Consider the following 144179-nt stretch of genomic DNA (forward strand, 5'->3'; position numbering starts at 1 on the left):
GAGATATGTTGATCACATAAATAGCACATGCAATTGTTTCTGCTAAGTACTCATTAGATAAGTTTCTCCCTTTCAACATGCTTCTTACCATGTTCATAATTGTCCTATTCATTCTCTTTTCTACACCATTCTGCTGCGCTATGTATCTCGTTGAAAACTGTCTTCTGATTTCATGTTGTTTGCAGTAATCATGAAATGGCTTTGAATCATATTCTCCACCACAATATGACCTCAATATCTTGATTTGTTGATCGCTTCAGTTCTCTGCTAAGGCTTTGAATTCTTTGAACTTTGCAAAAGTTTCACACTTCTGCTTCAAGAAGTAAACCCAAGTCTTTTTGCTATAGTCATCAATGAAAGTGAGGAAGTAACTACTTCCACTAATCGATTGTGTCCTTATAGGTCCACAAAAGTATGTATGCACTAGCTCAAGAGGTTTCTTTTCTCAATATGAAAATCCCTTTGGAAGCCTTTCACGGTGTTGCTTTCTCGATATGCAACACTCACAATTACTAGTATGTTATTTGACGGGAGGTAATCCTTAGACCATTAGTTTCTGCTACAACAATCTTAAACTAGAAAAGTGCTAGTGTCTAAATCAAAAGTTCCATAACCAATAATCATTATAACATGCAATCATAAAAGAACTAACCTGATCACTGTAATTCATAATTAGAGGAAAGAGTATGTTCCTTGTCATATGCACCTTTGCTATCAGCTGATTGCTTGGAGGCTTGTCATATATACTACATTCTTGACCTTGAAAGATAACTCTGTATCCTTTATGTGTCAATTGACCAACACTTATCAAATTATGTTTGAGACTAGGGACATAATATACCTCTGAGATTATCTTTGGCTCCCCTTGCTTGGTCAGAAAGTTGACCACTCCTTTTCCATCTACATACACGGTTTTGTGAGTCCCCAACTTTACCTCTGTTTTCATAGATTGATCCAAATTTGCAACCAAATTCTTGTTGCATATCATGTGGTTACTGCAACCACTGTCCAACAGACACACATTATCATAAGGTTCATGCATGGTATGGCAATTTAGGAACATGGAGTTATTACTCTCTATAGTGACATTAGCTCTTTGGTTCCCTTGATCAGCTATCTTCTTCCTGCAATCATGATCATAGTGACCAAATTTATTGCAATAATAACATATCACCTCTGATTTGTCAAATATTTGATTATTGTTAAAGTTTTTGTAGGTTCTTCCACTTTCATGTTCATGCTCTTCTCGGCCATCTCTCTGACCACCATATCTTCCGCCTCGTCCTCTGCCTCTCGATCTATTTCTGCCTCGACGTCTGTCTCTTGAAATAGAAACCTAAATTTTGAAAGCAGTTTCTAAAATGGAATCCTTATTTTTGTCTATCCTTGCCTCATGTGATACAAGTGATCCCATCAAATGTCAATGATACCAAATCCTTGGTTTCTTCTATGGCTGCTACCACAACATCAAATTTGGTAGACAAAGATCTGAGGACCTTCTAAACCACTATTTGATATTTAATTTCTTCACCATAATTTTTTAATTGATTTATGATAGTTATGACCCGATTCATGAAAGAATCGATGTCCTTTGTCTCCTTCATCTGTAGACTTTCAAAATCTCTCATAGTATTCTACAACTTAACAATATTGGATTTGGCCATACCTTTATAGTTTTCACCAAAGTATCCCATGCTTCCTTTGCTGAAGACGTGATCATAATCTTCTGGAACATTGCCTGGTCCACTCCATGCTACATAAGCTGCAATGCTTGTGCATTTTTCTTTTTGTCCTTCTTCCATTGTTCCCTCTCCACATTAGTGAAAGCTCATTCTTCTGCTTCATTCTTAGGTTCTAAAAAACCAAACTATGCATAATCCCAAACATCATGAGCCTACAACATGATTGCGATCTTAATGGCTCACACACCATAATCCTTCCTTGTAAATGGTGAAACCTGGGACTGGAAATTTGAAAAAGCCATCTTTCTTCAAAATTTTCTTTTAACAAAATTTTCTTTTTAAAACAAATATTTCTCTTTTTATAAACACTTTTTCCAAATAAAAATCCCCTTTCAATAAAATCCCAAATTTTATTTTTTTATTAGAAAAAACTTAAAAAAAAACCTTTTTCAAAATCCGTTTTGAAATACTTTAATACATTAAGCCCCTTTATAAAATCAATCCTTTAAAAAACCACTTTAATATCAAACTTACGTGACTTCTTTGAAAAAGCTTAACAAACTTTCGAATGATTTAAAAAACTCCCAACATATAAACGAAGTGAACTTGACTTCGAATTTTAAAAATATGTGTTCTTCGGTTTATTAACGCGCCTCTTGTGATGAGAGGGTTGCGTGCTAACGTTGTTCAAAGTGACGAACTCACACGTTAGTCCTCTAACGTTACGAATATAAGTTTGCCCCGCGTGCTCTTGTAACACGGTGGTTGTTGATACCCTTATGCGTTATAACCCTTTGTATACAATTTGTAAGGTGCGTTATAACAATAAATACGAGAAAAAATATGTTTTTCTCTTTTTACATGGATGGTTGTTAATCCATTCTCCCTTGCTATTTGTAACCTCGCTCTGTTACGAAGTTGTTAAAAAGTAAAAGAAGTCAAAGCACAAATTCACACATAAATCACACGAGTTGTGGCTCTTTTATTGATCACACAAAATTTGATACTTACAAAGAACTTTGTGAAAGGTATTTAAACTTTTTGGACTTGCGACTCACCTAAATATCTTGACATACAACCATACACTAAAAGTCATCTATCACTTAACTCGACTTGACCCAACCCTCAACATTTAATTAACTGACTCGTTAATTTTAACTAACTCCTCAAGAGTAATTAGCTTATTTTAACAGTGAACAAGCCAAGTTAAGCCCAATCACTTGCCCAATATGGAGTCGGCAAGATTGAACTCAACAGGGAGCCACGAACAAGAGAGGTTGGATGAAGTAAGGCGCCGCAGAAAAGGAGTGAGATCGTAATAAATACGAAACAAAACTCGAGTCATAATAGATAAACGCTCCTATCTTACTGGAAGAAACTATAGGGAAAATCAATCGATAAGCGAGATCATATAATCGCATAACGAAGCGCCTCCCTTAATGGATGAAAAACTGATCGATTAGGTTGCCATATCGTGCAGTGTTTCACAATTTGCTCAACAGAAACTCTAATGGCATGGTGAAAAAATCATGGATTAGTTCTTTGTGCAATTGGTAGGATTTGAAGAAAATCGAATAATAAATAACAATATGATGGACACTACACACCAATGAGGCTCCAATAACTAGTTACTCGATAACCACTAACTATTTGGTATCAGAATCACTATATATAGTAACTATTTAGGAAAAACAATAACTATCTTGGTTGGTTTTGAAAAATAGATTTATAATCTTTCGGTATTTTCTCATCCCTTAATTTAATATATGAATTTTTTATTTTAAAAAATTATTAAAAAAATAAATTTCTTCTTTTGTTTTCTATCACTGAATTTTATAGTAGTTCAGATTGTTTAACTTTATATACTCATCTTTTCAATAGTTGAAATGATTTTAATTTATATAGTGAGTTGAAAAGTTGAGAGTTGAGATTTTATAAATTCATATAATAATGGATAAAGTTAAAATTTAAGTAATATAGTCTCAACATTGTTGGATTGGATAAATATTTAACATTTTTGGATTCATGTACCAGAATCAAAATTTTCTTACCTCGAACTGTTAAACCCAACTGCTGGCTTGATGGCGAGCTCAGTCGGATCGAACCCAACAGACAGTCACAACACAGAGAGATCGAACAAAGTGAGTTAGATTGAAATAAATATGAAGGAAAACTCAAGTCATAACAAATAAGCATTTCTATCTTAGTGGAAGAAACTAGATGTCAATAACAAAGATCACATCATCGCATAAATGAGGCGCCGCCCTTAACTAATGAAAAATAAACCAATTGGGTTGTGATTATCGTGCAGCGTTTTGCAATTTGTGCAAGGTAAACCCATGGTGAACAAATAATCGATTAGTTTCTCATGCAGTTGGTCCCTTGTGTTGTGGGTAGGATTCAAGAAAGATCCTACAATAAATAACTTAAAGATGGGCACTACACATTGGTGAGTGAGTAGTTACTTGCTAGAGAATCAGTAACTATTTAGTGTACGCACTTTTAGTAGCTATTGAGTAAAACCTATAAATATCTTTGTTGGTTTTGAAGAATAAATTTATAACCAACTTGATTCTGAAAAAATATATAAAACCTATATATATATATATATATATATATTTTTAAATTTTTATAAAATTTATACACTATTTTACCACCTAAATTTGTTAACTAAATACATTTTTTGTAAATGGATTTTATAATCATTTCAAATTGTTTGATTTCATATAATGATCGTAAATTTTAAAATTTCAATAATATAATCTCAATAATTTTGAGTTCGATGAAAATTATATTTGGAGAATAGCAAGGTTAATATTAACACCCTATCAACATGATGTATATATTATGAAATGTAGTTTAGGTAGTCTTATGTAATGGCTTATTATTTTCAAGAATATTGGATTCTGTGCAAATTTCATATGGGTGATAACAAGGTCAACACAACAAGCATATTTGCAACAATAAAATCTATTTCCCAAGAACATTGGAATGTATGAAAATTGAATAAAGGAGATAGCAAGGTCAACACTACCAATCAAACACCTTTTCAAGTTATTCTCAAGAACATTGGAATGTGTGCACTAAATATGGAGGCTAGCATGGTTAACATCAATAGGCAAACATCTTTTTCAATAATGAAATAAGCTTTTGTTATTTTCAAGAACATTGGAATGTGTGCAAACTCAATATGGATAATATCAAGGTCAATACATTTACTGACAATGAAATTGATGTGCATTGTTGTAGAGAACATTGGAATGGTTGAAAAGTCAATATGGAGGATAGCCCATTCAAAATTGCCAACAATCTAATAAATAAGCAAGACATGCATGGCATAATCTCAAAAAATTTGGAATAAGTGCAAACTCAATATGGAAGATAACAAAGTCAACACCACCAAGTAAGCACCTTTTTTCAAATTGAAATCCACATGAGTAAGTAACACATGCATGGCACCATTTCAAAAACTTTGGAGTGGTTGTGAACTCAATATGGAAGATAGAAAGGTCAACATCAACAAGTATATTTTCTATTAAATGTATGCAAACACAATCTCAACAACTTTAGGATAGATACAAACTCAATATGGAGGATATCAAGGTCAATACCACTAGGGAAAATTTTAGGGGCTAATATTCGTAGATGGGCTATTTTTCCATGCTTTTTCCAAAAAAAAGATTCGCCAATTCCAAATTTTCCCTAAAAATGGTTCGCCCAAATTTTATAAGAAACAAATATTTTACCTTAAAAATCACCAAAATTTTATAGAGACTATATAAAATCATTAGAAGTTTGAATATGTTTACTAAACTATCACCAAGCATTTTATAGTTTGCATATTTGGATTAGTAAAATTTGCCAAAGTTTCTAATATCTAAGATAAATTTCATCCTTAAAATTTTCCCTGAATACCACTAAGAAAGCACCTTTTACAACAATGAAATAGATAGAAGTCAGCAATATATGCATGGCACAATCACAACAATTTTGAAATGGGTGCAAACTTAATATGGAGGATAGCAAGGTCAACACCACCAAGAAAGTGTTTTTCTAAGAGATGCATGACACAACCTCAACAACTTTGGAATGGATACAAATTCAATATAGAGGATAGCAAGGTTCCCTTCCAAAAATTCTAGCAATATTGCGGAAATCTCCTCATAGGATCAAACAAGTAATGAAGACCAACAAGAAAATAATTGTTAGATGATCCAAAAATAATTTATTATCATAGGTTATAAAATTGAAATAAAATAATTATTAATTTAAGAAATTAAATTAATAATTATTATTCTAGAATGATTAATTATTTAATAGAGACAATTAGAATTAGTATATTGTTGTAACAAGATATGACTCTCCAAATGTGTCGTATCTTAGGCTATATTTTAGGAGATTAGTTAGCTAGTTGGTTTGAATAGAATTTATTGTAAATGGACACTTGTTATTTAATAAGTGAGCCATAATTAGAGGTAGTTAGGACATGGAGCTTATAAATAGCTCATTGCAAGAGTGTTTGTGTTGTTCGGGTGTAAACTCTTGCAAAATCATATTATGTAATTGTTTTTTCTGATTAATAAAATTATGTGTCTGAGGACACTTCTGCCATTATTGTGGTATCAGAGCTCCAGTAATGCTGCAGTGGATGTGAAGAGGAGATTCCAGCTCTACAAACACATGGAAAACTCCATTAATTTGGTCAGTTAATATTTGGTATGCAATGTATTGATTTGGTATCTATGTTTTTGCTGGAAAAGAACTTTCATCATATAATTGATTTTAGATTTTTAAATCTAAAAATCACTTTCTTTATTATCCCCCTATTTTTTCATGAAAATTTATATCAGTACTGCACTTACCACAATAATCAGTGTAAAGCTTCGTTGCTTGTGCTACGACTTTGTGTTGGATATTTAATGCGTATATAGCATTATTCGAGTCACGAGTTTACAGGCCCTTTGAAATATGCGAGCACAGCCTCCAGATTTTGAGGAGTAGTTCTGAGCATGTATCCCTCACCAGCGGGCTCAGGCAGATGAAAGAGATATGAGATTTAATGTTTTGTACTGCATTCTCTGCGTGAAGGATTGTAATTCGTTACATTGAGTTACAGTTGTGGTGAAATCGCTGTGTTAAAAGCAGAAATAGCGTTTGGAACTTATATGGTGAGAAATTGCAGGTTGAATCCACAGATATAGGATACGGAGAACATTTCAGATATTATATAGTATGCGTTGACATTTTTGTGTTAAATGCAGATGTGCAGACGAGAGTTTTAAAAAGTCGATTTGCAGTGTTGAAGTTACATTTGAATGGTTAATGTGTGTCTACAGCGCAGGTTTGAAATCGATCTGTGGAAGCGAGGAACCATAATCAAAACTGGAATGAAGAATGAATACAGTGTTAATGAATGCCGGAAGGGCGTTTTAAAGGAATTCAATGGCGTGGAAGATCTGATCGAATGAAATTCGATTGGCAGACTTTTAAATTTGCAGATAATCTGTAGAACTGAAAAACGATTTCCTTGTTTCATGAAGAAGAACAGATTTTGTTGGCGCTGAAGTAATTGTGTTAAGTGACTTGCGGATGGAGTGATAACTGAATACGTGGATCACCTTATGGTAAATGTGTTTCTGGTGTGTCAAATCATGGAGGATTGCAAAATTTGCCAGCGTTTGGTATCCAAGACTGCGTTTTAAATGTTTGAATGTTTATTAAGTTTGCAGGTGAAAATCGATTAGGGGGAGTAAATTTTTTTTGGAGTAATAAGGAGTTTTTTAATTTGTAAATTGGAGATATAAGGTGTGTTGGGTAATTTGTTTTTAAGAAGTTCTTTGGGATCATCACATTGTAACTCAAAGTAATTTTGCTTTGAGGGGGGGTAATTTTTTTTTTACCAAGTTTTGCAAGAGCATCATTGTAAAAGTCAAATTTTGAAAGTTGCCCTGTAATTTTTGAGAAATTGACTAGAGCCAAGTGCAAAGCTCAGTCATTTTTCTCCTGCTTCAATGACTATACGAGGGTCAAGGCCAAGCCCCGATAGATCGTGTTTTTTTTTCGTGGTGTGTTGTGTTGACTATCTTGTCATTTCTGTTCTGATTCTTGGTGCGACACTTCGACGCTAAAATGTCTAAGTTGATTAATTTGTTTTCTGATTCCGACAAACTTGAAGGCACAAAAACTTATAAAACATGGAATCGTCTCATCGAAAGCACTCTCATTTACAATGAATTATGGCAGGGAATATGTGATGGAGATGTTAAGTCGAATAAACCCACAGATGCAGCTACACTAGCAAAATGGGAAATCAAGAATGCTAAAGCCTTAGCTCTTATTAAATCTTCTGTGAATGATGAAATGTATGTTCCATATAGAAAATGCTACAGATGCATGGTCTGCCTTGAAAAATTTTAAAGACCTCTTTGATACTCAGCCTGAATCAAGAAAGTCGATCTACAATTAAAATTGTTGCAACAAAAATTAACTGAAGGCAGTGATGTTCTTGAATATATCTCAAGACTTAAGAATATTAGGCAAGAAATTAAATTAATGCTGGTTTTCCTGCAATTGATGATAGCTTTATGGTCACAATTGTAATTTCTGGACTTCCTTCTTCCTACACGCATTTTTTGGAGACTCTACAAGTAACTGGGAAATTAGAGAAACTAAAGTTTGATGAACTCTGTGAAATGTTGACTCAACATGATAAAACTTTTGGGAAGAAGAAGAAAGTTGGTGAAGATGTTTTTCTCACAGAGGCCAGCACTAGTAAGTCATCAACAGACAGTTCTTGAGGCAGAGGCAGAGGGAATCAGAATCAAGCAGCACATAATGTACAAAGTCGAGGTCGAAGCCAAAGCAGAGGAAACAATTTTAACAGAGGGGGAAGAAATAATTTTCAAGGCAGAGGAAACAACCAAGGAAGAGGAATTTTTCAAGGACAAGGCAATAATAATCAAGGTAGAGGACAATCTCAACATAGAAGTCAAAGCAGAGGCAGAGGACAATCTTCAGGAAGAGGAAGAGACTTAAGTCAAATTGTGTGTCGAAGATGTAAAAAAATTGGACATTATGCTGAAGATTGTCGAACTTCACTTAATAAAATTCCCACGTTTCAGCAGCATTCAGCGCAATTTGCCAATGATCAAGATGAAGATAACTCAGAATATGTTTTTACTTCCTCACCAGCATCACAACTCTCATCCCATCTTAGAAGTGACTATGAAGATGCCTGGATCTTGGATTCCGGGGCAACTCAGCACATGACTTGTCGACGTGATTTTTTCTGGAATTTTCAAGATTGCCAACTTAATTCCATTTTTCTTACCGATGATACAAAACATACTCCTTATGGAAAAGGAGTAGTAAAAGTTTTTCTCCGTGGCATTGGAGAAAAAATGATTTCCAATGTATGGTATGTACCCAGTTTTAAGAAAAATTTGCTCTCTTTAGTCACGATTCGACAAGCAGGACATCAGGTGATTATGGAAGATGGTTTAGTGAAGATTAATTCAGTGAAACAGAACTTGAAAACAGTCATGACAGGTTATGCAGATGGAAAACTGTTACGGATGAAAGGGACAGTTATTCCAAGGCATTCTGATTTTGCAGGGGCAGTGACTACAGGTATTTCACCTATAAGACTATGGCATGTAAGATATGGACATTTGAATTTTGAGAGTCTTTCTCAATTGCAGAAACAAGGAATGGTTAAAGGACTTCCCACTTTCAAAAGGGAAAATGCAAAATGCGAAGCTTGCATTTTTGGCAAACAAAATCGAGAAAGATTTCCAACAAGTTCATGGCATGCAAACAGGCGGCTACAACTAGTTCACAGTGATGTTTGTGGACCACTACAAACTTCCTTTGGTGGATGCAAATATTTCCTACTATTCATCGATGATTTCAGCAGAATGACTTGGGTTTACTTTTTGAAGAACAAGTCAGAAGCATTTGATAAGTTTAAAATTTTTCGCCAACTTGTTGAAAATGAAGTCAAAGAAAAGATAGGTACTCTCAGGACAGATAATGGGGGAGAATTCACTTCGAATGAATTCAAAACTTATTGCAGTGAAAATGGCATAAGACGACATCTTACTAATGTTTACACTCCACAGCAAAATGGAGTAGTCGAAAGAATGAATCGCACTTTGTTAGGAATGGCGAGATCCATGTTAACTTTCAAGAGGTTAAGTCCAACATATTGGGCGGAAGCAATTCATACAGCTGTCTACTTAAGAAACAGATCTCCAACTGCTTCTTTAGAAGGAATCACACCTTATGAAGCTTGGTTTGGTTTCAAACCTCGAGTTAAACATCTTAGAGTTTTTGGGTCAGTTTGTTATGCCTTAGTTCCGAAAGAAAAACGAACTAAGCTTGACTCACGAAGTTTAAAATGCACAATGATTGGCTATTCTGATGAGAAGAAAGGGTATCGTCTTTTGACCAATGGAAAATTCATTGTAAGCAGGGATGTCATTTTTGATGAAACTGAGAGAAAAAGTGCTGAAGAAATTGAAAATCTTCTTCACAAGTTAGAAACTAAGGGAAGTAAAAGAAATGGAAAAATGCAGAGTTAACGAACTTCACCAAATTGGTATGAACTTGATTTTCCTTCCTCTGAAGATGAGTCATCCAGTTCATCAACATCAACAACACCATCTGGGTCTTCTAGCAATTCATCCGCATCTCCAAGCAACAACAGTTCTTCTGACAGTGATTCTCCACATTCTTCACCTAAACGACGAACATCAGTTTATATTAATCCTCTTTACAATGATGGAGACTTTACAGAAGCACAAACAAGTGAGCACCAACTACCAAAATGGGCAGTTCAACTTTTGAAAGATGTAAAGCCTGATGAGCAGAATAAAACAGGCACCCGAAGGGCACATAGAAGTGAAGGCAATTTTGCCTTAATAGCAAATGATTTTACTGAACCTTCCACATACAAAGAAGCAGTAAAACTTAAAGAATGGCAACAAGCTATGGTTGAAGAATATCAGGCAGTAATTGATAACAACACTTGGAAACTTGTTGATTGTCCAGCAAATGTTAAACCCATAGGATGCAAATGGGTTTACAGAATTAAGTATAATCAAAAGGGAGACCTTGAAAAGTATAAAGCACGACTTGTCGCAAAAGGTTTTGCGCAGCAGGAAGGCCTTGATTATGAGGAAACTTTTGCTCCTACAGCTAAATGGAACACCATCCGATTAACACTTGCATTGGCCGCTTAGAAAGGATGGAAAGTTCATCAAATGGATGTGAAAAGTGCTTTTCTCAACAGAGATTTACAGGAGGAAGTGTATATGACCCAACAGCCAGGTTTTGAAATTGAAGGACAAGAACATAAAGTCTGCAAATTGATTAAGGCTTTATATGGATTAAAACAAGCTCCCCGCGCTTAGTACGCAAAGATGGATGACTACCCTAAGAATGTTGGTTTTCAACGAAGTGAATCTGATGATACTTTGTATGTGCGACAACAGGGAAAATATCTGGTCATTCTTGTTATGTATGTAGATGATTTGATCATTACTGGCAACCATGATGATCATATTGCACAAGTGAAAAAGGAGTTACACGCAGATTTTAAGATGACAGATTTGGGATTACTTCACTACTATCTTGGAGTTGAAGTCTTCCAACGTCTACATCATATTTTTATTTCTCAGAGTAAGTATGCAGTAGAGGTTCTTCAGCGATTTGGCATGCAGGATTGCAAGCCTGTTCTCACCCCCATGGAGCAAAACTTGAAACTTTCAAAATTTGAAGGGGGGGAAAGGTGGACAGTACAACTTACAGACAGTTGATTGGCAGCTTCATTTATTTGACAAATACTCATCCTGATCTATCTTATGCAGTCAGTATTCTTTCACGTTTTATGCAGGAACCACGAGACAACCACTGGAATGCAGCCAAAAGAGTTCTTCGATATATCCAAGGAACAAAAGATTTTGGTCTTCTTTACACAAAGACTAAAAATTTTGTACTTGGTGGATATTCCGATGCCGACTTTGCTGGGAGTATTGATGATCGAGCATCAACATTAGGTTATTTAATGAATATGGGGTTAGCAGCAGTATCTTGGAGTTGTAAGAAATAAGCTATAGTGGCCACTTCTTCAGCAGAAGCAGAATACATTTCAGCATGGGAAGCAGCATGTGAAATTGTTTGGTTGCGCAAAATTTTGCAGGACTTGGGCATTTCTCAGGCAGAAGCTACATCATTATTCATTGACAGCCAGTCAACCATCAAACTTGCCAAGAACCCAGTTTTTCATTCAAAGACAAAGCATGTGGACACCAAGTATCATCATATCAGATCTCTCATTGCCAAAGGTGTTCTCAAGCTAGTTTATTGTCCTTTCGAAGATCAGATTTCCGACATTTTCACGAAACCGCTTGGCAGAATAAAATTTACTAAGTTCAGGGATGAACTTGGTATCTGTTGTAATGTATCTTTGGATCATAGGGGGGAATGCTAGATGATCCAAAAATAATTTATTATCATAGGTTATAAAATTGAAATAAAATAATTATTAATTTAAGAAATTAAATTAATAATTATTATTCTGGAATGATTAATTATTTAATAGAGACAATTAGAATTAGTATATTGTTGTAACAAGATATGACTCTCCAAATGTGTCGTATCTTAGGCTCTATTTTAGGAGATTAGTTAGCTAGTTGGTTTGAATAGCATTTATTGTAAATGGAAACTTGTTATTTAATAAGTGATCCATAATTAGAGGTAGTTAGGACATGGAGCTTATAAATAGCTCATTGCAAGAGTGTTTGTGTTGTTCGGGTGTAAACTCTTGCAAAATCATATTATGTAATTGTTTTTTCTGATTAATAAAATTTTGTGTCTGAGGACACTTCTGCCATTAATAATTGTCCCAATGATAAGATCAACAATAACAAAAAAATGTTTTTTCAAGCTATGAGAAGGGAGCTATATAAATAAGGTCAACATCAACATGAAGCATACTTTTCCATTATGGAAATTTGTTATAGAACTAAACACAATATTGATTATGTGAATTTGTCGAGGTATAATCTTATATGGAGAGTTTACACTCATCTATATATTGATGTTGTGTATTGTTTTAGATGGGGAACTAGCAACCCCCTTAGAGATCTTGGGATATATGCAATAACCAACAAGCCACATATATCATAAACTCATAGTTCATCCTCAAACCGAGACATCTAGAGACCACTGGAAATGTGATGTTAGTCTCCAATGAGATACCTATCCTTTAAGTCTTACTCTGACGGGCCATGTCACGAGAGACTTGAACCCAGGTGGATGAGATGGCAAACCAAACCACCATTTGAGCCACTTGAACTAAGAAGTTCCATTGACAAATTAATGTTGTGTATTTCAAGGTCATAACACCTATAAATTCTATGACATGTAAGACATAACATGTAAGTATATTTTTTTACTATGAAAATTGATTATTTTAATGAAGAATGTCTTACAAATTTTATATATTACTTTAATAAAGTGGGTCTTTATAGTAATTATTTTTTGGACAATTATGCTTTTGCATAATTTAAATATTGAAATTTTGAAACGTTCTTTAATCTGGATAAGTTAATTATATTTAGATTATTATTTTTGTCAATTTTATTTTATAATAAAAAAATTGTTGATAATTATTTAAAATCAACATTCAACCATTTTAACATTAAATTTTATTTTATATATATATATATATATATATATATATGTTTTTCATGAATTTATAATTAAATGCTAATTTTAAAACTATATAACAATTTCATCATAATTCAAGTTTAATGTAAGGTAATGGATGAACTTAACGACTTTTGCCGAAATTTAAAGGAAATTTGACCATAAGACTTTGGAAAATTAAAAAATCATTAAATTGATTTATCCAATATAAAAATAAAATAAAAACATATCTTTACTTTAAAGTTTTGTAAAAACATAGTTTATCTAGTTTTTTTACTAGAATCGCGGAAATATAATTAGGAGCAAGATTGTGATTTTTTATTTCTTTAAAATGCACTGTTGAATGTATAAGTAGATTCAAAGACCATAAAAATTTCTTAATAAATTAATAGTTTGCATATTAAACAACTTGAACATATGACTCTTAAAAATCTCGATAGAATATTTAATAAAAATGACAAAAAAAAATACCAGAAAAAGGGTGATTTCGTGTATTAGTTAGAGTAATTGTATCATAACACCTCAACTTCAAAGCTTAGTTTTTATCAATTTTAATGTGAATTCTACAAAATGTTAAAAAATATCAAGCATAATTGTTATATATATGTTTAAAATTTGTTTAATTATTATTTTTTTATTATAATATATATATATATATATATATATATATAAATTAAATAAAAAATTATGGATTAAAATAAATTTCTAGTTATAATCATAATAATAATAATAATAATTATTATTATTTAAAATATCAAAATTTAAAATAATTATTATATTTATTGAATTTTTAAATTTAAAATAATTAAAATTTAACTAAGTATTTTTAAATAAATTGATAAAATCCATAATAAATTAAATCTATATATCTCTTTTATAATAATTATAAAATAAAATTATTATTTTTACTATATATGAAGTTGGAATTGGTTGGTGAAAAATTTCTCTTATGTGATTTTTACTAAAACTTTTTGTTTAAATCATTATAAATAACAAAACCATAAATAAAATAAAAAAACATATTTTTATCAATAAATTTAGTTTTTAAAATTATATTATATAATATTTAGTTCATCGATAATAAAAATATCCAACCATTTTTAATGCGTGACGACATTCGAACCTCATTGCCACGAAATAGTTATATGATTATGGCCAATTTAATTAACGTATTTTAGAAATTTTGAATTGGGGGAGGCAAAAACAATGACGGCCACCATTCAATTTGACAAAATGAGTCATTTGTATGAATTTCCGTAAAGATTGGTTGTTATTACGAACTCTACATTATATATCATAGTAAAAATTATATAGATATGAAATATATAGAATTTGAGAGTGTGAATTAATCTTATTGGTAAAGTTATGTTAGTTAATATTTTGTTAATTCATGATTTTTTTTTGGAGAAAATCACATAGAGAATATTTGGTTAGCGTGTTTCGAACCGACCATAGAGAATATTTGGTTAACGTGTTTCGAACCAACCAGTGTTTCGAACCAACCAGTGTGGTTTATTTATTTTAATTAAATAAATAAATAGATGAAATACAAATAAAAATATAACTACTTATTAAATAAGCTAAAAATATATAAAAATAAAAATAAATAATAATAAAAAAAATAAAAAATAAAAAATTTAAGTATATAAATAAATAGATGTAATAAAATAAAAATATAACTACTAATTAAAAAAAAAAAGGACTAAGAGGAGAGGGCGGGAATCTAACAACTACTAATTTTACAACCGTCTTCCCTATTAATGTTCTTAGAAGACCTCTCAATTTCAATGGCTTCCATAAACTTGCGGTGATGAAAATGAGAAATTTTCGTGACGACCTTAGCTTCATAGGCGAAAACCACATAGAGATATTTTTGTCGACACATTTCGAACCAACCAGTGTGGTTCATCGTCAAGACAAGTTGAATGAGTAGATCTTGCTATGCATTATAAATAGATCGGGCAGAATATCCAGACCAGGTAATGGCTAAAATGATAATAGCTAGATCTAGTTGTTATCATTTTAGCCGTTACCTGGTCTGGATATTCTGCCCGATCTATTTATAATGCATAGCAAGATCTGCTCATTCAACTTGTCCTGACGATGAACCACACTGGTTGGTTTGAAACGCGTCGACAAAAATATCTCTATGTGATTTTCGCCGAAGATTCTTCTCAGTATTGATATGGATCACAGAAGCCTAAATTCATTGACCTTAGCTTCCTCAATGCATATATGATGCTTGGTCTTCACTACGTGCTCTGTTAAAGCAGAAGATTTGGTCCTCCCATGTTTGATATTAGCCACATATTCCTTAATCCTTTGGTTAATAGACCGACCCGTTTTGCCAATGTATAAGGTCCCACACGAACATGGGATGACATAAACACCTTTCAAATCCATAGGATTTACCTTGTCTTTAACCGACTTTAGGGAGCTTCTAATTGTGTTGAGGGGTCTAAAGGTTGAGGGAACATTATGTTTCTTTAGGATTCTTGCAATCTTGTCTGTTGTTCCTTGGATGAAGGGGAGGTGAACTCTTGAACGTCGATCAATCATGTCAGTCTTAACCCTAGGACCCTTACCAGCTTTGAGGAAAGCTTTAACACCTTGTTGCCTGCTATAACCATTCTGAACAAAGACATTAAGAAGATGAGACTTCTCTTTAGAAAGGTGGTCCTCATCTAAAATCCTTAAATAAATATATTGTTTTTTAGAACCCCTATTTTTAATAATTTTTCAAGAATTTGGTGTATTTATTTATCTATTTTATTTTTATTTTTTTGTCTCATTTTTAATGGCATAATAAATAAATAAATAATATTATTTATTAATAATCAGTTAAATAAACAAATAATATTAATTAATAAAGAAAGGATGAAGATTTTTTTATTTTTATTAATATACTTTTTTAAATAAATTAAACTATTATTTATTATTATTTAACATTTTAAAGTAATCCCCTTCACTAAACATATATAGCCGTTCAATTGTTTTATAATATTATTTTTATAATTTTCCCTCCCGAGTCAAATATAGTCGTTTTTCCCCTAACAGTCAAGTTGACCTATTTTCTTATTTAACCTTCATCTAAGATCTGCCTCTTCATCTTGTCTTGAAGATGAACCACACTGGCTGGTTCGAAACGCGTCGACCAAATATTCTCTATGTGATTTTCTCCAAAAATTTTCATGAATTAACAAATTATAAATCACACAAGCTTAAATTCGAATAGTTAATAGTTGTTAAATGTTAATAGCAATTAATTTAAAATAAGTATTAATATATCTAATATCTAATATAGGTTATGTTTTTAAGCTTTTAAATTGAAAAAATTAATTAAATTATAGTTTTATTTTAAATTATTATTATAAATAAATAATAAAAATGGTTAATATATAAATTAAATATGTATAAATTTAAAATAATATGGAAAATATTTTTAACTTTTGTGATTTTTTTATTATTATTATAGAAATCCTTAATTTGTAAATAAGTTATATTATAATATTGTGGGTCTATATTTTGTCTTATTATTACAACATGCCTAAAAAACCATTATTTTTTTCATATAGAACTTTTTCATATAAAAAACTTCTTTTTCAATTAATCAATTTAACTAAAAGTGAAAAAGGTAATAACCATTTTGAAGATAAATCTTAGTCTTCGATTTGTGTATACTACTATTAAAATTCTAGGATATTTTCTGAATGCTACTATTAAAATTCTAGGATATTTTGTGAAGGTTAAATATTTATCATCCACCTTGTTATCCCCTACAATGTCCCAGGCAGAGGAGGAGATCGAAAGAGGTAACTTCAAAACCACTTGTAGTACAGCAGCTAGCCCTGCTAAACCACAGAGGGATCTCTCTAAGCATTTCTCAGTTAATGACTAAAAAAGAAATATATTTTAGGCTAGATGTATAAGTTTTGTTTGAGTATTTGGAAATTTAAGGATTTTTAGGTTGTTGGACCAGGGATGAGAGAAAGCAATTAGGTCAAGGTGTTAAAGGTTTGCAGTAGCAGGCATACAGAGGAGCAAGATAACAATGTTTTGTGGTGAATTTAAGATTTTGGTCAATGTAGTGTAGGGTCTGAAAGCTTAAGAAATCATAATGAGCATGTATTAGCATGATTTCATTAATCTAGAAGAAGAAATACATAAAAATGATTTTCCACATAAATAGAGGTTTGAATCTAAAGAATTCTGCCTATATGATTGTAAGGAAAATCACATGAAGAAATCAAAACATGTTAAGAGAGATGTATTCATCAATAAGAAACTGATATGGAAGGAAAACAACACCACAAAACTCACTAAACAAGTATTCCTGAAAAATAGTTGCAACTGCTCCTTGATTAACTGTATGAAAGCATAAGATACAAGTCTCTCCTCTGAAGTCCAACCCTTCTCTCTAAATGAGAAATGATACATATAGACTCAATCAAACATCTTCCCCACCTTCAGGGGTCGAATCCCTAAGTGGTGGAACTGTTTCCAAGAATCTCTCAACCAACAAGTGAGAGTGAGAAGGTAAAAAGAAACTCTTCTCTTAGACTTTGATTTGAGTTTTTCTTCCTTTATGAGGCCTAATTAACCATAAAAAAAACCTATCATGCCTATTTATTTATGATTACATAATCTAAACTTCAAACTACGGAAGTTCCATCATGAATTTAACTTTGACCAAGTCAAACTAAAAACCTGAGAAATTACATAGTGAAATTTTTAAATAAAAACTCAAAAATTTGCAGAAGCACAACACCAACTTTGAAGCCACTTTTAGGTTCCTTTATAAAGTGAAATTTGAAATATGAGAGAATGGTCAACTAGCCTTGCCTATCTAGTTTCCATAACATCTTGAATTTTTGAAAATTACCCATGGGAAGGCCTTCAAAAACGGATTCTCCTAAGGTGTCTCCAAGAGCACAACGCCTATCAAAAAGAGGGGAAAAATGATGATTTTTGACCCCTTTTTCTCAAAATTGGAGACCTGCCTGAGAAATCCGATGAAATGGGTTTCGAGAGGAGGCCATCATCTTTCCAAAAATGTAAGCCACTTGTCATTTGGAGGGCTGAGGAAAAAGCGCAGTGCCAAGGTGCTATGTTTCTGTGATTAGTGCAATTTCTGAGTTTTGCACCAAAATTCTCCAAAAGCCAAAAATCCTCAAAAAACCCCCAAAATTAGTCCTGAAGCGCAAAATAGGTATGCTATTCTCTCATGGATGCTTCAACAAGCATCTCCAAGTTATCCCTCTCATTTTTGTCCTTTAGGGTTTCCTTTAGCTTGTTTTTCATTTGCTTGAGCTTGATGTTGCAGATCATGTTTCTGGTTTGATAGTGGTGGGTCATGTGCCTCAATAGTTGGTTGTCCCTATTGGCCTTTTCAAGAAGCTTCTATAGGTGGCCATTAACCTTACCTAACCAATACTCTCTATCTTCACTGATTTCCAAGGAAATTATGTCTTTAATGTCCAAGTCTTCATCCAGTAGGTTTTGTTCTTTTTCTTTTTGCAATGTCCTTTTGAGTCCCTTGGTCCTTGGCTTCTTTTCTCCAACTTTCTTTTCCTATTCATCATGTTCACCAAGTTCCAACATTTCTTTACCTTTGCCTCCTTGCTGTAGCATCTTGGATTGCTCTTTCTCCATGATTAGTTGTTTGGCCTTAAGCTGCTTGTTTTCTTGTTCAAGGAAGGAAATGATGAATCTTGCCCTTGCCATATTGTCCATGAGCTCTCTGATTTGGGAATCTTTCTCCTTGATAACTTGTTGCAAGTTTGAAGGTTCATCTATTGCCTCCAAGTCAACTAATTCAAAATCATGTTCAATTAGTTCCTCACCCTGTAAATGTGATCCCTGTGGTGCTGATGTAGAAGGCTTGGTCCTTTTCTTAACCTGAGAATTAAACACAAGCCTTTTTCCTCTGATATATATTATGGTCACCTCAGGTTTAGGTTCCTAGGGAACCTCCTCTAATTTTCTTGATGACCCTACCTCCACCTGCTGTGTTGATGTGTCCTGATGATGACCTGATGAAGTAGTTTCATGCCACTACAAAGTTGTTTCTATGAAGGAATCCCATGCCATGTTCCTTTCTGCCAACTAATGGAGGACTAAAATATTTATTAAATTGTGATGGAAAATGCTAGGGTGATGCTCTTTTCCTTTCATTTGTACGTTCTCTGACATTTTGACAAGACTTATACACAAGTAATTACACATGTTGAGAGGTTTTACAGCTGTGAAATGCATTAGCATCCTAATGTGGTATCCATACAATCTAGAAAATATTCCCTCATAGGTGAAAAACTTCATTACAACCTTCATCAATGGCACATACTTTTCCAACAGGTACCTGAAAGGAATGATATGTGAATGAGCCTCTTTGTAGGGTGATTTTAAGAAAGGTCTGTATTTCTCAAGGTCTAAGCTCATGCCTTTGAACCAATACTCCCCATGATCAGGTATCCCTGTGGCAAGAGAGATGGCAGCTACTGAGAATGTAAATTCAATTCCTACTATGATGGCTTTTTCCCCTTTCAGATTGGTGGCAATCCAATCAGTGAGTTGCTCATGAAAACCTACTTCACCCACCCTTTGACAAAACCCTAGGCAACTGACATCTTCAAAGCACTGTCTAATGAATGGTGAAGAGTTGATTTCATTGCAGTTTGTAGGATCATACCTCAGTATCCTCCCTCCTTTATGATGTTTTCTCTTTTCTGATGGTGAATAATCTCCCTCCATTTTGATAAAAGCACTAGATAACAGGAAAATGAAAAAAACAGTGAGGAATGAGTGAAATAATGAAATGAGGGAGTTAGGGAAGGGAGATGATGATAGGGGAATTTTGAGAGATGGATAGGGGTTGTAGAAAACTTAGGAAGTTTGAATGGAGTGAAATGAGAGAGAGAGATGAGTAAGAGAATTTAAAAACAGTCCTTCTAGGAAAATTGTTCAAAATGATAAGTATGAGATAGGGTTTGTGAAAAGGTGAGGTAAACTAAAAGTAAATGAGTTGATTGGTGGATGATATGGTGATTTATATATATACAGAGGTATGAGATGGAAATTTTTAAAGTTTGAAATGTCCTATCTAACAAAACCCACCATTTTCACTAGCTTTGAAGCATGAAATTTCACACAAACCCTAGATGAACAAAACTCACCATTTTCACTTGCTTTGCCAAAGGAAAAGAGTGAGTAAGATGATGGTACTTACTTGTTGAATAGCTTAGAAGAGCAAAGAATTGGAATGCAAGATTAAATTTGAAATTTTGGTGAGTTTTGGCAAGTTTCAGGCCACTCTGTCCAAAGCGTAGCGCTGTTGGCAGAAGCATAGCACTGGCTCCAAATCACAGTGCAATTCACAATAGTGCAGCGCCAACTTTAGAAGCACAATGCCAGCTTTAGAAGCGTAGTGCAGTTCACAAAAGCGCAGCGCCAAGAATTTTTTGCCAATTTTAGTTAAAAAACCTGTGTTTTTTCACCAAAGGAGGAGAGAGATTAATAAAAAAAGGAGGTAAGGATGCAATGAAATATGTTTGGGACCTTTTGGCTTTTATAGGCATAGTGTGATCTTCTTTTGAGTGAAAATGGGCCCCACATACCTTTTCAAAACATGACTTTCACTCTTTTGAACTTGGCCACTTTGGAGACTTGAAATATGAACTTCTTTTACCTTTTTGAAAAGTGAAACTTCTTTCTTTTAGAACCTTGAGACTGTAACCATGAAGCACTTATGAAATCTCATAAAAATTTATTGAAAAGAGTTACTTATCACAACTCATCCTATGCTAGATTTTATGCATGAATGAAGATGGACCTTGAAACCCTAATGACGTAATGAAGACATTAGTATGAGTGAAATGCTGATGATGATGACTAATATGATGAAGACATTCTCTTTAAGATGATACACTCATCTGAGTGATGTAAGTGACCACATGAGAGATTTTTTAGACAATAGAAATAAAACTAGACAAACTAACCAGTGATCAAATTTTATTCTGAAAACTTAGTGACATGATAAAATTTGACTTTGAGACCCCTAACAAACTTGGTAAAAGCATATTTGATCACTGGTGACAGGAAGAAATTACTGGCACTAACACACCTAATAACGATTGGTAATTAAATTATAATTTTGAAAATAGTATTCCAAAATTAATATGACGTAACTAGGCTATGTATTAAAATAATATTTTTTCTAAGAAACTTGAGAACGAGTTTAAATAACTCCATGATTTGGGTGGAAAATGAGGTGAATCGAGAGTTAGGGGTGTGACCCAACCAACCCACCATCAAACATTACATCAATGAAGTGGGTGGTGTGATAAGCCCCCTGCATGCACAAACATATAGGTGATATTAATACATTTATTCATGGCAAGGGGGATTGTACATTGAGGCTTCGGTTTTCTGTCTAGACCACTATGAATTTTAAATGGGACGTTACCCATGTTGTCAGCCGGAGGTCGGATATTTCTGGGGTTCCACTGGTGTTTAGGGACCAATGCATCCTAGACCTAAAAATTCTTCAGAAATCTTAGTGCTGGCCCCCTTGGAATTGATCTGTTTTCTTTTACTTTCCAAATTTCTGGCAAAACTCTGACAATCTTAGTGAGGGCCTAGTCTTACAGAGATGACTAGATTGTGACTTTCTACAAGCGTGGATAGACAAGTTATAGAGATAAGTAAGTGATATGAATGGGAAAATTCACAAGATAGAAATCACTCATTGGAATTAAGAGGTGTTGGTGCTCCATTACAACCCTTAGCACTCCAACTCTATCTTACATATGGTCTTTTAGTCAAAGGTAATTCTAGGTTCGTTAGTTTACCTTTCTATTCCTTACTCCATAGATTTAATTGATTCATGTAACATTTATGTTATAGATGGCATTGATTACAATTGCATGTTTGGTGTTCGAGGGCTAGTAGTTTGGCTCAGTTTCCTGCAAGGGTTTCTTTTCTTGGTGCTTTGGAATTGAAGATCAATTACAAGAATCACCATTCAAGACCAAATATCAGACTCAAAACAAATCATCTCTTGTTCCAATCCTCACTACTCTGGTAAAAGTGGCTTGTTTGATGCCTTTCAACCCTCAAGGTGTACCAATGTGTTGGAAAGGTTATTATTTTGTGATGAGTGCAACCATAAAATTTATGACAATTGAAAAGGTGATATCTTCACTAGATGCAATTGTTTTAATCTTCTTCTAATTCACATCCTCCATGATGTTGCAACTCTGTAGACATTTTTTTGCATTTTCTACAAAACATTACAAATGTGACAGGTTTGTTCCTTAAGGTCCTAATCTAAATGATCAACCCCTAGGTATCCACCATATTACTCCTGCCTATAATTTTCCAAGAGCATCTTCCTACTATCAAGAATCTCAGTGAAGAATTCATCAAGAAAGCTATTGAAAAAGTGCTCTAATTAGTTAATTTTGTCAACCAAGCTCTCTTGTTTTTCAACATTATTGTTGCTCCATTGGGATCCCATGGACCTGAAATCCAGTTGGCTCCAGTGCTTCTACATCAATGATAATACCCTGTCAACCCGAGAAATCCTCGCAGATGCTTTATGGATGTGGTGATTTTCCATTCCTTAATAGCTTTAATTTTGCTAGGGTCTACCTTAACTCCTTCATGAGATACAATATGACCTAGATATTCCACCTCTTATACTCCAAAGAAACATTTGGATCTTTTTGCATATAATTGTTTCTCTTCCAATAGTTGTAGCACCCTGTCAACATGTTCAACATGATCCTTCCAAGACTTGCTGTAGATTAGTATATCATAAAAAAATACTAACACAAATTTTCTAAGGAATGGTTTGAAAAATGAATTCATCAAACCTTGAAATGTTGAAGGTGCATTGGTAAGGCCAAAAGGCATGACCAAAAATTCATAATGACCCTCATGAGTTCTAAATGCTGTTTTCAGAATGTCTTCAGTCTTCATTCTAATTTGATGATATCCAGAACGAAGATCCAACTTGGTGAAGTAAATTGATCCATGCAATTCATCCAGTAATTCATTAATGATAGGAATGGGAAACTTATCTTTAATAGTGAGCTTGTTGAGCTCCCTATAATCCGGACACATGCGCCATGATCCATCCTTCTTGTGCACCAATACTACTGGAGCAGAGAAAGAACTTTGACTTGGTTGAATTATACCAGCCTCTAGCATTTCTGCAACCATACGCTCAATTTCACTCTTTTGGGCATAGGGATATCTGTACGGCCTGATGTTTGGAGGAACACTTCCTGGAATCAGATGAATAGCATGATCATGATCATGAATAGGTGGGAGACCTTTGGGAGTCTCAAAAACCTTGGAATGATTGTCCAAGACTTTTTGGAGATCTGGAGAAATAGATGATTCCAATGTGGAAACATCTAGCGAACATAATTGTGCAATTACACCTTTTTGTTCCTTTTTTAGAAGCTTTGTCATACCGTTAGAGTTGATTATCTTTCCTGGTTTCCCTGCAATACCCCTTAATTCAACTTCCTTTCCTTCCACAGAAAATTTCATGAAAAGTTCTTGAAAATTAAAAGCTACTGTACCCAAGGATTGTAGCGATTGGACTCCTAATACAACATCAACACCTCCCATTGGAATGGAAAGCAATGGGCTAGTCACTACATATTCTCCCATGGATAGCTTGATATTATGGCACTTTCCAGAGCAAAATATTGTTCCTGCATTTGCAACCATCACTTGACACTCTGTTGCTGGATATAAGAAGCAATTCAATTCTTTTGCTACCTTACAATGAATAAAATTGTGGGTACTTCCTGAATCAATCAACACTATTACCTTTTTCTTCTTGATTTGTCCTTCTATCTTGATGGTTTGAGGAGTGGTAATTCCCGCCAATGCATTACAAGATATGGTTGGATTCATTTGTTCTTCATCTAGGCTTTGTTCCTGGAGTATATCCTCTATTTGACCTTTCTTGGAAATTGCCAAGTTGAAGTTGTCAACGAAATCCTTAAGACTATGCTTCAACAGAGGGGGAATAAACACAAGACCAACTGACATTCAATTATCTTCCCTTATTTTTGGGCCTATAGAAATGATGTCAAGACTGCCAATGGGTTCACTCCTTTCTACCTCGTTTTCAGACAGGAGGGAGTCTTACCCATCAAGTTTGAAATACCCTCCCTTCACCTTGCCATTGAACTCTTCCAGACACCCAACCTATAGAACAACAACTTATCATGCTTTAGCACACCAATGAAGATCGTCATGTTGCATTGAAAACCATTGAAGTGGCCAAAAAGCACACCAAATCTTAGTATGAATGAAAATTCCACCCTCATACCTTCCATGACAGTGAACTTGTTCTTATTTAGGACTAAGCTCTTCATTTCCTAGGGCACGTAAAATTTGAGCCATTATGGCTAGGGCCTTACATCATCCATAAGTGTTTACATAAAGGGGAATAACTTTTAGAGGGTCTAGAAGGAGAAATCCTTCCCAACCCTTGTAGTGCACTATACCTCAATAAATGTTACCCATAGCATTTCCCATTGAAATTCATGTATCTATTTCTTTCTTCTTGCATTTAGGTAGTTTACACCCCTGTTGAGGGCGCTGAAATCGGGTCAACAACAAGGGGGATACCCACCCGGTCGGGAACCTGGTTGGCGGCTCTGTGCCCGTTTGGTGTAGCGGGTCCGACTGGGGATAACGGGACCAACTTCCCGATCTAAGGGGTGTGTGTGTGTAGAGTTTGGTGATGTGTGTGTGTGTAGAATATGATAATGAAAATCTGGAATTATTTCTAAGCTAATTTAATTCTAAACTCTAAGACTGAATTTTATACTACTTTAATCTATCAAGGACAACACATCTAATCTACGCTAACCCGGGATAGAACTTTTTCCATTATGCGATCTAGAAAGATTTCACACAATAACTGGTAATGAAGATTATTCAGCTATTATGAGAATATAAATCAATTAAGATGAACCATCCTGCATAAAAAGTTAAGCAAAACGGTTGTGAACAGCATATCGCATAATCAGTTATTCATGTATTGAGCACAAATCAATGACTCCACCGTACAAAAGTTCCAAATGGTAGTCCACTCATTCATGCATTAACATATAAACAACATCAGCTGTATATTACTCTAAGAATGCAAGCAGAAATTCGTCAAGAGATAAAAGTACCATTTATGACTGATTTTATACTCACAGACCTTAAGCAATAACGATCTATTTCTACTTACTTCTAATGCCTACTAAGAGTACAGAAGTGCAACATCAGTAGCAGGTATTAAAATGCAAACATAAATAAATCTCGATCCGTCCATTCATCAAAAACCCCCTCCGAGGGTGAAAAAGTGCATGTTCTAAGGACAAGTTTTTTGACAAATTTCCGGACCCTTCTCCAATGCAACGAGAAGGGTTAAATACTACTAACCAGCTAATTTTAATTACACAAATTTAGGGAACGGCTTCAAATGACCGCCCTTTTACTAAAACAAATTTATTTCTAAAAACTGAATCTAATTTCTAACCATTTATGTATCTGCTCCTTAGTGCTGTAAGCGATGCGTTGTTCGCCGTGAAAGAGTCGGCTGCTTGTCCTTTCCTTTTGTTCGAGCTTGAAAATTAGAAATAACAAGAGCTGGCACCTCTTTCTGACAAACTTAGAAGATATTTTTGAAAGTGTTCTTCTGGAGGAGTGTCTTCACGGCGTGTATACTTAGTACAACTCAGATTTCTTTCAAACTGATTGTGCTGTTGCTATTTCGGTTTCTAGCCGTGCGAATGACTTAATGAGCTGGAGATTTTGTTGCCTGAATGATTTTCTCAATTGAAACTGGTTTCCATTCTTTGTTCTAGGCTTTTCTGAGACGTCTTTCCCCTTAAGCGTTTTTCTTTTTGCTTTACCCAATTTGGGACTCAGGATCTTTCATAAACGCTTTGCTTTTGTGCGCCTTTGACTCTGAGTCCTGGATAGCCTATTTCCATCAGCATTTGTTGAGTGATACTCTGGAATCCGCAGCCCTGCTGTATGCGGTATCCATCTACGAAGTCATCTCCTCTGTGTTCTTCTAGCTCTGGCGTTTTTCCTTAGATGTTTCCTGCATATAGATTTATATCAGTTGCTGACTTATAGTTCACGTAAATGAAAAGAGACAGAAGAAAAGATTGACATGAAAGCAATTAAGTTCTAATGAATGCATAATCATGTCACCCATTATGACTTGACTCTTCGAAAAACGCAACATAATCATCTTTGGATACACAGGTGTACAATCATTAATTTCCCGTAAGGTGCGCGCCTAATATTGGGCTCACAGATCATGCCGAGGAATGCCTGCGACGAATGGCTTCTGCGATTTGCATCGCAGCGTCGAAGATTGCGATGTAAATAGTGGTATCGCAGCAATTGATGGACTCATTCGTCGCAAACCATAGATCACAGGTCGCAGCTTTGCATGGTCGCAAATCGCAAGATCGTAAGATCGCAAGGTTTTCGCTTTGTCACTTTGTGCTGCTTATGCGACATTGCGACGTGCGACGTCGCATATCGGCCGTCGGCGATTCTTTAGGTTTTCCCTTTTTGAGCACTTTTAATGCACGCGGTGCGATGAGTTCTCGCGTCGCTCCCTTCCAGTGTATTTATGCGCTTTGGGAGAGCGCCTCTTTTTCTTTTGCGACGCGATATAGCTCTTAGGAAGTTAATACAAAATATTTTTCAAACAAAAATATTTTTTGGATTTTTGGTTAAGGGTCCCCCTTTGCTTGATGTTATTAATAATATGAAACAAAGAGGGGGGTTGTTGGTGACCACAACAATGGCGATTCACTGTGAAGAACCAGTTATCTCTGCATTTCTATTGACCGTTCACTTCTGAAATAGCAAAAAATTTTATATGTCTAAATTTTGTTATGGACAGATAGAGTAGATTACCCCTCACCTTGCCAACGATATTTTGTCTCAACCCTTTTTGTATCCCAATTTCTTGCTTCCTCAGGTTTTTTCTTGCATTCGCATCAGACATTACTTGGTCTTGATTAAAGATAAAATAAGGTCTTCTCTGCGTACTGGCTTAAAAGTATGCTCATTTGTCATAGGTAGAGCCTCTGATGCCTGCAAGTGTCCATAGCCTCGACAGGGTTACCATGTTATCCAACAATGATCCTTTTTCCCGTTTGAGGTTACTCGCAACATTCCAGAGAAAAATCCTTTTTGACACACTTTTCCTTTTTTTAATTCTCTAAAGAACAATGTCTTGGTTTGGTGGCCAAATTATGACACAGTCATTCACCTGATTTACACTTTTGCTGAACAAGCCGGCTCGTGATGAGACCTCTTGTCTTTTGATTGCAACAATCTTAAGTCGTTGCCCTGTTTTGATAGACAGTATTGGCAAAGTCAACAAGTTATAATATCTGTGATCATGATAAGCCGGCTCATGATGAGACCTCTTATTCTTTGAGATATAGTGTTTTCCTTGGATTGTTTCTCTGAATGCTGTGAATTCCTTTTAGTAGGGAGGAAGTCATTGTTTTTCCTTAAGAAAGCTCTGGACGACAATAATAGAGTTTTTGAAAACAACAGTTTTGCAGAGAATGCTTATTTTATTATTGATGATACCTTTCATGGTGCTGATACAAAACAATTCTTTTACCAAAGGTTGCTTTTGTCAAAGTTTTTTGGAGGTTGAAACGAGTATCGTAATCAAAGTGAAGTTAACTCTATTTGTCAATAATAAAATTAAGATTTTCAAAAATTTTGCTATTTGTATAAGCGAAATCAAAATCTGATAGAGAATTGGCGTGCTCTTTCATGAATCCTTTTTAAATGATCATTTACAACGGGTTTTATTCATAAAAAGAAAAAACAAAACAAAATAAACTAAAAACTAAATCTATCCTACAAAAATTAGAAGAATTCTCTTCTATGGAAAATATAATTTAAGAATCAGTCCATTGACAGGTAAAGAATCTCTCCTACCTGCCAGATCCTGCAACACGAATGTAGACGGGCCTACGACTTCTACAATCTGAAAAGGGCCAAGCCACAGCTTTTGAAATTTCGTATGTTTGCCCTTTTCTTCATGAGCCTTATCCCATTTCAAAACTAAATCACCCATCTGAAAGTTTTTTCTGGTTATGATGCTTGAGTCAAAAGAAGATTTTATTAGCGCTTGGTGATGAGCATGGGTTTTCCTAGCTTGTTCTCTTTGTTCTTCTAGTTTGATTATTTCCATTTGTCTTAATTGTAAAGAGGAAGTAGATACTTCATCGATATATTGCACTAAAGACAAAGAGGGAATGACTAGGTGAGTCGGAAGAACCACTTCTCTCCCATAAACTAAATTAAAGGGAGAAGTGCCGATTGAAGCTTTCTTTGTGATTCTATCAGCCCATAAAGCATTTACCAGCGCTTTGTGCCAATTCTTTTGGTTTTGGTCGACTGTTCTTTTGATAATTCTGATTAGGTTCTTGTTTGTTGACTCAGCCAATCCATTACCTTGCGGATAGTAGTTGGCAGAATATTTCAGTTTGAACCCTCTTTTAAGCACAAACTCAGTCATAGTATTTCCAGAAAAATATGAAGCGTTATCAAACATTAATGCTGTTGGCAATCCAAACCTAGTGATGATAAATTGATCTATGAATTCAATAATATTTTCAGAATGAACTGTCTTGAGAGGAACTGCTTCTACCCATTTTGTAAAATAATCAGTTGCTGTAAGGATATACTTATGCTGCTTAGAAGAGTGAGGAACGATCTCACCTATTATGTCCAAGCCCCATTGACTGAATGGTTGGTCGATGTTGACTGGTTGTAGCGGCATGGACGGTTTCCTTTGTTTTCCTACAGCAGTCTGGCAGACTTGGCATTTCCTTACGTGATTGTATGAGTCTTTGAACAGCGTGGGCCAATAATATCCTGCACGCAAGATTTTATGTGCAGTCGCATCTCCGGCATAGTGTCCACCCGCTGGTCCATCGTGGAGTTCCTGCAAAACCTTTTTGGCTTCAGTTTTCTCAAGACACCTAAGAAGCACAGAATCGTAATTCCTTTTAAACAAGACATCATTTATGAGTTGGTATTGTTTAGCTTTTAATCTCAGAGCTCTTTTCTTGGTATGATCCAAAAGTGATGGAGCATACCCGTTCTTAAGAAAATAAATGGTGTCAGCATATGATGATTCTGCATCGTTTAGGCTTACCTCATACGCTTGTACCTCTTCAGATGAGTTCTCCAGGATTTGCGATGCTCCGGCTAACATCTTACAGAAGCCTTGACCTCTTAAGATGTTTGCTGGTTTGATATCAAGATCGTATTCTTGTAAAGCGGTAATCCAATTAGCTCTCTTTTCGCCCACGTCTTTCTGCACCAAAAGGTTTCTTATCGCCGGAAACGGTACGACGACTTTAGTGTGGGCTTTAAGCAAGAAAGGTCTAAAATATTTGATCGCTTTGAAAACAACATATGCTTGTTTCTCTACGTCTGAGTAATTAATTTTAGCACCTTGTAAGTTCGAGCTAAAGAATGCGATTGGAGCTTCCGCTTTCTCTTGATTTGCTTGGGTCAAAATCGCGGCATAGGATTTCTCTGAGGCAAAGGTGTACAAGATAAAAGATTCCGAAAAATTTGGGGTGGCCAAAGATGGAGCATTGATGATAGCTTGTTTGATTAAATTGAATGCTTCGTGCTCATCTAGACCCCATTTGAAATTTGAATTATTTTTTATCATATTTTGTAAGGGAGAAATAATACGTGAAAAATCCGGGACAAATCTTTTGACAAAATTGATCTGTCCAAGGAAGGATTGCATGGCTTTCTTGTTATGGGGTATGGATATTTCGGAAATTTCCTTGATTCTATCGGGTTCTATGTGAATACCAGATTTCGACACTATGAATCCGAGCAATTTCCCTTCGCTTAATGCAAAGAAAGATTTCTTTGGGTTGAGCGAAATCCCATACCTCAAGCATCTTTGAAAGATTTGCTTCAAATATTTGAGATGGTTGTTTCGTTTTTTGGAGTACACTGTTATATCATCCAGGTAAATCACTACTGATTTATTGACTAACCCTTTAAACGCGATGTCCATGGCTCTCTGAAAGGTAGCTCCGGCATTGATCAGACCAAATGGCATCTTCCGATATGCATAAGTGCCCCATTTGGTTCGGAACGTAGTCTTTAACTGATCATCAGGGTGCACCAGTACTTGATTGTATCCTGAAAATCCATCCAGGAATGACATTAATTCTGAGCCTGCTACTGCCTGTAATATTTGCTCCATAGGTGGGAGGGGAAAGTTATCTTTCTGACAGGCTTTGTTGAGATTTCGGAAATCGATACAGATTCTATTGTCTCCGTTTTTCTTCCTAACGGGCACCATATTAGATACCCATTTAGAATGCCTTACGGGGAAAATTATTCTAGCTCTCAACAACTTATTAAGCTCAGTTTTTATCTGATTTTCTAGGTTAGGGTGTATTTTTCTGAGCTTCTGCTGGACAGGTTTTTCATTGTCAATCATAGGGATAACATGTTGAATGATAGAAGTGTTGTATGTCTTTAGCTCATCGTAATTCCAGGCAAAAACGTTTTTGTATTGTTTCAGAAGACGGATATATGCTGATTTCTCTTCAGGGGCTAGGCCGTGACCTAGGTTAACGTTTTGTGGCTTCTGATCGGTCCCTAGGTTTACTAATTCATAGTTCAGGGTAGAACTGCAAAGTTTAGAATTGGCGGACTTTTTAAACCGACTTTTCAAATCATATAGATCTTCTAACTTGACCACTGATTTCGGTATAGCATTGTCAGAGCCATTTTGTTGTATTTGGTGATCATGATGGTCTTCGTCGATTATCTGATTTGAGTAGGATCCTTCAGAAGTAAGGAAATTTACGATGTCAGGATCGTCGTTAAACACTCTCCAATTGGTGATATTGTCAGGGATGGATGGTCTAAAGATTAATTCTATTGAAAACCTATCAAGACTAAAATCTTCGGAAGGGATAAGTCTAGAGGCCACGTTAGCTAACAGGTCTGCGCTCGCGTTTTGAATTCTTGGAATTGATGAGATGTTGAATGCTACGAAATGTGCAGTGAGATCTTGAACTAATGATTGATAATGCTTTAAATGACTTGACAGACAATGTATGGTGTTACGTACCTGTTTTACGACGATCTCCGAATCTCCAAAGACTTGAAGATACTTAACGTTTAATCCGATTGCTTTGTATAGGCCTTGAACCAAGGCTTCGTACTCCGCTGTGTTGTTCATGCAATCGAACTCAAGTCTACATGTGAGCATAATCTTGTTCCCGTCTGGGTTAATCAGAACGCATCCTGCTCCTGCTCCCTCATTGGATTTAGATCCGTCAAAATATAATTTCCAAAATAAAGATGTATTTACAGAATTATCTAAAAAACTAAAACATTTTGAGTCATCAGTTTGGGAGAAATTTTCAACTTGGGATAAAACTGAATTCTCTAAGTATGGTGAAATATGAGCATTGAAATTACCTAGGAAATAATCTATTGCGTAATTGCCTACAATGCTGCTATTGTATGTTATGGCTTCATTTTCTCCTTCTAGTTCTGTCACTATGTATTTTTGGTGCAACTCTCGTTCAACCTTTATCTGATTTGGTTTACCATTGTATGGTAACCACATGTGCGACCAGTCGGTTGAGAAATATCCTTGGAGTTTCTCCGACCAATCCCTGCTAAGAATCAAACCATAGAACTCAGGGATATCGGCTACTAGAATGTCGATAACCTGACACACTTTTGGGTTAGACGACAATCTTATGGTCACCTGATTAAGTTCACCAATCACTTCGACTTGGGATCGATCAAGTTGAACTATACGTACTGCGGATTTTTGAGGTTTCACATTCAAGTTGGCACATATTGACCTGGGTAAAATATTCGTTGAAGCACCAGAATCGACCAAGCAATTGTGCACGTTTTTATTGAAGATTTCATATGTGAGAAGAAAAGGGGAGTATGAGATCTTGATCTTCCTCCAATCAAGGCGATGTCATTTGGATCAATTTTATTGATCGCGTTGGTTGGAGGCCTTCCCAAATTGTGGGAAGCTACAGCTGTAGGTAAAGATGTAGTAGGCACAGCATGTAATTCTTTCATCATTATTTTCTGCTGGTGTTTCAATTTACTCAATTCATACAGAGTGATATTAGCCCTAGTCTTCTTCATGTCGTCAATGATGTTATACTCCATTTCATCCGACATTATTAGTGTTCTTGATGGAGGTGCTTGATCAGATTGGACTGGGCTAAGCTGGGTCGCTTTAGCAGTTGTCTTTTTTGTTGCGACCTTTTCTTTTGTTGCAGGGTTTGCGCCCTTTTATTTTGGGGTAGTTTGGGGAGGATCAAGTTGATTTTTGCTTCTCGTGCTAACAAGAAATGCTTCTTGATCCTCTTCTTGTGGGAGGATGAAGTCCCACATTCCTTGTAGTTCTACGACCTCTTCCTCGTCGGTCTGCCCTTCAGTGGTATTCTCTTCTTCTTCGTCTTCTTCAGATTCAACGTTTGAGACAACACTAGGTGGTTTTACCTCCATGGGAGGATTTCTTTTAAAAGTCCTAAAGGGCTTTTTCGAAGAAGTCTCTGCTACTTGTTTCTTAATATCAATCATCTCATTGGAGATGGCTTTCAACACTTTTTGTAATCCTTCCAAATCGAAAGGATCTTTCGTTTGCTTCTTCTTGGTGTCTTCTTTGAAAGAGATCTTCTTAGATTTGTGTTCTTCTATAGCAGATCTCTTTTCTAGGGCTACCACGCGTTTTTCCACTGCTAACGCTTCTATAAAGTTGTCGACTAAGGTGGTCTTGTTTGCCCTATCTACGAAGATAGCCAATTTTGGAGGTAAAGCCGTGATGTACCATTCACATCTTACTTCCTCACTGGGTTGTGAAGCAGCGGGGATTTTGTTGAGGATCTTATTGAACTGTAAGTTAAAATCTTTAATGGGTTCTCTAGCCTCAGCCTTAAGATTAGATAGGTCATTGATCAATGTCGCCGTGGATCTGTCGTCACCAAACTTGGTGAGGAACTGACTTTGAAAAATGTCCCAGCTTGTGATGGATCCGGAAGGTAACGAAAAGTACCATGACCCGGCTGTTCCTTGCATTGTATAAGGGAAAAGCCGGACAACAACATCTTCGTTAGTGACTCCGTTGAGATTAACAGAAAGCATGAAATTATTGATATGTTCCTCAGCTAGCATTCCTGCTTCCGGATTGAATTTAGGCAGCCATTTCTCAGGATGGGCCGGTATAGGGCTCAGGGGTGGAGGCATTAAGACCGCCCCAGGATTGTTCCATGGAGACTGGGCCATCGTTGAGCTGCTGGCTAATGGAAGTGCAGAAGATGATCCCTGATGCTGAGAATATGAAGATATTAAGATCTTTGATGTTTGAAGAGGCAGGTTTGTAGAAGATGGGTGAGTGAGTTGGAATGAAAGAGTGGGTGGTTGACTTCGCGGTGAAGGAGTTGATATGGACGAAGTGGATGAAGGAGTCTTACTGTCAGACTCTGGTGGTGTTTTCCTTGCTCTTTTCCTGGTAGGAAGAGGGCGTTCACTTGGTTGTATGCCAAATTTTTCACTCTTTAATCTGGTAAGGGGATGAGCAGGGTTGTACTGCGAAGTCACGCTGCTTTTATATTTATCAGACTTCTGGTTAAAAATAGAGAATCCCTGGAGTTTACGAATCAAAGTTTGAATTTCAGGGGGTTCAATGATAGATTGGTATGATATATTCGAATATGTAGCAATGGTAGATACTCGAGCGACTTCAAATTCCGAGTTTAACCATGTTGGAGAAGTTGAGGGAGTTGATGAGGGTGTATTACTCTCAGAATGGTATTTAGATATTGCTTTAGGTGCCATTCATAGTTCGTGCCCTCCTTCTAGTGCCAAATATGTTGAGGGCCCTAAAATCGGGTCAACAACAAGGGGGATACCCACCCGGTCGGGAACCTGGTTGGCGGCTCTGTGCCCGTTTGGTGTAGCGGGTCCGACTGGGGATAACGGGACCAGCTTCCCGATCTAAGGGGTGTGTGTGTGTAGAGTTTGGTGATGTGTGTGTGTAGAATATGATAATGAAAATCTGGAATTATTTCTAAGCTAATTTAATTCTAAACTCTAAGACTGAATTTTATACTACTTTAATCTATCAAGGACAACACATCTAATCTATGCTAACCCGGGATAGAACTTTTTCCATTATGCGATCTAGAAAGATTTCACACAATAACTGGTAATGAAGATTATTCAGCTATTATGAGAATATAAATCAATTAAGATGAACCATCCTGCATAAAAAGTTAAGAAAAACGGTTGTGAACAGCATATCGCATAATCAGTTATTCATGTATTAAGCACAAATCAATGACTCCACCGTACAACAGTGCCAAATGGTAGTCCACTCATTCATACATTAACATATAAACAACATCAGCTGTATATTACTCTAAGAATGCAAGCAGAAATTCGTCAAGAGATAAAAGTACCATTTATGACTGATTTTATACTCACAGACCTTAAGCAATAACGATCTATTTCTACTTACTTCTAATGCCTACTAAGAGTATAGAAGTGCAACATCAGTAGCAGGTATTAAAATGCAAACATAAATAAATCTCGATCCGTCCATTCATCAAAAACCCCCTCCGAGGGTGCAAAAGTGCATGTTCTGAGGACAAGTTTTTTGACAAATTTCCGGACCCTTCTCCAATGCAACGAGAAGGGTTAAATACTACTAACCAGCTAATTTTAATTACACAAATTTAGGGAACGGCTTCAAATGACCGCCCTTTTACTAAAACAAATTTATTTCTAAAAAATGAATCTAATTTCTAACCATTTCTGTATCTGCTCCTTAGTGCTGTAAGCGATGCGCTGTTCGCCGTGAAAGAGTCGGCTACTTGTCCTTTCCTTTTGTTCGAGCTTGAAAATTAGAAATAACAAGAGCTGGCACCTCTTTCTGACAAACTTAGAAGATATTTTTGAAAGTGTTCTTTTGGGGGAGTGTCTTCACGGCGTGTATACTTAGTACAACTCAGATTTCTTTCAAACTGATTGTGCTGTTGCTATTTCGGTTTCTGGCCGTGCGAATGACTCAATGAGTTGGAGATTTTTTTGCCTGAATGATTTTCTCAATTGAAACTGGTTTCCATTCTTTGTTCCAGGCTTTTTTGAGACATCTTTCCCCTTAAGCGTTTTTCTTTTTGCTTTACCCAATTTGGGACTCAGGATCTTTCATAAACGCTTTGCTTTTGTGCGCCTTTGACTCTGAGTCCTGGATAGCCTATTTCCATCAGCATTTGTTGAGTGATACTCTGGAATCCGCGGCCCTACTGTATGCGGTATCCATCTGCGAAGTCATCTCCTCTGTGTTCTTCTAGCTCTGGCGTTTTTCCTTAGATGTTTCCTGCATATAGATTTATATCAGTTGCTGACTTATAGTTCACGTAAATGAAAAGAGATAGAAGAAAAGATTGACATGAAAGCAATTAAGTTCTAATGAATGCATAATCATGTCACCCATTATGACTTGACTCTTCGAAAAACGCAACATAATCATCTTTGGATACACAGGCGTACAATCATTAATTTCCCGTAAGGTGCGCGCCTAATATTGGGCTCACAGATCATGCCGAGGAATGCTTGCGACGAATGGCTTCTGCGATTTACATCGCAGCGTCGAAGATTGCGATGTAAATAGTGGTATCGCAGCAATTGATGGACTCATTCATCGCAAACCATAGATCGGAGGTCGCAGCTTTGCATGGTCGCAAATTGCATATCGCAAGATCGCAAGGTCGCAAGGTTTTCGCTTTGTCACTTTGTGCTGCTTATGCGACATTGCGACGTGCGACGTCGCATATCGGCCGTCGGCGATTCTTTAGGTTTTCCCTTTTTGAGCGCTTTTAATGCACGCGGTGCGATGAGTTCTCGCGTCACTCCCTTCCAGTGTATTTATGCGCTTTGGGAGAGCGCCTCTTTTTCTTTTGTGACGTGATATAGCTCTTAGGAAGTTAATACAAAAGATTTTTCAAACAAAAATATTTTTTGGATTTTTGGTTAAGGGTCCCCCTTTGCTTGATGTTATTACTAATATCAAGCAAAGAGGGGGGTTGTTGGTGACCACAACAACCCCCCACCATCTTATACATTATCTTCTTGAGTCTTTCAAATGGATCCATCATCCACACCTTATATTGGTTATGCTGATGGTGTGAGTCGCTTCATCAGGAATCTAGCCTCGGTAGCTTGGGCCATTTTCACCGCCTTGTGTTCATTAGTTCACTTCAATGGTGTTTGCATTGGATTTCCACCAATAACCAGGCTAAATATGATGTCGTGATAGGTTTGTTTGCCATTTCCCTTGATCGTCACATCCTTCACCTTCATGTTTGTCTTGATTCCTTTCTACTTGTCATGCAATTGAACGCCGCTTTTCATGTGCATAATCATGTCCTATTTAGAAAATATCTATGAGTTAAGCTTTCAGCGTGTGAATTTGAATCCATTACATTCAGTCATGTTCATAGATCCCATAATCACTATGTAGATACCATAGCAAATAACATTCTAGATTGGGATTTATCACATGCACATACAAGAAGACATCCATAAACAAATGGAAAACCACAATCACCACAAAATATGCATAACCATAAATATGTATCATAATACAGTGTTTTCAGTCCACTACTCTAAATACATCTGACAAGCTCATTCAGATGTTTTCATAAAAAAAAATTTGGACCCACATGTCCCTATGCGTAATCACTATCATCTAGAGGCTCCCGAGCCAATGGCTCCATCCCACTAGACAGTAGGTCTTGTACTTCCTGACTGGCCATTGCAATACGTTGTGTGATTCCTCGTCACTCTGAGGGAAGACACATAAACTCATATGTATACCAATCTTCTAGCTCATGCCACCCACACTTTGTCACGTCGGTCAGTAGCACGTCAAATATACGTCAGAGAAACTCCAGTAGAGAATCACTCTCTGATCTCTATTGAAATGTGGCCCCACCCTCATTTGTAGCCTTATGCACTCTAGCTCATCTTGTGTATCCTGCTAGCCTCACCGATGTTATATCTGCATACCACAAAGTTTAGAAATCACTACCATATACACGTATTTCTCAAACTATAAATACATCAAATATATAATAAGTTTCACTTACCATCTGGACCCCATGCATGCCTTGGCAGAATTTTTAAGTCAGGATCCCCTTGATAGTTGATGCCACTATACAGAGATTCATCTATGTATAGTGGTATATGGTCCCAATGAGAAACAAAATCAAGTAAAAACAGTCGTCTGTCTCCCCCTCGTCCACCTCATCGCAGTAGCTTCCCCTAGTGGCGCATCCTAGGCTCCTGTGGGCCCCCCATCACGGATCTATACATGAGGTTGAATAGTGGGGATCCTCTCAAAGAAGAGTGAGCATAACATTGTCCCAAACAAACATTTATCATTGGTCCTTCATCTACATAGTGTCAGCTATCATTTCAATGACGAAAACATCATATAAGCCCACCCATAGTAGGTCCCTACCAGCACACTCTCCACCAACATCATCTACCCTCCAGTGATATGGTGGAATGCATGAATACCAAAGATCCACAACACTGCTATAGCTATAGCTCATGTCTCAAGCCTCTCTAGGTCACTGATCTGAATGGTTGTCCCCTTTGCACAACTCCCCAGTACACAGTGGTGATCAACAAACTCACCTATATGCCTCCCAAAAGGAAACAATGGATGTATCTCCCCTACCACCCCCAAGGGGGGAAATATTGTAATAAAACATATGCCTTGGATTATGCTCTCGATATTGTTCCCATGTACTACAAAGGCCTCCTGATCTCAGTCACAATAACTCACAATCCTCAATAGCAAGGGCTCACCAGCCCTTATCAAAGGGTTCTCTAAGAACTTTATCACACCATATCGTGTGAAACCCCCTCTCACTTCTTGATTCCCCTGAATCTTAGCACAGAGGGGCTCCAAATCTCGTTCTTACCATACAAACTTTAGCTCTCCCGTACCTGCAAAATACCATTATGTTTTGTCAGCTCTGAGTCAAAGGCATACATTTCTAGTACTTGGCTTCAACTCACCACATATCACCAATCTTGCTTCTCCTCTGAACCCATAACGCATTTTTTTCCTTCAAAACTTTTCTGGATGCACTTATGAGCCTAGGTTTTTCATTATAGAATGTAGAAGAAGCCCCCAAAAGTGCATTGCGAATGTGAATATGAGCAATGGTCCTGCACAGTGAGTTGAAGCCCTAATATGAAAGTCTAATTCACCAAAAATGTTGAGTAAGGTTAGGCCACCTACCTCCAACTTGCAGATCCAAATTACAAAATTTGGTTTGTCTGCACTGATCTCCACAAGATTTAGGGCCTCCTCCTCCTCTCCAAATTCTCCACAACTCACTATGCAAATGAATTGAATTTGGGGGAAAACATTCCTTTTATCAGAAAAACCCTACTTTTTACGTCACCCATTGCAACCAAATCGTAGACCCATTTGACGAACCATCGTTATCATTGGAAATATCTCATCGATTTCTATAATGTGTCTCCCTTTGTCTTTGGTAAATTGACACTTCACTAGGAAGCCGCTTTTTCCACGAGGTCTCATTTTGCCACCTATGAAAATAAAGTTTCTTCATTTTAGCCACACGTATTTTGGTACCACTTTACCTTTTCACTGGTTGACTCACATGTCAATTTTCGTCATGAGAGACCATCATTTACTCATGCTTTTATGGTCCCCTCCGGGCCTCCCCCATGTGGCAGCATCATCGAGTTACCCTTGTTGAGAGCATCTAAGATGAGTCACCCTTGTAGCTATGGAGTCCATTCTGAGTCACATTCAGTCTAGTTATAGTGTTCCATACATATTTATGTTGCATCCACCCCATCATATTCATATTTTGCCTCCATCCCTACTTCTCCATATTTTCAAAACCCCTATTTGAGTCATTGACTACCCCCTCCGGAATCGTGTCAATCATTTCTGGGTCAAACATACATATCATGCTATGACATGGGAAGTCATGAGTCTACCACTCATCTTGTTTCCTTCCATCATCATCCTTGGTGTTGGTCCATCAATCACTTTACTATGGTACCTCGTGCCTTTGTTAAGGATTCCTTATTGCCTTAACTCTGGCGGGCCCTCTTTTGTCGACTTCAACACATTTATTCCAGAAGTATGGTCTAGAGGGTGGTGTACCTTGGTTCTAGCTTTCATCTTTGTTCGGTACCTCAGATCAAGAAAAGGGAATCATCATTTCCCTTTGGCTTGGTTGTTTCTCATGTGCTTGATGCTAGATCCTTATCGCACAATTGAGAATCATACAATCGATGGTTTGGTGATCCAGAAGATTGTCCTAGTCATTCCTGAGTGTGTGTGAGATGTTTCAGACCTCATGATGGGGTGGCCCTTTAGGTAGCTCCCCACATGCTTGGATGTACACAGATGTTGATCTAGCCTTAGACGTAGTTCTAGAGATGAGATGGGTTCGGTTTCCACTGCTTATAGTGCCCATAGGATGCATGTCTCCTTCAGATGATCCATTCAGATCTTCAGATCCCTTTATTTTTCAATAGGGCTTCTTTGGTTGTGATCCCCCCTCACCATGTCATCTTGAGGGGCATTACTTCTCATGTACTTAGATGTTATTTTATTTAGCACTGGCCTTATATTTTCAAGTGCATTGTGTATATGGGATCCATTGTATTATTTTCTGGTCCATTATTGCCACCATATAATGTATCATGTAGTTTGTAGCTCAGTCCCACATTGTTGGGCTAACCATTATTCTTTGCACGTAGTTATCTCGGCAGGTATGGACATGCCTCCCCCGCCTCATTAGAGATAATGTAATCCAACATATAAGGAGACTTCTATCATTTTAGTAGGTCTCGCCCCCTCGATTTTTTTCCCTTCCTTGCATTGCTTCAATTATCTCTCTCTCTCACTCTGATTCCCCTTTGGTGTCTCGTGGAAATGTAACCTACAATGTATTTCAGTATACAATTTTCTCCTAACACTCATCTGTTGAGGGCAATCTATTATCACATAAAAAATGATAACCTAGCCATTTCTAACTAGGAGGATCGAAATACACCACATAGTATTAATTTTACCACAATATAATCACTTTCACCATGGGAAATAATTTAGTAAACCATTTATACTAAATGATTTTCTTATTAAAATTTAAAAAAATAGCATGAGAATAATTAGATAAATCATTGTTTATTTAATTTTCTCTAGGAATAATTATTAAATCATTATTTAAATAATTATTCCTTGTCACATTTGACTAAATCCCCTAGGAATAAATAAGTAAATCACTATTTATTTACATTATTAGAATAATTGTTAAATCACTATTTAATAATTATTTCAATTTCACACCATTCTTAATCTTTGTGAAATAATTTATAAATTATTTTATTTTTTGATTATTTCTAAATAAATATATTTGACCATTTTGAATATATTTTCCCTCCAAAAAATATAATAAATTATTCCTAACAGCTATACCTTGATTTTGTCAGTGTTATTTTATTTTTCTCCATTTATGAGATTAACAATACTTTATTATAAATGGGAGGGTTTTCCATTCATTATTCACCATGATCATTATCATCATTACCATTATCATCTCTTTTCTTTTGAGCTCCCATTTGAGTTCTTCACATTGTTTTGGGCTTTTTCACACATTGAGAGAGAAGATCGATCACTGAGGCATCAAGGACATCAAAAGACCCATCCCATAGAGGGGGATTTTAAGACCCTTTTGTAGATATCCTTCACAAGGTGTCATCAATAAAATAATTTATTCATCTTAAATTCTTTCCATCTGGGTTATTGCATAGGATATCTATATTGTTGTTTTTCGTTTTGGATCACATATGTTATTTCTGTTGCAGTTTTTTCCACTTTTTATAACAAATTTCAAGTGTAAATAGCCACAAAATTTTGTTAGGGTCACTTGTCACCTTGTGACTTAAGTGAAGTGTTTTTGGTACACCTTCCAAGAAATTTCACACTAGCAATACCCAAGAGAACCTCTTATCCATGTTTGACTAAGGTTTTCCTTTTTCATATTTTCTCTATCTCAGTCTAGAAAAGGGTTAAACTTATAGTGAATATACTTATTCTCATTTACTTTAACGAGTTCAAAAAGAAAAGTGATCGGAAATATTTTCATATTTTTGGAGTCTAAAAAGAGCTGAAAGAGGACTCCTCCTGGAGGAACGAGTGATATAAATGGTATCAACTGGTTCGGGTCATTATGGAACTACTCAAAACATGTAGAGGTAAAGAGGTTAGCTATTAAAACCACTCATCACAGCTGTTCCATGGTAAGGGTAAAAGCAATAAAGTAAATGCGTATGATCAACCAAGTAGATGGTGATGATGGAATGAGAAAACCAAGGCTCATCTAGAAAAAATAGGCTGATAAAAAATGGCAATCATGAGAATATTATGAGAATGGTTTCATTTTTACGGAATCTTGAAACATGGGAAACTATGCTTCAGAATACTTAAAGATGATTTACTTTTTATACAAGCTTGAAACATGAGAAAAAATATGCTTGAGAGTATTTGAAGATGGTTTCATTTTTTCACAAGCTTGAAACATGAGAAAAACTATGCTTGAAAGTGGTATAATTTTTACACAAGCTTGCAATAGAGAAACACTATGCTTGAAATAAGTTTGCATGCCCCCAACATAATGACTCAATTCAAGGTACATTCCCCCCAAGCTTCATTTGTTGCATGGGATTCTTTTTAGAAAGCACCATAATGGAGTATTGGTTAGATGTTTGGAAGCACATGATTCAAAGAAAGTATTGTGTGACCTCCATGATGGACCTGTCGGGGGACATTTTGCAGGCAACACAACTATGCATAAAATCATGCGGGTCGGTTTCTATTTGCCTAGAATATTCAAAGGTTCTCACACTTATACCTACAAGTGTCTAGTCTATCAAAGATGTGTTGGCCGAAACAAGAAGTCAGTCACCGCATTGCAGCCTATTACAGTGGAAGAACCATTTCAATAGTGGGGCATGGATGTCATTGGAGAAATCTTGTCGCATTGGTCAAAGAAACATCGCTATATTATCATTTCTGCGGACTAATTTATGTGGTGCATAGAAGTAGTTCCACTTAAATAGGTGAATGGTAAATAATTCATCAATTTCCTTCAACAAAATATCATTTCTAGGTTCAACATTCCTACTTCACTTGTTTTCAATAATTCAACATATTTCTCATCTCTAAAACTCTATGATTTTACATTTAAATCTATTGAAGCATTTAGATAATTATTATCTGTAAGGGAATGGTCTTGCTGAGTCCACAAATAAGAACCTTATCTGTATCATCAAAAAGATAATGTTATCTAAATAGAGGAACTGGCACTTTGCTTTGGTAAATGCTTTATGGGTTGAGCAAGTCATGCCAAAACCCTCTCCGAACACCTTTCCTTACTTCCTAGTTTATAGAAAAAAATCCATCCTCCCTCCTAACATTTACTTGCACACCCTCCAAATTTTGCAATAATCCCAGGGAAATTCATGCTTATTAGTGCAACATAGAAACGACACTCCGCAAGTTGGAACAAGAAAGGTTGAAAGAAAAAGAAATGTTTTCACTTCATCAGAACCATATCAAGAGGTCATTCAACAAGAAGTTTGTAGGGAAGAATAAATTTAGTGTGGGTGACTTAGTTTTGAAGTGGAACAAAGCCCATGAGGACAAAGGAAAACACACCAAGTTTCAATCCATGTGGATTGGACCATTCACAATTCAAGAAAATCTTGTCCAATGCACGTATTGTCTGCAATCACTTGAAGGGAGGATTGACTCTCTCCTTGTCATTGGAAAAGACTTAAAACATTATTTTCAATGATGATATGGGGTTGTGCCCTACACTATGTACATAATATTTTCTTGTTTGTTTGATTTTGTTTTTTCCTTTTGTGTGTGTTATGTAAATAAATGTTGCGTATCAATGTGTTTCTTGGATTATTTGTGTGTGGTTGAGTTAAAAGAGAGTATTGTGACACTTCAACATTTGGCTAACCTTTTGTCCATATTCCTTGTGTTGGTTATATCTTTTGTTCGATGAAGTTCTGACACAAAATATGATCCTTCCATGAGGAGAGTTTTAGTTAAACCATGAACCTGTGTCTATTAAGGAAAGCCTCATGCCCACACTCAATTTTTTATCTTATTATGTTTTAATGCCTATCCAATTAGTAGAGAAGGAGAAGGGGAAAAATCTAAACGAGAAAACCTAAATCATAGGTATCTATATGCTTCTTTGAAGTAACAACCTCTTTTTCTCTCAATAAGTCGGGATCCCTTTTCCACCCATAAAATTAATAAATGCCAATGCATAGTCCTATAAAATAAACTAATAAAGGTGAAAGAAGAGAAACACTTCCTATGCAGAGAGGTGAGGAAAGCAACTCTACCGGGGTACTATCCAGGTTGGATGGTAGAGGAGAAATGTTTATATTCTTGTAGTGACTTCATCAAGGTACTCTCCAAGCTTGCTGGCAGCGGAGCAACACCAGAGATGAAAAAACATACTTTGAAAATCTTAAGCTTGTGAAATTCACTACTCTTCCCAAATTGAAACTTTGTGATATCGCTCAATCTTATGGTGTGTTCAATCGAGAGAGCTATAGATGGGACCATTTTTATTCATAGGGTAAGTGGGGAGACCAAGGTAATATACATGATGAATCAATACTCCCCGAAGAATCAAGACATTGCACAAAAGAGTTAACCAAGGCAGAGAAATTGGAATCTACCAGTGTGTCACCAAGTGTTGTCGCTGCTTCAACATCCTCCAAAATTTTGGGTTATGCTCAATTTTATAGGCTTCCTTGGTCTTGTACATTGTCATTACAAAATGTGAAATTGATTCCATGTGTTTTATTGAGGATTTTTTTGCCCCCTTTGCAAGATAGGAAAAATGTTATCTTTTCGCATGTCGGTTGTTGCATAATGTATATAATCCCTTTATGGTGGTTTCAAGAGGTCAAATTTGTGTAAATAGTTTTTTATAACCATGTAAAAATACATCGGACTCATTTCCAATGTTTTAAGCATTGTCGCACAACAGTCATCACGGTCATCGCAAAGTTTATCTTAAGTGTCGCACTTGTTGTAAAGTTATTGTAAAGCTGCCACATGGAGGGAAATGAATTGTCATGTGTCCTAGATGATCTATGTTGTCGTGTCTTCAAGTATTCTAAGCGTCCGATCACAGTTAATTTTTTATCACTGTTCGCATCAGCCTCACTGATCCTGCACTTAGTACTTTGATGGAAAGCTTCCCGACCAAGCAACCTAGATTCACCCAGCCTCCCTGAACTATGCACTATGTAGTATTATTCCTCAACCATGACCTTTCCTCTTGCCTCTTCATAATGCATAGTTCCTTCCTCCAAGGACTGCTACATTACGCAAGTTCTGTGCTCAAGCCCTAGCCTTGACCCTAGAATTATGTAATATTTTCTCCCAAACTGGCCTTAACTATGCACTACATAGTCACTAGCCTCAAGCTATTCCTTGAGCTCCTAAATTGTGCAACTGCGGACTGGCCCAACCTCTCTTGTCTCCCAGAACTATGCAATTTGCTCCCCCAATGCTCATTCCCTCATCCTGTCACATTGACCCTAGGAATTGGGTAGCTTGTCCCCTCAATGCATCTTGAACTGCACATTGTGCAGTCTCAAGGCTCAAGGCTCCCATTTCTTGCTTGAACTATGTAATTGCATAATCACTGAGCCCTTTCCCATCCTTCCATCCAATTTCAACTCAGTCAATGGACCAGTATGCTCAATCTTAGATTAGGGGGTTTTCAGACTGATGTCATCTTATCATGAGTGAAATTCATAAGCGGGTAGCTTATTATGCCATGAAAATATGATGAAGAAGGATACTAAAGAGTGAAACATGCTGAAAAACCATCTTGTTGCAGAGTATGCAAGTTGATTAATCAAGAGAAAGAAAAGGGACACCAGTTTTTGATCACCATTCAAGACTTGAGATCATTGAATATTTCTTATCACCAAGCCATGCGAAGGTGAAAAGAAGAAGACCTGTAACCGACAGTGGCAGCAGTGGCTTGAAATTTCTACATCATCAAGCAAGTCTATGTCAACAGTTTCATGTCATGTCATGTCATGAGTTGTCACATGCCACACCATTGTGGTTAATGACGTAAATTGTGTCTTGAAAATGTGTTGTAAAGTGGAAGTCCAAAGGACATGTATGGAATATGAAGAGTCATGTAAAGTTCAAAATTCATCAAGAAGGTGAAGATTCATCAGGAAGGTGAAGATTCATAAGGAAGGTGAAGTATCACTTCCTCATTGTTATATATACACCCTCATTGTAAGGGAAATGGAATTTTCACTAGGGCTCCTCCAACAAGGCATTAAAGAGATAAGCTAGTTCTTAGAAGTAGGGAGTGGCTCCAACGCTCCACTATTGGAGCTAGTGGTGTTCATTGTATACATGTGCCTTGGAACTTTTACTAATATAAGAAGCACTATGGTTCAACACGTTCTTCATGCATGAATTATGGGCATTTGTAAGACTATTATGTGAATGTTTGTAATTCATGTTTTTTTCATCTCGGCTAAAGTACTTGAACTATTTCGTCTATTTTGGTAATTATCACATTGATAATGTAATGTAATTTCTATTATCGTTGTCACATCCTTGTGGAATATTCTGCTAGATATTAGATAGAACCTCCTCATTACATTGGTTGCACCAATCGTCACATCTCTGTGGACCATTCCGCTTGATGTTGTACGAGTCCTTTTTTTTATGTGTGTCTCTATAGGATGGTACTACTACCTCTCTCTTATAGGCCCATTTTTCCTACCCTCCGCAGTGAAAGAAATTTGAAACACATATGATCAAACACTCACCAGGCACACCCCCTTGATTTTCAATGACACATTTTCATTCCTCTATCTTTCTCATACTTAGAGACAAGGCATATCTTTAAGATAACCAATAACAAGTCCATATTCTAGATGGGGATCATATCCCAGATGGTGTGAGGTCTAATTGGGACAACATATTAGGGAGACGCCTTGAATGTTGGCAGGTCCAACTCTGTCAACAAAAAGGTAGAATAGTGTCTAGAGTAGGTGGTGTTTTGGATTCATAAGAGGTTTGTACATCTTGGAAAGTAGGTTCTTTCTATCTTCAGGGGGTCGGCACCTCTTGTGAGTCAGTGCCCACAAAAAAATTGATGTGATTAAGTAGGTGCTTAATTTACATCATAATAAAAAACACATTGGTGGTTTTTTCCCTTTGGGTTTCCATGTAAACATAATTGTGTCAATATGTGCATGTTTCTCATGCGATGTATTGTATGTACATGTGAATTCCTTATCTTGTTGATCATTTGCATCGTGTATGAAAGATATCACAAGTAATTGAAAGTAGTGAAAATAGTTAAATACTTATACTTAAAATTGAAAGAACTTCACTATTACTGATTCACCACCCTTTCAATATTCCTTATTCGAACAATTTGTATTAGAGCTAAGTTTCTTCAGGAACATTCTAACCATTGGAAGGTAGATCCATAAGGAATCATGTATAGGAAAGAGAGTCAAGATGCTTACTCAAGAAAGATAACAGTCTTTGATGGGACAAGCTATGCCTTCTGGAAAGTTAAAATGTAATCCTATCTTATGTGTCTAGGAGTAGATGTTTGGAGCTCTGTTCTAGTATATTATGATGTCCCTGATGTCCCTCCGACTGATACAAATGGTAAAAAAATGTATGGAAATAATTATGAAGCCAAGAATGCATTCTCTTTGGACTTAGTCAATCTGAACTCGTAAAGGTTATGCACTATAAGTCTACCAAGGAAGTGTGAGTCAAGCTCAGTCAGAGTCATAAAGGAGATGGCAAAGTCAAGCATGCCAAACTTCAAACCTTCCAAACGAGGTTTGAAGGCTTTAAAATTAGTGAATATTAAATCATAGAAGAACAGTTCCTCAGAGCTGATGAGGTAACCAATATGATTATAGGACTTGGTGAAGAAGTAAAGGAATATATGATTGTTCAAAAGGTCTTAAGATCTCTACCCATGAGATTTAATTCCAAAGTCTCTGTGATTGAAGAAATGGGTGATTTAAATAATCTCAAGATGGATCGGTTTCTTGGTACTCTCACTGCCTATGAGATGAGAGTAGGAAGAGAGAAGTATGAACCCATAGAGGTAGTGTTCAAAGTGTCCAAGAAGGCAAAGGAGCACAAATATCATTAATATTTCTTCAACTGCGAATCTGATTAGGAGCTGGCTCAATTTGCTAGGAAACTAAAGAGTGGCTTAGGAAAATATAAAGGGAAGCTTCCCTTTAAATGCTTTGAATTTGGGAGATTTCCAAATTTTTTGTCCAAGTTCCATTACAAAGAAAAGACTGAAAAGGAAGATTATCATAAAGTTAGAAACAAATCTCAGAAACATCAGAAGGAGAAGTTATATATGAAAAAGGGGCTCTAATCCAAAGTGGATAGTTCAGCACCAAAGTCAAATATCGAAAACCCTTCAGAAGATGATTCCGATAAGTATTTACTTATGGAAATTGGAGCAGAATCCAAGAAACAAAATATTATCGACTCTGAAGAGGAATAAGAAGAAGTAGGAGCAGTGGAGTTTGAAGGGGAACTCATCAATGCTCTTGACAAGTTAAAGAAGGAAAGGAGAAAGAACAAGCAGCTAAAATAACAACTACAATGTTCTAAAGAAGGTATGTACAACTCCGAAAATGAGGATTTTTTTTATCAAAAAGAAAAACTTGAAGAAACCATTAAAAGAAAAGATAGTTTAGCCTTTCTACTAGAAGAAAAACAAGGAACATGTGAGAAAATTGAAGAATAGAACAAGCATTTAAAATAGGAGTTGTTCAAGGTAAAGAAGGAAATGATATAAAAAACATGCAAAGATGAAATTGTCCCTGAAATTAAAATTATAAGAAGATAAATGAAAGGAAGAAGTTCTTCAACATTTGATCCATAAATGGGAAGAGAATTGTTAGAGTCTCGAGGCAGAGGTTGTCTCTCTAAGAACAGATCTCCGATAAGATGAAGAACGAGAAATGAATAAATGAAAAATTTGTAGAAGCAACAAGAAAGCTAGATCATACTCTAAGCAATAAAAGGTCTTTAGGAAACAAAATAGGCCTGGGATATTTCGTACCTGAGGAATACTCTATGGGAAAGATGAATTTCGGGTCTACAGGATTTGTGGAACCTCAAAGTAATGTAAAGATGTATAATGAAATAATCAAAGAAGGCAAAAAGGGAGCAAGCCAAAGAGGATCCCATCACTAGAGAAATAACTCGATCTACCCCAAGGAACCAAACTAGCAAAGAATGAGTAAATCAGCTAGAAAACAGAGGTACCTTCATGCACAAACACACGAACCTTCCAACTTTTGGTACTCTCATTTATTTTGTGTTCATTTTTATAAATGTCACATTTTTTAACATAAGGATTTTTATTGTACAAGGATCAAAGTTAAAAGAGATGAAAATCTTAGATACAATTAGCATCAAAATTTTAGATCTCAGAACTCTACTCTTAGAAATTAAAATGCCTTCTCTTCTGTAGTGAATGATGTTGAATGGTTCTAGCATAATCATTTTGGGAACAAATTAAGTGAGTGTCAAATAAGGTTTGAGTACTCTTCTAAGTCTCATAACACCTGGCAGCCAACCTTTCGAAAAGATAAGGAGAATTGGAAACGAAAATATTGAAAGAGAATGGAATATGGACTTCCTCTAACAACACATAATCAAGAAAATAAATGGTATGTGGATAGTTGTTGCTCCAAGCATATGAATTGGGATAAGAGAAAAATTAGATTGCTAAAAGAAAAATAAAGAGGGAATAATGTCACTTTTGGCAACAATGCCACAACAAGAATTAAGGGTAAGGGCATAGTTAGTCTTGATGAAAGACTAAAGCCCAAAATGTGTTGTATGTAGAATGTCTTAAGCACAATTTTATTAGTGTAAGTTAGATGTGCGATAATGGATTTAATGTGACCTTTCTATTCAATGACTATGAGATCTAAAATGAAGAAAAAGGAAAGTTGGTGGGAAAAGAAGACAAATCTCACAATAATATATATGTGTTTGATGACTCCAAAGTAATCTACTATTTTAGAAAGTTGAGTGAAGCTTGGTTATGGCATAGGAGACTTGGTCATATGAATTTTGACATTCTGATAAGAGTAAGCAAGTTGGGAGTTGTGAGAGGTTTTCCAAGGCTATCAAGACCTAATAATTCAATCTCCAAGTCATGTCAATTTGGTAAGCAAATTATGACTCATTTCAATCCAAAAGAGTTCTCTTCATCTAGACCACTGGATATAATTCACACAGATATCTGCGGCCCAACTAGAGAAAAAGTCCCAAGAGGAGAAAGGTATTTTATGTTGCTTATTTATGATTTTACCAGGGCCACTTGGATCGTTCTCTTAAAGGAAAAATCAAAAGCATTTAAACATTTAAAAAAATTAATGCTCAAGTAGAAAATGAGAAAGATCTCAAGGACAAACTCTTAAGATCATGGAGAAGAGGAGAACACACTTCAAGAGAATTTGAAGAATTCTGTGAAGAGCATGGCATAAGGAGGCAATATTTTGTGGCTAGAACTCCACAACAAAATGGAGTAGTTGAGAGAAAGAACAAAACAATCTAGGAAATGGCCAGAGCTATGATGGATGAAGCAAATGTACCTCACATCTTCTGGGAGAAGCAACACAAGAAACAATGTACCTATCAAACAGAACACAACTCAGGCCTAATAGTGATAAAACTCCCTATGAGTTGTGGAAGGGAAGACCTGCATCAGTTAAACACTACAAGGTGTTTGGGAGCAAATGCTTTATCAAAAGGAATGATAAAAATCCCAAAAAGTTTGATTCATATGTTGATGAGGGTATATTACTTGGGTACTCTGCTTGAAGTAAAGGATACAAGTGTTACAACAAATGAACAAAGAGGGTTGAGGATTGCATTGATGTAGTAGTAGATGAAATAACTTCACAACCTGAGTCCTCCAAAGGAAACATGAACTCAAATGGAGAAGAGAGTTCAGACATCAGGCCCTCAGATCAAGATGAAACAAATTTAGATAACAAAGACGTGGAAACGAGCACAACTCCAAGGCCCAAAACACCTTCCAAGTATGTATAGAAAGAACACACTGAGAGTCAAATTATTAAGGATCAAGGACTTGGTGTTTAGACAAAGAAGAAATTTTTTAGAAGTTCAAGTTGTCTAAATATTTCTCTGCTATCTTAGATTGATCCTAAAAAACTCAGCCATGCAAGTGAGGACAAGTTTTGGGTGAGAGATATGAATGAAGAACTTGACCAAATTGAGAAGAATGACACTTGGAAGCTTGTCCCAAGACCCAAACAAAAAAATATCATAGTTACAAAATGGATCTTCAAATGTAAGCTAAATGAGGACGGTCGAGTAATTAGGAACAAGGCTTGATTAGTTTGAAAAGCGTATGCCCAGATAGAAGGGATAAATTTTGAGGAAACCATTCCACCAATAGCTAGACTAGAATCTATTTGAATTTTTATTTCCTTTTCAATTCATAAAAACATCAAGGTATATTAGATGGATGTGAAGTCAAAATTTTTCAATGGAGATATGGAAGAAGAAGTTTATATTGAGCATCTAGAAGGGTTCACACTCACCAAAAATGAAGGGTTTGTGTGAAAACTAAAAAAGGCCTTATATGGAATCAAACAGGCTCCCAAATCTTGGTATGCAAGATTGGATTGATATATTCAACAACAAGGCTTTAAGAAAGGTAATGTAGAAAAAAATATCAACATAAAGTCTGCAGATGATCATCTACTAATTTTAGTTGTATATGTGGATGGCATAATCTTTGGCAATGATCTGGAACAATTGTGACATGAGTTCACAAACTATATGCAAACAAAGTACGAGATACCCATGATTGCAAAATTGTCCTTCTTCTTAGGACTGCAAAATTTTCAAACAAAATATGGGGTATTTATCTCCCAATCCAAGTACCTATGAGAAAATCTAAAGAATTTTCTATTGGAAGATTGCAAGCTAGTTAGCACTCCTATGGTTACAGGATGCAAATTGTGGAAAGAAGATGAGACACCATTGATAAATGAGACTGAGTATATATCAATGATAGGAAGCTTGTTGTATCTCACAGCTTCAAGACTAGACATCATGCAAGAATTCGGTCTTGTGTCCATATTTCATGCCTTCTCTAATGAAAGTCATGTCATTATTGTCAAAAGGATTTTTAAATATCTTAAGGACCTTGAAGTCCTTAGGAGGAGGCTAAATTTCAGACCATAAATTTTAGGACCTCAGAACCCAGGCGAATATCAGAGCAGGCCGAATATCAGAGCTTCGGGAGGTCAGATTATTAGAGGACAGATATTTCTTAACCTCACCATAATTGTTCATTTGATAAAGTTCTGATATGATACCAGGGAGCAGATTCAAGCAAGGTTGAAACATCGGGAGATCCGAATATCAGAGGTTGGACTTTTCGTAACTCCATTGTAATGCCTTTTTATGAAAGTCCTAATGCCAAGGGGATGAATCTTGGAACGTCGGATATTGGAAGGGTTGAATGTCAATGCATGCACAACATCGAGGAGCAGGAAGAACATCAGACGATTGGAGGTCAGAATGTCATAACTTCTTGTTAATGCATTCTTTTGGAAAGCATCGAGAGATGTGGGGAACAATAATTATAAAGGAATTTGCTAGCAAAACCAAAGAACCAGGGACCCATTCTCTCTCCTATGACAAGACACATGGTAGTAGGTGATTGGCCCTCAAGAGGTGACGGTGGCAGATAATGTCAACATGATGTGGTAGTACAGAGGACACGTGACAGGAAGATTCAACACTAATGAGTGGCTTGATTGGGGAATCTGAGTGACACATGTCACCACTAAGGAGATTCCACATGAATATGATGACATGAGCATGATGTCATTTCAAAGGTCGAAATCTTAGTGGCTAGGATTTTATAAGTTCTTTGTAATTGTTTTTTTAATAAGTATCGATACCAGGGAGCTCCAATGTTGATTGGCGTTTGGTTGTGGAAACCCAAAGAACCAAGGGCACATAGTAGGGCTTAACACCTAAGAACTATGGAGATGCCACATGAGTTTTTCTAACCCCAGAGTTTTCGTAACTCCTTTCAAATTGTAATTTGAGAAAAGTTATGATGCTAGGGACTTTCAATGTGTTTGGCACTCGGTCGTGAAAGCTCAAAGAACTAAGGGAAAAGAGCGATAACACATGAGATAGGCCTCTGATATGTCGTGAAGGGATTATCACCTAAATGTTGTGTCATCATTCATAGCAACCAGTCCCATGGAGGAAAAACAATGAGAAGCTAAGCTCAAGGGGCTAAAGTCGAATCAAAATCCCCCGATTTTGTAAGGTCACTGTAAAAAAAGTTATGAAATGAGAGGCTTTGATATTGCAACACAAAAGAATTCAAGGATGTATTATTCTAAAGCTATGGAGTAAATTCATTCGGGGGAGTTGGTAGCTGGAATAAATAGTGACTATCAAGATCGCTGGACAAGTGTGTTGGGCCTATCAAAATTTGAATTAAGCTACCTATGATCTCCCCGTGCACACCTTATTGAATTAAATGAAGAACATATAAGCCATGTCAAAGTACCTGTCAAGATATGTGAGCCATGAATAAGCATGGAGGGCCTTGTTGGAGTGTGTAGTTTGACTGAGAATTAATTCTCACTATGGATAAATTCTTAGGAGATCATTCCTAGTGTCTAATGTAGAAAAAATGGCCAAATCAGATGCAATAGCATAATAGAGATCCATGTTATGTGTACAAGCAGAGTTTAATGGAAGAACACCTTGAGTCTATAGCTTGACTGAGATTTAATTATCAGTATGGAAGAACACTAAGGTGCCCACTCCTTGAATTAACTTAGCTTCCATTTATGAGAAAATAAGTACACTTAGGTAGTATGAAGGATAATAGAGGCAACATCGACTAGGGTACAACAGAGGAACAAAACTTGGGATTTACATTGAGCAATTTGGGGGATACAATATTGTTGTGTTAGTTGAAGAGAGTGGAGTGGAGCATGCAGATATTGAGTAAATGACCCAAGTATGAACTAAGGCAGAGTGTTGCATAGAGTTATGATTAACAACTAAAGGAGTAGCAAGGAGCACAATTCAGAGAAAAGGGGTAGAGAGGGACTGTACTGTTGTGTGAGGCCAAGAGTTCCTGTGGAAATGAAGATGGCCAAGAGCAGAAGTATGATACTGCAATGAATCCAATTTTTATTTATCTGTATATGTAATTACCCCTGTTTTTAGTTGAAGATTGTATGAAGGGTAGAATAATGGCTAGAGTAGGTGGTGGCCTGAATTCATAAGAGGTTGGTGCCTCTTGGCAAGTAGGTGCTTTCTATATTAAGGGGGTCAGTTCCTCATATGAGTGGGTTCTCACAAATAAATTGATGTGATTATGTAGGTTCTTAATTTACATCATAATAACAAACAGATTGGTGGTTTTTTCCCTTTTGGTTTCCACATAAAAATACGTATGTCAATATGTGTATGTTGCTCATGTGATGGATTGTATGTACATGTGAAAACCTTACCTTGCTAATCATTTGTATCGTGTATGGAATCTCTCACAAGTAACTCACCATAGTTAAAATAGTTAAAAAAATATAATTAAAATTGAAAGAACTTCACTATTACTGATTCACAATTCCTTATTCCAACAGAGATTTTTCAAAATATTTTCTCTTATTTGTATATTTATTTTACTCCCATCTCACATTTATTATTCTTCATTTGATCATATGCACATGATCTCTTTTGACACCTATGGACACCATTTGTTTCCTGGCCCATGTGTCGTTCCTTCTCCATCAGATTTAGATTGGTCTGGTGAGCATACACCACCTTTAGCAAAAGAGATTGTCTCTTTAGCAGTCTCGTCAATACCTCCTAACACTAGTCAGAAAATCCATACCAATGTGGAATATAACTAGGATAGTTCACCACATGGGCCATCACTCCACCTCTTCCACATGAATCCCTCAATGACAGGTCTCATTCCTAGCATGCCATCTTCATGGTCATGGATCATCTTGATAATCCTAGGGATATTATTCCTCTAGATGCCTCAATTTTCCCCGATTTAGAAAGGGTGGAGATTAGAAATGTAAAACTTGAATCAACCAAGGGGGCACTTTTTCAGCGGTCCCTAGAAGTGGCACCCTTAGACCAAGTCAAGTATTGGGTTTCTGATACTAAATTTTCCAATGAATTGTTCAAGTCAAATTTACCTCTCAAATAGTGTATTTTACCCACTTTATGTCTTGATAATATTTTTCAAAGAGTTGCACTATCTCATGAAACTAATAACATTTTATGTCCTCGGTTTATTCCTAATAATCCCATGGTTCTAGGTTTTTCCTGGTATCATCAACCTTTAGGAATCATGAAGTTGAGATTTATATGGTATGGAACCATCTTCATGTGCCATATGGTACCCATAACAATCCATGAGTCCATGTATGGGAATCCTTGGCTTGTGCCTGACACTGGGCACACCTTGATGTGACCTATTAGATTGTTTTGTGTGCGTACATAATGTACATAAGAGTGTGGGTGATGCTTTTATGTTTTTTCTTTTTGTTTTAATTTTATGTGTGATGCAAGCACTATTTCTCCTCATATATGAAAAAATCCAAAAAAAAAAAACAAAACATAATAAATCAAAACACGTGGTCTTGTTTTTACCTAATCCTTTTTTATTTTCTTTCATTATGTGATTTAACCATCGGTCTAGTCTTTCTCGAAGGTTTTTATAGGATAGGGTGGCATTTTAACTACAATATATACCAGACCTTGTGTGTGTTTCTCTTGAACCTAGCATATAGGGGTAGGCCTCTCATTTGCATCTTCATTATATTATTGTTTGTAATTATTATCTTAATTGTGCCTTAGGTTGAACCATGTTAAGTTGAGATATTAGCCTCTCTTTTATGCACATCATAACTTGGTGGTAGATCTCACCTATACATTGGTATCCTAGATTAGCATCTTGCTTCATGTTGGTGTCCATGCAACATATCCATTCTTGGAATGCCTCCATTTGACCCATCATGACTTAAAATATGAGCCTCATTTTCTCTTCTTCGTCAACTTCTTGCCTTACCCCAAGATGATTCCACATTTCTATGCCTTAATATTACTTCTTCATTTTAGCCTTACTTATCCATGTTGATAAGTCTTGGTTTCATTTTACCACCATTGTCATCTTATTCTTGTCCTTTTCATTTTTTTCTTGGTGTTCTTACCTTTCCTAGAAGGTTCGTTGTGATGTTTGGTTTTATAGATTAGTTTCCTTGCCTCCTTACACTTAGGGTAAATTTGTCTTCTTGAAATATTTGCTACCCTTTATACCACGCATTTCCCCCATGACAATATTAACAATGTAAACTTTGAAACAAGAACTGTAAACTAAAAACAAGAATTCTAGCCAAAAAACCCCGAAAGAACATGAAAAACGGTCCAAAAAATGAAAAGTGTGTATTCTGGAATGATTTATTTTTTTTAGGGTTAATTTTTAACATATTTAAAAAATGGCAGTAAAAAAAAAGTTTTTTTGTTCAAAGTAAATGAAATAAACACACTAATGTTTTTGGTAGAATAACATTGTCCTTTCCGAGATATAATTTCAACATTTTTTAGTAATGGCGTTATGGATAAAATAATGAGATCTGAAACACATTAAAATAACAATAGTTTTCATCCATGTCATTAAACATATAATAAAATGACACTAAAGATCGCTAAAATTCTAATTATTTTCAACCACAATATTAAAGATAAAAAGAAATTGATTTTTTTCAACCATAGAATTAAAAAAATCACATTTAAACCATGAAATTATGAACAATTTACATTACTAAATTAATCAAAATATCAATACTTGTAGATTTAATGAAACATAAATTATATATCTAAGTTATTGTTGCATTGTGCATACTGCAAACAAATAAATTCATCATAGTTAAAACATATAAGACAAAAAACCTAAAAATGACTCATAACATCATGTAACATCATATGGAAATCAAAATTCTTATTTCAAGATACCATGCAAACATCAGTTATATAAATTTTCTTAGAAAATTATTCAAAACCACACATATATTCTTGCACAGCATCAGAATTCACATCTTCAGATGAATGACTAGATGCAGATGAAGATTTTCCATATTCTTCTATTTTACCAACTAATGCCCCATCTTGAGTCCACATGCATGCCCACCATTTCAGGTTTCAAAATTATTCTAGATCTACGACTGGGTTGAGCAGACTCCCATCTCAACATTATTCCTTTTGATAGAAACCTCTTAAAAATCTCTATTGTCCTGAAGCAAAGAGTTCCTCTCTTTGTTAAATTAAAATCATAAATAAGTATGTCAACATCCTCCAATTTTAAGAGGTCTGTGTGGTGATGATTTATATTTGTATCCTTTCTTTTTCTTTTTCTCAGAATCGGTCCCTTGGCTTGCCAGAGGGCCATTTTGCACTGAGTGCACCCACCCATAGGCACAACTACATGTGGGGGGGTGCGCCCAATAGTAGGCATGTGGGAATCAACCCCCTAGCCTGCCGAGGGACGATTCGTGGAATACAGGGGGTCGATTATGAGAATCGCCCCCGAGCAGGTTAGGGGGTCGATTCCAAGAATCAGCCCCCTATTCCAGGGGTTGTTTTATACCAGGCGGGAATGCCCGTCCGCAGGCACAAGGCGGGCATTCTCATGATTGGGAGTGTCCACCAAGAGGCAGTTGTGCTCATGGGTGGGTGCGCTGAGCTGTGGGCATGCCTGCCCGACGCAACATGGTCCCTTGGCAAGCCAGGGGGCCAATTCTTATAATCATCCCCTTGGCCTACCAGGGGGCTGATCCCCAAAATCATGCCCCAACAAGCCAGAGGGTTGATTCTCAGAAATCAACCCCTTGGCCCGCTGGGGGCCGATTCTAAGATTTGGTACCTCGCAGGCCATGGGTCAATTCCTAGAATCGGTCCCCAGCAGGCCAAGGGGGCGATTTTGGTAATCACCCCCTTGGCCTGTTAAGGGGCTGTTTTTCATTGAGCAAGCATGCCCATGGCAGGGTGCACCTGCCCACAGGCCTGTGGCCTACTGGGGGCCATTTTGCATGAGGCAGGCATGCGCACGACTGAGCGTGCTCGCCAATAGACACAAATTCTTGTGGGAGGGCATGCCCGATAGTGGGCATGCCTGCCCAATGCAAAACAACATTGTGGCATCGAAATCCTCCCCCTGGCCTACCCAAGTCGACTGTGGGAATCAGTACCCTACCATGCTGGGGGCCGATTCTAGGAATCAACCCTTGGCAGGCTAAGGGGTTGATTCCCTGGCATGAGAGGGTGACGATTTTTGGAATCAGTGCCTAGTAAGCTAGGGGGTTGATTCCCAGAATCAACACCCTGGCCTGCTTGGGGTTGATTCTCTGAATCGACATCTGCAGGCCAGGGGGTCATTTTGCACCAGGCGGGCGTTCCCTACCGATGAAAAATGGCCCCCTTGAAGGCCAGGGTGATGGGGGCCGATTCTCAACTTCTATATCAACACAAAAATATTTTTATCTCGTATTTAAAAAGGTATGTTTATTTATACATTCATTCTTATTCAATTGTATACTAGTTTTCTTTTACAACTTAGACATATATTTGTTTATTTAATTAAATATGAAGAAGGATGAAAATGGAGCACCAGATAGTTTCATAATCTTTATTAAAGAAAATGAGATGGAAAGAATGGGAAAGCAATGTCTTAGTAATGTTCAACTTGATCTTAGTCTTACTTATTTCATTTGGAATGGGCTTGAGACTATTCAATATCAAATAATAGAAGGTGATTGTGAATACATTATTAAACTCATACCTAAAAGGGATTATTCTCTAGTTATTGCAGATATTCCTCATGGTTTCAATATCTCAATCATTGACTATGATACTGACCCTTATACTTATCAAGCTGTTAGTAAAGTAGTTGCGGGATTTGTAGAAGTCACAACCTCACCATTATCGGGATTTATGACATTTCATTTAGACACCGAATTTCCAATGTTATTAACAAGCTTCAAGGGAAAATCAAACTCAAGGATGCAACTTACATGGTAAGACGTTGAAATTGTATGTTCAATTAATGTTAAAAAAATCATTTTTTTACAAGTTAATTAAACTTTTACTATTTCATGTTACAAGAAAAAGTCAAATCTTATTAACCGTGGAGATAAACCAATTATAAGTGATTGCGAGTTTATCCATGTTGAAAGTTAGACAAAAGATGATAGCTATTAGCCTATGCTTCTTAATTGGGTAGATGGAAAGAGTCATAGACAAGTACTGGTTTATGATTTTGTTGTAAAAAACTAACATATGAAGATAAAGAAGAAAAATTAGAGATATTTAACATGTATAAAAAACTACATTCTTTGATTAAATATCTTATAGAATTATGCTCAAATGAAGGAGATTGGGTTCTGGATTTATTCTTAGGCTCAGGTAAGTTTTATTAAATAACATTTAATTTCAAAATCTTTTTATTAATTTATATGTGATTATACTAATTTACTTAATTATTTCTTTTGTGCTTGATAATTAGGTACAACACTAGCATGTTTCCCACAAAAATGAAGAAATTTCATTGCAATTGAAAAAGATCCCACACAATGCAAATTTACTCAGCAAAAAATTAATGCTCTTCAATTTATTATGGATGCAATGCAAGAAGTGCGGTGGAGGAAGGGGGATTTAAATGGATCACGTGTGGAAAAAAGGCTAAGGAACCTCAACCACCATTAGATGGAATTATTGGAAAGGCATGCTTTGGGAGATTCACAAACATCAAAGATCCATAAGAAGAGGAAAATGAGAAAATTGAAGCATAAAATATTGTGGAAGAAGACAATGATGAAACTCTAGAAGATGAAGAATTAGGATTAAATGATATTATTGATTAAATTTAATTTATGCTTGGAAATCAAGCTCATTTTTTGTAACTATTAATTAGTTATACTTGTAATGTTTTGACTTTGACATTTTATGAGAAGAAATTTATTCAATTAATGTTGTTATATGTTCAATATTTGTATTATGTGGTTTTCGCTTTAATTTTTATGTGAATTATTGTTTTTTGAAAAAAAACTCTCATTATTATTATTTTTTCACATGAAATTCATAAAAAACTACTATTTAACCAATTTTTGTTAAAATTTTCCTATAAAAATTGTGATTTTGACATGTCATTTTTAGCAAAAAAGTCTTAAAATGTGTATTTCTTTTGTTATATTTATGTTCAAAATGTGTATTTTTATGTCAATTGTTAAAAATTAATGTTTTTTTACAGAGAATTATTTGATGTGCATTGAAGAATTAATTAACGACATATAAATATATAGAAGAGCGAAACTTTAAAATATCGACCTTTTTTTAAACTATGCAAAAAAATAAAGATCTCACTACAGAAAAGAAAAACAAAAAAAAATATGAAGATTACTACTTCAAAAATTGTTAAATTTAGAAAATAATTATTCACATTTTACAGATTAGAAAATTTAAAGTAAAAAAATAAGTCTTATAAAAAAGGGGCTTGACCCTGCATCAACACATTTTAAAATCAGCATGAAAAACACTAACATTTTAAAAATAATGTACATAAAAAAATTTGAAGTGTGAAAAAACTATTCTATATATATATATCTATATATATATATATATATATATATATATATATATGTATATATATATATATATATATATATTTTCAATCAACACTTTTCAAAATCGGTTGATTTTTTTGCTACCTCAAAAGAATGGGTACTCGTATGAGTTCCCATTTCAAAGCTTACATTGTTGCTTCCTTTATGTCCTTCATATGCTCATTAAACACTGAAAGATACTAAGTATCCTTTATCTCTTTTTTCGGCTCATTAAAACTAAATTAAAAATGAACTATTGAGCTTACTTTTCTTCTCTTTCATGCTTATTAACTATGAAGGAGAATAAAAAGAGAAAAAGGAAAGGGAATTATTTACTTGAGTTATTAGTCAAAGTGGTAGAATCAGTTACATCACACTTGAATATGGAACTTGTTTGAGTCATTTCCTTACAACTTGGTTTTAACTTTCCTAAGAGTTGTACCATACATATGAGGATGTCTACTCCATCGGCTAGTTACACTTCCAGTCACTATGGAGAATTCTTCAATGCCTCCTATATTTTTGCACGATATCACATGGTGCTCATGAGTTAATGTTACATAGTCACTTTTGCTTAATTCCATTAATGATTATGTATTCAAGAGAATTTTCAATCTGAACTGACCATTTGTATTCCTTGTTGACCTTTTTTTTTGGTCATCCGTGTGTCTTGTACTTTTTCTCTTCATGGCTTCATCCATTCACATTAACTCCTTGTTTTTTCTATGTCAATTGATGGGGGATACAATAACTCCCTTAGATAGATATTCTCTTGTTGACTTCAGCTCATTAACTAAGAGCTTGATTTAAGAAACAATAGTACCTTGGTGCTTGCACACCTCAGTGGCAGGCTTCCTCATGACCAATAGTGGCAGGTTTCCTCATGACCAATAGCAGGTTTACTTCATTTCATCCTAATTCTTAGAGTCTACAAGTGTTCAAGAGTAGATCACTTATGCACACTTCATGGATTGTGCTAGGTACCTCCGGGTTCAATTTCATCATTGGTGCTTCCACTTGAATTTGTTAATGATAATACGACAACTTCTACCATGCTCGAGGTAAACACTTCTATTTTCATGTTATATATATGTACCATCAGGATGTTGTTGGAAACCATAGAATAGGGACATTTCACTCTTATATAACACCATTACTAGGCTACATTGGATTTATGTATCATTTTTCTAGTTTGATGACTACTCTGGGGCACCTAATCTATTATGTATCCATAGTCATATTGATGTATACTATGAAATAGTTCCACACTTTATTTGTTGGTTGCTATGATATTTTTGATTCGTCACATGGATCCATGGTGTATTTTTCGTGGCCATGTCCTAAAATTTCATGTCATGGATCCACAATGTATAACAGGAATCCGTAATCAATTTCTCTTTATGACTAAGCATGGATGTGTCTAGCTTAGGGATGAAATTAATAGAGTGGATACTTTGGAATTTGAGTCATTCTAATTTAGCTTTGAATGTCTCGGCTCCTTCCTCACAATTTCATCTCTATATTTTTGTAATGAATTTTGACCGTTAATTTCTCTTCTCACCTCATGTATTAGGGGGCATGTATTATAACCCTATTTTTCATTCTACTAAAGTGAGAGGAACCCAAGTTCAATTTACCTTAGTTTCCTTCTAGAATGCATCCCCTTTCGTCCTTTATTTTACTTAAGTGGGTATTGCAAGGGATTTATTCCATGTTCAAAGGGTGAAATTACATAATTGAGTAATTTCTCATAATTATTTTGACACAATTTCATAATTATGAGATAATAATTATTTCATAATTGAGAAAAAAGTTTCTAGAGTTTGTCATTCGCAAGGAGATCAAGATGACCTACTTATGTATGAGTTGGCTAGTGGTTCATTATTGTAGAAGTTTCCTAGAAACATTTCCCTAGAGGATAGAATTAACCTATATAAACTCTCCCTATCGAGAGGAAATGGACTAGATCCATTTTAGATCCATTGAGATCTAATAGGATGCATTTATATCTACTTAGATCCAATTAGATCTAGTTTGAGTTTGAGATCTCTTGTCCACATTATAGTAAAAAATCTCCATTGTTTTGATATACTAGAGGAAACCAGGTCACTATATTAAAGGAGGGGTTAATCATGTTCCATTGAGGTATATATTCATGTATGCCATTTTACTATAACGGAAAATTGTTTTTATTTACTTTATGTTGTTGGTATTCAAGTTATTTTCATGCCACTCATGTTAATTACATGTTCATATGTGAATTATCAATAATTATCATGCTCACATAATATTGATGAAGGTATTTGGGTGTTGTTTGTTGGCTTTGTATTTGCAAGATCTTGACTTACATCTTAGAGACTAGGAGATTTTGTGTCCCCAAAGTTTCCTGCATCAATCGACTATTGCACATTCATTTGAAAGGTGCATGCTAGGTCCCTATACTACTAGTGTAGCACCTTATTTTTATTATTGCAAACCCCTTATTGTATGTATTCTACCCATGTAGTCCCCATATTGTTATTATTGTGCCCCATAAAATCCCATTATTATTATTATTGTGCCCTTATAATATTATTTTTATGTAGGCTCTGATTATATTGTGACTAGACTTCTATATATAGGAAGGAGGTCTTGTCATTTGTATCATCCAAGAATTATTCATTTGTGTAATGTTGTTAAATTATGGTATGTTCTATGCTTATAACAGTTTACTTCTTTTTCTTATTATATTCCACCGATTAGCAATCACATATACATAAAGTAAAGTACAGATAGAACATTAAACGATCGACAAAAAACAAGCCAAGACAAGAGACACAAGATGTGGCGGCTAACTAGGGACAAACCCCACAATGTGTGGGGAAACCCTTTGATCAAATCTTCTTTTATCTTCAATAATTCAGCAGAGAGAAATAGTACAATAAATCTGATTCATATCAGTAGTAGCAAACCCTAGATCAGTAGCATCAGCATTAGCGGCTTCATTATCAAACTAGGGCAGACCATATCTCACAAATCAACAGTCGGATTGACTTCATTCCACCACCAAAAGTTTCGGCTTCCAGAGGAGGTTCAGATGAAACTACAGCGCAATTCCAAAGAGGATATCTTCTAGGCCATGCAAGTCAATCTTTACTTCTGCAGTTGCAGCTTCAGTTTCAGTAGTTTCCGGCTTCAAACTAGGGCAGTCGATATCTTGCAAACCGTTCGTCGGATTGACTTCATTCCACCGCCAAAAGTTGCAGCTTTCAAAGGAGGTTCAGATGAACCTACAACACAGTTCCAAAGAGGAGATCTTCTAGGCCACGCAAGTCAATCTTTACTTCTGCAGTTGCAGCTTCAAATTCAGCAGTTTCCGGCTTCACATGTGTGAGAGAGAGAGACCCATTTTAGCGCAGTAGAGAAGAGACTCATATCTGCACAGTAGAGAGAGAGAGAGATGTGATGAGATGAGTGAACCCAGATGAGGAAAATTCCTCTTATATTTATACACAACGTTGGTGGGTGAATAGATGCGACTGTTGGGCTTCTGAGCCTACATGAGTTGTAGGTCAGCTTGATAATAATTCCATAATCAAAATAAATTCATATCTCCATGAATACTTATCGGAATTGGATGATCTTTATATCAATCCTACACCTCTCGACGAGAGGAATCTAATAAAAATATTATTAGCCATGAATAAGATAACCCCCATGAAGTTTTGCCCTGGTTGCCAATTTTAACACTCCCTCTCAACCATGGAGAACTTCATCTGCAATCTGTCTATCGGTCGTTACTATTCATCCATCAAATGCACTACCTTGTACAGCCTGACCCTTGCCCTGCTCTACTCTATTTTGCCTGTTCTGCTTTGTCTTGATCTGCCCTGCACTGATCTGTACTGTTTTGTTATGTTCTGCTCTGCTCTTGCATTGTTATGTTCTACTCTGCTTTTGTCCGAATTATGAAGAAGAAGAAATGATCGAGGATGTATCATACTGGCTCAAAGTCAGTCTCAGAGTATGTACCACTGGTCCCAGACCAGTCTCAACCAACCCAAAGTCAGCATCATAGTGAGTACAACTCCAATGGTCCCAGACCAATATCATCCTCCACTGACTCAAAGTCAGTCTCAGAGTATGTACCACTGATCCCAGACCAGTCTCAACTGACCCGAAGTCAGCGTCATAGTATGGTACAACTCCTACCACTGGTCCCAGACCAGTATCATTGATCCCAGATCAATGGAGGTCATCCTAGCGTAGGGAGTACGGTAGTTACAACGATGCGTCCATCGGTACTACTATGGTCCCTAACTTCATTTCCCTGCTCATTGATCAGATGAGAGGTACTTCCCATGAGTCCCAGACTGCATGGGTAGGATGCCTCGACAGGAGAACTAATCAATCCTGTCCTCACAGGAGAACACATCAATCCTGCTACAATCGCCATGGAGAACACATCAATCCAGGCCGCCATGGAGAACACATCAATCCAGGCCTCACAGGAGAACACATCAATCCTGCTACAATCGCCATGGAGAACACATCAATCCAGGCCTCACAGGAGAACTAATCATCCTGCTACACAGGAGAGCGAATCATCCTGTTCCACAAGAGAGCGAATCATCTTGTCCCACAAGAGAGCGAATCATCTTGTTCCACAAGAGAGCGAATCATCTTGTTCCACAAGAGAGCGAATCATCTTGTTCCAGTGCGCACCACCAGGGGAGGGTGAGTCACCCTGTGGTCGTATGTTGCTCCAGTAAGAACTGCAAGCCCTCAGAGCTCCTAGAGCTCAATGTATGTAACATGCAGGACCCTTGTACAAGGGTTTCTTTCCAACTCGAAGTCGTTTGGGAAAATCACATATTATATCTTTCCTCGGGGCTTTGACAAGGTGTATCAACCTGTACATCATCTTAATGTGATGGAGCTTCCTTGCTCATTGACTTACCATATCCCAGATGATGTATATTTTCTGGAGCAATTGACGAATACGGGATTCCTCAATAATCGAATCCCACCTCTGGTTGTTACAGAGAATCACAGTGGTATCCAATGTAAATCCAAACAGCTCACTGAAGAGATTTCGCAACCAGACTGCCTCACACGAGGTTATGCTAGCAACAATATATCCTGCTTCGGCGGTGCTCAAAGCCACCGACTTCTGCTTCCTGCTCATCCAGGATATCGAAGCAGATCCCAAGGTGAAACAGTACTCGGAAGTGCTCTTACGGTCCACCACACTGCCTGCCCAATCAACATCAGTATATCCAAGTAGTCTCACATCTCCGACAATGTATCTTAATCCATGAGAGATTGTGTCCTGAAGACATCTCAGAAGATTCCTGGCATCAATCCAGTGAGGCTCAACCAAATATGAGCTCACAATGCTAACTGAAAAACGTATGTTCGGACGGAGGTTCACCAAGAACATCAATGCGAATGAGTTTTTGAAACTCATAGGCATTTCCCAAGTTTGGTCCGACATCACTACTGTATAACTTCTAAAAGTTAAGATCCTCGAGGTAGTCACAGGCTTGCAGTCCATCATACCGAATCTTTCCAATATATTTACCACATATTTTCCTTGAGATAAGAAAATTTCCCTTGGCTTCTGCCACACTTCAAGTCCTTGGTCCTTCATTTCAAATTCAGAAGCCATCTCCCTCTTACATTTGTGAATGAGAGGGTTTGCACCTGTTAGAAAGAGGTCATCCACATACAACACCAGTATGAGAGGCTTGTCATCTTCAACCTTAAAGTAAAGGTTAGGATCAGCTTCACTCCTAGTGAATCCCAGCTTCATCAAGTAGCTATCGATCCTCTCATACCATGCTCGGGTGCTTGCTTCAGCCCATAGAGAGCCTTCTTCAACCCGCATACATGAGATTTTCAATCATAAATCTCAAATCCTTCAGGTTGCTCCACGTAGACCTCTTCTTTGATAGAACCATGCAAGAACGCGGTCTTAACATCCATCTGATGTAGGTTCCATCCTTGTGAAGCCACAAGGGCTATGATCAAGCGGATGGTCATATATCTGGCAACAGGTGCAAATATCATAGTCTATACCTCCCTTCTGGGATAAACCACGAGCAACAAAATGAACCTTATACTTTTCCATACTTCCATTTGCTGCATGCTTTATCTTGTAAAGCCATTTTGAAGTAACAATTGTCTTGTCCAGGGTCTAGGAACTACTTCCAAGACATCATTCTCCATAATAGACTCATATTATATGGTCATAGCATCCTTCCATAGTTAATGCTTGATGACATCTAAGAATGATGAAGGTTCATTTTGTATGATCGTGCTCATGATGGTCAGGTATCCCTGATACCTGTTAAGTTTCTTACTTTCATGGAAGGTTCCTCAGGGTGCAGCATGTCCTTCAGCATCATCATATATCCCACTAAGCCATGAAGGCCTCTTCCTGGAAGAGGAAGGCTCATGTGGATGAGGATCAATCGGATCCATGGGTTCTTCTACATCAGGCATTGATTCATCATCCTTTTCTTTCAGTTCCCTGGTGTCGGCTTCTTGAGAGCTACTCAAAGTCAGCAGATTGTCCACCTTGCTGAGAGCCATATCTTTGTCAAAGGTGACATCATGACTAATCACGACTTCCCTTTGATCGATGGTGAACATTTCTTCAGGAGTTTGGGAACCCAATGCTTGATGAGGGCATCGATTTTGTACATATACGGCGGTGATTGTAGTTTCAACCCATAGAAACTTTGGAAGTCTTTGATCATGTAGCATGGCCCGGATAGCTTCCATCATCGTGTGGTTCTTCCTTCCCACCACACCATTCTGCTCAGGAGTATGTGGTGTAGTAGTCTCCCTCTTAATGCCAACCTCAGGTATGCCTGAGTAAACCAATTGTAATATATCGGAGGTCTCGCTTTGGCTTGAGGGGAATGGTCCCCTTTTGAGCTTTCCTTTGGCACATCCCGGACATACACCTTCTTTCTCTACTTGGAATTCGGGCATCCCTATTACCATCTGTCTTACATCGGGTAGAGCTTTGTAATGAAGGTGGGCGAACCTCCGATGCTAAAGTTCGGACTAAAGAGTTGTGTCACAAGACATGACACCTAGCAGACTTCCATCGACCTGATATAATGAATCAACACTAAACCCAAGAGTAAAGGCATCTTTAACATTATTTTTCCATATACATACCTTGCCATTGTTGAAGGTTACCTTGTAGCCTCTGTCTTCCATTGCCAAGATGGACACTAGGTTCCTTTTGAGGTCAGGTGCATTTAATACATCCTAGAATTTCTAGCCTTCTTGAATGCTTGTCCTCTTCCTTGATTCCCAGCTCTCCTCTTACCTTTGTTGTTGAATTTGTCATTCCTTTGATTGCCATCAGAGGGATTTCGAGTTGCACCACTGCATACTGTACCATGCTTCTCTAATCATGATTATCATCATGCTGCCCATGTCCATGATTTTATCCATCATAATGCTGCTCAAACAAGTGTGCATCATCATCATGCTATCCTATATGTCCATGATCTCATGTTTCCCTTTATGTCCATGATCTCATTCATCATCATGCTCATGATCTCATACATAGTGACTTGCTTTATCGCAAATGTAACATCGTCATTTTCTTCTAGCCTTAGGTCCAGCCTTTCCTTTTGATTTAGTCCCGGAATTATTTCTTTTCTTTGCATGAGAAGAAAAGGCAGCAGGAGGACCTTTAGGCATGGGCATTTCTTGCACTTCTACCCTTGTTTGTTCTTGAATGCATCTAGCCATTAATTCCTCGAAACTAGGAATTACATTATTGTTCAGAAGAGTAGTCTTGAACACATACCATTCATATGGTAATCCTCCGAGAGTTGTGAGTGCCATTTCTCTGTCAGTAATGGTTTCCCCAATAGATAGGAGATCGTTCTTGATCTCGGTGATTCTTAAGAAGTATGCTTGCATACTTTCATCTTTACCCTTCTTGATTTCCCTCAACTTATTTCTAAGAACAAAACTTGATTTGCATCATTAACTTTAAATAAACTCACCAGTCTGTTGTAGAATTCCTTGGAGGTGCCTAGATCAGAGATGTAGGCCACCAAGCACTTGTCGATAGAGTCCCGGATGATCTTCTTTGTTTTGACTTCTCCATTTTTCCATTTTTTCCAGGCAGTAGCAGATGCATTTGATGAAGGCTCAACAATATTGCCTCTTACATGGTCCAGCACTCCTTGATCTTCAAGGGTTAGATCGATAGACATCTTCCATCCGTGATAGTCAGCTTTCTCACGGAGCTTGTCTTCGGCAGGAAAGAGTGTTGAGGACCCCATAGTTCTTTTAGGATAGCCTTGCCAATCTTCTCTTCAATGATTGCTCTTGCTCTTGCTCGGGCTTTGTCTTCACCTCAGCTCCGATACCATGTTAAATTATGGTATGTTCTATGCTTATAACAGTTTACTTCTTTTTCTTATTATATTCCACCGATTAGCAATCACATATACATAAAGTAAAGTGCAGATAGAACATTAAACGATCGACAGAAAACAAGCCAAGACAAGAGACACAAGATGTGGCGGCTAGCCAGGGACGAACCCCACAATGTGTGGGGAAACCCTTTGATCAAATCTTCTTTTATCTTCAATAATTCAGCAGAGAGAAATAGTACAATAAATCTGATTCATATCAGCAGTAGCAAACCCTAGATCAGTAGCATCAGCATTAGCGGCTTCATTATCAAACTAGGGCAGACGATATCTCACAAACCGACAGTCGGATTGACTTCATTCCACCACCAAAAGTTTTGGCTTCCAGAGGAGGTTCAGATGAACCTACAGTGTAGTTCCAAAGAGGAGATCTTCTAGGCCACGCAAGTCAATCTTTACTTCTGCAGTTGCAGCTTCAGTTTCAGCAGTTTCCGGCTTCAAACTAGGGTAGTCGATATCTTGCAAACCGTTCGTCGGATTGACTTCATTCCACCACCAAAAGTTGCAGCTTTCAAAGGAGGTTCAGATGAACCTACAGCGCAGTTCCAAAGAGGAGATCTTCTAGGCCACGCAAGTCAATCTTTACTTCTGCAGTTGCAGCTTCAAATTCAGCAGTTTCCGGCTTCACATGTGTGAGAGAGAGAGACCCATTTCAGCGCAGTAGAGAAGAGACTCATATCTGCACAGTAGAGAGAGAGAGATGTGATGAGATGAGTGAGTCCAAATGAGGAAAAGTCCTCTTATATTTATACACAACGTTGGTGGGTGAATAGATGCGACTGTTGGGCTTTTGAGCCTACATGAGTTGTAGGTCAGCTTGATAATAATTCCATAATCAAAATAAATTCATATCTCCATGAATACTTATCGGAATTGGATGATGTTTATATCAATCCTACACCTCTCGACGAGAGGAATCTAATAAAAATATTATTAGCCATGAATAAGATGACCCACATGAAGTTTTGCCCTGGTTGCCAATTTTAACAAATGTAAAATAGGTTTCCCCTCAAAGAGTCTGATTTTTAAGTCGTTGATCTATCTCTTCTTCTATTTTGTGAGCTGGTTGCATAACATTTGTTATCAGAGCTTTGGATTCTAGGGTTTCGTTGCTTCAAACAAGACATTGTGGAATTTTCACTATAACATTTTGTATACGAATATTTAGAAGCTAAAATTAGAGCCTAGTGGAGCTGAAATCATGGTGAACCTCATGTATGAATTTCATATCTTGGCTCGCTATATTTTCAGAAATATGATCCGAGGAAGTTAGGGTTTTTGTAGGCTCCATAATTCGATCTCAAATTGGTGACCTTGGGAAAATTATAATATCTTTCACTTTGAGCATCAGATTTAAATTTCGTAAAAAGTGACAGAAAGAGGATGAAGTTTAGTTTCTTGGGTATCATTTTCAGGGCCGAATATCGAAACATTGACACCTGGAAATCCATACAAGTTCACTCTACTACACCTGTCTATAATTAGGTCATCGTGGGAGATTTGGCATAAATATTACTTGAAGAATCCAATCTTGATCATACCTATGGGGTTGGAGAGAGGACACAAAGTGATACCATAGAAAGAAATTTTAAAACTTGGAGATCTGAAATTATAAAGTTACTTTCATTTCAATATAGAGATCCTAAAAGCAAGAAAAAGAATGACTCGAATCAAGAAAATAGAAACACCTAGTAAGAAAAATTGGATCGATGGTTTGAAGAATTTGATCGAAGCTAAGATAAATGGTTTTATATATGGCATGGAAGCTAAGATTGATGGTATAGAAGAAACGTAAAAGGAGACATGGAAAATTTGAAGAAATACACGGAAGGTTTGAAGGAAGGTTGGACAAAGTTGCTACAAGAAAGGCTTCTTAATGACGAAGATGCATTAGAAGAAACTCATGATGAGAAAAAAAAATGTTAATCATGCTTCATAGAATCTAACATTGGATTGATGACCCACCATATTCCAAAGATTGTTATGGGGAAGTTTGATGGCAAGGATCTCGTAACATGGATACTACAGATGGAGCAATATTTTGACCTCCATAATGTGTAAAACACACAAAAGGTATGTATTGCAACTTTATATTTAAAACCCAATTAGTTTGTATGGTATCGATGGTTTTTCTCTCGTAAACAAATTGTAACTTGGTCAATTTTCACAGAGGAAATGATAACACATTATGAGGATACAAATAGCAACAACTTCTTTAGACAATTGATAAATCTCAAACAAAAGGGTTCAATGGAAGAGCACATTGAGGACTTCCAAAAATTGAATATAAGGGTAAATGATATTCTAGAGGATGATAGGATTGATTTCTTCATAGAGACTTTAAAGGATAACATCCAACATGAGGTTCACCTTTGGGACCTGATTAATTAGAGAAGGCATTCAAGTTGGCAAGAAAAATTGAAAGAACAATTATGGCAACAATGAAGCCTACCACTCATAACTATAAAGATGGAAGTGTTTTTGTTCTTAGAATTCCACAACCTACAAGGTTGAAACCACAACAATTGGAAGAAAAAATAGCAAAAGGGATTTGTTACAGTTGTGATAGAAAAAACACTAAAGGTCATAAGTGTGTTGAGAAGAAATTAATTTACATAGATTGGGAAGAGGAGGAAGATAAGGAACAAGAAGTGTCAAAAGAAGAGGATATACACCAAGAACCAACCCCAGAGAAAGAAGAAATGAATCTAACCATATTTTGTAATGAATTTAAAGAAATTACCACTCCTCAAACTCTCAATATAGAAGGACATATCAAGAAGAAAAAGGTAATAGTGTTGATTGATTTGGGTAGTACCCATAATTTTATTCATTGTAAGATAGCCAAGGAATTGAATTACTTCCTATATCTAGCACCAGACTGTCAAGTGATGGTTGCAAATGGAGGAACCATAAATTGCTTTGGAAAGTGCCATAATATCAAGTTATCCATCAGAGAATATGTATTGAATAGTCCAATGCTTTCCATTCCAAATAGTAGTGTTGATGTTGTACTAGGAGTCCATTGGTTACAATCTTTGGGTACGATAGCTTTTAATTTTCAAGAAATTTTCTTGATTTTTTTTTGGAAGGAAAGGGAGTTGAATTAAGGGGTGTTTCAGGCAAAACATGAAATATAATCATCTCTAATGGCATGAAAAAGCTTCTAAAGAAAGAACAATGGGGCGTAATATGTTCACTAGAGGTTCAAACATCGAAATTATTTATTTCTCGAAATCTCCAAAATGTCTTAGACTATAATTATAAAGTTCATGTAGTGGAAGATCACATCGAGCATCAAAAACAAGTTCTCCAAGTCTTAAATGATAACCTTAGTTTGACACATAATTGAATGAAACCGGAGGCAGATCAACATTGTAGCGAAAGAAGTTTTGATGTAGGCATCTGGGTATTTTTATGGCTAGAACTATACAAACAAATGTCCCTCAAGAAATCTAAGAAGGATAATAAATTATCACCAAAGTACTATGGTCCTTACAAGGTGTTAAAAAATATTAGTACTATGGCATACAAATTGGAGCTTCCCGCGTCTTCCCAAGTGCAGCCAGTTTTCCATGTTTCAGGATTAAATAAGGTTATAGGTGACTAGCTTCCATTTTAATCAATATTTTCGGAACTTGATGAGGAAGGAAAAATCATATTGGAACTTTAAGCAGTCATGGAAATAAGAAACCGACAACTATGAAATTGATCAATTTTAGAGTATCTCATCAAGTGGAAGAACTTAACCATTGAAGATTATGCATGGGCGGATGAGAATTTTATATAGAAGCATCTAGAACTACTCAAGCGTTGAGGACAACACTTTTTTGGAGGAGATTGGCATGTTAGGTACCTATATTACTAGTGTAGCCCCTTATTATCATTTGTGCAACCCCCTTATTGTATTATTGTGCCCATGTAGTCGCCATATTGTTATTATTGTGCCCCATATAAGCCCACTATTGTTATTGTTGTTCCCTTACAATATTATTGTTATGTAGGCTCTGAATATATTGTTACCCTTTAGATTCCTATATATAGAAAGGAGGTATTGCCATTTGCATCATCTAAGAATTGTTCATTTGTGTAACGTAAAGGATGTTTCACCCTCGAAGAGGCTAATTTTGAAGTTGTTTATCTATCTTTTCTTCTATTTTGTGAGTTGGTTACATAAAAATGCAAACTCCATTCTTCTTCTTGTATTCTATGTTATGGTCAGTGTGACTGGATATTTCATTGGAATCTATTTACACTTTTGATTTCACACATATTTGTCTGGTCGTCCCTAGGAATGGATCAGAGAGCAAGAGCACACACAATAGTGAGTATGAAAGATATGATATTAGTGATGTTTTCCTAAAATATTAACCACCAACCAAAATAATAGGATAAGGAAATGTTAAGTTGAAACTAATGGGTGTAAGTATTATAATACTCTTGAGTGTTCCACACATGCCAATATTCGCCAAAAGTTTTATTTTTGTATGCACGTTGAATGATGCATGTGTAAAAATAGTGTTTTAAAAGGATATCTATAGGATAATTTGGAAAACAATATTATTTCTAAGAGAAGTTTAGATTGGCATCCTATATAAGCTTTTAGAAAGCAATGTCAAATATGGTTACAACATATCTATTGTTCCACGAAGTAGAAAATAAGAAAGAAAAACTCCTACAATCTTTGGAGTAAATACTATGACGTGGCATCAAAAACTGGGACATGTTATCGAGAAGGGCCTTCAGTTACCACATAGTAATGTTATTGAATAAGTTATGTCTAATTTCTCTCTAGATTTTTATTTTTATGAAAATTGTTTATATCAAGAGAAAAATTAGGTAAGATCCTAATCTAGTTCTATGAGGTTAGATGGCATAATATAGTTGGTCAAAAGTGATGTGTTTGGATCTATGTCAATTCCATCATTGGGTAAATCTATGTACTATGTCTCATTTCTTGATGACTTCTAAAGGAATATGTATATATTTCCTTAGGAAGAAATCTAAATTATTTTAGAAATTCAGAGAAAATTAAGGTGATGAGGATAGATAATGCTAAAGAATGTTGTGGGAATGAATGAGAGGATTCTGTAAGTGTAGTATTACAAGGAAGAATAATAATTTGTACACTCCTCAATAATTGGAGTTACATAAAAAATGAATAAGACATTGATGGGAAAACAAAGAGAATTCTCGTTCTAGTGTCACGTTAAGAAATTAATTCATGCCAAAACTAATGTATATCTTTTTTAAGAAATAGATCTCTTAATTTATCTATACCCTAACCAACAATTTTTATATTAATATTTTATAATTCATAATGAAATAAAAAAACCAACATTGATCATTATGCAATTTATACGTATTTAAAAAAATTGATAGCATGCCAAGTAAATAAGAAATTTATCTTAATTAAAAAAAGAATAGGGCTATCATAGAGACTGTGGCCAACACACAGGAGAGTTTACATTCATTACATACTAAAAAGCTGGATGCAACAATCCTTCAATTAGATTTAAAGAAAGCATATGATAGCCTAGATTGGGGTTTTCTAAGATGCATTTTATGCAAAATAGGTCTAAAAAATGAATGCATAAGTTGGATCATGGCCTGCATGGAAAATGTCAATTTTGCTATCCTTATTAACAGCCTCCCTACAAACTTTTTCTTAGCTACCAGGGGTCTTCGACAGGGATATTCTCTGTCCCCTCTTCTTTTTATCCTTGCAATGGATTTTTAACTCTACATATAAAAAGAGTTGTTAAAGATAACCAATACAGGCCATTAATGATATGTCATGGGAATTTTGTTTCCCATAGTTTATTTATGGATGACATCATGATTTTTGGTATGCTCTACAAATTTTCTTGGGAATGCATTCATGGCATTCTAAAATTTTTTCAAAGAGCCTCAGGAATCCACATAAATGAAGGCAAATCTTCTTTCTATTCTGATGTTGAAGACAGGGAATCATTGGATTTTCTGAGTGTTCTATTTAATATTGGAATAAAACCCATAAAGGAAGGCTTAAAATATTTGGGTTTTCATCTCAAACCTGCAGGTTACAAAAAAGTTGACTGGATGTGGTTATTTGATCGTTTCTTTAAAAGAATAGCAGGGTGGGAGTTTAAGTGTCTCTCCATAGCAGGCAGAGCGATTCTGGCACAATCTGTCCTGGCCCAGATGACAGTTTATTGGGCCCATCTATACTATTTCCCAACTGGATTTATTTCTATATTGAACAGATTGATGGAAAATTTCATATGGGGAGGTAGTAAGGAAAAAAGAAAATACCACCTGACTAGTCTCTCGAAAATTTCCTTTCCAAAAGTATTGGGAGGTTGGGGAATTATGGACATAAGGAATTTTGGTAAAGCTCTCTTATGCAAATCCATTTGGAGGGGCATAAATGGGGATAGTTTTTGGAGCTCTACCATTAGAAAGAAGTACATGGGGAATAAAGACCTCATATTCTGGTATAGGGAAGGTTCAATTGGAAAATCTCATGGATCTGCAATATGGCAGAGTTTTCGGAAAATTGAATCTTTCTTCCTCAAAAACCTCTTTTGGAATGTCCATAATGGCAGGGATGTGTTTATTGGATATGATCATATCATGGGTTTGGGGGAGAATAACATTATTCCTACATCCATCATAATGGCTCTACACCGAAAAGGAATCTTCACATGGAGTCATCTAATTGCAGAATGGCAGGGAGGCATTCCTATATGGAAGGACCCACAAGCTTTGGGTCTTAGTGAAGAACTAGCTCAACAATGGGACAATATCATGATGTCTATGAGAAGCTCTGGCATATGCAGATCTGAAGGAAAGGACTATCTCACATGGAGGGGGATAAAGGGGTGGGATGATATACAGGTAAAAGATATCTATTTAGTTCTAGTAAAAGAAATACCTCTCCCTTTCCAGAACATCTTTCCGTTGTCACTGTGGAAAACAGGGGTGCCAAATAAAATTATTCATTTCTCCTGGCTTGTTTTTCACAACAAAAATCTTACTTGGGAGAATCTACAAAAAAGGAACTGGTCAGGCCCAAGTATATGCCTGTTATGCAAAAAAGAGGAAGAAAATAATAATCACATATTCCTCACCTGCAGCTTTACTTATCAGTTATGGAGGAATCTAGCAGTTTACATTGGTATCAGTTTGGTGGATCACACAGCTATACAAGAGGCTTTATGCTGGTGGAGCTCGCAGAATGCATCTTTTAGATCAATTCCTCTTCTTCTCTTATGGACAGTTTGGAAGTGAAGAAATAGAATAATATTCTGAGATGGGATAGAAGATCAAAAGCCTGTTTTTGAGCAGATTATCACGTTATATAATTCTATCCCTAAAAATTTGTCCTCAAGCAAATCCAGAAATACAGAGTATCAGAGGAAGATTTCGATGAATTATCCGCGAGCTTTTTTCAACGGAGCTACACAACGGGGTTCGTGTGCTTGTGGCTGTGTCATATTGATGAATGAAGATCAACACTTCTCCATTTATTGGAATGGTGGTAATGGTTCAAACAATAAGGCTGAAGCTATGGCATTGGCGGGCCTCCTTCAGTTCAGCTCCTTCCTGAATATTCAAATCCTTCAGATATATGGGGATTCCAAAATCATTATAGAACAGGCTTCAGGGAAATTATCCATTAAGAATCCTTTGTTATCTGGATGGATGAACAGGATTAAAATGTTATGGAACAGCAAAAAGGATTACTCAATCAATCATGTGGACAGGTCACAGAATTCTCGGGCGGACGTACTGTCAAAGAAGGGCCTCGCAATTCAGCTTGGTTCATGGAAAATGGAGATACAAATGGAATCTACAACATATCAGATAGAAGATTTCTCCCTTCCGGGTACCTAGTTCATTTCTTTGGTTTTTTGTCTTCCTATGCTCCATAGACTATTTCCTCTTCATAAAAGGTATGTCGGTCTTTCCTCCATGATTTTCTCTTTTTTGATGGGATGGCTAATTCTAGGATGGTCCAGTACATATATCCATGAGTTTTTGGCTGAACATTATCTGTCTATGCTATTGATATCTTCTTTATCAGAGAGTTTAGATACTATGCTTTCAGTTGTGCTCTGTTTACAGCTAAAATCCTACATATAACTGCTATAGCACTTATCAGTTTCTTTCCTCTATGTAAATATCTTACATATGAATATAAATCATGCTTTTTTTTGGGTATTGGAAAAAAAAGAAATCACGGTTTTATCTTTAAAGAAAAATAAATAAACCATGCATTTGAAGATTAAATGAAGATAAAACATTTACAATGCTAAATATAAAATATTTAAGAAAAAGGGAATAATTAGATCTCGATGGCTAGAATGCATAAAGTATAAAAACCGGCAAACTCTTCCCTTCGTCCATGGAAATCCTTTATTCGGTTGATTGTTGAAGCAAATCGAAAATCGGATAATGAGGCACATGAGTAATACCACATACAAAATATGGTACACTAGTAATACGACTATGCAACACAATTAATAGGATGAATATCTTTAAGAGAAAAAGCCACAAAAGTCCAAGCCTTCATTTGAGAATCATAAATGAACACTTGCTTAAAGTAGATCATGTACAAATTCCATGATGTCTAAAGAAATTGGCCCTCCACATGTAGAAATCCAATCGTCCCAGATCTCCACAAGTCTTTTGGTGTGTGACTAATGTGCGTCTCATCATAAAAAACTTCCACGCTTATTTCAACTTGACGTTGAAAATTCCTCTTGGATCCACTTATTACCATGAAAATAACCACATAATTTTGAATCATGCGAGGAAATATTTATCAAATTTGACAAAATAAAGAACAATTAAACAATGAATATTCAAAGAGATCTATATAGTGTAGATGTTCTTATTATATAAAATACCGACCAAAAGTCTTAAAACCGTAAAATAATTTTACTTCGACATTGTTTATATGGAGTTAGGTAAAAAAAAATTGTGATAATTTCTAACAACAAGGCTGCATAATTAGCGTTCCCTTTCGCTTAATTTAATAGAATAATTTAATGTCATGATGTGTTGTATGTACTCCAAATAATTTAATGAGTTATACAAATATTTGTTAACCTTTTTTAATTAATTTTTTTAATATAATTAAACATTGTTTGTAGATAAATGTTAGTTTTATATATATATATATATATATATAATTGACATTGAAGAGAATGATAACAAGTTAATAATTATTTATTTAATATTTAATGATGGCAATTTTTTTATATAATGCTCATATTATAGTACACATGTCATGTCATTAGAGTATAGATTGATATAATGAGAGTTGTACAAATTGTACACACTTTATTTTTACATATTTTTTTCAAATTTTTATTTTTCAAAATATTTTTTTGTAAATTAAAAAATAAAACCCATAAAAATTGTCTATTCAATAATCTACGCTAATGAGAAAATGGAATTTTTGAATTTAATTAGAAACCATTTGTTTTTATGGTACATAGTAATTAATATATAATGTTATTTTTCAAATTATTTATATTTATTGTACATAGTAATTAGTGATATAGTACATAATAATTAATAATAAAGTACACAAAAGTCAATTTTGCCATCATTACACAATAAGAGGGGAGATATTTCAAACAATCCACATCCTGAGCGGTACTTCTTTTTTTTTACAATCATCCCAACTCGACTACCGAATGAGTAAGATTGTTCAAGCAACTCCTAGTGTCCTACCACGGGCGGGTATACTGAGAGATTCATTCAATAATATAATGATTCATCGCAAGCGAGCGCAGTGAGCACAAGCGCAGTGAAAGGATTGGTGGGGCTTGAATCATAATGTTAAACTTTGGATATATTTTAAATTTTTTTAATCAAAAAAATTAATAGCAAGTCAATAAGAAACTGAATACTGTTATATCTTGCTAATGACAAATATAATAACCCAAGAATAAAAATACATATATAATTTTTATGCTTATATATCAGTAAACGTTTACTTCACACAAATGAGGGCATCAGATATACTCGGATATTAAATAGAAATTAATAATCCTTCTCGTTCAAAATGTAAGTAAACCACAATTCATATTTAAAAATAGCTCAAACATGAGTTTGAAAATGAGCACCACAAGATAGAATCCCAGATTAAATAACAAATAATGCAATTTCAGTAATGGAATAAAGTAAAGGATGATGGAGAAGAATGGATCTGTCTCCATCCTTTTGTTTATAGTATATACTATTGCAAGGATTCTGTGTTGTCTATTCGTTTTCTTGCTCGTTTAAGTCCTGTTAGTGTGTTTTCTTGGGTGTTGTTTGTCTCTCTGTTTGTGTGTCTGTCAGTGATAGAGGAGGATGGATCTTGATCAACTCCGACTGCAAACGACTCCAAAAATACAGTGCGGAAAGAAGCTCAGGCGCTCAACGGTTTTTTTCTAGTTGAGGATGGAATTAACAAATACAGTGCAGAAAGAAGCTCAAGCGCTCAACTATTTTTTTTTTTTTCTAGTTGAGGATGGAATTAACAACTGATTTAAAGTGCTCCGATGAGAGAAATGGGTGAATGAAAAGGAGTAACCATCAAAATCGATGTTGCTTCTCTAGTTATATGTTTTTACAAGTTTCAATCATAGCTACCAAGTTCGGCCGTACTGGCTAGAAAAATTCGAAAATTCGACGATTCGGTTCGGCTGCAAATTCGGATATGGTTATTAAATAATTTTTCGTTTATATTAAAACATAAGTTATAATTTAAAAATATTATAATTATCATCGAATTTAAAAAATAAATTATTAATATAAAATTTAATATTTAAAAATAGATATTTTTATATTATTTAAAACATTAAAAACAAAATTTTTTATATTAAAAGACTAGAATTAAGATTTAATTTAGTAAGAATTTTTGTTAATAAAAAAATATTATTATAAAATCTCTCCAAACTTTCTCCAAACTTTTTGAGCATAGGAGCAAAATCTTAAATCAAAATAAATAATTTGTCTTTTTAGGTTCGATAGATCATTATTTGGTCTCAGTGGACGTTAACATCATCATCATCATCATCATTATATTAATAAAAAATTAATATTTAAAAATAAAAAATAGAAATTTCTATATTAAAAAAGTATATTAAATAATAAATTGCATATTAAAAAAATTATAATAGTAAAAAACAATAAATTTTGTATTAAAATATAATAAAAAATAGTAAGTTTATACTTGTTAAAAATAATAAATTCTTATCATAAAGAAAAATAAATTCTTATTTATAAATATTTATAAAATATATAATTTCCATTTTTTTCTATTTGAATTTCATAATTTTCCTCTTTCCCACTAGTAACAAAATCTAAACAATGAATTAATGTTCGGGTGTGCTTCTCCCCTCCCGTCTGTTTTGAATTCTGTAGAATGTTTGAAAGTGTGCTTTACTCAAAAGCTAATTCTAAAATGAGAGATTTAGGTTGTTTTAGTTACTAATAAATAATGTTGTTATTTTTCATTTTTAAGAGTTATATTAAAATTTAGGATTTGAGGATGTGATCTTTTTAAAATATATTGTAAATATTGATTTTTACTTTTAATTTAAAAATAATTTTATTTTTGAAAATCTATATTTTTGAATTTTTTTTGTAGATTTAGGTTGTTTTAGTTATTAATAAATAATGTTGTTATTTTTCATTTTTAAGGGTTATATTAAAATTTAGAATTTGAGGATGTGATTTTTTTTTTAAATATATTGTAAATATAGATTTTTATTTTTAATTTAAAAATAAATTTATTTTTGAAGATCTATACTTTCGAATTTTTTTCGTATTGTATTTTAGGTAATCGATTTTTTTCGGTATCGAATCGAATTCGAATTCGAATTTGGTAACTATGGTTTCAATTACTATATTCATGTCTATAATCCAAAAATGTACATGCCATCAGCTATGTTAAGACTCCTATGCTAATTTTAAGACTTCTAAACAAAATTTTCCGATTTAATCTCAAACCGAATTTGTTTGAAGAAAACCTAGAAAGTTGAAAATATAAATACTTTTTGTGTTCATGTAAACCCGAAAAAAGCTCTTACAGAAAAGGCAAAGAAAAAAGTATAATAACTCAAAAAGAGACAGTTTATCTACGTCACATCCTCCTGCTCTAACGCGGTCTCTGCTCATTCCACAGAGCGTTGCCCATGATATTAAAAGAAATGAATGTCCAACCTAGCTGAAAAAAGTCAAGGGACTGCGATTCGCTGGAATAGTTAATGTAGTGGCGGCTGCGTCTCATGATCCAGCAGCAAAGTACGTGAAGCCCATTGGTTGCATGAAGCACGAAATGTGCATAACGCCGAAGGTTTGAACAGTTTGAAAGGTCCGAGTCAAACGAGCTTCACGATTTCTGTGAAGAGGCACGAATCAAAAAGCACGAGCCGATTTTTGGAAAAGTCAAACGAGTTTAAGAAAGGTAGTCGTTTATACGTATCACCTTTTTTTATACCATTCGTATAAATCCAAAATGTATGTTTTTTAAAAATTGTTTTAAAGGTACGCATGCATGCTATGCTTTAAAAGGAGTATTTAAAAGAGGGTATATTTCTTTTAAAGTATTTTTTTAATAAAAAAATTTGGAAAGTAAAAGTAAAAGAGATTTTTTAACAAAGTTTTTAAAAACTTGGAAAGGAAAAGGAATTATTATTTTATTTTTATTTTTTTTTAATTTAAAGGAGATTAAAAGAAAAATCGGTATTGAGATATTTTTATAAAAAAAAGGGTGAAAGTATCGTTTTCTCAACAAATGGAAAAGTTTGTTTAGCTTGTTGAGTTGTACTGAGCCAATGCTGAACAAATGGGAAAAGCTAAGAGGTTGAGAAGGTCAAAATGACAACAGGAGATTTTTGAGATATTTTTAGATCTGGAAGTGAAGAGGCAAAAGGATGCCTTTGCATTGAAATGCATAAAAGAATCAGTGGATGACAACATTCTTCCCCTGATTTCAGAAGCCAAGACAACCAAGGAGGCTTGGGATACCCTTGAGCGCTGTTTTGATCCAAGGGGGAGCATAGAAGTTGAAGATGAAAGTGAATCTATAGATGCAAATCTACATCCAGATGAAATGATTGTTGAATCCCACTGTGTTCAGCCACAAGTGGATGATGTCTGTGAAGAAGTCACAGAAGCAAGAGAGAAGGAGCACATAGATGCTCATGAACCCCACTGTGCATAGCCACAAGTGGATGAAAACTTGGTGATTCCAGCAACAGAGCTTGTTGATAACAATATGATGATTCCAGCAACAGAGCCTGCTGATGAAAATTTGATGATTCCAACAACTAAGCTTGCTGATGAAGAGTTGGTAAGTCCAGCAACAGATCTTGCTGATGAAAGTTTGGTGAATCCAGTAATAGAGTTTGTTGATGACAATGAAGATGCCATTAGAGTAGTCGATACTATGGTGAATCCAGCAAATAATATTTCTGATGTAAAATTTGATGAAGAATTGTTAGCTAATGATGAATGGTTGCGGGTGATGCAACAAAAATATCATATTGATGTGATGCTATTTGTTGAGACAATGGAAGACAACTTGTTTGCAGCAGCACGGGTTAGTAAAGAAGTCGAAGAGAGAGAGACAGAAACAGAGGAAGGGGCAAAGAAAGAGAAAATAGAGATGGATGCAGAAGCCTTTCGAAGTGCAACAGCTAGAAGTACAACAGGAAAAAGCTCTCATTGCAGAGCAGAAAGAACAAAACCAATGTGGTTCTGTAGATGTTTTTAAACTTACCATTGATTTCCAATGTGCAGGTACACATAATGACTATGAAGGAGAGCTAAATTTCCTTGAAGCATGGCTTGTAGCACCATGCCTTTAGAAAGTCTGCATAGAAGATGCAGAAATGCGTGTTGAAGACATCTTGGATGATGAGAACATCAATGCAATTTTCAGGTATTAGAGTCCTTAAGAGACGAAATCATATTATGGTCTTATGTTGCAGGAGATATATGATGAAAAGAACACTACAGAAGATAATATGTGGCAACAGCTCACATACAACTCGTTTTTTGAAGAAGTCTAGGATATTCATAAACAACATGGAAAAATGGAAGACCTGCACAAGAAAATGAAGAAATTGAGTTTTGAAGAATAAAAAAACAAGAAAATGTTGAAACAATTTAGAGGCCATAGGATCTAGAAGAAGAGAAGAAGAAAAGTAAATGTAGTTGAAGTCAATTTTTAAATTGTAAACCTAGCTGAAACATAGACCAACATGTATCTTAACTAAATTTTTCATGTGGTTGTAATTAAGGGGGAGTGTTGGAGAATCTAATCCCAACCACCTGTTAGGTGTCAAAACCATCCCTCCAAGTGTCCTAGTTCAGTTTCACTGAGTCCAGTTTAAGTTGAGTTTAACTCCAGTCATTTATTACTAATGTTTCCAATGTAGTCTTATTTAAGTGATTTATAATATTGAGAAGAGCAACTCCTCTGCTCCACCTTTTGTTCTCTTCAATTTTTGTCATTTGAATCAGGGTTCTCTCACAATTCAAAATTCATTCTATAATTTCATGGATGGAGTGGGGCTTTTTGTGTTATTTTAAAATTGATTAGTGCCATGGAGTGGGGTTTTTGTAAATTTCACTAGAAGTAGCTACTTCGAATTCATACTCGAGATATTGACTAAATCACAGGAAAATTAATGAAGGATTTCATCACCAGAAATAAAGTGCTTTAAGAATGGTTAGTTTCACCATGATTTGGCATTTCATGGTACGAGTTGAATTTAGATAATTATTTGATAATGAAGATAATTATTACAACTAACATTAAGCGCCATATAGTCGTGCTTATACCAATTGTTTTTGGATGTATCCACGGCTTCTTCTTCAATGTCTTTATCAATAATTCTAGTGTTTTTTTCAATGCCATTGTTCCTTACTTCATCAGCCTTGAAATTATAATGTATTTTTGGGTTTTAATTCATGTAGTTATAAATTTTGGCCAAATTGGTGAAATGAAGTAAAAAATTCATCAATTTGTTTAATTCGACCGAATTCTTGGTCATGTTTGATTGTCTTCACAATAGATTTAGGTTTTTGGGGAGTGTGAAAATGTTGAAGAACTTTAGGGTTCCTGAAGGAGCAGTTCAGAATATGGAAGAGTCTGTCATGCTCTAGATTGTCAAACTGAATTTGTACAACATGTACAGGTTTCTGGCAAGCGTTTGATCTATGAATCATTGAATTGACAGTGGTAGGGTTTGGTGACAATGATCAAATGGTTTTGGTGGTGCTTTAAGCAAGCCTTTGAGTCCTCCATTACAATCTATATGATGTCTGGTAAATTTCGGCAAAGTACTTTTTTACTTTGAATTTTTTCTGTATCCTATCAAATCTGAATTCATATTCAAACTTGGTAACTCATTATTTATGTTTAAAAAATATTTAATTTCAAATATTTTTTTTTGAAATGTCAATCTTTATAAGAATAAGAAAAACATTAACTGCAAATTAATTATATTAATGTTTAACTATCATAGATGCATCACTTTTTCTTCATCCCCATTCTTGACTGCATGTTATTTATGGAGTTAATAACTTGATGAACATTAGATACATCACCTTGACTTCATCTTCATTCTTCTCACAGTATGAAGTTGTTGTAACTTCATGTTTATCAAATAATACTAAAAGATAGACAAAGATGGTGCATGATACAAGGATATAATATCCTTATCCTTGGTAACCGCTTGGTTGTGGGTCACTGTTGAGATATTAGAAATAGTATCCTTCCGAAGGAAGCTAGAAATATCATACATGTTGGTGTTACCAATGAATTTCTATAAATAAGTTTTCCACTAGATGAACATAAATCCACTAGACCAAACATAAATACTACAAGTGCATAGAGAAGATGGATCCATCTTCCCCAGCTTGATAGTTTCATCTTTGTCTGGAGTTTTAAAATATGTTTTATGAATATAATGTAATTTCATCACTACGCTCATAAATAGATATTGAAAATAAATTGGTTTAACCTCTACAATCTAGATATTTTGAAAAACAACCCGCCTCTGCTTGACCAACCTGCCTCTTCTTGTTCATTTTGTTAATGATAGCATAAATTTTCTTTTAAAAATGTGATGTTATTATTTATTTTAAATTATATTCTATATTAATGTGTATTTTAAATTATTATATTTTCTTAAATATATACATTTAATACCTAAACTTAATTTATATGTAAATAATAAAGCTAGCAAGGTAGTTCAGTCTGATGACTTATTGTAAATATGGGAGAACATCAACATGCCTACATATTTTGACTAGTTTGGTTTTTCACTGGTTTATTCTTAATGAGATGGACTCTGAGTTGCTAGCCGAGTATATGAATTTAGGGAAAATAAACATCACCCCATGATTTGGCTTCTTTGTTTGGTCCCTCTTTAATTAAAACTATTTTCTTTTATTCATTCCTGTGTTTTAGATATCTGATTGAGGTGGTCTGATATTATAAAGTTTTCATTATAAAAGTGAAAAAGTTGCATGTTAAAAGATTGTAAGATATTGTAAATTACAAAAAAAAAGTAGAATGTATTAAAAAATAATAGTAAATTTACCTGTATATGGTGGTGCAGACGCACTGAGGAGGAGGCTTTAGACAAAGCTGAGGAGGATGCACACAAAATCTAAACACATCATCATGTTCATTGACCACTACAACAATGCTCACCATTCTAGAAGGATGATCACCAAGAAGGTTCATTCGACCAACCAAACCAAGAATGCTAGTGAATGTTTTACCAACTTACTTCAATTCTGGAGTGAGCCCTTCTAATGTTGCTCACCATTCTTGAAGGATGATCATCAAGAAGGTTTGTTCGGCCAACCAAACCAAGAAAACTAGTGAAGGTTTTATCAGCTCACTTCAATTCTAGAGCGAGCCCTTCCCATGTGGGAGAATAACATTCAAACCACAATGCCAACATATTGAACCATGCAATTATCAAGATTGACACATATGCTAGAGATGTGTCAATTATCAAGATTGATTGGCATATAATTGACACATATGCCATAGATGACACATACACAAAAGAAGTGTCAATTATTAAGATTGACACATATGTGAGAGATGTGTCTACTTGTTAACAAAAATATACTTTCACTTTCAAGAAGATACGCCATAAGTTTTCTTAACATGAAATGTTGCAAATTAATGCTAAGGGAAAGATAAAATAGCATTACTTCATGGAGGTGTCAAGTTGTTTTAATTACTCATACTTTTCCTAAGTTTTGTGTATGTATGCCTCAGTATGAGGCCAAATAAGAAGAGGATTTTGTTGATTGGTTAAAAGAAAAAGAGACTTCAAGAAACTTTCTTTAAAATAAAAAACATTGTATTGGTTGTTGTGTCATTTCAAAAAACTTTTCTTTAAAGAAAAAAATCTTTATTGGTTCTTATGTCAAAGTAATGGAAAGGACTAAAAATGATTACTATAGTCCCTATGAGCCTCGAAGGGGAAGGGACTAATAATACAAACCAATAAATGTTTTCACTATGTCAACTGCAATCCACTGCCTAATTGATGACTAAAACAAATTGGTGATCATATTATCTTTAGTCATACCACTCATGAAAATCTGATCATGCCACACTGCAACATAGGCAACAAATTTTATAGCTTCCGAAACAAAAGGTACAGACATCCAAACTTTTTTCTGGGCATCATACTTCTTCACTTGTTTTGTTTTTCAATGATCACATACATATTTCCACATCTACAGACAACATGGAAATACTCAAGGCACTTTCGTACACTCCACATCGTTTCCTTCTTGCACCAAGCACCCCTCTCCTCATTAAAAAATTTTGCACTTCTTAAACCTCTAGGTAGAAAATCCCCATTGTCTCCACTTATTACCATGAATTTCCCCTCCAGGTAAGCACCCACAGAATTGTGACAGTTTGGGTCATGTGAGGAAAGATTTCCCAACTTTCACAGTCACCTGAGGGTTCACATGCTCATCTTTGCCACGAGTGACGTAGATAATTCCTTTTGAAAAAGAAGTTACATAAGTAAACTTGATTCAACTGTTGGGCATGTTGGCTCTGTAACACCATTTTTTGGACACAAAATCATAAACTAAGAAAAAAAATGTTGAAGCAACTTGGCCTCTTAACACAATCTTCAATCATGACAAGCTTCCCACTTATAGAAATGTACTCCCACCTCTTTATAAAGTGGAAGGAGTCTCGATATAATTTAAGAGGGATAAGGGGTATCCTTTAGCAAGTGCCCTCCTGTTACACAGTATTTTGTCACACCTCCCGCACTTCCCTATGACATACCCCATAGTGCCTGAAACATGACCATCATGCAGTGTACTCATCCAGATATGCAGCTCAGAGCCTCCCTAAAACATTGATGGAAAAATACCTTGAGCTCCCCCTAAAGAAAAGGGCTCTAAAACCCTGATTTGAGTATCATCGCTCCCTTGACATTGAAAACCGCAATGGTCTCTAATTTCACTATACTAGCCTCGTGATGTTAGCTCGATTTTGGCTTTGATACCCGCAATGATCCATAAAAGGCAATTTTCCCAAAGAGGACAAGAAGCTTCGTCATCTAGAGGGTTCTGAAACAACGAGTTACAGGTTGCTCGACGTGGGTGAGCGCGAGTTCTCTCAACTTGACCTTTTGGTCTTATCCCTATGAGTTACCACCTTGAGATGAGGACCTTCTCATATCTTTGTAGAGATCATAGCTCCCTTTCCCTACCTATATATTCATCTTTTCCCATTCCCAAATGGTTGGTATTTAGCTATTATGCACCCTTATGCTGAGATTGTGCCTACGTGCTACTCATTTGGCTTGGAGGAGTGCTTGGAGAGCTTGAGCTGGACTTGGAAATTCACTAAAGGAGAGCTTATTGACATCAAGGCTTGGTTGTATGCTTCCTCCTTTATTTTATTAATATATACAACTTCTGGTTCATTTTCCATAAATGGGTATGTTAATGTATCATTTATCTTAATGTTGCTTGATATGTTAAGTAGGTTACTTTCGATTATGCTATTTGTATTTGTATGCTTTGTTGTGTCTTGATATCTTGTGCATGCATTTAAACGCTGTGAGTAGTAGGTTTGAGCCCGTGGTGCAAGCGATTTGAGGTCTTCAACAAAGGAGGATATTATAGCATCAGAGCGAGGTAGGCCATCTTCCTCTTCTTTGGTTTCGATTGTAACTTAGGAAAGTGTCTAGTAGATTTTCACGTAGGTCGCTAGTCCCACTCATTGGCCTAGAGGGATCGTCTTTGTCCGTAGAGAGGATTTCCTAGACAACAAAATGGTGACTCCACTAGGGAAGAGATAACTCTTTCCATCCATTCGTTCAATCAGATTGTTTTACTAATTAGACTAATTGTTGATTTCTCGGTTTGTTTGCTTCAGTCTAGGTTTATACCATCACTGATTACTACGTTAGAGTGCTAATTCTGGATTTTTTCTTGGAATATTTTTTGTTTTTTCCCATATTCCTCGCCCATCAGGGGATTAGCTCTAATAGTCACACTGGAAGTGTGCGATTTTACTTGAACAACTGTGCTGAAAAAAATTCTTCACTGTTTACCCACACTTAAAATCATCACTACTTTTGTTATACAAAGTAGTGCTGATGACCCCGACCATCACAGGTTTGGCTATGAAAAGTAGCGCTGATAACTGAATCATCACAGGTTTTTCTATATAAAGTAGTGTTGATCCTTGAATGTGATAATTTTTAGGGTTTCTTCCTTAGAATCCAATGTGTCTTGGCCCCTAAGGTATTTTCCCATCCTGTATGCTTGGATTTGTTAGTTCTTTGATTAATTGTCTTGATTGATTTGCAAGATTTGTCTCATTGGCTTTGAAGTGAAATCTGATTGAGTTCTAAGGTTTCTACTCAATTGGTCATCACTTTCTTCTTATTGGTGTCACTAAGATGTTGGTTTTGCTGATTGATTGAGTGTTGTTTTCTATGGAAATCATTGAAAACATCATTTTGGATTTGTTTTAGCTTGTCTTTCAAAATTTACTTCTCGTGAAAATGCACTAGATTAGTTGCATTGATTTTTTTTTTTTTTTAGATTCATCATTGAAAATAGATCACATTTTTCAGTGATTAAAAGCTAAAAAATGTATTGGGTGCATCAAATCATTCAAAACGAAAAGAAAAGCATAATTCATATAAGTGCATCTTAGTAAAGTTAAACTCATTTTGCTTTCGAAAAATTGCATTTAGGATAGTGAAAAGTGAAAATCGTTTTTACTTTTGGCATTGCATTTGGAAGACGAAAGTGAAATTTAGTGGAAGGCATTTTGCGTGATGCAATTTGTTTGATGCATTATTGATTGAAATTTCTTCCCCTGACTAGTCTACCTTTCATTGAAGCGAAAAATTTCCTTTTCTCATATAGCTGCATCTTAGAGATTCAGGTGACATCATTTTGAGCCCAAAACTGGAACATAATTGAAGATAAACATTAAAATTTACCTCAGTTAACCTAAGGAGCATTTGGAACTTAACAAAAATATCTATAGGTCTAGGCTAGAGACATGTTCTGACATCTTTAAACATAGCAGTTGTCATTAACTACCTGCAGTGTATCCCACGGATGAAATCCCATCCTAGTATGGAAGTATATAAAAGGTTCTCCAGTACTTTTGGATATATAGTAGGTACTACAGTATGATAAGTATATAGGGACACTCTCATCAAATGGTTCTGCATTAGACAGTGCTAACACAATATTTTTCTTCCCATACTGTCGAGTATATATTGGGAGACCCCACTGGGTTTCTATCTTTTAGCCACAGGTAACCGAGTCTACCACCTTGTAAACGTGACGCACCAAACACAACATTCGGGGATATTGGCCGTCGTATGTTAAGTCCTTGGTTTCGATTAAGCTGTATATAGCGGTTCACGAATATTTGGTAAACCCTCGTGCCTAGATTACCCCTTTTTTATGATTTTTGTTAAGGTTCTAAAATCAATTAATTGACCATGGAAAAACGTCCTTCCTGTGGAAATACTCCTTAGTAGATATTAGGTTGATACCAATGGCACTGGTTAAGGAGATCCCTTTGATGGGAATCCTGTTCCTTTTCCTTCTTTCAAAAATACTGGTGCTCCCTATATGGAAACGTTGGCCCTTCCTGGATTGACCATTAGTCTGCCAGTTTGGTTATTTTCAGCCTCAGTGATTTTGAGTGTCGAAACTTCTTTCAACCAAGTCCTCCTCCACCTGAACAACATCAACCTCTAGTTAATCTTAAAGTTGACCCTTTGCATTCTTCGCCTATTTCTTCACATCGTTCTTCCTCTTCGCCTAGTGAAAGTTTGGATTCTAGTAACTAAGAAGCTAAGAAGAAGAAGAAGAGAGCGAAGAAGAAGAAGCAAAATAAGCAAGGGGGAAATCAAACCACTATAGTTACCTATGCAACTAATGAAGAGAGTGTAGGTTTTAATCCCGTACAAAAGTTATCTGCGTATGAATTCTAAGAACATAAAATAAACAATGCGAGAGCATAACACATAAAACACATATACATAAAGATTTTCCCCTAGATCCCAAAACCGAGACTACCAGCTTGATTTTTCATTATGTTCCTTTCAATGTTATAATACATATATATACATGCTGAAGCATCCAATACCATGGAACGAAAAACCATCGCGCCCAAAACCATGTGCTAAAACCATGCACAAAACCATAAATAGGTTCGTCCCACCTAATATAAGGTCCAAATTTTTTTTCCCTAGGGTGCTGCCCTAGACCCCATAGAGGGGGGCTACCTACCCCCCTTATGATCCCCCCCTTGCGCAACGAAGAGGGGGCTTTCCCCCCCCTATAAGCCCCCGGTTAACTAGGGGGGCTAGTCATGGAAAGAATATAACACAACCTAACAAAGAGATCTTCCAACTAGCCCTTGAAACTAAAATACCCTTACATGTTATGTACGGGTGACCACCTTCTTCAGAATTGTCCTAGTATTACCAAGATATTAGAAGTGTAGTCTATAGGTTTACATCGACCTTTGTCATCAGCCTCTGGCGATCATGCTAGTGATAAACCTTCAACTAGTGACAGTAAAGCCTATGGAAAAAAGGGAAAAGTCAAATTTCCATGTAAGTTGTGTGAAGCTAATCAACTCATTCACCTTTTTTCTCTTCTCGATGAGGCTTCCAAAGAGTTGGAAAACCTTACTGCTTCCCAGCTTCGTCTTCCAGTTGGGTATCGAAACCTTTCACCCGATCCTCTGCTAGTTGATCAAGTGATTGATCAAAATTCATCTTTGGTCAACCCCACTCTCTCTGAAAGTGAGTCTCGTTATTCTGTTATTTACCAATCATTGGTTGTGAAAATGGTAGACTTGGATCCACTTTCAATTAACCATACCTTTCCATTAGAGAGTGAACCCCATACTTCTCAGGTTCTTTTGGTTTCTTCAGTTTCGAATGAACTCGAGGAAAATCCTCTTATTCCCGAGGCGCATGAGAGAATTTCTCTTGTTCTCATTGAGCAAGAGGGTAGCTCTCATTTTTCTATGACACCCTGTCTAAGTAGTTTAGTCACTTCTTTTTATTGGAGTCGACTGGCAAGATATTGTCTTCCATCTTACGTGCCTTTCCAGATTATAGTAAAAGCTTACCATATGGTCATACCTAGCACATTCATAGATGAATGTGCATCTGTTAGTATCCTGTCCTCAACTACTTGGCAAGCTTTGTGTTCTCCTTAGCTTGTCCCCGTTACCCAGAATCTGTTAGCTTTTAACAGAGGAACCAGTCAACCGTTAGGGATCCTTCCTAAGTTTCCTATTATTTTGGGAGGCAAGGCTGTCTATATAGATGTGATGGTTGTCCAAGGCCCTTTATATTTTTATCTACTCCTTGGTTGTGACTATGTTTATGTCATGTGAGCTCTTGTTTCCTCCCTCTTTCGAGTGATGTGTTTCCCACATGAAGGAAGCATTGCGATCATTGATCAACTTACATTCATTGGTCCTAAATCAACTCCCACTCAACCATCATCCTTAAATGGTTCTTATGTGCAAGTGGTATCACGCCCACCACAGGTTAATTACGTGGCCACCTATTCCATGCCCACATCTATTGATGATCTAGTAGGTGATGTAGTACACCATGTACTGTGGGCATTGGAGCCCGATTGTCCATTTGGATCCCTGGACATGTATCTCTTCTAGAGTGTTGTTCTCCTATCTAATGAGAGCCTCTTGGAAGCCATGGCCTCTTTTGGGTTGTGATAAAGGGTTTGGAGCAAATTTCTTTGTCTTGTGTCAAGCTCATTAAAAAGTGAAACAAGGACCATGGAGCAGAGTTCCTTATCTTGTGTCAAGCTCGTTAAAAAATGAAACAAGGACCTTGAGGATAGTTATTTTTCTATGTCAACCTCGTTGAAAAATGAAATAGGTTATGAGCATGGTTATTTTCCTATGTCAAGCTTGTTAAAAAATGAAACAAATCCCCTTCCAATTCTAGTCTTTGATCAAATCTCATAAAATCCTAGTCGAGTCTTTCACTTGATCTTGTAAGTGAACCTTCATTCTATCCCCCTCTTAGTAACCAATAATCTACTTAGGTGAATGAAATGAATTTTGGGGGGAATGTACCTCGAATTGATCATTGTGTTGGGGGCATGCAAACTTATCCAAGCATAGTTTGTTTCCATTTCAAGCTTGTGTCAAAGTGAAACCAAATCCAAGAATAGTTTTTCTCATGTTTCAAGCTTGTGAAAAATGAAACCATCCTCAAGTATAATCAAGCATAGTTTCCCATGTTTCAAGTTTGTGTAAAAATGAAACCATTCTCACTTTACATCTCATGATTGTCATTTTTATCAACCTGTTTTTTCAGATGAGACTTGTTTTTTTTTCATTCCATCGTCACCATCTCTTTGGCTAATTATATGCTTTCACTTGGCTGTTTTACCCTTTCCCAAGGAACATTTGCAATGAGTGGTCTTATTAGCTAGCCTCTTGACCTTTACATGTTTTGAGCAGTTCCATCATGACGAGAACCAATTGCTATCCTTTTATACCACTCGTTCCTCCAGGAGGAGTCATCTTTAAGCTCTTTTCTGACTCTCAAAAAATGAAAAGATTGTTGAGTACTTGTCGTTTCAAACTCTTAAAAGCAAATGAAATGAGGTCTAATCAGTATATGTTTAACCCTTTTCTGGACTGAGACAGACTATTGTACGGAAAAGGAATACCTTGGTCGACATGGTCAAGAGGTTCTCTCGAATATTGTTTTCTACCTTTTCAGATTCAAGAGACAAATTACGAAAAGGGACATGATGGAGTTTTATTTTTTCATCTCCTTTTCAAACTCTATAAATACAAAAAAAGATACCAATTTATTCTTTTGTTGGACTCATAAAAATTGAACGACGAAAGGCTTGTCACCATGACGAGCACGAGTTTCTCCTTCCTAGGACTTGTAAAACCTATTAGGACGGATTCATCCGAAGGGCGAACTTATACGACAAGAATATGGTATCCTCTTCAAGCTTGTGTAAAAATCAAGAGGTACTCACTAGAAATACTGGGGAAAAATGAAAGTGAAACATCTCTTGTATAGCTGGCATGTCGCTCTTGAACATGACACTCATCTGCATCTTGTCTCAAGTTTGGGATATCCTTGGTCAATCACTTGTCTTTTTGGGTTTGGGTGATCCATTTTGCCTCTCATCTGATTATTCTACTTCGTGATGATGACCCATGGTCCTATGTTGAGTCAAATGCTACCACACTCTGGAGTCGGGTCACTGATATGTTCAAGAAAAGTCCTATTTGTGGTCTATTACCTATACTTTTCCTGACCCTTTGCTACATTCTTGGATCCTATTCATTTCATTCCAGTTTATTCCTCATTTCTTGTCAATGATGGGGGACTCATCATGGCCCTCCTTTGATGGGTCAGTTATTGTTGACTTTAGATCATTATCCAGGAAGATGACATAGAAACTCCCCTTCAATACCTTAGAACTTGCATGCCTTAATGGCAAGTTCTTCGCAGTCGACGACATGTTTTCAATATTGACCTTCAACTGGAAGATTCCATGAGTGTTCGACATCAACTTCATTTTCACATTCATGGATTGTATTGTTGTACCTTGAGGACCATTGTCATTATTGGTGGTTTCTCTCGTGCCTGTTAACAGTCCACATCATTGGCCGTAATCAGGTGGTTTTCTAGCATGTTCAACTTCTATACGTTCATTGGCATGTTAGAATTCATATTTGATCAGATTGGGATGGTTTGCAAGACCCTGAGTCTTTTCTGATATGACTTAGGTTGCGTGGAGTTATGTATTGTTCATGATTGTACACATGTTTCTACTATACAGATAGTTGTGAGCCTACCGTGGGACTTTATATTTATGATGATGATTATTCTGTATCGGATGAATGTGCCCATGCCTTGGATCTTATATTTACAGATGATCCTTCTCATTTGGATGGCTGCGTCCATGTTGTGGAGATTTTCACACAGTCCTCTCTATTCGGATGGCTGCGTCCATACTGTAGATTCATGTTTTGATCTCAGATATGTATATGTATATGGGTCCTTGATTTGGAGGTCTCCTGACAATGTTTGTTCTTGTCCCTGCAAAATCTCATAAAGCGTCTCAGCCATCACTCCTTGTTCTTACTTCATGCTTTAGGTGGCATCTGTTACACAATATTTTGTCACACCTCTAGCACTTCCTTGTGACATACCTTGAAGTGCCCGAAACATGACCATCATGTAGTGTACTCATCCAGATATTCAGCTCAGATTCTCCCTAAAACCCCAATGGAAAAATTCCTTGAGCTCCCCCTAAAGAAAAGGGATCTAAAACCCTAATTTGAGTATCATCACTGTCCATAGAGAGGATTTACTAGACAACACCTCCAAGGGTCGTATACCATTGGTGAAGGAATAAGGTTTTATGACTGGAATAAACATAGCATATGGAACAAACATATCATGTGTTAGGTTGTGCCATAGGTCTTTCTGTCCTCATAGAACTCAGGACTATTCATCGTATTATAAAAACTACTTAGAGATGAATTTGTGTGAAGATGGATTTCAGCAAGGGTTTTGCTATTGAAATTAATCTCTTGGCTCCATATTATGTGTGGAGTGAAAAAAAGCATATTTTCATTATAAAGTGTTCTATGAAACTAGGCACATACTCAAAAACTGGCCAAAGCATTTATAGATTAACATTTCTTTGAAAAATAACTGGATATCTATATGGTGGGAGGGAGCTCATTACAGGCATTACATAGTTTATAGTGAAAAAGAATCTCAAGATAAGGAAGAAGCAAAGGAAATACAAGAAGAAAATATTGATAAAGAGGAAACTTTGAAGAAATCAATAAAAATTCATGAAGAAATGTGTGGGGATCCACTAGATTCGACAATAATGTAAGAACAAAAAATTCCAGTGAAAGATGAACATCCCCTTGAATTCCCAAGAAAATTGATAGGAAAGTCATTTCTTAGATAGATCGGACAGACAAGTAAGATATGGAAAATAACAAGGTTCATACATCAAAGGATTTAATGGATGCAACAAAAATTGTATATTGGATTAATGTGGGGAAGAAAAAGAAAAAAAATCAACAAGAAAAACAAGTTAGTATAAATTAAAGTAGAAGAATATGGATTAGAAATGCTTATTGATTTTAGGATTTTTTTGAAAACAATTTAGTTGGAAAGAATTAATTTTTTTTGTTTCATGGAATAATCATTTGAGGGTTTGGATTGAGCCTTTGTACTCAATAAAAAACCATGAAAATATATTAAAACTATTAAAGAGATGTAATGGTTTTGCATTGGATCCGACCTCTCTTTGCACCCAAAGGCACTTTACAACTAGGGATATGGGATATGTGTAGGTGTAATGTAAGACAATTTGTCAATATTTTTAAATGTCGGGAAACATATTAAAAGAAAACATGTTGTCTAATGTTCAAATTAAAACATATATAAACAAAAACTGTAAATGAACATCAAGTAATTTCTCCTAACAATGATCTATCTTGGTCATCTTAATTTATAAAAGAAAATTTAATAAACAAAAAATAATAAATTGGATAAATATAAAGTACAAAAACCATAGGATCTAACAAAACCATCTGCAACAAGTAATATATTAAATAAATATAAGGTACAAAACCGTTAGCTATTACCAAACCATGGGTGATAACGCTTTTTTCAAAAGCTACTTTAAGAAATCAAATCTAATTGCTAAAACTGAATGTTTAGTAAGTTATAGACTCAAGTGATATTTATATATATTATTTAATTTAATATAAATTACAAAATTCATTATTTAATTATATTTTAAAAATTAATTAAGTTTGTGTTGTCACAGCTACGACACCCTCCAAAATTTCAATGCATTTAAATTTTGGAGCATACCCAACTGTCACATCAAGAGTTTCTTTGGTTGTCAAGTATCGTGTCGACTCATTTTATGTGTTTCAAGTGTTCTTGATCATTATCAAGTGTCTTCTCATTTGTTTGGACATATTTAGTGCATTTCATGGTCATGACATCTTTGTTTGTTGCAAAATGACACTTTTGGTCACAATTGCACAAACTTTGTCCATTGTACCTGGGAAGTGTTTTTAAACTGGTGTTTTGATGTCTATTTATCAATGTTTGAGTCTTTCTAATTAGTATTGATGAGTTGGTGTGTGTGACACGTGATTCTGTATCTAAACTCATCAAGTCCACCCCTTGTTCTCTCTTCCACACTTAGACAAATTTTGGTCACAATGTCAACCCGTTAAGGTAAGAAGTGCAAAAGCGTATCTTCAGACCTTGAGTGGGAATCCTTTGTTGTTCCAAAGTGTACCCAGTGCCCCTAAAAGTGCATAGTGCACTCCTAAGCATCATTACCCTTCCTTGTTATAAATTATGCCTTCCAAATCAAGTATTCCATTGAGTGCATTCCTTTGACTCGAAGAAGTGCACTCTCCTTGAGTGCATGTGCACACTCTGAAGAACTAAAGCCTAACCCCTTAGCCTTCATCAATTTTCCCTACACCCTCCTTGGCCCTTTTGAGTACATGAGTGCACTCTAATGCCTTGAAGCCTCATCCTTCATCCTTTAATATTGTGCCTTGCACCCTCCTTTGCCTTCTTGAATGCATGATCGCACCTTGAAGCCTCAAAGCCTTCCCCTTTAGCCTTCAGCTTTGTGCCATGTGCCTTCCTAGTCTCCCTTGAGCGCACAACACACTTGGGAATCCTAAAGCCTCATCCATCGTCCTTTGGAGATGTGTCTTTCTCCCTCCCTTGAGTGCCTTTATCTCCTGAGCGCATGAGTGCATCCCAAAGCCTTAAAGCTTCTTCCCTTCATCCCTTCAGCCTTTCGAAGTGCGTCGTTACACCAAAATTATCTCCTTGCTCCCCCCAAGCACACTCTTAGGATCTAAACAAAAAATCTACATGAAACATGTTAAAATAGGGTATTTTTCAAGCTAATGGTTGCTTTCCATCATTGATTGTAGTTACAGGTATTTCAGGAACAACATGGAAGGCATGTATAAAGAATATTGGGCAGAGAAGACACACAAAGGAAGAATTAAAGAACAAAGAACACATTGAAGTCTTGAGGATCGAAGCACCTTGAAAAGTCCATAAGATCAAACACCTTGTGGAGGGTGAAGACATCAATGATTGGAAGACATGAGTGACAACCATGTCATCAGGGAAGAAGGTCCACGTCATCAGTCACTATAAGTCCAAGTCATCAATACTAATGACTCTTCATGTCCTTATCACACGATGATGTGGAAATTACGATGTAATGATGTAATCATTGTAAAGACAAAAAAATTGAAGTCTAAGAGTCATGTATGGACAAAAAAGGCATGTATAGAAGTCCAAAAGACATGTAATACCAAGAGTCATATGTAATTCTAACAGTCATTTAGAAGTCCAAACATCATTAGAATTTGCAAAGTCAAGAGTCATGAGGATATGAAAGGTCATGGCTCAAGTGATAAAAGGATCCTCATTACTCATGAAAAGGACTTTGAACCTTGACTTCTTCCTTAGGAATTAGAGAGATAGAGTTAGTACTTTTGGGGAGCAAGTAGTGGCTCTAATGCTCCACTATTGGAGCTAGTGATGTTCATTGTACTTATGTATCTTAGAACTTTTGCTTAATACTTGAAGCCTTCTTGCCAACACATTTTCATGCATGGATTTTTGATGTTTTAAGACTACTCTTTGATTATTTATGATTCATTTTCACTTTCACATGTATTGAAGTAATTGAACTATTTCGATGAATTTGGTACTTAACTTGTTGTAATGATTGTAACAATCATCGCATTTATGTGAACTACTTCTCTTGATGTTAGATGAGTCTTTCTCATAAATTTATGTGTCTCCATTAGATTAGAACTATAAATTCTCTTTTAGAAGCTCACTTTATTCCACCTCTACAGTTAAAGAACCTTGATATATATATAGTTGAACATTGACAGGGCACACTCTCTTTCTCATTCAAAATCACATTTGCACTTCTCTCTCATGCTCACTGCTTAAGCCAAGGCATATCTTTACGTAAATGGTAGCCGGGCCATATTCCAGATGGAACCCCTACACCAAATGGTGTGAGGTCTAATTGGTATCTCATATTGTGGAAATCCCCTATATTTTGGAAGTATTCCGCACTACCAACATTCTGGCACTAGAAGGAGGGAAGCACATTTTATATGGATGAGAACTCTACACATCTTAATTATTCATCTTCTAGACAAGACAATAATATTTTGAGCACCATTTGAACTCCTATTCTTGAAGTAGGAGGGTCTTCTTAGCTTGGTTGGGAGTTGGCTCATGAGGTCAACCATGAAAAACTCCAGGCAATTCGACCTATAACCCATTGGTTTGAAAAAGCTATCAATTTACTCTCTATCACTCATAATATCACACATAATCCTAAGAAGAAAGAAACAAGTTGTATCAGTGTATTAGTTGCATCAGTGCAAGATTTCTTTTTTTCCATTATTGAGGAGTGAACAAAGTCTTGTGAAGACACAGTTCAGCAAGAGATACTTCTACCCATTCATGAAGAGTATGAGGAAGACATTGTTATTTCTAACTAAGAATAGGTGGGAGATGATTTTGAGTTTAATGACAATTTAAATGACAAAGGAGAAGGCTTGTCAGATTATGAAAAGGAGGAGGAACCTAGAGATGAAGAGATGGACGATCAGGACTTAGATTGGATGGCCCAAGAGCCTCTTGCTCTTTCAAATAACCTTCATAAAATTCTTAGACAACCATAATAATATCTATCTTTAAGGATCTATCGAACCTGTACATTGATTGAACCACCTTGTTTAATTCCATGCCTAGGTTCTATTAGCGAGAAATTTCAAAAACACATGGGGGCTTCAGTCAATGAACCTTTGACATAGCATGTGCATTTGTGGCATACTAAAAAATACCCTTAATTTGACTACATATTGGAAAATGCCTCTAAAAATAACATTATTTAACCCCCTACCAAGACAAACCTAATATGCCTTCCTAATTTAAAAAACCCCTACTTTCACTAGATACTGTAGATATCCATTTTTTCATTAACTTGTTTTCTACCTCTTTATATTTTTTCATTAACTTTGAGCTCCTTTTTTTTATACCTTCCAATATAAAATCTCTTTACCCCATATTATATGCTCAATATATTATGTAATTTGTTCCTCAGTATGAATGCACGTGGTATGGTATTGCTCCCCCAGTGAAGCACCCATGAAAAACCATGGCTCGATTGAGCTCTCGTAAAACCTTGGGTTACACTATTTAAGCCTTCAAATAACTCGATTGTTATGTAACTAGCTCACAAAATAGAAGAAAAGATAGATCAACGGCTTCAAAATCAGCCTCTTAGAGGGGGAACCTCCTTTACAGTACACAAATGAAAAATTCTTGGATGATACGAATGACAAAACCTCCTTTTTATATATAGGAGTGTAAAGGGTCACAATATAATGAAATCTGACATAACAATAATAATATAAGGGCACAAAAATAACAATAGTGGGCTTCTATGGGGAACAATAATAACAATATGTGGCCAATAGGGTCACAACAATAACAATAAGGGCTACAATGACAATAGGAATGGGGGAATCACTAGTATTATAGGGACCTAACATGCCTCTCTCCTTCAAAAAAGTGTTGCCCTCAACGATTGAGTAGTTTTGGATGCTTCTGTATAAAATTCTCACCCTCCCATGTGGAATCTTTAGCGGGTAAGTTCTTCCACTTAATGAGATACTCCAAAATTGATCGATTTCGTAGCTGTCGAGTTCTTGTTTCTGTGACTGGTTCAGGTTCCAATATGATTTTTCCTTCCTTGTCAAGTTTTGCCAGTATTGTTTGAACTGGGAGTTTGTCAACTATAAACTTATTTAAGCATGAAACATGGAAAATTGGGTGCACTTGGGAAGCCGCAGGAAGCTCCAATTTGTATGCCATAGTACCAATCTTTTGCAACACCTTATACGAAGTACAATACTTTGGTGATATTTGTTATCCTTCTTAGCTTGCTTGAGGGACATTTGTTTATATGGTTGTAGTTGTAGGAATATCGAGTCACCTACATCAAAAATTCTTTCACTGCGATGTTGATCTTCTTGTTGTTTCATTCTATTATGTGCCAAAGTGAGGTTATCCTTTAAGAGTTGGAGAACTTGTCATTGATGCTCAATGTGATCTTACACTACTTGCACCTTAGAATTTTCTCTTAAATATGATGTGATGGACGATGGATGATATCCATAAAGTGCCATAAATGGGGTCATTTTTGCTGTAGTATGGAAGGAAGTGTTATACCACCATTCAGCTAGAGGCAACCATTTGACCCATCATGTATGTTTATCAGATACAAAGCAACGAAGATGTCCTTCCAAACATTTTTTTACTATCTCAATTTGCCCATCATATTGAGGATGATAAGATGAGCTATGAGCTAACTGAGTACCAAGACAAGAAAATAACTCTATCCAAAAATTTCCAGTGAAAATGAGATCTCTGTCACTTACAGTAACCTTTTGGTTTCCATGTAGCTTTCGAATTGTTTCCATAAATACAGTAGAAACTATATTGGCTTTAAATGGATGTGATAATGCACAAAAGTGGACATGCTTGGTAAGTCTATCAACTACCACCATGATGACACTCTTTCCTTCAGAGTTGGGTATGCCTATGATAAAATCCATTGAAACCTCCTCCCAACGTTGGCTTGGAATGGATAAAGGTTGTAATAGACCTAGGTTCTTAATTGTTTCAACTTTATTTTGTTGGCAAACCAAAAATTCTGCCACAAACTTTTGAATATCCGATTTAAGGCCATCCCAAAAAAATTCCTTCTTAACCTTGTGGTAAGTTTTTAAAAATCTTGAGTGCCCTCTTAAGGGAGAGGTGTGCAATTCCATAAGAATATTTTGTTTGAGTTGGGACTTCTTACATAGGTATAAGCGATCTTTGTACCATAACGAATCATTTTTCCAGCTAAACGTATCACATGTAGTGGGATATTGTTGTAACTTTTGAATGATTGCCCACACTTCTTCATCATTCTTCCATTAATCCCTTGCTTCATTTATCCAATCTGGTTGGATAATAGAAATGGTGCAAAGCAATGCTTCCACATCCTCACCCTTTCTTGAGAGTGCATCTGCCACAACATTTTTCTTCCCTTTTTTGTAGATGATTTCAAAGTCATTACGCAACATCTTTGTGACCCATTTTTTTTCTCTTCTGAAGATAATCTTTGTTCTAAAATGTATTTAAAACTATCATGATCCATTTTTACCTTGACGTGTCTTCCAATTAGGTAGGGTCACCATTTCTTAAGTGCATGTAGTATTTCCAACATTTCCTTCTCATAAATAGCTTTGTGTAAATACTTTCCTTTGATTGGACGACTTTCAAAAGAAATGGGTCTTTCCTCTTGCATTAAAACAACACCAATTCCATTTCTTGAGGTATCACATTCGACAATAAACATTTTTGTGAAGTCTAGTGTATAGCTAAGATCGATGCTTGACACATTGCCTCTTTAAGATGTTCAAAGGCCTTTGTTGCTTATGGAATCCATGAAAATGTATATTTCTTCAATAATGTTGTTATAGGTGCTGCTATTCGCCCATAATTCTTAACAAACTTGTGATAATACCCTGTCAACCCAAGAAATCCTCACAGATGCTTTATGGATGTGGGTATTTTCCATTCCTTAATGGCTTTAATTTTTCTAGGGTCTACCTTCACACCTTCATGAGATACAATATGACCTAGATATTCCACCTCTTGTACTCCAAAGAAACATTTGGAGATTTTTGCATATAATTGTATCTCCTCCAATAGTTTGAGCACCCTGTCAACATGTTGAACATGATCCTTCCAAGACTTTCTCTAGATTAGTATATCATCAAAAAATACTAACACAAATTTTATGAGGAAGGGTTTGAAAATGGAATTCATCAAACCTTGAAGAGTAGAAGGTGCATTGGTAAGGCCAAAAGGTATGACCAAAAATTCATAATGACCCTCATGAGTTCTAAATGTTGCTTTTGGAATGTCTTCAGTCCTCATTCTGATTTGATGATATCCTGAATGAAGATCCAACTTGGTGAAGTAATTTGATCCATACAATTCATCCAATAATTCATCAATGACGGGAATGGGAAATTTATCTTTAATAGTGAGCTTTTTAAGTTCCCTATAATCCGGATACATGCTCCATGACCCATCCTTCTTGTGCACCAATACTACTGGATCAAAGAAAGAAATTTGACTAGGTTGAATTATACCAGCATCTAACATTTCTGCAACCATATGTTCAATTTCCATCTTTTGGGCATAGGGATATCTGTACGGCCTAATGTTTGGAGGAACACTTCCTGGAATCAAATGAATAGCATGATCATGATCACGAATAGGTGGGAGGCCTTTGGGAGTCTCAAATACCTTGGAATGATTGTCCAAGACTTTTTCGAGATCTAGAGAAATAGATGATTTCAATGTGGGAACCTCTAGCGAACATAATTGTGCAATTACGCCTCGTTGTTCTTTCTTTAGAAGCTTTGTCATTCTGTTAGAGCCAATTATATTTATTGGTTTCCTTGTGATACCCCTTAATTCAACATCCTTTCCTTCCGAAGAAAATGTCATGAAAAGTTCTTGAAAATTAAGAGCTATTGTGCCCAAGGATTGTAGCCATTGGACTCCTAGTATAACATCAGCACCACCCATTGGAATGGAAAGCATTGGGATATTTAATATATATTCTCCTATGGATAACTTGATATTATGGCACTTTTAGAGCAATTTATGGTTCCTCCACTTGCAACCATCACTTGACACCCTCGTGCTGGATATAGGAAGAAATTCAATTCCTTGGCTATCTTACAATGAATACAATTATGGGTACTTCCCGAATCAATCAACACTATTACCTTTTTCTTCTTGATATGTCCTTCTATCTTGATAGTTTGAGGAGTGGTAATTCCAGAAAATGCATTACAAGATATGGTCGGATTCATTTCTTCTTTCTCTAGGGTTTGTTCTTGATGTATATCCTCTTCTTTTGATGTTTCTTGTTCCTTTTCTTCCTTCTCTTCACAATCTATGTAAAATAATTTCTTCTTAGCACACTTATGAACTTTAGTGTATTTGCTATCACCACTATAACAAAACCATTTTTCTCTTTTTCCTTCCAATTGTTGTGGTTTCAACCTTGTAGGTTGTGGAAGGCTAGAGGCAACAACACTTCCATTTTTATAGTTGTGAGTGGTAGGCTTCCTTGTGGCCATATTTTTTTTTTCCATTTTTCTTGCCAGCCTGAATGGTTTCTCCAATGAATCAGGTTCCCAAAGGGGAACCTCATGTTGGGTGTTATCCTTTAAAGTCCCGATGAACACATCAATCCTATGCTCCTCTAGAATATATTTTACCCTTATATTCAATTTTTGGAAGTCTTCAGTGTGCTCCATCATTGAAACCTTTTGTTTGATATTTATCAATTGGCTAAAAAAAGTGTTGTTTTTTGTATCCTCATAATGTGCTATCATTTCTGACGTAAAAATTGCCCAAGTGACAATTTGTTTATGAGAGAAAAGCCATCGATACCATACAAACTGATTTGGTTCAAAATATAAAGTTGCAATGCGTACCTTTTGTGTGTTTTTCACATTATGGAGATCGAGATATTGCTCCATCTGTAGTATCCATGTTACGAGATCCTTTCCATCAAACTTCCTCAAATCGATATTTGGAACATGGTGGGTCTTCAATCCATCATTTGAGTCTATGAAATCATGATTAACATTTCTTTTGTTCTCGTCATGAGTTTACTTTACTACCCCTTCACTATTAGTAAGCATTTCTTATGACAAATTTGTCAAATCTGTCTTCAAATCTTTCATGTTGCCTCTAAGTTTTTCTTCTATGCCATGCATCTTAGCTTCCATGCATGTCTTCAAATCTTCCATGTTGCCTTTAAGTTTTTCTTCTATACCATCCATCTTAGCTTCCATGCCTTTCTTTAAACAATCCATCTTAGCTTCGATTACTTTTTGTGAGAGTGAATTTTGTTGCACTTGGTCTCATAATTTTGATATATCATATTGCATTTCTTCATCTTCTTCATGAGTCATGCTAGAGATTTCATGTTGCTTACTAGGTGTTTCCATTTTGTTTCTTCAGAGCATCAATTAATGATAATAATGCTTCACTATGCCCTTTGAATTCCTTCAAACTAATTTTTCAAGCCAAACTTATGCAAAATTTTAAAAAAACTACACAAAGTTTTTTCACTTTGTAGGAGCTTGATCTTGAATTTGTTGTGTCTCTATAATTTTGGATCTTCAAGGCATGAAAATGTGTCCTGTGGTAGCCCTAGGAGTCCTCTTTCCAACCTCGCAATTCTCATCAAGATTGGATTCTCCAAGGAAGAGTTATGCCAAATCTCACTTGATGACCTGATTATAGACTGGTTTAGAAGAGCGAACTTGTATGAAGTGCCACATGTCATTTTTTAGACCTTAGGACCTAAAACTGATGTAAAAGAAATTATAGGCCATTCTCTTTCTGTACCTTTTTATGAAATTTCAATGTGTTGCTCAGACCGAAAGTTATGATGATTTTCCCCAGGTCAGCTATTTGCAGTATAATTCGGGAGCCTGCAAAAACCCTAACTGCCAATATTAACAAGCTATAAATATTACATGAACTACTAATATTACATGAACTGCAGGCACAAAACTACCTTAAGGCCTGACAGTTTTATGCAAAGAAAAAGCAACATAGGGTCGCGCCCTGTTCCGCTCGCAATACAACCTTCTCCATCATAAGAGCTAAGAATCTTGTGGTATTGTGTCACTGGTTTCTCCTTGTAGGGTAACCCAACTATTCTTCCCACCCTGTCATATCGCCCATGTAGGATCGGACCCTGTTGTCGACATAGCCCAACATATTTCAAGTCTATCTCCTTAACCACTCAGATGTAGGAATTTACAGGGTAAGTTCCTCAGACAGAACACCAAAGGACACCATTCAAAAACAGATCACAGATCAATACACCAGTATTTTTGACGTGGTTAAAACCATCAAAGAGGGAAACAGTCCACGGCCTGAGCCAAAGTGGCCACTTCAGGCAATTTATTAATAAAAGAATGAAAATTTACATAAGCTTCTCTCATGGACGGTTACCCTACAAATGACCCTCCATGCTCTTTAAATAGAGATCATGGACCAATCGGGTGTTAAGCCATGAATCAAGTGTCGGTAATACTGAGGAGAGAATGAACCGTTGGATCACTACATATCGTGACCGTTGGATTGTAAGTTACAAAATGTACATAGTAAAGAAACACACTTTACCTAACTCTATGCTAGACCAAGTTATACTTAACTATTTCCTATGTGTCGGAATATCCTAACATCCCCCCTTAAGAACAACTTGGGATATGATTGAAGGATTTACAAATATGACACAATAGAAGAAGGAAGGGAGCACTAGAGCCCATCCCCCCTTAGTGACAACTTCCTGAACTCCAACCATAAATCGTAGTTTAGTAAACTTCGCCTCTGTGAAAGCCTTTGTAAAGATGTCTGCAACTTGATCATCTGTTGAACAATATTGCACTTCAAGAACATGGTCATGAATGAGCTTTCTGATGAAGTGCATGTGCGGTTCAATGTGTTTTCTATGCTGATGTTGGATTGGATCTTTGCATAGTTGAATGGCACTTTGATTATCACACCAAAGTGTAGTCGGATTCTGCTGCTGAAAGCCAAACTCTGATAGGATCTGACGAAGCCACAAGGCTTCCTTACTAGCTTCTACGGCACCACGATACTCTGCTTTTGCTGAAGAAAGAGAAATGGCACCTTGTTTCTTGCAAGCCCATGTAATAGGTCCTGAATCAAGAGTGAACACATAACCTGCAGTAGACTTCTGATCATCAGGGTCACCAGCCCAGTTGGAATCAGTGAAACCAACCAATAGAGGAGATGCTTTGGCACTGTAATGAATCCCAAACTGAACTGTACCTCAAACATAACGAAGTATTCTTTTAGCTGATTTCTAATGACTTTCATGTGGGTTTTTCATAAACCGAGCAACAAGGCCAACGGCAGAGGAAAGGTCAGGACGAGTATGGGTTAGATACAAAAATTTTCCTACAAGTTGACGGTAAAAGGTAGCATCAACTTCAGGAGAAGTACAAGTGACTGAAAGTTTGAGTCCAGACTGAGAGGGAGAGGGGGCTGGCTTACAGTCTTCCATGTGAAAATGGCGTAGAATATCACAGGCATACTTGGACTGGGAAAGGGAAATACCTTCCTTGGATTGCAAGACTTGAAGACCAAGAAAATAATGCAAGTGTCCTAAGTCTAGCATTTCAAACTTCTTTTTAAGGCTGGACTTCACATGGTTTATAAGGTTGGGATCACTACCAGTGAGGATAAGATCATCAACATAAAGAACAAGAATGATAAGAGACTTGCCCACTTTCTTGGTGTAGACAGTATTCTCAGAATGACACCTAGAAAAGCTAAATTCTAAAAGAAAGCTATCCATTTTGGCATACCAAGCCTGAGGAGCTTGCTTGAGACCGTAAAGGGATTTCTTAAGCTGACATACAAGGCTGGAATCTATTTGTATAAAGCCAATAGGTTGTTCCATATAGATTTCTTCATGCAAGTCCCCATGCAAGAAAGCAGATTTAACATCCATCTGATGGACTTCCCATTTGAAAGAGGCAGCAAGGGAAAGAACAAGGCAGACAGAGTTCATTTTGGCAATAGGGGAGAAGGTTTCGGTATAGTCAATGCCTTCAACTTGTGAAACAACCTTAGCAACAAGACGAGCTTTATGTTTATCAACGTTACCATCTGGTCCATACTTGGTTCTGTAAACCCATTTGCATCTAACAAGTTTTCGTCCCTTTGGTAGAGGAACAAGATCCCATGTATCATTTGCCAATAATGAATGATATTCTTCATTCATAGCTGTGTCCCAATCTGGACAGCCTGAAGCTTCTGCAAAGGTGTCAGGATCATGATTCGCTGAAGCTTGAGCTAGTAAAGAAGAGGCTCTATCAAACTGAGAACGTGTATGTCGTTGATCTGTAGGATCACTGGCAAGACCACCTGCTGCATCCCGAGTAGCACAGACCCATTTTGGAAGCTGAGGAGCTGAAGGAGGATCCTGAGAAGGTGGGGGAGGATTGTCATCCTCGCTTTCATCATCTGAAGAAGAAATATTTTCAAAAGTAGAAGAGATAAGGAGAGGTGGCACATCCGTCGAACTAGGCTCGTAGGCCGATATATTTTCAGCAAACTTTACATCTCTTGTAATGATAACATTTTTGGACTTAAGTGGAATAAGTCTATATCCTTTGACATCTTCAGAATATCCAACAAAAATACATTTTTCACTCTTAGGTTCTAAAGCTTTATGTTTCTCATCTGGAATATGGGCCCATACTTCACTTCCAAAAACACGAAAATGACTTACATCTGGTTTAATTGAGCTCCATGCTTCTTCTGGAGTGATATTCTTTAAAACCTTAGTAGGAGTGCGATTTATTATGTAATTTGCACATTTAATTGCTTCTGCCCAAAAATTAAGACCAAGTCCTTTAGATTGAAGCATACAATTAGCCATTTCCTTTAAGGTGCGATTCTTCCTTTCAGCTACACCATTTTGTTGTGGAGTATATGGAACAATATGTTGCATTTGAATTCCATTCTCAGTGCAAAATTTGATGAATTTGTTATTAACATATTCTCCGCCATTATCATATCTTAGCTTAAGAATTTGATCTCCATATTGTTTTTCAACAAAGGCCTTAAAGGCCAAGAACATGTTAAATACTTCACTCTTGAGTTTTAAGAAGTATACCCAAGTGTGTCTGGAGAAATCATCAATGAAAGTTAAGAAATACTTGTAGCCAGAGAATGAAACAACTGGAAGTGGACCACATAAATCACTATGCACAAGCTGTAAAGGGGCTGAGGCATGCCAAGAGGCACATTTTTCAAAACTATCCTGACGATGTTTTCCAAGTACACATCCAGAACAAACACCATCTCTGCAAGATACCATTGGAAGACCTGTCACCATATTTTCTTTACATAGATTCTGAAGGGAGCGATAGTTTAAGTGACCAAATCGCTCATGCCAAAGTTTGCTCACTTCATCATTATGAGCAACAAATTCCAAGGGAAGATTTGATGACCCAAAGTTGTGAAACTTATACAACCTTGTAGAATCATCAGCAATGCCAGTAGCTAAAATCTGTCTAGGATCTCTTAGGTCCTTAATTACAACATCGTGAGGTGAAAATTCAACGATTTTACCTTCACCTGAATGAGTTATCTGATATACATATAGAAGGTTGCAGGATAAGGTTGGAACACATAATACATCATTAAATTGACCATTGTCTATATGAACAGTTCCAGTCCCTACAACACTAAGAGATCTATCATCACCAACATATATATTTTTGGTGTTATAATCATTTAAAGAAGAAAACATGGCTTTGTTTTTGGCCATGTGATAAGAAGCTCCAGAATCAATGAGCCACTCATGAGAATGAGAAGAAGAAGATACATTTAGTGCATAGCCAGACCGAGATGCTTGACAACCACATGCAAAAAGTGCTATTCCTGAAGATGAAGTTGAAGTTGAAGAGTGCTCCAAATGGATGTTATCCTTCTTCATTGCTCCTTCCAGGGCTTCCATCTTCTTAAAGCATTTGGATTCTAAGTGGCCATCTCAATTACAAAAGTTGCAATGTCTATCAGTCTTCTTCCCTTTTTTTTATTTGTCTTATCATTTTGTTGAAATGATTTTTCATTTTGAGGCTGAAATTGCTTAGGACCCTTATTTAGTTTAGGACCATTCCTTTTAGGATACAACTTCTTAGGATTCTTTGAATTTGGTTGTTGCTGGGTGGCTAACGCTTTCTTAGAAGAGTTTCCAAGATGAAGAAGACCAAGGTGTAAGAGTTTTTCTTGTTCTCTTATTAAAGAATCACAAAAGGAATCAAAGGAAGGGGACTTGTAGGCCTGTCCTTGAGAAATGAAGGCTTCTCTTATAGAATGGAAGGTGGAAACAAACACAGAATAGGCTGGTCCCAACTTAGTAATAATGGAATAGCTAAGGTTACTATCTTCTTTCTTAACCTTAACACCTTCTAAGAGAAGTCTAAGGGTCTTGAACTTGGACAAAAAATCTTCAATGCAAGAAAAATTATTGGGGTCTAATGTAAGCAACTCATTTTCGAGTTGATAGGCTTTAAGTTCATTTTTAATTCCAAAAACTTTAGTGATCTGTTTCATTGCTTCCTCAGGAGTATCAAGTTCTGCAATATGGAATCTAAGATCTAGAGAAATAAACATCCCTATCAACCCTCGTGCTTGATCTTGCCTATTTTCCCATTTAGCTGCCTTATCTTCATCTTTCGGTTTGGTTTCTTGGCCTGAGGCTATTCTGTAGAGACCTTTACTTCTAAGTAAATCCACAATGTAGGACCACCATTTGAAGTAGTTGGTGCTGTCAAGAATAACTTGGCATGGACTTTCCATTTTAATAGAAACTAAAGCTGGTTAAAAAAAAACGGCTTCCGGATGAAGAACTTATGGCTTTTTGAAGAAAATTTGATGAAGATGCCGACGAAGTGCGGGAATGTGCGGAAATGAATGATAATGTTATAAAAAAAAATCAGCCCCCTTTCCAAACTTAATATAATTAGCTAAACAAAAATAAGACTTGAACTCAAGACCTCTACTCTCATAAGGTAGCTTTGGACCAAGTGAGCTAAACTAAAAGTTTAGTAATTTTTGGAAAAGAGGAAGGGTTTTTTTTTTTTTAGTCGCTCAGGCTTTGGGCTGCATGCTTACTTTGAGAAAGCTCTTTTTCCCTACAAAAAAAAAACACAAAACCCAACACGGCATACAAAAAAACAAACCTTACGGATCGAAGTTAGCTTTAGCCAGAAACTAAATATTTTCCTCAATGTTTCTGATTTTCCGAGATCACACTAAGGCGCGACGGAAAAGAGCATACGCATGAGAAAAATGCTTCCTTTCTGTTTCTGATTTGCCCAGATCGCACAGAGTTGTGGGGCAAAGAGAATACATAGAAATGAAAAGGTATAGATCCGGTAATAAAAAAAACAAAAAGCTAAATAAACCGAAACCGAAATAAACAGAGAGAAAATAATTGTAAACTGCAAATAAACACTGTATACCTCCAGATCTTAAAAATGATGTAGCTAGGGCTACCGGAAACCTTTTCGCTTGAAACGAAAGGGGTTCCTCACTAGAACAGATGCTCCTAACACAATAGAGCAGTCCTCTCGGCTTGAAAGTAGTTAGAAACAATAGATCTAGGAAACGACAGTCGGATGCAGTTCTACCGACTTCAGATTTGGATCACCAACGAACGCGGCGCTCAAATAGCTCTGATACCATGTAGGAATTTACAGGGTAAGTTCCTCAGATAGAACACCAAAGGACACCACTCACAAAAGATCACAGATCAATACACCAGTATTTTTGACGTGGTTAAAACCCTCAAAGAGGGAAATAGTCCACGGCCTGAGCCAACGCGGCCACTTCAGAAAATTTATTAATAAGAGAATGAAAATTTACGTAAGCTTCTCTCATGGATAGTTACCCTACAAATGACTCTCCATTCTCTTTAAATAGAGATCATGGACCAATCGAGTGTTAAGCCATGGATCAAGTGTCGGTAATACTGAGGAGAGAATGAATCGTCGGATCACTACGTATCGTGACCGTTGGATTGTAAGTTACAAAATGTACATAGTAAAGAAACACACTTTACCTAACTCTATACTAGACCAAGTTATAATTAACTGTTTCCTATGTGTCGGAATATCCTAACAAACATATTGACTAGTTTCCCCACCAACGAGGGTTTGCTAAACATTGCTAGGGAGGAATGGGGCGTTAATTATTTTCAAATAATTTATGGCTTTTGACACACACACACACACACACACACACACACACATATATATATATACGATAAAAACAATAACCTATAAAAATTATATATTATAATTTTTTTTCATATATTTTTAATATAAATTATAACAAATTTAAATACTATTTTTAAATATCCATTACTTTTATATATTCTTAAAATTATTACATTTAAATACTCCACAAAAAGTAAATACTTATTATATCATATTGATATAAAATTTAGATTTTGTTTTTTTGTTACTTATGATTTTATTTCAAGTGAAACTTATCACTTAATCACACCTCATGCATGTGACTTGATTTTTTTTATTGTTAACATGCTTAATATTTCTTTTTTTGACATCTCCATAGGCGATTTTTTTATTGTCAACATGCTTAATATTTCTTCTTCTTTTTTACATCTCCATAGGCTTCATATTTTTCTTGACATATTTTATTTCAACAACTTTATAAGCAATCTTATTGATAAATCTAATTAAGTATTTTTCTTAAATCTTTATCTAGAGGTCACCCAGAGTTGAGCTCCACTCTGATACCATGTGTAATGACCCCAAATTAAACAAGCATTAAATCTACCAATTCATATGATTTAAAATCAACACCCAATTACTCAACTATTGAACATAAAAATTGGAGAATTATGAGCCACAAAGGGACTTACCTATATTGACGATATCCCTTTCTTGAGTTTTTGGAGTTGAATGCTCCTTGAATTCCACTAACCACAATAAGGTTTTGGGGAAGAATCTCCACCCAAACGTAGGCTCAGTTGCACATAATCTTTCTACAACTGGCCACCCCCAAGCCATCAATGAACGTACTACTGCTAGGGAATCCTTTGTCTCACAACACTTTTCTCCCAAGAGAATGGATGATAGAATGATTTCTCATCTTCTTCATTGTCTATTAAATAGACCAAACATTGGAAAGGGAACCGCATGTACACATTCCATGTGTTAGCATGCAACTATTATTTATTTTAAGTTTTATTTAAATTAAATTTTCTCTTAATTTATTTCTTTCTTATTTCCTTAACTTTACTTATTTTTACTAATTTTATAGTTCTCTTAGTTAACTCTTTCTTATTTTATTTTTTTTTGTTAACATTACTTTTTGTTACTATTTTATAGTTTTACTTTTATATATACGTATTTAGAACTCTAGTATTGTTATTTACTATTTTATTTATTTGTTATTATTATATTTCTTTATTATTTATAATTATTTACTATTATTATCTTTTCTTTATTGTTTATTATTTATTTGTTTATATTTTAATATTATATTATATTATTTGTTATTATTATTATTATTATTATTAGGGGACATTAGATACTCCCCCTCTTTAAGGAACTTCATCCTGAAGTTAAATTGAATCATTTAAAATTTTATTTATTTAGTTATTTATTACTTCATGTTTTCGCTACACCCTCTGTTGAACTAGTATAATCCAGCAGGCATTGGAAATTTTCACAACACTCGAGAAATCTCAAGGAATCTTTGTCATTTTTCCCACTTTCAAAACTAGGCATAAGTCTCATTGGTTTGTATCCTAGCCCAAGGCTGGCCCCAAGGCTCGCGCCTGACTCAGACCTCATCTGCCCTAAGGCAGGCATCTGGTATGATACTCAATGACTCCGGGCATCTTGCAAGGCTGGCCCACTCCCTCCACACCTACTAAGGTGCACAACCCCAAGCATCGAAGTCCTTACACCCCCTGATTTGAAATGGGGGTTTGATAACTTGTTATGTTTACAAGAACCTCCCACTAAGTTAAACAAATAAATGATCTAGCTTATATGTGACATTTGCGGAATTAAATACTTGAAACAAGTGCATGTTTTCTTTTAATTGTTTAAGTGTTTTAATTCCATTTGTTTCTGCTGATATTAAACATATATAACAACCATATAATGTAGAAAATAAAAAACCACACATAACAACAAATTTAATCTAGGACTTCACCCGAATATCGTGGGCTACATCTCCTTGAGCTTTTGTCATCTTGACTTTGCTCTTTGGGATTATGGAAAAGTTTCTTTTACAAGTTCCACACTTAACTCCAAAGGATACTGAACTAAACCAATGGGCTTAGAATACCATCTATATCCCTGTCATGGTTTTCATCACTCTGCAAACAGATCTAAGCTCCCTTAGACTTGATTCTTTCAATCAGTGATTTAAGCTACCCTGAGATTCTTGACGACACTAACTCCTTCAGAATTCTTCAACTGTCACTGAAACCTCATCTACTATCTCCAACACATATCAAACACCAAAAATAGACTGATCATTTGCTCAAAATGAGCACTGCATCCCCAAACTAGGCCTTCCTCCACGGTTGGCACTGGGCTGCCTTAAACTTCCCTGTAGCATTTTGGCCTTTAGAAGTATTCAAAAGCTTCTGTAAATCCTTGTAATGGATTCATAATTCTCATTACAGTCAGGAATGACTATTGGTTCGTTGAGAACGAGTACTGGTAGCTCCTACAACTGCCTCCAACTCCTGGTGGCCCTAAGCTCCAAAATATCCCTGGATGAAAATCTCTATGAAGATGACTTCTTTAGCTTCTCTGGACTATTCCATTAGCTTTAGAAGGCTCCAATTAGCCTAGCTAGCCTCTTGTTTCACTCTCTCTAGTCGAAAACTACTCCTGGAGTGCATTTAGTCAATATCCCCTAGGGATACTCCAACAAATTTGGTGAACTGCACCTAACTCTAGTTAAACTTAGCATATCTGCCTAAGTTTATTTGCCCCACCAAGCTAACCATTAGAGGTAGCTGTTACAATAAATGTTGGGTGCGCATAGTGAACGATATGACCCCGACGGTTAGGGATAAGGCTAGCAATCGTCTTAATGTGAAACCGCATGTCAATGCAAGTGGCGGTTAAATCACAATGGAACATGTGAATGGTTTTTTTGGACCACTGGTGGGTAAGACCATTGGCATTCCTAACCCCCAAACTTCCGACCATTACAAAACAAATATGCAATGTATCCGTTACATGTTAAGAAACACCATCAGGTGGAGTTGGTAGAGCGTTGTCCTGCCTTGCCAGAGTTCATGGGTTCGATTCCATTGGACCCCTAACAAATTTTGCATAACCATTCCAAGGCCATGTGGCGGCCTCCAGGGTTTCCATGTGTCGGCCCTGATTGGTCCCCAAAAGGGAATATCCCAGGGAATATTCCCTATAATATTCTAGGGAATATTCCTTGGAATGTTTCTTGGAATATACTTTTTTTAATATTTCCAAAACCCAAATTAATCTTGGTCAAATGTCCATAAATTGCAGTTACTCAACTTTTCAAATTGTGATAACTCCTTCATACAGTATCATTTTTTTAAATCGTTCACGGTGCCAGAATCAAGAAGAAGAGATCTTTCCAGTCACTCAGGTTTGAAACTCTTTCAAACAATTTGAAATTTGAGCTATCACTTAGGTCATTGATCAATATCTGATCACTCCTCCCCATTAGGAATCTTTTGGACCCCAAAAGACTCATATACTGATCTGTATGTTAGATGAGAGTACAGAACCCTCTTCTTTTAGCCTCCATACACTTGCCTTGCATGGCTAGTGCCTTTGAACCAAAACTTGAATGTAGTCAACCCTTCCCTTCCTGGATGTGCTTGTCCTCTTGTTAAGAACTGTCTTCCTTGAACTCATTCATAATTTCTATTGAGGAGTTTACAGAAGGTAGTTGAACATCACTTCCTTGATCATCGACCCAAGCTGGCTCAAACAAACATGAGATTACATCATAATATATGCATACTTAACTAAAATTTTCATATGTACCAATGAAAGTGTGTTTTACTGTGTCAAGAAGTCCAACCGCTTCTTTCGAAGCCACTTCTATGGTGACTTTTGCTGCTGCAAATCTTCTTCTGACATTTTGTCAAACACAACATCATGCAAGAAACAACTTGACGACATAAATTCACATCATGTGAATCATCATCATGTCTCTTACATCTTGGTGTACAAATGTTCGCCTAAATCACAAGCCAACAAAAACATACCTTTTTCAAACAACTGACTCTCCAAGTCAAGCATGTACAAAAAGAACTTGAAGATTCTTTTTCGAAGTAGCAAGAATTCCACCTCTTGTGAAACACTTCATCATTATCTCCCTTTTTCAATCTTGGAGACAAAATCAACATTTCCCAAGTCGATATGACATTGCATGCATGTTTAAACAAAGCTATCGACCATCAAGTCAATTACACATACATGTTCAAATACAATGAAATCATCAACATTCCTTTGTTCATACATACCATTCTCATGCATGTATTCCATTCTTCAACTTTCTTTCAAGCAAAATCATAAGTAAAAGATCCTCAATCATATGTAAACGTACTTACAAAGCTAAAATGAACATAATTTTGCTGCAATAAAGCGAGTCTCATACTCAACTTTTTCATTCACCTGCTTGGTAAAACCTTGCAACTTGCATTCCATTGGCAAAGAAATGTATCAAATCAGAAGACATGCAACCTTTAATTGGATAAGAACTCTAACCATTTATTACCAATCCACATGAAAGGTGCTTCCTTTAATTGCACATCAACATCAACATGTGAATCATCCTGAAGCACATCAATTATGGAAACTTCCTTTCCATTCTTGCCATTCTCTTTTTCCACCTTCTTCAAATTTCATGGAAGCATTGTTGGATTCAAAATCCAACACTTTTCAGCAATATGTCCTTGCTTATGGCAATAAGTGCAACACATGTTCATCCTCTTTATAGCATAATTTGCCTTGTATAATGGACCTTTGACTGCTTGCCTCCTTTTCTTCAAAAGTTTCCTGTATGTGGCCATTTTCTTCCAACATCTAGAAACACTATGGTTAACCAAACCACAAAAGGAGCATGCAATTTTTTCCCAATGCTTATGTAGAAATTTACCATGCTTAACATAATCAAAATAAATGTGATTGAAATCGGATTTATACCTTCTTCTTTCACCTTTGTTGCCTTCATGAGAAGGTGAATCGAATGAAGAAGTGGCTCCCTTCGGAACACCATCAATCTCTTCAATGATTTTAGAGCTTTCACAACTCCCTTTTTCAAGTGCATGCTTATGAACACCTTCTTCTTGCAAAGCATGTTTCAAACAATTGCATTCCCCATGAATATAATCTTTACAAACTTGAGGTGGAGAACCTAAATGAAACTCATTTTAGGAACTATTTCAATTGCCTTCATGGCTACTTTGGAACTTTCTCCATAAGATTGTCCATGGCCAAGACCCAAATACTTAGGCCTTTCCTCAACCATTATTGGCTCAACAATTCCTTGTGCATGTTTTTCCAATCCTTTACCTTCATAGCCCATTTTTGACATCAACTTAGACCCTATGCCTCTTATATGTTTTCAAAAGAACCAACATAATCATTCTTAGAGGAAATCTAAGATAAACTAGGATTGTTTACCTCTTCTTCAAACTAATACTTGACTAAGGCTTCTTTGGAAACAAGGAGATGTTCTCCATCTCATGCAGCCTTTCTAGGTTCATATTTGCAATATGAAGTTGGCTCTCCATTTCCTACAACTTGTCAAAACACAACTGCTTCTCTTCCTTCATGGAATTCAACTGCTCTCGGAGTTTGGTGCTTTTCCTTTAATCTTCATACATTTGTTTCACCATATCCATCATGATGAACAAGTCTCACTTCATGTCTTCATCAACGAATCTTGTGAAGGAGGAGGATTTTGAAAACTCACTTGTGGAATTTGTCATTATAGAAATGAACAAAAGAACTTCAACAAAATTCACAAAGCTTTCAAAAATCTATTGAAAAAACTTTTGAACTAAATGGCTGTAGAGTCAAACTCTTATTCAAGCAACCTTTTGTAAACAAACCCTCTTGTGCTTCAAGGGTTTCCTTGAGGTCCTTTGGGTAAGGAGAATGCCTTCCGCTCTTCTTCCTTCATAAACTCAAGCAACAATCAGTTTACAAACAGTCAAACAATCAAATTCTTTATACTGTTTAAACACCTTTCAAGTCAAACAAGAAACCTATTGATCTGTCAATCAAGCAACCTGCTCTAATACCACTTGATCTGAAATGGGGGTTTGATAACTTGTTAGGCTTATAAGAACCTCCCACTCAGTTAAACAAATAAATGATCTAGATTATATATGACATTTGCGGAATTAAATACTTGAAACAGGTGTATGTTTTCTTTTAACTGTTTAAGTGATTTAAGTCCATTTGTTTCTACTTATATTAAACACATATAACAACCATATAATACATCAAATAAAAAACCACACATAATAGCAAATTTAATCTAGGAGTTCACCCGAATATTGTGGGCTACGTCTCCTTGAGCTTTTGTCATCTTGACTTGGCTCTTTGGGATTATGGCAAAGTTTCTTTTACAAGTTCCACACTTAACTCCAAAGGTTACTGAACTGAACCAATGGGCTTAGAATACCATCTATATCCCTGTCATGGTTGTCATCACTTTGCAAACAGATCTAAGCTCCCTTAGACTTGATTCCTTCAATCAATGCTCTAATCTACCCTGAGCTTCTTGACGGCACTAACTCCTTCATAATTCTTCAACTGTCACTGAAACCTCATCTACTATCTCTAGCACATATCAGACACCAACAATAGACTGAGCATTTTCTCAAAATGAGCACTGCATCCCCAAACTAGGCCTTCCTCCACGGTTGGCACTAGACTGCCTTAAACTTCCCTGTAGCATCTCAACCTTTAGAATTCTTCAAATTCTTCTGCAAATCCCTGTAATATATTTAGAATTCTCATTATAGTCAAGAATGACTATTGGTTCACTGAGAACGAGTACTGGTAGCTCCTACAACTGCCTCCAACTCCTAGTGACCTTGAGCTCCAAAATCTCTCTGGATGAAAATCTCTATGAAGATGACTTCTTCAACTTTTGTGGACTATTCCATTGGATTTAGAAGGCTCCAATTAGCCTAGCTAGCCTCTTGTTTCACTCTCTCTGGTTGAAAACTTCTCCTGGAGTGCATTTAGTCAATATCCCCTAGGGATACTCCACCAAATTTGGTGAACTACACCTAACTCCAATTAAACTTAGCATATCTGCCCAAGCAAGCTAACCGTTAGAGGTAGTTGTTATAATAAATGTTGGGTGCACATAGTGAACGATATGATCCCGATGGTTAGGGATAAGGTTGGTAGTCATATTAATGTGCAACCGCATGTCAATGCAAGCGGCGGTTAAATCACATCAAAACATGTGAATGGTTTTCGGGGATTGCTGGCAGGTAAGACCGATGGTGGTCCTAACCCCCAAACTTCTGACCATTACAAAACAAATATGAAATGTATCCATTACATGTTAAGAAACACTGTCGGGTGGAGATGGTAGAGTGTTGTCCTGTCTTGCCAGAGGTCACGGGTTCGATTCCGTCAGACCCCTAACAAATTTTTCATAACCATTCTAGGGCCATGTGGTGGCCTTCGGGCTTGCCACGTGTCGGCACCTGATTGGTCCCCAAAAGGGAATATTCTAAGGAATATTCCTTGGAATATACTTTTTTTTTTAATATTTCGGAAACCCAAATTAATCCTAGTCAAATGTCTATAAATTGTAGTTTACTGGACTTTTCAAATTGTGATAACTCCTTCATATGGTGTCAGCTTTTTGAACCGTTTGCGGCACCAGAATTAGGAAGGTGAGATATTTTTGTTTGCTCAGGTTCGACACTCTTTCGAACACTTTGAAATTTGAGTTATCACTTAGGTCATTGATCAATATCTGATCACCCCCACCAGACTTTGGCATCCCAATCCAATACCGGGCACTTGGCCTACAATATCATGCACTTGGCCTCCTCAAGATGGTCCCATAGCCCCTCAAGAGATATCCATCAAGAGCTATATAGGACAAAGGAACCATTGGCATATGTAGTGTTGATTGAGTTTGTCCCCACCCCATATGGTGTTACATATTCTCCCTCGCAAGTATGGGCTCCCACAAGATCATCAAATAAGCTAGACCTCTCGGCCCATTTGTGGATCTCCTGTCAATCACCACATCTCAACATGCAACCATGCATTAGTTATAACATCAATGTATCATAGAAAATAATCCCCATGCAACCTCTTGCATGTCATCATGATAACATAACACCATTGTTAATCACCACATTCTGAATAGTAAAGAAACACATACTCTTGTATGTCATAAAATCTACATGCAATTACCACATGATTCACATCATGAAATATCATCATACATTATAACATCAACATATATGCATCAAAGATATATCATGACATCACATAATAAATGGAACCACACATCAACATAACCTCATACCATAACATCATAAATATGAGAATCATCTCAATACATATCAAATATAGAGAAATAATACATGAATTAATTTCATTTTCTTATATAAACAATGAATATCAACTATGATACAAGTTTTTTCAACATCCATCTAAGATCTAGGCTATCCCATAAACAATCTTAGTGTTGTGTTCTCAACAAGATGTCAAATTGTTTCAATAATAATTTTATCTTCTTTCCATAAGAAAGTTCAAAATTTACTGAATAGGCATAGCCATACTATCAGTATGCTATAGTTTTGATATAATCTCTTTACTTGCAAGTTTCACCCTATAGAGTCATAATCTCTAGTTAAGTTATTACTAGTCTTACCATCATTCCTTAAATTATTGTTTCATTTCCAATACATTGACTTATTTAATCCAAATACATAACTCATCAATGGCATACCAACTTCTTACTCTTTACTTTAATTATTTTTCCATTAGTCTTTAATCCTCAACTTATCACGAAATGTATCTCCTTTACCCATGGTAAACAATTATTATATTTAATATTTACCTTTCACTATTGGCTTGTCAACACTACCATTGATTTGAAAGGTGAAGCATTGAACCACTATTACACTTATTCATCCATCAAAACTTTTTATATGCTTGGTGTACTTTATAACTTCTTCCATTAGCCATGGTATAAACTAGATAAATTTCTTCTACAAAAGTCTCATTATATCATCAATCTAGTCATGAAACCATGAATGAAATTTAGTCAAATACACCCTCTATTAGTGAATGATTTTCACTTCTTTTGTCATTTTATGTGTAATCCTTCTCAAGGTCTCATTATAGAATTTCCAACAATATTTATTCCTACACTTCATGCTCGGTGTTTTCTCATTAGTCTACATAGTTTATATCCTTTTCCAACAGTTAAACCATCACTATCCTTGAAACATTTTCCCAATTTAACATTTGTCATTTCTCACCAATTAAAAGTATTCACAATTTCCAATCCTGACACTTTTAAATTTTGTAGGTCATCACTATAACCCTTACCAATCTTGTTGTTCAATCCACTCATCAATATCATTAAAAGAACTTGTCACTTAATATAGGCCTCATAAATTATCCTAAGACAATAGCACATTGCCACATTTTCCTTCCCACTTTAATATTATACACTTTAAAGAATTCTATGAACTTAATTAGCTACTCCAATCCTAAAATTTCATATTGTTGTTATAAACATTGGAACCTTGCTTGACTATCAATAATTTTATGCTAAGGCATTTCCCCTTTTTCCGCTTGTAAAGTCTTCCCAATTTTTATTTTTATATTTTGTCCTCTTTATTCCACCCTATAGAAATTCATGGTTTTATTGCCATTGTAATCTAATGTTACCATAATTCCTACAACTTCCTTAAAAATGATCATCACCATTATATAATCCTTTAACTTCACTGGTTGATTGAAAGTATTGCCTTCTCGAAACATGCCATCTTCCATTAGACCTTATATTGATTCTTTAACAATATTTTTTTTTTCAAATGGTTACTTACTCATGTGCCACCTCAAGAGTATTAAGTTACTAATTGTCATTGAATTCTTATACTTGTTTGTGAAACTTCCACTCACTCCCTTTAAATGTCCTATGACTCCTTCCTATTCATCTAAACATTCCAAGTTGGTCATGGTTATAACAACCACCATTCACTATCATCAAAATCTGCAAGTTCATCCTTTATTATTCCTCCATAAGGTATTTTATCAAACATATATTGCTAATATTGGAAATCAAATTTGTAAGCTTTCCTTCCTTTCTTATAGTCGTTGGCTCTTTATAATTATTTTCCATTGCCGCATTCTAATACTTATTACCCCTTGCATACTATCTTAGAGTATATTGCTTCAAGTTTGAACTTCATTTAATGTATAGTTTTAGGGGAATGTGCCACACTTCTCTCAATTGCTCAATTAGGATTTCCCACTCCTTGTTTGAACACGTTACCTTGGCCAATATAGCATTGTTAATCCAGTGTATTATTGCATATCTTATGGTCTCTTCTTAATGTTCATAGTCGAGTCTCTATGTATTCATTCATGTATATTAATCATCATGCCATTGAAAATAGAGATCGATAATGCAATAAATATCTTTAGAACAACAAAGTTTATTATAAAAATAAACATAAGTAAGGTTAAAATGACACTATTTGTTTTGACTTAATTAAGACCTTTTCTTTCTCTTGACAACCTTGAAACAAGATTGGCCAAATAACTTTTCAAAAAAAAAAACAACTCATCATTTACTTGCATAACCTTAATTATTTACATCACTATAAATCTATTATTTATCTTTCTCAATTATTCCTATAAACTTTCTTTGACATATATAAAAATGTGTATAATAATCATGAATTATATTTTTAGATAATATATTGCATAATAAAACATCAATATATTAATATTTAATCATTAAAGTCTTTCCCAATATATCATAAAATTAAAGTCACTTATATATTAAGTACATATTATCCCTATAAAAAATTTGCTTTATGTAAATTTAAAGTTCAAAGATATAGGGTGTTTTAATCATTATAATAATAATAATAATAATAATAATTATAATAATACTATAGTAGTATGTAGAGGTTGCCAGTGCCAAAAAGCTAGGAATAAATCTGGAACATTTAAGAAAACTTCCACCAAGTGCTCAACCCAAAGCCGAAATGATCCTAACTCTAACAATATTTTCTTCCATTCATATGCTTTTCATCCTCCCGTAAGTGCAAGGAGATAATTTTTAAAGAAGCCTCCTTTGTTATCCAAATTATTTTCAAGATAGCCAACCCAAAAGCTAATTTTCATATCAAGAAAAATATACGTTGTACTTAAAAGGGTGCATCTCTCTAAGGTGGAGGTGGTAATAAAATAAAATTAAATTTTGCAAGGACTCATCATGATCGTTTTCTTGGTCATTATTGATTTTCTTGTTTTCTGTTTTTTTTATTACTTGATACAGATGGTATGTATACAATGGTGTTATTAATCAACGAGCGTATGTTGCTCCCTTGTGATTTGGCGCTTGATGTCTTGGGTGGGCCTTGAAATTATGATTCGGGTGTGAACACGGTGTGATGATTTTATTAACTATAGAGGCTCTTCAAAGAGCTTCTGCTGCAATTAAAAAAAAATGGTACTAAATACAGGTGGTAGATTTGACCTGTAGAGGCTAGAAGAAGATGTGGGCAAACGATTTTCAATGTTTACTAAGTACCTCACATGATTACATGGCTTGAAAAGTTAGTTGGAAATTGACGTGGATTGAATAGTTAGTTGGAACTTGACGTGGCACTATTGTTGATGTGTGCATTAGTCTCGCTGACTAAGCTGGGCGGTGAGAAAAAAATAGCCCGAAAAGGAGGTTTCAATTTTCCTCGCCGAGCCAGGTCGATGTTAACGTTGATAACCGTGGCCAGCACTCGCTTGCCGCATTTGACTTAACACAGGTGGTTCCGTTATCTAAGTCCATGGTCACTGATGATGCTTCTTGCCTAGGTATTTTACCTTCAAGTTGTTAAGCTCCATTAATTTAACACAAAAGCTACCTTGATTTATGGAATTGCAGCTTTTCTTAACTTATGGAAACCAACTGCAGTAGTTTCCTTAAGTTAAGAAAATCAACTGCAATTACTAAATTAATAATTGGGAGCTACTAAAGTGGTCCATTACTTTGATCTCATCTCTACTTTGATTTGTGGTTTTTCTAACACATAGCATTTAGAAGCTTGATGGAAGCTTAGCTATATGTTCATCTGTTTGGTCCCCAAGCTCCTATCTAAAACCCCTTCAGTTCTACACCATCTAGCTGAGATAGCAGAGCTCGGAAGTGCCTTCAGAATTTTGTGTTCTTTTGCTTGGACAGAAGCTGGAGTGCTGAAGGAGAAGCTTGTGGACTGTGGCCTGCATCAATACATCACCGATGGCTGGAGGTAACTCGTATCCCTGGGCAATAAGGTTTAATGATTCTTTGAGTTTATTCCGCATGCAGAATCATTGTTAAAATTGAAGAATGTCTAACAGTTGGTATCAGAGCCCTTTTACCTCTGCCTTGCTGTGTGTTGGCCAAGAAAACGTCTGAGCGCTGTTACTGTTGTAGCTTTTGTATGCCATAACGCAAATAAATTAATTGTTGAATTCATTTTTCACTTTTTTTTCAAGCTCTCTACAACTAGTTTTCTTTGTGTGTTTATTTGGGGTTTTAAATGACAAACCTCCTCATCCCGTATGCTTTTCACGTCATCTGAATCGGGCCTTTCTTGTCCCGGGAATGGGTGAGTGTGGAAGTCTGCCACCACCTCGTTTTTCCTCCCCTCTGCAGTCGGCACACCGTCTTTCTCAGGGTTATCAAGTTCTATTTCGCCGCCTGCAATTACAACTCATATTATACATTCATTTCGCATGAATGTCATAAAGTCACAGGTCTGGCAGCCTTGTAATCGTAAGCGCTAGTATAGGCAGAGGGAGGGACAAAGATCTACAGGCGAGGCTGTCCTGTTCTTTGAGTGTAGATCCAGAGGTCACCAATCCAGTCACACGCGAGTTTATTTTGTCTTCTCTGCATTGTGCATGTATTGAGAGGGAATGAGCTTTCAGAGTGCAAGAACTCGCGTGGGTAAGTATGAGTTGGGACGCACCCTTGGTGAGGGCGAGGTCTGCAAATCCGTGCTCTGTTTTGAGTTAGCTGCTGCCAAAGTGGCATTGCAGAAACCTGAGATAACATCCCATGCCTAAGGGAAATCTAACAGCCGATATCCATTTTTCCTGAGCTTTTCGCGTGACTAATTCTGCTGGAATTATGAACAACAATATAAAAGGATTGCTGATAAGGGTGGTGGGCATGGCTATTACTTTCTCGGCATACGACCAGACTGTAATGTCTTCAACTCAATGTTTAGCACACAGACTAAATGCCAGAATAACATTTGCTTAGTAGGGTAATCACAATTTTAGATAATCTTTATTTGAAAATGTAATAAAGACTATAGATATAATGGATCTCTGAAGAGAAGTGGAGATTAATTTGAAGATGTGCCTGTATAGTTTTTTTTTTTCGATTGGGTTATGTATGGTATTCGTGAGTTTATAGAGGTGAGATGGTGTATTAATAATTGCACGGTTCAAGAGCAAAGGGTTCATCCATCCGTCCCTCCACCCTCACACCCAGCATCTATTTGTAATTATATATGGAAGGCAAAAGATTTCTGTGGGACGTCTGGCCTATCTCTTGAATCCGTATTGTCCACTTTCCAATTACCAGTGTCGGCCGATCGGAAATCTGCAATTTTGTAAAGCTTTCAATTACCAGTGTTGGTCGGTTGGTCGGTGTGGATTTTTTCCCATGAAATTTAACTTATGGAATGAATTAATGAGATCGTCAAATTCATGGTAGTTCAGGAGTATAGCTGTTTCAGAAGCATTCTCACATGCCTTTGCCTATTGTGAAGTAAAATGTTAGAAAACTAATAAATTTACATCAGTATTGTCGACGCGTTTCTATTTCATCATGTTTCCCTTACCATGAACTGATTAATGTTGTCCATAACTATTAAACTCCACGGCTTGAAAACGGTTCAATGGTCTCATTTGATGTAATAAATTATTTCATTTCGAAATTCCATGATGCATCTCGACTCCAATAAAACGCACTCAAACTGAGTATAATTGGTATAATTTGTAATATGGTTATATCATATACCATGCCACGTATTTGTTTAACGTTGGATTTTGTTTATACCACATGGTATTACCCTTTGATTATATACCATAACGGTTTATATGTATGTTAAAGTTTGTTATGGTATATATGTATGTTAAAGTTTGTTATGGTATATGTTATTTTTATTTATATAGTTAATTTGGATAAACTATATAAAATCAACAATGCAAAATGCAAAGTAAATTGATTATATTACATTGAACTTACATTTTTGAACATTTGTAATTAAAGAGAAATAAGAAATGGTTTATTTCTCATTTGGGCATTCAGTTCGCATGAAGTTCAGATTAAGCATTGTTGGAGAATTATTACAGTTATATGGAGTTTATTAAAATGTCATTTTGACTTACTCCTTTCAGTAAACATTATTTTTCTCTCTGGTTAAGTTTTGTTTATGAAACAAAATTAATGTCTAGTGATCCATGTAATTTTAATTAATTAGAGAGTAGCCACAGCATCTTTAATTAAATAAAATTATATATTGATTGGCAAGATCACATAAAGATTATTTAGACATTAAATTGTAATTAATTACACTGAATATAATAAATTTTATCCCACAGGAATTTTTATTATATTTATGTGATTAATTAGGATAAAATTTCATAACCTACCCACAGGAGTTATGAATTAATAATTTTTATCATAAAGTTTTATTGAATCAGTTTGAATTGAAAATTTAGCCCACAGGCAATTTTCATTTCATTTGATTCAATTCTTTTTTTAGCATGTTTTACATTGGTAAAACATAAAAGTTCATAAAAGTTTTATTGAGTCTGTTTGAATTGAAAATTTAGCCCACAGGCAATTTTCATGTCATTTGATTCAATTCTTTTTTTAGCATGTTTTACATTGGTAAAACATAAAAGTTCATAAAAGTTTTATTGAGTCTGTTTGAATTGAAAATTTAGCCCACAGGCAATTTTCATGTCATTTGATTCAATTCTTTTTTAGCATGTTTTACATTGGTAAAACATAAAAGTTCATAAAAGTTTTATTGAATCTGTTTGAATTAAAAATTTAGCCCACAGGCAATTTTTATGTCATTTGATTCAATTCTTTTTAGCATGTTTTACATTGGTAAAACATGAAAGTTCATAAAGTTTTATTGAGTCTGTTTGAATTGAAAATTTAGCCCACAGGCAATTTTCATGTCATTTGATTCAATTCTTTTTAGCATGATTTACATTGGTAAAACATGAAAGTTATTAAGCCTCAATTTTAACATAAGCATGTGATCCTTTATTTTGATGTAGCAGTACAACCTACAAATTTCTCTAAAATTCGTTGTGACATTCCCGAACTTAAGGGAGATAACTACAAGATTTGGAAGGAGAGGATTCTCCTTCATTTAGGGTGGATGGACATAGATTATGCTATCAGGAAAGATGAACCATCAGCACTCACAAATACCAGAACTGCAGCGGACGTCGCGCTTTATGAACGATGGGAGCGATCCAATCGTCTAAGCATGATGTTCATTAAGACTAAAATTTCAGCTGGTATTCGAGGTTCCGTTGATCAGCATGATAAGGTCCGAGACTTGTTGAAGGCCATTGATGAACAATTCGTCTCTTCAGACAAGGCACTGGCAAGCACCCTAATCATGAAATTCTCATCCCTAAGGCTCACCAGTGTGAAAGGTGTGCGCGAGCACATCATGCAGATAAGGGACACTGTGGCTCAATTGAAGAAACTCGAGGTTGAAATATCGGAGTCCTTCCTAGTGCACTACATCCTGAACACCCTTCCGCACCAATATGGACCTTTCAAAATCTCATACAACACACATAAGGATAAATGGTCAATTAATGAACTCATGACCATGTGTGTTCAAGAAGAAGAGAGACTGGTGATGGAACTAGGAGAGAGTGCAATGCTGGCAACGCGTGGAAAGGGAAAATCTCAAGCCAATCGGAAAGGGAAAGGTAAAGCACTTCCCCACGCTGATATCAAGAAGGTTTCCAAGTGTTTTTCCTGTAAGAAGAAAGGACACATAAAGAAGGAATGCGCCAAATATCAGAAATGGCTTGCAGACAAAGGGTTTGCAGAACCTAAGGAAGCCAGTGGGAAGTGAGCAAAGCATCTTATCAGGAAACAAGATGGGCTCGCATGTGGATGCTATAGGAACATGTTATTTAGCTTTAAGTAGTGGTTTTGTTTTGGAGTTAGAAAAGACCTTTTATGTTCCAAGTTTTCTAGAAACTTGATCTCCGTTTCAAGGCTTGTACCTTTTGGATATTCCTTAAACTTTTCAGAAAAATCTTTCAGTCTATTCTATAAATCTGATTATGTTGGGAATGGTATTTTGTCTAATGGTCTTTACTGCATTAATTTACAAAACAATGTCACATATGATTCAATGCATGTTCACACTGGTACTAAAAGATGATGATTAATAACACTTCTTCATTAATGATTGATAACACTTCTTCATGAATAACACATCTTCATTGATTCCCCTCTAGTCATGGTGAGCAATTGGTTTGCAAGCTCAAGAAGTCATTGTATGGTTTAAAACAAGCATCCTGCCAATGGTATTTGAAATTCCATAGTGTAATTTCTTCTTTTGGTTTTGTAGAAAACATTATGGATCAATGTATATACCTGAAGGTTAGTTTGTTTTCTTGTTTTATATGTGGATGACCTTTTGCTAGCAACCAATGATAAGGGTTTGCTACATGAGGTGAGACAATTCCTCTCTAAAATTTTTGATATGAAGGATATGGGTGAGGCATCTTATGTCATTGGCATTAAGATCCATAGAGACAGATTTTGAGGCATCTTGGGTCTGTCACAGGAAACCTATATTAATAAAATTTTAGAGAGATTTCGGATGAAGGATTGTTCACCAAGTGTAGCTCCCATTGGGAATGTTGGGACGATGTCAGAGTGATCCAGGTTTAGACCACTGGAGAGCTGCAAAGAAAGTAATGAGGTACCTTTAAGGAACCAAAGACTACATGCTTATGTATATCCTGTTTGAGGCTGCTTTACATGGTGTATGGCTTAAGAATTTCATTTCTGGGCTTAGAATTATGGATTCTATATCTAAGCCATTGAGAATATATTGTGATAATTCAGCTGCTGGTTTTATGGCTAAAAAAGTGGGAGTCGAAATAAACACATCGACATTAAGTTTTTAGCTATAAGGGAACGTGTTAAAGAAAATAAAGTGGTCATTGAGCACGTCAGCACTGAGTTAATGATCAATGATCCTTTGACTAAGGGCATGCCACAGTTAATTTCAAGGATCATGTATTGAATATGGGACTTGGTTCCATTATGCAGTTTTTCATTGTATGGACAATGTTAATGAAATTCTTAATTATTGTGATGTTTTTTCTCATATTATGTGCACCTTAAGTTGATTTGAGAAAATTCATTTAAGAAGGACCAAGAATGAACATAGGGTTTATTCATTAAGAAATTGTTGCCACATAAATTATAATAAGAATAAATGCATAGTAATACATGGAAGGTAATACTCGTCATTAGAGGACTTATCGCCATGATTCATGTATCTATTACTTAATACAGATTATCAATGGTTTTTAAGTTGAGACATTAAGTTTGGAAGTATGGACCAAGTGGGAGAATGTTAAGCTCCATTAATTTAACACAAAAGCTACCTTGATTTATGGAATTGCAGCTTTTCTTAACTTATGGAAACCAACTGCAGTAGTTTCCTTAAGTTAAGAAAATCAACTGCAATTACTAAATTAATAATTGGGAGCTACTAAAGTGGTCCATTACTTTTATCTCATCTCTACCTTGATTTGTGGTTTTTCTAACACATAGCATTTAGAAGCTTGATGGAAGCTTAGCTATATGTTCATCTGTTTGGTCCCCAAGCTCCTATCTAAAACCCCTTCAGTTCTACACCATCTAGCTGAGATAGCAGAGCTCGGAAGTGCCTTCATAATTTTGTGTTCTTTTGCTTGGACAGAAGCTGGAGTGCTGAAGGAGAAGCTTGTGGACTGTGGCCTGCATCAATACATCACCGATGGCTGGAGGTAACTCGTATCCCTGGGCAATAAGGTTTAATGATTCTTTGAGTTTATTCCGCATGCAGAATCATTGTTAAAATTTTAGAATGTCTAACACAAGTTTGAATGATAAGCATTTTTTTTAATGAGAAATATGATTCCAGAAAATTATAGGAAGTTTTGTGCAGTGGTCTTATGACTACCTTAAAAAAGTGGCTCAGATCTTGGGACCGGAGGCACACAACTTGAGATCTAGGTTGATAACTTCATGCAGCAAGGCTTCTAAGTGTGGTTGGAGGTTGACAACCACATGGATGTAGTATCAAGTGTGGTTATAGGTCTAGGTTAGTGAAGAAAGGTTCCAACTTAGGGATTGACCACATGGGGTGTTTCTTCAACTCTTGGGTGATTTGTAGTCTCTGCATGATATTAGTTTGTGGTCAGTTTCTAGGCCCCACTTCCTTAACTAAAATTAGGAGGTTGGGGCAATTCATAGTGACAGTGGTCTCATGTTTACCCTTGCGAGCTTGTCAATTTGGTAAATGTAGTAAGCGGTGGTTACAACGCATGAGTCTGTGTGCTTACAGTTGTGACCAAAAATATTTTGTAGAATTCCTATGGCTCGGAACCAAAATACCTAATCAAACGTGCGAGCTTCAGACCTTGCAATTTCATGGCAATTTCAGACCTGTATGAACCAATCTCTAAGGACTACCACAAACATGTGTGATCCAAATAAAAGAAATAAGAATGATTAACGATCTCCAAATGAAGGTCACATGTATTGTATTTATATTCATTCAAGGGTGTTCAATTTCCTTTTGGAACGACTAGTCATTTTTGTGCACATGGGGGTTTTCATATTAAAATATATTTTTCCTTAACCAAATTAAATTTTTCTAAGGGCTAGTAGGGGTCTTCCTTGATGAAGAAGATTGTCCAAAGGAGGAAATTTATCCCTGAGTTTCCGAAATGAACACCAATGTCATAAGAATCAACAAATAAAGAAAAGTTTTGAAGGAAAGTAAAATATCCCAAATGGAAAAATTATTGGTAGACATGGACCAGGCCATGAAACTTGACCCTCAAAGTACCATGTTATGACTAAAATAAAAATCCTTGGCACTAGGAAGGATTGAAATAAACCAAAACAAGATGAGAGATAAGAGCATGCCCCCATAACCAATTTACATAAAATACACTCAAATTGATGAAAACATATGAGACAGTCCAACCATGTTGCATGTGGCACGCTGGTTAAACTTCTACAATCTATAGCGGGAGATGAATCCATCTATCATGAGATTTACATTAGAGGTATTTTCAGACTAAAAGTGGCCTCCTCAGGAAAAATAATAAAATGAGATATAAGAATTTTGGAGGGAAAAGAAGAAAACTATTTATTTTAATTGTATTTTTAGTTTTTATCCTTATAGGTTTACTCAAATTGCAAGCGTAGACACTCCCACATCCAACAACTACTGATTATGCATACTTTTGAGATTATTCACATTGATAAAAATTGAAGGTACATTAAAAAAGTGTGTTGAACATGTTTTTTTAATGTATCTTAAATTTTTATCAATATGGGTCTTCTCAAAAGTATGCATAATGGGTACTTGTTGGATGCAGAATTTAATTTTGCATCCTATTATGTTCCTATACCAATAGGGGTTAAAATTTTTGAATGGCCGAGGTCAACTCTATAATATGTGCATACCTTTGCTTTCTGCAAATGTTTTCCATATTCAAAAAATAAAAAATAATTAAAAAATGTAAAGAGGGTATGTCCTAAAAGAAAAATCAAAGGACAAAAAGAATGAAAAAGGCCAAAAAAGATGAAAAATGAACCCCAAGAAAGAAAAAAGACCATGAAAGTGTGCAAGTCAATATGCCACTACCATTTACTTTGATGAAGAATAAGAAGATTGTGTGCAGCTTGTTACTTTTGCCACAATCCATGGATAGTCAAAATTTTTAAACTTGGCTATTTCATGTTTTCAATTTTATGCTTAGAAATACAGAATAAAATCTGACCAAATTGTTTAATCTTGACAGATAAGTAGATAGGTAGAGAAAATAAAAGGAGCTCAACTGTTTAATCTGAGCCCTTGGATGTAATAAGGTTAGACTTAGATAAATTACTTTTGTAAAAAGAAAAGAAAAGGTTTGATAAGGGTTTGCCAACTTAAGTGCACCCTAATAAAGAGTAGAAAAAATGGTAGGATGAGTAGATGGGTAAGTAGTGGAATGGTTGGAGAATTGTGATGATTGATTAGACAAGATCATATCATTTACTTTCATCATCAAATTTCTAAAGTATGGATGATAATTGAGTATTTACCAAAGCACACAAAGTCAAATTGAGTAACCTCCCTCATTCACTACATTTTTCACTTAACTAATTTCCAAGGAAAGTCTTAAAGTACCTAAAACCTTAAGTTAAAGGGGCTCAGAGAGTTTCTCTGACTTCTGGAGGGACCGGACCATCGACCCAATAACTTATAGGTTCTAAGTACTAAAATCCCATCATAAACATTCACCCCTTTCAATTCATTCATTTTCCCCTAAAAAATCCCTTTCCTAAGGTAAAAGCACCATTTGCCTAGGGAAAGTAATCATCCCAATGTAAAACCCTTTTTTCCATAAAACACACAAAAATAACACTAAGCCTAAGTTATAATGTGTTTATACAAAGCCAATGAATTATAAATGTACATTGTACTTAGCACTAAGTTATTTTCTGCCTTTATTTCATATTAATTTTAACTTTATGCATTAAATCCCAATATAACCCTTTCCAGTATATTTTATTAAACCACTTTAACTTTAATATCCCATCCTCTAAAGTTTGAAACATAAACTTTATTAATAAATAATTAATGGGTTAATTAAGTCGATCAGTGGCTAATTAAAAACCAAGACCCACTGCCAAATAAAAGAGGTTAATTAACCGATCTACGTTAATTAATAATTGACCCCGCCAATGAAGTCACTCCCAACGTCATTAAAACTCCATAATGCTTCATTAATTAAATCTTGACACATTAAAACCAAGCCAGGCCCCTCCATTAAACTTCATATCAAATCATCACCCCTATCACTGTACGATATGATCCATTTTGATCCACCGGTCGATGCTCATATTGGGCGGCCTCCAAAGGCCAACCTTTACCTGCTCGAAAAGGGTGGTTTCACTATTCAGCCCGCTACTACGTGGCGCCCGATGAATGGCATCGGGCAGCCTCCCCCCAAAACCACTCAAGCCCAAAAGCTGTGCGATATGAAACGGCATACGGCCTCCCGCTAGATGACAAAACGTCACATCCCCCGCTTAACGCCAAGTGTCCCTTTCCTCGTGTACTCGCCAAAATAGTTGACTTTGTGAATAAAACTAAAAACTCATTGTTTTTAGTTTTACCATGAAAAGGACCGCTTAGACCTCCATGCAAGCACCAGAGCACATACAATCGTCAACCCACGTCTAACTGCCAACCTGCTAAAGCTGCTGAAAGACCACCTATCAGTCACGTACGCTTCCTGCAAACTGTGCACAGTCGCCCATTACTCCGTTCAAAGCCGAAACTAGGTATTTACCCAAATTCGCTGAGAAACCCTATTTTATTCCTGAACCTTGACTCAATTGCTTCAAATTACTAAGTAATTCAGTAAGAATAGTTGCACAGTGACTCCAAAATACTTTGAATTAGACTAGTTTTCCCCAATTTCACTGAAAACCCTTCGCCCCCATCCTTGAATCCACAAGAACCAAGGATGGATGCTCCCATTACAATGAATGTACTACCAATTTCTACGCCCCATAGGGACTTAGATCATCTCCCCCTGGCATATAAATATTTTCAAATTAAAGATACCTCTGTCTAAGAATCCCTTTTGAAACTATACTGTAGGTACAGAGATCAGTACTTAAACCATGCAAGCTACATAGGACTTTGGGAATAAGGTTTACCCAAGTACCAATTCCGAAGAGTTCATATCTTCCTAGAGATTATCCATTACTACCATATGAACTATAATCCCAGCCAAAGGGTAGTGATGACCCATGATCATTCTGTATTATTTACAATCACTGCTCAGTCCATAAATGAAATGTTGCAGTTACAACCAAGCCAAAGCCTGACCCTTCATTCTGTTGTAGATTTTCTTAACAGATTCCCTACACTCACCTCAATTAAACTTCATCAGTTATTCTAGACCTTCATTAGGGAAGAAAAATACATTCCAAAGGACCCTCCCCCTTACATGTGGACTATATTCTCTGATCTTGGCCGAGACATCATAGAAATGATATCCAGTGTGTTAGGCCAGACTACAAGTGAATTTGTTGATGAAATTATTATAGCCTTTATGTCCATCTACTCTCCTGGGTAGCCCCAAACCATCATGTTTGACTATGCTAAGTTCATTGTAGATAATATGCATGATCAGTTCATGAGGATGGATAATGAAAGAGTGTTCAAATATTCTTCAGTTTTATATCATCTTTTGCTGTATTATCAAGCTAACAAATTCCCAAACACACTTGAAAAGCTTGATACCAGAGGCAACCCTAGATCAATGGTCTTCTAGACTTCATTAATCCACCTACATGACTCTCAATATTCTTATACTGATTTCATAGATCTCTTTGTGCACCCAGTGGCAACTATTCTATCAGGAAGTCCTCCCCCCAGAATTAGTGTAGATATCAGGAGGGTCCTATAGTTGTCCAAACAATATAGAGTGGGAGATTGGTACTTGTACCAAAATCACACTGAAATCAGAATATATGGATGTGAGTTGGCTCCCTACAAACTGCCGAGATACGTCTCCATGAGATTGTTTGCTCTGGAGTACTACGGGAAAATGATTAATTCAGATGAGGTGCATTTTGTGAAGGCCAAGAAGAAAGCTCAACTTAGGATAAAAGATCAGCTTGGTCCCTTCATATGTAACAGTAGGGAAGCGGGAAAGGAAGCAAAAGAAATCATCTAAAGGTTGAAACTGAAACAAAGTTTTATTTGGAATTATGACCCTTTAGAGTTCATTTGCAATAGGAGACAAAAGAACAAATTATCTCCTTATATCCACCATAGAATTCCTGAAATTGAACAATATGCAAATTAGCTAGAATGGGTGGAAAACACTTTGGTAGACCGAGATAGCACAAAATTTGATGTCAATAATGTATTGATTGATTTAGAAAGAAAACTTGATGAAGATTCATTTGTACAGGTGCTAGGAGAGTCTCAATCTCAAAGAGAATCACAGGGACACAGTGGGAAAATAGTAGAAGAAGGACCTCAAGAGCGAGAGCCATTAGAGCAGCCAGAGGAATCAGAACAGCTAGAGATATCAAAAGAACTTACTTAGCTAGAACATATCATGAACAATCCACCTATTTTACAGACTCCTCTAAATGAGGAGAGAAATCCTAAGAGAGATAGAGAGGAGGCCACTCCTTCTAGTAGACCTATTTCCCAGACTTATGTCAAGAGGCATAGGTTGAATCCATTTTCAGAACAAGAGTTTACTGAAGAAACAAATGGAATTGCAGGTGTAGAAAGAGTAGAAAGCAGGCAGATCACTCCCTAAGGAGGTACACAAGAACCTTCCACGTCACAGGCTCAAATGCTAGAGAGACAACAGAGCATGGAAGTATCCTCATTCAGGGCTCCTACTGGCTAGAGCCAAGACATTAGAGAGAAATATAAAGAAATAAAGGCCAAGAATGAAAGATTGAAGGCCTAAAGCTATGCACATTACCTAAAAATGGCTCCTACTAATCAGATAAGTCTAATGTCGGCCCTTGATGTGAAAGAGGGTAAAAGGTAGATGAATTTCATGAAGCCAACTACACAACAGCTCAGGTCAATTGCAGATTACTTGAAAACAGACATTGAAGTATTGGAAAAGGATACCCATCCTATCGACCAAATAGAATTACACAAGCAGATTGGGGAAATGGTCTACTCCACCTTGACTAGCAAAGGCAATTATATCTCACCAACTCCAAAATTCGTTGAATAACATATCAATGCAATTCTAGTTAGAGAAGGCCTCTTCACAGGCCAAGGATACTAGAATAAAGTCCTTAGAGGACTTAGTCATAGAACTGGGGCATGATCCCAAGGATGTGAAAGCTATAGGAAAGCTTATTAAAAAGAAAAATGATGAGATAGCTACACTGAAAAAGCAGCTCAAAATTCCTCCTCTTCATCATCCTTAGACATCTGAAGTATTGGAAACTTAGAAGGAGGAAGAGCTTATGGAATTAGTCCTTAAGTTGAATGAACAACTGAAAGAAACAAAAAAAGATTTGGATAACATTATACAGTCTAAACAGAGTGAGTTGGCCACCACTCCTCAGACTGTAATTCCTACAGTCTCTATAGTAGTACCCTCCACATTGGTTGCTTCCTTAGCACCAACAGTTCCACCAGCTACTGCTCTGCCAGTCACAGGTACATCAACAAGTGCAGGGACATCCACAGAAAAGACAGTTGAATTGGTAAAAGCCATGGAGGAAATGAGAATCCAGGCTACTGAGCTTAAAAATCTTAGAGAAAAAGTGTCAAGTTTGGAGACTGATTGCAAACTTGCACAGATACAACAGAAAGAAGAAGTTCAGAAGAATCAAAGAATGGGAGAAAGAATAAAAGTCCTTGAAAAGGACTTGACATTGCAACAACCACTTGGAGACATGAAGGAAATTCTTTGGGCCAACATCATTGATTCTATCAATGATATTTGGCCATCTATTCAAATAATTTTTAAACAAATTGAACTAGTAAAAGTGGCTATAGAAGCAATCCACAAGACATTGGAAGAGTTGGGAGATAAGCCTGAAGAAGACAACCAATTGATAGAGTTTTTGAATAGCGGAAATAGGTACCAGCTTGATGAACTAGAAATAGAAGATAGAATAGGAACTATCATAGAAATAAAGAAGGTCCTCACTAAGAAGTACCTTATGCTCAATTCGAAGAAAAGGTGCCAAAGCATCCAAGCAGACATTGATAGATTTATGAGAAAGTTTGGTATTTTGAGGGAAAAAGGACATCCCAGTCCTATGGTAATCCATGATAAGCTGACGACTCAAGAGGATTACATTGAAATACTAAACAAGTTGGCCACTAGCCAAGCTAGCACTTCAGGGGTAAAAGCTTTGCCCACTGGAAAGGTATTATATGGTAGTATGGAAAATTTGTTTTTCATAAAGCATGAGGTCAAGCACTTGTTTGTCAATAGGCCAAATTTTTCCAAGTATACAGAAGCTGACTAGATATATAGAAAGATGATAAGGATGAAATTACCTGACAGTGAATGGTGGATGAAACTGACAGATTTACTATAAAGTTACTGCAGTAATCTATATGACATCCAGATAAAATAGGTAAAACAGAGTCAAAGTGTAGCAGGTAAAGAGTATTAGTAGGTAGAAGACATAAAGTAATTCCAGCACATAAGTATCAAGCAACTGTAAAAGCCAAATCCGAATTACAACAGCCAGCATAGTCATAATAAAAGGGACAACAAGAAGGCAGTTCACCATCTGTCTCTATCTTTGTGCCGGAAATATTTTTGGTATCCTAGAATAATTCTCATATTGTTATGAGATATTTTGTAACATTTTTTATATAAATACTTCATATTTTGAAGTAATGAGGGTGGATTAAAATACATTTCTATAGACATTTTATATTGAGGTAAGGAGTTATTGTGTTGAAGATTGGACTGGTTTTTGCTGGATCATGAAATAAAGCTAAGGACATTTCACTGGATTCTTGTGCACAGTTGGAACCAAATAAGTATTATCTCTTCATGTTTAAATATTGTTTTCTTGTCATGTTATAAATATTCACATGTGTCTCTTATGAAATCTAAAAAGTAAACAAGGAATGATATCTCAGAATTAGCTTAAATGCTCTATGTTTTAACTGTTTACTTTCTATATGCTTTCTACTAGACTATCTTGGTCTAGGAATTCTTAATTTCTCCCTTACTTCCATAGTTCCCTGTTACTGGGAAAACTAGTGTCTATTCAGAATTTCTAGTCCCACTAAGACGGGTAGCTATCTTAAAAACAAACAAACTAAAGTCACTTTTGCTTTCCTTTACGAGAGATAGATGAGAAAGAAGCAGAGAGTACCAACCTCAGTCTTTCACTTGGCTCCTTGCTTGTTTCCTTTCCCCTTCGACAGAATCTCGCCACTGCTTCCTTACTTGTCCCGCTTCAAAGAGCACCTATATAATCACAGCAGCATAATACCATCAAAGCATAGAGATCTATCACTATAAACAATATAGGATCAAATATATATTGACCATACAAATGCATATATCAACACAATATTCGGAGATACACAAGAATATGGAGGAAAACTCAAATAGCTTTATTGATAAAAGTAGTAGAAGAGAGGATTACAACCACTTGGTTTGACCCAGTGCCATCCTCCCAGCTTGAAATCCCTCTTCACCTCATACAAAGAAAGATCACCCAACAATGTCTTCAAAGAGAAACCAACAACACTTCTTTTCAAATTACCAATTTCCAACCTCAAGATCTCTGGGATGAGGGATCCATATATAGATATTTGCAGGGGGGTGAGTCAGCTTCTGGGATTTTGATTAGTGTCTTCTCTCTGATAGTTCTTGGTTCCATTTGGAGATTTCATGATCTCTTACTCATCCCTGGGTGAATCGAAGGAGGCAAGTGTCAAATGAGCAGCTTTTAGAAGATTCTTAGGGTTTCCACCTAGCAAACTTCTTGTGTCATTTGTCTACTCTCACTCATTGTGTCATTTGTCTGTTCTCACTCATCGCACCCTACAAAAGGGCTTTCCAGTATGCATCACACTTTTTGCATGTGGCAAGTGAGATGCATCGCACCCTTAGGACTGGGCAGTCTGTATGGTCCTGCTTTGACCGGTTATGAGTGGCTTTTCATGGAGAATTTCTGGGAGATGTTGTAATCAGCTGACCTTGCTCCTTTAGGGTATGAAACAACACTTTTAGGGACTTAGAAGCCCTTGGTTTATGGACATATGTGATTGGGGTTGCAGTGCCCAAATATGTCTATAACAGTTGCCCCTAAAGCATGAGGTCGTAAATATTTTGATGTTGGGTGAAATGCTTTATAATGAGGATCCGAGGTTTTTTGAACTCGAAGGTGACTTGTAATAAGATACAGTACAATACATTATCTTCATAATATTTTCATGATCTAGCTAAGGCGGGCATTCCCATGCTCAACTTGATAAATTCATTTTCATGTAAATAGGATAGACAACCGTCTGTGTGCAGACTGATGATTCTGGTAGAGCTATCATCCCTTAGTTTGGATGATTATCTGTGCAGCAATGACGTACATTTGATGCCTTTATTTTCCTGAATATATCGCAGCCTTGATGGATGAAACTAAATCCGGGGTCTTCAAAACTCATTCAATCTTCGCCCGAAAGTACAAATCGATCCATGTGAAAAGATGTTCTGATGTCGAACATGGAAGGACATCACCTGATTACTAGCCGATGATGTAAGATGTTAACAGGCGTGAGAGGAATCACCGATGATGATGATGACCCTCAAGGTACTGCAGTACAATTCACATGGTGTGAATACATGAGTCGATGTCGAAAAACACGTAAAATCTTTCGGTCGAAGGCCATTAATCTAGACCTGTCGCCGGAAGCGAGGAACTTGCCATTGAGGCATGTAAGCTTCAAAGTACTGAAAGGGTTGTTCCTAGGTCAGCTTCTTGGATAATGAGCTGATGTCGACAAGAAGTGACCCGTCGTAGGAGGGCATTGATGGATCCCACATCTACGACACCGAACGAAGCAAATGATTTTGTAGGGGTGAAAACGGTGTGATGATACAAGGTTCAGGTTGGCGGTCATGAAAGAATGAAGCATGAAGGTATTGTAGTGGATGAGACACAATCTGGGTAGGTGAATTCTCTAAATGACTTCTCTTGAACATATCGGTGACACTGAAATGGATTGGTAGCATTAACCTCAAAAGTGGATGGTACGGTGGACCAATGGTGATATGACCGGTGAACAAAATAACGCAACCTGACTCAATCATGGTGATGGAGTGAAAGTGTCATGTTCAAGAGTGACCTACTACCAATAAAGTTTCTTCAAGTTTTCTTCCCAATTTTCCCCAGTCATTTCTGACTAGTACCTCTTTATTTTTGTCAAGCTTGAGGAGGATAACATATGCTTGTTCTATAATTTTCCCTTCGGGCAAACCCGTCGCTATGTTTTAACGAGCCTAACGACAGTGAAACTCGCTGTTGTCTGAATGGACAAGTTTGTCGCTATTGTTTTAACGAGTTTAACGACAAGGATAACTCGGTCCTTTTCAATTTTAGAGAGTCTGAAAGGAGACAGAAAGGAAACTCCAATATTCCTTTTTCATAGTATAATCCCTTAAGTCCGAAAAAGTATAAAACAATGTGAAAGGGATGACTTTTCGATAGTTTTAACGAGCCAAACAAGACAAACACTCGATCTTTTTTGTGTAATAATCCCTCAGGTCCAAAAATATTAAAATCTAGAGGAGGGATGGCACTTCTAATCACTTTAATGCGCTGGAGAGGCCAATTGCTCAGCAATCTTTTCATATTTTACGAGTCAGATGAAAAGAACTTAAAGGAGACTCGTTTTTGAGGAATGAGTGATATTTCGAGTAGCAGCTGGTTCCAGGTGAGGGTTGGAACTTTCCAATCACGACAGTGTTAAGAATATGGCTAACAGAATCACTCGTTGCAGCTGTTACTCAAAAGGGGTAAACAATCAAATGGAGGCATATGATCGGCTAAAACGGAGTGGAGGTGATAGTAAGAACACGACCAAGGCTCAAAAGTTGATGATAATGCATTCGCAATGGTTATTTACCGGAGGTGGGTTCATTTTTTAATGAGCTTAAACTTTGGTGGAACATATGCTCATTGCTAGGTTTAATTTTTAACGAGCTTGAACTTTGCGTAAAACTGCTTGTGATAATGGTCATTGATATTCGATTCACCATTAACACTCTACTCTTTTGACGGTCGTACTACCTGTTCAATTGCTCCATCAAACTGATTAGAAATGAGGACATATGCTTCAAAAACTAGTTAAAAACTAATACCCTACTTAAATTACATGAAAGGTAGCTTAAAAACAGTTTTTTACCCCTCATTTTACCATTTCATTTAGAGTTGTGATTGTTGGAGCTGTGGAGGTGTTTTCCCCCTTGATTTTCATCAACTGATTCTGGGAGATTCTGTGGACAATTTTCGGCCCCGTCTGGTCCAAGTAGGAGCTAAACCTGAGCTCTTCAATTGCATTCTTTCCTTTTTGAATTCTGAGCATGTTTTCCTGCTTTTATGGGCCCCTGGGGTTTGAACATTTCGTTCTGCCCCCATCGCACCTAATATACATCGAAAAGTGCAATGCATCATAGGCTGGCCACTGGCTAGTTAGGATGCATCTCACCTAGTACACAGATAGGGTGCGATGGGCACAAGGAGGAAACTTTTGCACTGATTTTTCATGGAAATTTTGCCTGTTTTTTTTGCCAAATCAGGATCCTAATTCTTCTCTTATTTTCTTTTCAGAGATTCATCGGAGCAAAAATGGTTGTTACATGGCGTGAACGTGGGCATGAAGAAGAGTACATGGTTGCCCTACATGATATGGGTACGGTAACTACATTGCAGAATTGTGGCTTGCTCAAGTTCTTCCGCATGTATAGCATGAGGCAAAAAATCAACTTGTTGCAATATTTCCTCGATGCATGGGATCCTACCAACCAACTGTTCCAGATAAGAGGCAAATCCATGCCCATGACTATTGAGGACATCTATGTCTTGACCGGTTTATTGAGGCGTGGTGCCCCTCTCTCATTATCAGGTTCTACCCGCGGGGGTGAATCTGTGAGGGATTATATTCACCGATACTGTAGAGAAGGATCTCAGCTGAGCAGGGACAGCAAGATCTGTATTTGAGATGTCACAGACTAGTCCTTGAGGACTATTTTATTCACCTTTTCTAGATTGGCTAGTAGCGTGGCCCTTCACTTGGCCAATAGGTCCTATATGTAGTATGCCTTGGAATGCCTCAAACCCAAGGTATTCAACTAGTGTGATGCAGTACTTCCAGTGATCAAAGAACAGCTTACCAATGTGAAACACAAAAGATATAAGAACTTTGGCTATGGTTCTATTTTGACCACTTTCGCCTTGGTGAGGATCCCACTGATGTAGCCCCAGTACATCTCACTTGGCCTACCACCACCGACTGAGCCACGGATGCAGAGATGGGTCGACCTTATGGCCAGACATGCTGGTCAATCACAGGTTTCATTCTCTGATGCTTTCTTCGAGTGGTTCAACCATTAGTAGATGGCTTATGCTGAGTATCCATATGCTGGGATGGATTTCTGGGGTGACCTAGATTTGGTGCTGCCAGCTGGCGAGTAGTGGGGTGTCATAGGTAAAACTCTCTGACCATATCTCTCTTTATTGTTTTTATAGTGTTTTTGTGTTTTTCAAATGTTCACCAAGACTAATCAAAACTCATGTGATTATGCAGATATCGGGCCAGTGCGACCAGCAGTGCGTCCGAGAGTAGCAGCTGCCGTTCCAGTAGGAGAGGCTGTAGGAAGGGCCATTCTTCACGACCTGGATGTATCCGAGACCCTTACAGTGTTGCAGGATCAGATCAAGGGTCTCACCATTAGTATTCTGGACGTGAGGACCGATGAGCTGCTTCTGAGATTACAGCTCCATACCACTGGTGTGCCGAGCCGATGGACTAGGCTCTTACACACGATTGCACAGGCGGTGACTAGTTATCACCAGCACCATTAGATTAGGGTGCCCCCTTGCATTTTGAGTTTTTGGGTCATATGACTGATTTTGTCCTGGTCACAGAACACTATGTACAAAATATAAACAATTATATATATATTTTTGATTTTCGGAGCTTTATTTTGGTTAAGTTATATGATCCTGATGCAGTTATTGATAAAATGCTTTTCTTTTACAAATGTTGCAAATTTCTATCTAACACATAATTTGCTAAAGAATCAGTTAATGTGTTTAAGTTTCTGGAAATATGTTGATATTGAATAGAATCAAAATGCCTTTCCAAAATCTTGACCCTTAGGAACATGCGATAGATAGCCGGATTCCGAATGGAATAGATGCTCGTAAGCTATAGAATGATGACCTGTGAGTCTACCCTGACGACAAGTCGGCTTATGCCATGCGCGATGGCATCAGAGAGGAGTTCTATCAACGCGCTATATTCAATGATGTTATTCGTTGATTGACCAATACACACCCCTTTGAAACTCACTAACTCGTCGCTTGGATCAAAGATGGCCCAAGCTGCAGAAGATAGGTTATGCATTCTACAACTCGCCCCGTCGGCGTATCAAACAGATGATTCCAATGGGTTCGACATCTGCAACAAAATGCAAAAGTGGATTACCTAACCAAAATGATCACTCTTAACGAAAACAAAAATTTAACAAAAGCATATGAAGAGGTTACCATGCCGAGTCAAGCATAGTAACGCTTAAGGTATAACCCATTTCAGGGTTGCGACAGTGGAATCCAGTAATAATCTACTAGCTCATAGGCTCCTTTTGCTAATGCATGCTTAACAATGTAGGGACCCATCCACAAATACTGGAACTTACCTGCTCCCAATTTATCAGATTCCTGATCGTAAAGCAAGACCAGGTCACCTTCAGAGAAAACGCGGGGTTTGACATTCTTGTCAAATTGTGCTTTGACCTATTTCTTATGTGCTTTTTTAGCCAAGGTGGCATCACTACGGGTTTCATCCAGTTGGATTAACTCTAAGAAACGAGCCTCTTCCTCTAAAGTTCCGGGGAGGAGGTCAACTGTGAGCTTGAGAGACGAAATTTCACACTGAACCGGTAAGATTGCTTCCAAGCCATACACCAGCTCAGAGGGTGTAAACTCGGTTGCATTTGTTATCGATGTCCAGTATGCCCACAAGGCTGAGTACAGGATTAGGTGCCAACTCCGTTTATGGACTCCAATCATCCTTTGCAGCATGTGTTTCAGGACTTTGTTGATTGCCTCAACTTACCCGTTAGCTTGCGGATAATACGGAGTAGAGCTATCGTGGGACAGTCCTAATTTGGCAGCCAATTCAACCATCATGTGATTGTGGAAATGCGATCCATGATCTGTTACTATAGCTTGTGGAATGCTGAACCTGGAGACTACATGATTGAAAAAGAAAAGTGCTGTCGTTTCATCACTATTGTTTAATGTAGGCATCGCCTCGGCCCATTTCGTAAAATAGTCAACTACAACTATGATATACCCATGCCCCCTAGCCGAGGTGGGGTTACATTGCATGAAATCTATGCCCCATTTGGCGAATGGACCAATAGCAACTACTGGCTCCAAAGGTGGGGGTGGAATTCTAGTTTTGCAGTCGAAGGTTTGACAAGCATGGCAACTTCTAACTATGGTTATGCAATCTTTGAACGTTGTTGGCCAGAAGTATCCTACTCGTAAAATATTTTGTGCCATAGCATAACCAGATTGATGCCCCCCACATGTGCCTGAATGACAATCATTCAGGACTTTTTCGGCCTCCTCATGGGTGAGGAACCTTCGGAGAA

Source organism: Pinus tabuliformis, chromosome 3_1 (assembly GCF_031772625.1).
Source record: "Pinus tabuliformis cultivar Carrire ecotype Pingquan chromosome 3_1, CPIR1, whole genome shotgun sequence".
NCBI lineage: Eukaryota > Viridiplantae > Streptophyta > Pinopsida > Pinales > Pinaceae > Pinus > Pinus tabuliformis.